This window comes from Magnolia sinica, chromosome 15 (genome assembly GCF_029962835.1).
Source record: "Magnolia sinica isolate HGM2019 chromosome 15, MsV1, whole genome shotgun sequence".
NCBI classification, from domain to species: Eukaryota; Viridiplantae; Streptophyta; class Magnoliopsida; order Magnoliales; family Magnoliaceae; genus Magnolia; species Magnolia sinica.
In genome coordinates, this window is record NC_080587.1 from 24,389,006 (window position 1) to 24,533,184 (window position 144,179).

General features: G+C 40.8%; 2 protein-coding genes across 3 annotated transcripts; both read left to right on the top strand.

The window, feature by feature from the left end:
- The first annotated feature begins 27,718 nt into the window (after positions 1-27,718).
- On the top strand, positions 27,719-28,720 carry LOC131226893 (uncharacterized). Its single transcript, XM_058222601.1, has one exon. It carries the CDS (start codon positions 27,719-27,721, stop codon positions 28,718-28,720), a length of 1,002 nt encoding a protein of 333 aa, XP_058078584.1.
- A 24,424-nt stretch (positions 28,721-53,144) lies between these two features.
- Positions 53,145-100,464, top strand: LOC131226750 (SH3 domain-containing protein C23A1.17-like). 2 transcript variants are annotated; one of them, XM_058222446.1, is made up of 5 exons: positions 53,145-53,589; positions 67,288-67,397; positions 75,934-76,302; positions 76,871-77,618; positions 100,052-100,464. In XM_058222446.1, exons 1-5 carry the CDS (start codon positions 53,376-53,378, stop codon positions 100,129-100,131), a joined length of 1,521 nt encoding a protein of 506 aa, XP_058078429.1. In that variant the 5' UTR covers positions 53,145-53,375; the 3' UTR covers positions 100,132-100,464. The 2 variants fall into 2 exon arrangements, with proteins under 2 accessions (XP_058078429.1, XP_058078432.1); XM_058222449.1 differs by lacking the exon at positions 53,145-53,589 and adding an exon at positions 67,155-67,194.
- The last annotated feature ends 43,715 nt before the right edge of the window (positions 100,465-144,179 follow it).

A 144,179-nucleotide genomic window follows, 5' to 3' on the forward strand; every position in this document is an offset into this window, starting at 1 on the left:
CCCTGACTGAAACCCAACCATTTCTCGGTCGGTTTCAGCTCCCGAACAGGGCCGTTGCATGGCCCATTTGCAACACGTGCTACTAGCTCCAAACAGAGCTTTGGTTTGGCTTCGATCCCAGTCATTGTTTGGCTGGATCTCAGCCCGAAATAGAGGTCTCTGGTTGGGTCGGATTTCAGCCCGGAACAGGGCCATTTGTTGGCTCAGTCCTAGCCCAAAACAGGGACCCACCGACACCACTTCCTCAGACCGTCCCACGGCCATTGATTGGCTCGATCTCGGTCTGAGACTGGGTCGTCTTCCACTCTCTCTCTCGGTCGGATTTCAGCCATTATTTGGCTGATCTCAGACCCGAGTTACAGCCACCATTTGTTTCCAGGTGAACATTACCTACCACTAGCTAATGCTACAGAGTAAAAAAAATGAGAAGCGACTAGAGGAGGGGCTATCAAGAAATGAGAAACGAGCAAAAGGAAAATGTTTTCCCCTGGAACAGTTACAGCCTATCTCACCTGGGTCGGTTCCCCTGTTTCTCCTTTTTCTTCTTCCCTCACTCACTCTCTTTCTTAACTTGACTCGACCGGACTGCACTGACTCAACTCAACCTGCATGGGTCGGGTCGACGCAGTGCGGCACCAGGTTTGTCTCTCTCACCTTCTCACACTCTCAGCTCCCAACTCTCTGTTTCTTCTACACTCTCTTTCTCTTTCTCTTGGCGTAGATTTTAAGGGCTACAGTGCCCTCCTTTTATAGCCAGTGAGAGAGGGATGGACGGTTGTGATCGTCCTCACCGTGGACGGCCGAGCTTTGCCCTTCCCCAAGAGGAACAGGCTTGAAAAGGCCAAGCTATATGTCCTAGAGGGGGGTGAATAGGACAATGCCAAATAAAAACTTATAACAGCGGAATAATAAAGAAAATGATAGCCAAATTAAATAACAATGCAGGAAAGTAAAACAACCTCAAAATTCAGATCTTGAGAGGTTGATACAAACGTTATTCTAAGGACAACCTTACACCAAAATCAGAGTTTATGGTAGGACAACCTTATTTCTAGAAAGGTCTTTGTATCAAGTCTCAAATCGAAGAGGAATACAATAATAAATATAAACTGAATTGAAATAACTTGTAATTACAAATGTATTATTCTAAGGACAGCCATACACCATACAAATGGCAGGGCAACCTTGCTGGAACAACTTTCAAAATGAAATTGAAAAACAAGCTTATAAATGAATAGCAGAAAGTAAATTCTAAGCTATTACAACATTCTCACAAAGCTTGAAATAATTACAACATTCACCACCATACATACATCCCACAAAAAGAATAAAAAATTAGAAGAATAAAACAATCAACCACAACTCAAGGGATTATAGTGGTTCGCCTGTGTGTTCACCAACTGTTAAATAACAGCCACACAAAATGCTACTCCACTCCTAATATCCTCACACAGGGGATATTAGCGTTCACTAAAAATAGGTTTTCCCAGGTTCACCCAAAACCCTTACAATTGTGTCTTTGTATGTGGGCTTACACAATTAAAAAAACCCCACTTCTGAGTTTTCCTGGCTTTCCTCAGATAACTAAAATAACAAGATTTTTCTAACAAATCTTGAAAGAAACCAAAATAATAGAAAGGAATTTACAATATGTAAAATACCTGAAAATCTCCTTCGTTGTAGCAGCCCGGTAGAACCAAATCAAAGTAGATGATTGAATGTCCAAGTTCAATGTCCAGTACTCGATTACAATAGTTCTAGTTCTAATAGATTTTAAATTAAACCAGATAGGGCTTGCCTTAATTGATTTTGATTCCAAAGAAAGGGAATAATAATTCCTCTTTATAAAATCAGATTGGAATAACAGAAACAAAATCAATTAAATAAAGCTAAGGAAAGAAGATATTAAATAAGCACACTTAGCTTAAATGGAGCACAAATTATCTCTCAGAAGTTCGACGAAGATTGGCTTGAATACTATAATTAAATCGATGATTTCTTTTGAGATTCGTGCTCTATTTATAGGTGAGAAGATCGGGTCTTCGATCGGTCTAGAGTGCTCTTCGACTAGTCGAGCCTAACAGATATTTGAAAGATTAGGCGGGATAAGCGCAGATCGTTCTACGATCGTCTAGCCTCCTACGATCGTCGTAGGTCACCTACGATCGGTCGTAGGTTTCCTTCGATCGGTCGAAGAACCTGCAAAAGTTCGCCGGACTTCGAGTCGTAGATTCTACGATCGTCGAAGATCGATCGACACTGCTTCTACGATCGGTCGAATGCATTCTGGACTAGTCGAAGGCTAACAGATTTTATCCTAATATGTAACAAACTTACGATTGATCGAGGATTTTCTTAGACCGGTCGAAGCAAGTCTAGGACTAGTCAAAGAACTAAGACTGGTCGAAGAACAGACTAATCACATGTAAAATAACATTCGACTTATGTATCCGAAATGACCTACTTCTAAGGTCATCCTATGGTCAAACAAACCTCAATCATGAAGTATGGACATTGAAATAAGAGACCATGAAGAATGAGCCTTGAAGTCTTGATGAAGATTAAACCTTGAAGTAGCTCAATCTTGAAAGTGGCTTGAGTTTCAGCTTGAGTCTTGAGTTCAGCTTGACTTTCAACTTGAGTCTTGAGTTCAGCTTGAGTCTCAACTTGAGTCTTGCCTTGTACTTTCTTTTCGGCTTGAGTCTTGTTTTGTGAGCAGCTCTTGCATTCAAGATCTTGAGTTTTGTACTTGAGAGCTTTGCTTGATGTGAGCTTAGCTTGTTCATGTATGTTGATCCTTGAGAGAGCTTCACTTATGCAAGTTATATATAACAGAGTATAATAGTGATTTTGGCACTACAAATTTGACAACACATAGGGATAGAAACTATAACACTTACAATAATTTTGTTTCTTACTAAACCAGGAAACTAGACAATTTCCAATAAAAAACAACCACCACTGGTTGATTTTCTATCATCTAGATTACCACCCCAGAGTACCCAACTAATTGAACATTGGTTTCATGAGGATACGAGACCGAGATTTACAGTATTTGCGACATATCTAATAATTCGCTTGACAAAGAATCAAGTGAGATTCTTTTGGATCGATTGATATCTTGCGCAAATACCAACACTTAGAGAAATATCGGGTCTACTAGCAGTTAGATATAACAAACTACCAATCATACTCCGATAAAGTTTTGAGTCAACATTTTTACCATTGAAGTCTTTTGATAGTTTCAGGGTAGTACTCATAGGAGTATCGAAATTCTTGCCATTCTCAAATCCAAATCTCTTAATTAGATTCAAGGCATACTTAGATTGAGAAATGAATATTCCTTCGATTGTTGCTTTACTTGCAATCCAAGGAAATAAGTCAATTCCCCAACCATGCTCATTTCAAACCGTGATTTCATCAAATCTGCAAACTCAGTAGTCAAGTCAGTATAAGTTGATCCATAAATGATATCATCAACATAAATCAGTACCATTAAGATACGATCATTATGTTTTTTAACAAACAGAGTTTTATCAATAGATCCCATTTGAAAATTATGAGTTAAAAGAAATTTCGTTAGTTTCTCATACCATGCCCTAGGTGCTTGTTTTAATCCATAAAGTGCCTTTTAAGCCGATACACATAATCAGTATTTTTGGAATCTTCAAAACCCATTAGCTGTTCAACATAGACTTCTTCATGTAAATCGCCATTTAGAAAAGCACTTTTACATCCATCTGATAGATCTTTATCTTTCTAAAACATGCAATGGATATAAATAGTCCGATAGATTCAAGACGTGCTACTGGTGCAAAGGTTTCATCGAAATCAATCCCTTCAATTTGAGTATAACCTTGTACCACCAGCCTAGCCTTGTTTCTAATTATATTTCCACGTTCATCGGACTTATTTTTGAAAATCCATTTTGTTCCAATGATGTGTTTATCTTTAGGTCTTGGTACGAGATACCAAACATCATTTCTTATGAATTGGTTGAGTTCATCTTGCATCGCAACAATCCAGATCTCATCCAAGCGCTTCTTTTACGTTAGATGGTTCAATTTGGGATGTAAAACATACATAATTACATATATCCTCAAGTTGTCTACGGGTGCGAACACCAGTGAGAGGGTTTCCAAGAATTTGTGTGGTTGGATGATCTTTAACAGTCCTCAACTCAGAATCAATTTGATTTGATGAAGTATCAGGTTTATCAATGATTAGTACTTCATCATTATCTGAATTAGAAGTTGGTGTGTTTAAATGATCATCAATGACAACATTAATGGATTCTTGAATCACACCAGTCCTTTTGTTTAGGACCCTATAAGTTCGACTGTTTAAAGAGTATCCTAGAAAAATACCTTCATCACTCTTCGTATCGAACTTTCCCAAATTTTCACGATCACGTAAAATATAGCACTTGCTGCCAAAAACTCGAAAGTATTTAACAGTAGGCTTTTTATTGAACCACAATTCGTAAGCCGTCTTATTATTATCTTTTTTTGTGTAGACTCGGTTAATAATATAGCAAGCTGTGTTGACTGCTTCAGCCCAAAGATTTTTAGAGAGCTTCATGCTATTCAACATGACATTAGCCATTTCTTGAAGCACCCTATTCTTCCTTTCTACAATTCCATTTTGTTGTGGAGTTTTGGGAGCAGAGAATTCATGTAATATTCCTTGGTCGGTACAAAACTTCTCAAAATTGCTATTCTCAAATTCAGATCCATGATCACTACGAATTTTACTGATTTGAGAGGATTTTTCAGTTTGAATCCTTTTGAGAACTTTTCTTACTTCTTCAAGGGTTTCGGATTTATCCCTTAAGAAGACTACCCAAGTGAATCTGGTAAAGTCATCAATTATTACCAAGATGTACTTTTCCCCACCTCGACTTTCTGTTCTGGTAGGTCCTATCAGATCCATGTGGAGAAGTTCGAGTGGTCTTGATGTGGTATTTGAATTCACCTTTTTGTGTGAGTTCTTTGTTTGTTTGCCTATCCGGCACTCACCACATATTTTATCTAATTTCAAGTTTGGGTAAACCTCTTACAAGTTCTCGTTTGCTCAATCGATATAGATTTCGATAATGTACATGTCCAAGACGTTTGTGCCATAAATCAGTCTCGTCTGTATGGACCATGTAACATGTTTGATTAGATGAGCTGGATTCGCTAATAATATAGCAATTTTCAGACGTTCTACGTCCAGTTAATATTACAGAACCCTTATTATTTAGTATTTCACAGCTTTGATTAGAAAACCGAACATTATGGTTATTATCACATATTTGTGATATACTAAGCAAGTTGTGCTTTAGGCCTTCAACATATAAAACATTTTTAAACATTGGAAGATTAAAAAGTTGAACCGTACCTTGGCCTAAAATCTTGCAGTTGCTTCCATCACCAAATGTGACTGAACCATCAGTCATATCTTTCAGATCGGTGAATAAGGCTTTGTCACCTGTCATATGCCTGGAGCATCCACTGTCTAGGTACCACTTTGAATGACTTGTTGCTTTGAAAGCAGTGTGAGCAACCAAGCAGGTGACTTTAGGAACCCATTTCATAACTGTTTTGGGTTTAGGAACATAGTTGGTCTTCTTTTGTGTATACTTGTAGGAATGACCTATAGAGTTAGATTTTAATAGCTCCTTGAGTAAATCAACTATCTTTTCAGCTAGTGGATTTCGATTCTGATGGCTGTTTCTAAGTTTTTGAAAAGTTTTTGAATTTTTAGAAAAATCTTGATAAATACTTTTCCCTTTTGAGTTTGAGGACTCTCCTTTAACAAACATAGGAGGAGTATACTTTTGTTTAGGAGGTTGATTTTTATCATAGCCCAACCCGGATCGATCGCCACATTTTCTTGATCCGGATAACAATTTTTCTGACTTTGGATCACCTTGGGCATCTTTCCATGTGTCCTTTAAACTCAGAAGAGAGGAAACTTCAGTTTTAAGTTTCTCAATTTCAGATTTTAAATCAACAATTTGAGAGTTTTTAAATTCCAAATCGCATTTTGATTTTTCAAAATTATCTGAAATTTGTGATTTTTCTAAGACAAGCGATTCAAAACAATTTTTGAGTTTAGAAAACTTTTCTTTTTAAAGTTTAAGTTTGACAGCAATTTTACAACTTTCCTTATATAGGGCATTGTAAGCGTCTTGAAGATCATCTTCATTTTCACATTCACTATTCAGATTTTCTTCACTTGTAGAGTCATTATCTGAAAATGTGAATTTGGCTAGAGTCATAAGAGCTTTGACCTCATTGCCCGACTCAGTTTCAGAATCTTCTGATTCAGAAGAACCTTCAGAATCAGATGATTCATCCCATGTAGCCAACATACCCTTCTTCTTGGGTTTGTCCCTTTTAGGACATCTATTTGCTAAGTGCCCATATTCTAGACAGTTGTAACATTGACTATCTTTCAAAGATTTTTGAGATTTGGGTCTAAACTTCTTTTTGTCATTTGATTTTTGAAAATCAACTCTTTTCTTGCTTTTGAAAATTTTGTAAAATTTTTAGCTAAAAGAGCCATGTCATCTTCTGAATCAGAATTTTCTTCTTAACTACATTTAGAAGATTTTAGAGTGATAGATTTACCTTTAGGAGCTTTAAAGTTTAACTCGTAGGTTTGTAGAGAACCAACTAGTTCTTCAACCCTCATATTATCCGTATCACGAAGTTCCTGGATTGCGGTTACTTTAGAATTGAACCGTTCAGGAAGTGAGCGTAAAATTTTTGCACATACTTTACTTTCCGGGATTTTATCGCCAAGACCGCACATTGAGTTTACAATGTCATTCAATCTAGTGTAAAAGTCCATAAACATCTCATTTTCCTCCATATGAATTTCTTCAAATCTGGTTGTGAGGAGTTGGACTTAGATTTTTGACAATTGTAGTACCCTCGTGTGTCATTTCTAATATATCCCAAGCTTGCTTTGCAGTATCACAAGAGATGATTCTTTTGAACTCATCCGGTGATAGTGCGCAAGTAATTGCATTTAGTGCTTTAGCATTTGCACTACTCTCACTTTTCTGAAGGGTGGTCCATTGGTAATATGGTGTGGTTTTCATAGACTTTGAACTATCAACCCCAGTAACTTCCATGATAGGAGGATTCCATTCAGTCACTGTGGCTTGCCACACATTTTCATCCATTGATTTGAGGAAGATCCTCATTCTGGCTTTCCAATAAGCATAGTTGGAGCCATCAAAGGGTGGAGGCCTAGTGACTGAAAGGCTATCAAAATTTGACATCTTAAATAGCTTAAATCGTTAGCTCAGGAATTAAATCCAAGAATTAAAAAGGAGCTATTAGGCTTTGATACCACTTGAAAAGGCCAAGCTATATGTCCTAGAGGGGGTGAATAGGACAATGCCAAATAAAAACTTAAAACAGCGGAATAATAAAGAAAATAATAGCCAAATTAAATAATAATGCAGGAAAGAAAAACAACCTCAAAATTCAGATCTTGAGAGGTTGATACAAACGTTATTCTAAGGACAACCTTACACCAAAAACAGAGTTTATGGTAGGACAACCTTATTTCTAGAAAGGTCTTTGTATCAAGTCTCAAATCGAAGAGGAATACAGAATTAAATATAAACTGAAATGAAATAACTTGTAATTAAAAATGTATTGTTCTAGGGACAGCCATACACCATAAAAATGGCAGGGCAACCTTGCTGGAACAACTTTCAAAATGAAATTGAAAAACAAGCTTATAAAGGAATAGCAGAAAGTAAATTCTAAGCTATTACAACATTCTCACAAAGCTTGAAATAATTACAACATTCACCACCATACATACATCCCACAAATAGATTTACAATTTGAAGAGTAATTCATTCAACCATTACTCAAAGGATTTTTAGTGGTTCGCCTGTGTGTTCACCTACTGTTATCCAACAGCCCCACTTAAAGCTACTCCACTCCTAATATCCTCACACAGGGGATATTAGCGTTCACTAAAAATAGGTTTTTCCAAGTTCACCCAAAACCCTTACAATTGTGTCTTTGTATGTGGGCTTACACAATTAAAAACCCCACTTCGAGTTTTCCTGGCTTTCCTCGGATAACCAATATAACAAGATTTTTCCGCAAATCTTGAAAGAAACCAAAATAATAGAAAGGAATTTACAATATGTAAAATACCGAATATCTCCTTCGTTGTAGCACCGGTAGAACCAAATCAAAGTAGATGATTGAATGTCCAAGTTCAATGTCCAAGACTCGATTACAATGGTTCTAGTTCTAATAGATTTTAAATTAAACCAAATAGGGCTTGCCTTAATTGATTTTGATTCCAAAGAAAGGGAATAATAATTCCTCTTTATAAAATCAGATTGGAATAACAGAAACAAAATCAATTAAATAAAGCTAAGGAAAGAAGATATTAAATAAGCACACTTAGCTTAGATGGTGCACAAATTTATCTCTCAGTTGTTCTACGAAGATTGGCTTGAATACTATAATTAATTCGATGATTTCTTTTGAGATTCGTGCTCTATTTATAGGTGAGAAGATCAGGTCTTCGATTGGTCTAGAGTGCTCTTCGACTAGTCGAAGCCATAACAGATATTTGAAAGATTAGGCGGGATAAGCGCAGACCGTTCTACGACTGGTCGTAGCCCTCCTACGACTGGTCGTAGTCACCTACGACTGGTCGTAGGTCTTGTAAACCTTCGCTGGACTTCGAGTCGAAGGTTGTACGACTGGTCAAAGATCAGTCGACACTGTTCCTACGACTGGTCGAACAGATTCCTGGACTGGTCGAAGCAAGTCTAGGACTAGTCGAAGCAGACCTAAGACTGGTCGAAGAACAGACCAATCACATGTAAAATAACATTCGACTTATGTATCCGAAATGACCTACTTCTAAGGTCATCCTATGGTCAAACAAACCTCAATCATGAAGTATGGACATTGAAACAAGAGACCATGAAGAATGAGCCTTGAAGTCTTGATGTAGACTAAACCTTGAAGTAGCTCAATCTTGAAAGTGGCTTGAGTTTCAGCTTGAGTCTTGAGTTCATCTTGACTTTCAACTTGAGTCTTGAGTTCAGCTTGAGTCTCAACTTGAGTCTTGCCTTATACTTTCTTTTCGGCTTGAGTCTTGTTTTGTGAGCAGCTCTTGCATTCAAGATCTTGAGTTTTGTACTTGAGAGCTTTGCTTGATGTGAGCTTAGCTTGTTCATGTATGTTGATCCTTGAGAGAGCTTCACTTATGCAAGTTATATATAACAGAGTATAATAGTGATTTTGGCACTACAAATTTGACAACACATAGGGATAGAAACTATAACACTTCGGCTTCTCTCTCCCTCTTTTCACAGGCCCTCGGTCGGTCTGTTTTTGGCATGGATTGGACGGTGGCGTTCAATCTCCTTCGTCCGTTTACAAATGATCAAACGGCTATACCGTTTTGATCGTGTGGGTCCCATGAAAGATTTGAACGGTTTATAATGCTCGGAAAACGGTTGTGGTGGCCCACTTACAGGCTTGAAGTGGGTCGGTTTGAAACAGAGAGAGAAAGGGCGGAAGATATTTGCAAAATGCTCGGTCAGAGCTAGTTTGACCGAGCATTGGGTTTAGTACACCTCGTGCCCAAGCACCCTTTGTGTACATGCATTGTGTAGGGGTCCGCTGAAATGTGATTACCATGATCTACTCCGTTCATTTGCATTGGGGGACAGTACCCAGGGATCCTGGTTCACTTTGGGTTGATAGTGAGTCCTGGGTGGCCCGTTACATACATCCTTGGGCCATCATTGGCCCATAGGTCGTGATCCATTGATCAGGTGGGCCTGATAGACTTTTTCAACGGTTAATATAGGATATTAGTTATGATGAAGGCTTCGTTTGTAGCTAACGAATTCTAAAGTGTTAGTGACAAGTGTGTTGCACCAGAATTAACTATCATAATGGCTTCAACTTTGAGTGTTCAAGTGGTCTCAACTTCCTGATTGTCGTAGGGAGTATTCTGGCTCCTGGAGGCCCTGATGGATGGCTCTAATGTCGATGGGAATCCCCATCCTGCGCATGTCGAGTTCACATTTTGGTTAACCCAAATAATTTTTAGTTTAGTGTGGGTTTAAAAGGTAACACCCGAGTACTGAAAGTACGGGGTGTTACAGTTGAGGTCCCTAAAGTCGATGCACATCCTGACTTTGCCGTCCTTCTTTAGAATTGGTATGATATTTGTGAGCCATTCTAGGTAATTAGAGACTACCAGGAACCCTGCATTGTATTGCTTGATGACTTCATCACAGACCTTTAGGGCCCATTCTGGCTTCATTCTTTGGAGTTTTTGCTTGACAGGTTTCATGTCTGGTTTTGTTGGCAAGTAGTGTACTACCAAATCTTCATCGAGCCCTGATATATCTTTATAAGAGAAGGCAAAGTTGGACAACCTCGGTCTCAAGAATTTCATCATCCTCTGCTTGTATTCCAGAGACAGTGATCTACCGATGCACACTTCTCTACGGAGTTCCATTGATCCCAAGTTCACAACTTCGAAATCATCTGCCAAAATGTTGGTCTTTGTTTGGAACCTTTCAAGGGAGTCCTCAAGTTCGAGAGTTGTATCATCATTTCCCTCATCTTGGGTTTCATCCAAACCCATGAGCTCGAAGTCTAACTCTAGATCGAAATCATATGAGTCGACCTCGAACTCTGGTGCTGTGTGTGGAGTGTTTAGCACAGTGATTTTTGCAAGCTTTTCTATTGTTTTTTATTTTTGTAAATTTTCTGATGTTTTGTGATTTTGAGAAATATTTGATGTTTTTGTGGTTTTTGAAATATCTGTTGTTTTTATGTTTTGAGGATTTTTTTTTATTGCCAAGGGATCCCGAACAGGATAGTGTTACAAACCATGATTGATCATGTCTTGATTCAGGGTACCAACTGTTATTTACATTGGCATTTTTTTTGTAGGCTAGCATCCATAGATGGCTTATCGGCCAATTCGATTGTCAGGGGGATGGCTGTCCAGCTTGGTTCTTTCCCCCTTTCGACCATATTGCTCTGCTCTGTTTGTACCTGTGGGTCATCCGTCCCGATGACCATAATGTCTGCTGGACTGGGTTCAGAGTCGGAGTCTAATATGATCTCTTCACTCAGTAGTTGGAGCTCCTAAGGCTCCTCAGGTCCACATTGTGGTGGGATCCTGATATCTGTCCTGTCAAGGGAAGGCCACTTCCCTTTGTCAACCCAATGGATGGGCTGCTTCTGCCCCTTGTGTTGCTGAGTTGTTGGAGGGGTATTTCCCCTTGACTGTTGTTAGGGACAGGTGCCTCCCTGTTCTTGCCTAGGTGACTTGTAATGGGCAGTCTTGGTCCTGAGTCTTCTTCAGATGACTCTGTTTCCATGCACATAGCCTCATGCGATGGTCCGGGGGTTCTGCCCCTGGCATTGGGTATGCTTTTGATGCCCTGAGGATCTTATCCCACCGTATTAGCAGCCAAATGGATTCCTAGCTGGAATGTTCTATAAGTTTGAGCCGCTGGAGGTGATCCTCAAGAGAGATCATCGTGTCACCACAGACTATTCTGGCCTTAACAAACTCGATTGGTGTGCACTTAAACAATTACCTCTTTTTCGACCTTGTGGCCTGATCTTCCGGTATCGGTTGATACCCCAGTGCCTATCTTTGCACATTGGCATGAGCTGGCTTTAATACTATACCTTTCTCATGGAACTCAGTACGGTAGTTCAAGATTAGTCGTTCGGCAAGAGGGATGACATATTCGACTGCGAGTGGGTAGGGGTTGGCGATGGAGTTCACAATTTTGAACTCGAAACTATGATACGATATATCACCCTCCGTATACTGGACGTTAATCACTGGAATGTTAGTTTCTGGGGTTTTGACCGCCACCGGTAGAATGATTTCCAGCTCAGCCAGCATTGAGATGATTCGATTTCCCAAAGGGAATTTAACCCTTTGATAGATAGTGGATGCGATGGCTCCAACAGCATGGAGCCATGGCCACCCTAACAGAAGGTTAAATGAGGCAGGAATGTCAATAATCTGAAATGTGACAAGAGTCATGTCTGGTCTGATTGTAGCTCAATGTCTATTTCTGCCTTCACCTGCCTCTGGGAGTTATGGAAGGCTCTAACGCTCATGGTATTGGGCCGAAAGGAAGACGGTTCTATCCCCAAACGTTCGGCAGTCCTTAAAGGGCAAACGTTCAAGCTTGATCCGTTGTCTATAAATACGAGTGAGACTTTGAAATTCTTGTAACGGACAGGTATATTTAGTGAGCTCCCATGTTTGCGACCTTCAGGTGGTAACTCATCATCAAAGAAAATGATAGCTCGCAGTGTGAGGAGTTGTCCGATCATGCTTAATACCATTTCAAGAGGTATGTCAGGAGAGATGTGTGTATCGTTCAGAGTTTTTGCAAATATTTCTCAATGCGATCTTGATGTGCACAAGAGTTCCCAAATGGAAATTTGTGCAGGAATGGATTTGAGCTGAGCTGCTATGTCGTAAGTAGCGTTAGCTTTGTGGGTTGTTCCTGACAAAGTTCCCCTGGTTTCTTTCGAATTCTATTCTGATTATCTCTCCTAAAATACCTACCGTTATTGCCCACTTCGGCGCACTCTGGATAGTGCCATGGGACTATTTTCGTATTGTAAGAAGGAACCATCCTCCCTTCCAGGTATATCACCGGATCTTGAGGCTATGGATTTGTTGCTAGAACTATTTGTGGTATGACTGAATCCTGGTGGGATTTGACAGTGGGATTTTCCTTCTCCTCATGATGTGTACTTTGTGAAGGAGGGATCCTCTAAGCATGTGCCAGTTAGTAAGGTAAGAGGAAACTTAGAGGCTAGACCAGGGGTGCCCCTTGCAGGGTTAGTGAGGCTAGATCGGGGAGGCCTATCGGAACGATGAGAGGTTCAGGACCTGACCTGTTTGGATATGTCGGGGATGGAGATGGATGTGCCCCTTGGAGAGCAATGGGCTGAGAATGTGACCTGGTGGGTGTTGTTGATGCCCTTTGGAGGATGAGAGGCTGTACTATTAGAGCTACCTCGAGGATGAGGGGCAGTGCTGTTAGTGCTGCCTCAAGGAATAAAGTGGCCCAGGTGGAGGCACCTGTCGGTATCCACATGTCCGATTTGTTGTATCGGGCATGATTGCTTGTATGGAATGATGTGGGGAGGAATATGTGGGATGCTCTTTCTCGATGTTGTTGACAGTAGAGGTGTCGGATCTGCTGGGTCCTACTGGATGCGATGGCAGGGGATTCTAGAGAATGTTGGCTTGAGTGGTACTGCCAAACTGCTGGGTGATCGCAATCTTCTGGCTTTCGATCAAATCTTAGATCGCGTGTTTCAAGGAAAAACAACAGTCTGTTAGATGACCAAGAGCTCTGTGATATGCACAACACTGGTTTTCATTGTAACCTCCTAGCAAGGGATTTAGCGAAAGTCGAGGTTGAAGTGGTGTCAGAAGTTGCCTTTACATCAACATTGTCAAGACCTGACTATATGTTTGTGCCAGAGGGGTGAACTTCCTGCTTAGCATTGCTTGTTTGTATGGGTTTTGCGCATTTCCCTTAGGTTGTTGCTGTTATTGTTGAGGTGGCTGTGCCTGATATTCCTGTTGGGCTTGTTGTGGTTGGTATTGTCTATTTGGTTGTGGCTGGTACTGTAACGACCCAAAAATAATTTTTCTTTACATAAATTTTTAGTTCAAATAAGACGATCCACCCCACTTCACATAGGCATACATGAATAAACACAAAACTCGTAGCATGGCCATAACCATGAGAAAACCCTACCCTGCGTTTAACACTCGGGATTTCTAACTAACACAACTAAATAAAAGAAACTGATAAGCTAACTAATGACAATATACACACATCAGGGGAAAATCTCTAAGTACGACCCCTTCAAGAACAGAAACGGACTGATAATCAGTCCAGAACAATTTAGTGACCCTGCAAAGGGATCCAACGGCCTAGATCTCACCCATAACTAATTAAGACTTACCAAAACAACAACCTAGGGCGTGTTATGACCTTCCAAGGCTGATGGACAGAGCTGATCGACCTAGACCAGATCGTGGGACCCACATTTGATATGTGGGTGTACACGAACTTCATGCATGTGCCGTGCACAAAATCTCCACCTCGGGTCAAAGCCGCTTTGACCCGATGGAAATCGCGAAAGCTAAGGAAATTTGAAATTTCCTCCCGCCCGGCGCTGCCCCAAAATGGACCGTCCCTTTAAGGGTGCAAATGACCACTTTACGAATACGAAAGCACGATCCAGACCGTCTATCTGATTGGTTGGGCCCATCGACCCTAACCTTGCTTAGTTTCAGGATTAAAAACCACTCACGAAGGCACGAGCTGCGACCGATAGAGAGTTGCACACTGTGGATGCTGACGAGAGAAGTATAGCCACGCACGCCATCTCTTTGGCTGATCCAACCGTTAGGAGTTGTTAGGTGGAGGCCACGTACGCACGAAAAATTCCAGTCACCCCTACCATTTCCAAAACTAACCACCTACTTGTCAGAAAGCGGAAGGAATACTTCCACTTATAGTAACGACTCATCTAGTCTGATCATGGGCTTCTGGAAACTTCTCTCGGATGAATCTTGAGCGTTAAAGCTAGGGCGGTGCAAAAATCTCGTAGCAGAATCGAGATTTTGGCGAGATGTTGCATCGGCAAGTCACCGCCTCTCCTGGATTAGTGTAGTAACCAACGGTCCATTCTCACCGTTGGGTGGGTCATACATGCCTCCTGGGCAACATCCAGACCGTTTGGACGCATCTGACCGACAGATTGATCAACCATTACAAAACTGCCATGATCGTCGGGTCATCTTCCCCGATCTGACAGTCAGCAATGGGTCCTAATGGAATGGTTTTTTCTCCAATCCAAGACGTCTATCATGTGGCCCATCTCACCTACAACTTATCGGAGGATGTTTTCTAGGCATATGCATACGACTAGTGGTTATGTGGGACCCTGATAATGCATTTCCCAACTATTTAAAACTAACAGCTGGCTAATCCTTATGATTAACCGAAGAAGGACCCAAAAGCAGAAACAACTATAAATACCCGTTTTATTAGGGTGAATCCCAAGAGAGACGGGGTAGAGAAAAATAGTAAGAGAGAGAGAGATCGTTTAAGAGGGCGCAGCCGAGCAAGTTGCATACACTGTTGCAACTCGACTCAATTGAATTGTCTGTTTGCTGTGAAGTAGACTAAGAGAGAGGCAGGTGATAGTGAGAGGGAAAGAAGAAAGAAGGAAGAAAACATAGAGAAGAAAGTGACCGAGTGAGAGGAAGAAGCTCGTGAGAGGGAGAAAGGGTGGGGTTGCTGCCGGAACCGGTATCCAGCCGCTGTTTCAGTCAGACCTGGCCATCCAGATACACTGTCCTCGCTAATAGAATCACCATCCCATACTTCCAGTTCGACAGAGTTTCTATCAACAGTCACTAACTGGGTCATTAAATCGTAGACTCGGTCTGAAAATTAGACCCGAACTCGATTCAGATCGTCAGTCCCCTACGTCAACAGCAACCACAGCAAGTCGTGTGCACATCAGCCCGACGCAACTGCTCACGCCTTCATACCGATCAGCCCTAGCCATATCTATCAGTGGCAGATCGAGAAGGTACAATCCAGGCATAGAACCCCTAGACCAGCTCACATTACATGTACCTGATCATCATTTCAATCAGACATCAAGTTTGAGTTGTCGGCAAGTCACTGTCCTATTGACTTGACCAGTCCCTGTTTTGCAAAGAATAGAGTCCTGCTAATGTGATACCCACCCGAATCCGCTTCACTCTACCAATTGTAGCAGACGTTACTCAGGTACGAGACTGAACCTGACTGCCTACACTTGAGTCTGCCCAAACTCAGTACTAAGTTGACTGGCCCTGTTGCCCTCATGGGGTTAGGATCTGAGCTGACCTCGACTGAGTATTTGAGGCCATCACTAGAAGTCTAAAATTCAACTACTGGTCCTGGGAACCAATAGCCATATGTCGCAACTGGCGGATTCCCAGGAAAATCCCAATCTCAACTAGTTTTCTTGGTTGGGGGTTCCAACTGAGTCAACTCAGTAACACTTTGCTGGAACCCTGAAATGACTCATCCAGTGCCACTTGCAGCCCTCCTTGAGGAACAACTGTTCCTTCAACTGGGTTTTAACCAAGCTAACTATTAAAGGCCATAACCAACTAGTTGAAAGATGAGGAGCCCAGCTGAGTCAACTCAGCGGTGACTCACTGGAGTCTTGTAGCATTTTAATGAGGGCTGTTTACAACTAAAATCATGAAGGATAATTACCTTCTATCAGTTTCGAATCAATTAAGTGAAGAAGATTTTAATCCACCCATAGTCCATGCATGAAGTAGAATAATATTTGATTTTCCTTGCTTTGATTTAGGAAATCGTAAACTCACCATATAAGGAGGATCAAACCAAGGGGAACTTTCCTTCAAGGTGAGGGATATCCCACATGGCTTCCTCATTTCATTGATTCCCAAAATTAGCTTAAGCTTAAAAGTATGAAATTAACATGATTATGTGAATGTTAATGTAGCTTCTTTAAATCTTAAATTGATATTAACAATCATGTAAGATTGTCTTGAATCTGATGGTTTTAATTCATCTTATGAGAATTGTGTCATGCTCTCTATGTCATACTTAGCATTACCTTGTTATATGTACACTTTCACTAACTATGATTGAAAGTAATAAATCTTGTCTCCATTGAATGATGAATTTACTCCATAATACATTTTGTATGCTAGAGTCATTTTAATTTGAAGCTATGGTGTTTAGAGTCTTAGAATGTTATACTATTTCTTTCAATCTTAATTAGTTATGTGGAATGTGAGTAATATGTTAATGCCTAATTGTCAAGTCTTATGTAATCATAGGGTGATTTAGACTTAAGTGAGCATACTCCAAGTTACCTTTGTAATTGTAAATCTTGAGGCATAATTCCACTCGTAACTACAAGTATGATGATACCTAAACTTGCTCTCAAGTCATATAATGAACCCAAGGTGTGGCATGCCAACTATTGTGGGAAGAAGAATAAACTTGTCTCAAGGTTAAATTTCTTGATATGCCACACCTATTGGCCTCTTTTAACTTAGGGGAAGTAAAATACTTTATACTTAGCCCTTGTTGAATGTTTGGTATCCTATTAAAGACCCCCAGCCTTGATTATATTTATAAGGATAACTTTGTGCATGAGTATCATGGTGCATGACATCCACACATGACATGTGAGCTTTTCCGAGTGCTCACTGTAAGCCACACCCTGTTCGAAATTTCTGAAGGTATTATCCTTTCAGTTTTACTCACAAGTCATGTGCATTTAAGTCACTTTGGGTGTTCTTTCTTTTCATGAGGCTTTTCTAGGATTAGACACTCCTCGAACGTACGCCGTGTATTTTTTCAGGAGATATCCTTGGGCGCACTCACCTGTATGGTCTTTTCCGGGTGGCTACTTCTCCTTGAGTGTATCTTTAAATATTTTTCTAGGTGACTAGTCCTCCTTGGGTGACCCTCATTTATTTTGACAGCTGGATGTGCATCCCCAGATCTGTGACTTGGGCATACATTCATACATCCATATATGTACATTTGAGTTTATACTATTATCCTTATTATGAATGAACATGATTGGTTTAAACTGTTTTGGAATGACATGATATGCATGAATCCTTGAAGGAAATTCTCACTAAGTTTTCACTCACCCAATCATGCGGTTGCGCTAAATAGACACAGGTATGATAGAGGGAGACGACGCCTATGATGGGACCCCTGGTGCAGCTGATGAGGAGTATAGAGAGGAGGGACAGTATGCTGATACGGTTGAGCCAGTGGAGCTCAACTGACGTTATTGGATTTATCTGCTTTCTTGTTTTTAGACATTATCTTCATGTTGCTTATTTGAATTTGTAATTAAAAATTCCCTGCCGTGGGATCTTGCTTTATGTCTTACTTTTATTCATGTATGTTGAACTCCTTTTATTAGCTTATTCAGTGGTTATGTCTTATCGTTATGAACCATGTTGATGATTAGCTGGATGGTAGTTTTATTTGATGATGTAACCCTTGGGTTCTTATACTTGAGTGATCGTCCTCAAGTTATGAGAATCAGGGTATTACAGGTACTGCCTATCTTACTGTGGCTAATACTGCCTATCTTGTTGTGGCTCCGGTTGCAAAGCGTACTAGTTGCCTTGAGTGTTGGAGACGATACTGTTGACCTCTGTAGTGCGTTGCATGGGAGCAGTGCTATTTTCATTCCCGTATTCGACAGGTTTCCCTTCGACTTTATTTCTTTTGATTGAGAGGGCTTGATGCGGCCATAGAGAAATGGTTTCGACTCTAATCCTGGCTTCCACCTGTTCCCCAACTCGAATGAGCTAGGAGATATTCACATATGGGTACAAGATCAGATATCCTAAAATATTTGGGTTTGCCGAATGGACAATCATAGATATTTATTCTTCATCGTCGATGGGGTTTCTCATTCGGGTCATCATGACCCCCATCATCCCACATATGCTAACAATGATTCGTCAATTTTTTGCCTTAAGGCAGCCAGATCTGCCCTTCTCGGAGCCATGTTCAGATTGTATGAAAATCTATCAATGAATGTCTGGGAGAGTCTCTCCTAGGTCCTGATCTGATGGCTATCCAGTGATGTGTACCAATCTAAAGCATCACCCTTAAGAGATTTTTGAAAGAGCCGTATTAAAGCTCCATCATTCCCTGCTATCGCATTGAGCTCCCCACAAAATGCTTTCAGATGTGTTGTGGGGCATCCACTACCGTCATATCTTTTAAATTTGGGTACCTTAAAGTTTGGAGGTACTCGAGCATCTGGAAAGGGACATAGGTCCCTGAATTTGGTGGATGGATGATCCACTTCTTGTTGTCTTTGCAGCTGATTTTGCACCATTTGCAGCTGTTCTTACAGCTCCTTGATTTCTGACTTGCTGTGTTGCGAATATCTTACCCCTTGTTATGGGGTTTGTGCTGCTTCTTCCTCGTAAGGGTCAATTTCTTCAACCCTTTAATTTCCAAGAATGGGGATTTATTGGAAAGAAGATGGACTCCCAGTGGCAGGTGGTAGCTGGAATTGAACGCTGCTCCCTTTCGAAGGAGGGTGTGATGTTCAGAAATGGCTCCCGCCTAGGGTATCTGCCAATTCCGAAATGTTGCTCCCATTAGGGGGAGTGAGTTGGACTCGAACCAATGCTGTAAGCTTATTGTTGTGATGTGTTGAGTAATGATGTGTGGGAGGGTTGCTCCCGTTTGTTGGTTGCTGTTGATCTTGTGTTGATTCCTCTGGGAAAGGGAGAATAGGATTCGCTGGAGGAATGTGAGAGAAGGCAAAAGGAGTTTAAGGGATTGAGCTATTTTGCACACTAGGCTCGGTCCCCTGCATGTTTGGTGCGATACTTGGCACTAGACAAAGCAATATCTCTTGTAATGCTGGAAAACTTTGGGCCATCTCACTCATGGTTACGTTGTCTAGTAAGTTTGTTGGAGCTTTCGAAGGTGTTAGTGCCAGTGCAAGTGCTGATGCTGGTGCTGATGTTTCAAGAACTGGCTGAGCAGCCGGCTCTTCTTCATGGGTAGCCTGAGAAGTTATGACTGCACGGGATCGAGTGGTCATAGTTCGAATTGATGCCTAAACAAGTGTAAGCCAAAGACTGATTGATTTTTTTCGTATGAATGCAGTGATTATATCCCTTGAGATTAAAGTACCACACACTTTCGAGTCAGGCCTCAGCTAGTGAGAGTTAGTAAAATTCCCCAGTAGAGTAGTCATTCTGTGAACGCTGGGAATCGACGCCTAAGTTGATTGGCGTGTTTTTGGTTTGATTTGTGGGGGTGATTAGGTTGATTTGTGGATGTTGGAGTCGCCACTAGCCAATTAATCTTAGAATCCCGCGAAACATGTAAGGTTAGAAAAATCTGAAAACTCTCCTACCTTAGATTGACTCCTGATCTGCAATCCGAGGTTCCGGGTAAGGGACCCCGGTTAAAAAGAGGAAAGGTGTTAGGCACCCTCTCTGCCCATACAAATGTATGGTATCTACTTTGTGTGGTCAAACAATCTCAAAGGATAATGAATGCTGTGGTCGAGATGGGACTAGGCACACATACGGATTTTTGATGTGGCAAGATCCGAGATTTCGGCAAGCCATAAAGCATACGTCCAACAACGTGTCTTGAAGGTGGAGGTGATGATGCTTATGCAAAGAGGTAAAAGAAATAGACTATACTACGAGGAATTTCTGATGTGACAGGATCTGATGTATGGCAAGCCACAAAGCATACGTTCACTAGAGATCTAGAGGAGCAGAGGGGTTGAGAAGGGAATAAATGTTATGATGAATGCTTGTGTATGAGATGAATGAGTCTTTTGGCTTGAACTTGAATAGGCTAAAGCATGGACCGAACCATGACCAATTTAGATTAGGTCTAGGAGTTGAGATGGTTGAGGTGAGGCATAGCCTTCTCCAATGGCAATGTGGTAATTGTTGGGTTCGAGAGGGGTAAATGCTGACATGGCATCTTGGGATTGGTTGAGGAGAGAGGAACGCCACGTGGCGTAGCCCCATTGGCTCTTGGGGTCGGTAAAAAGGTAAATAGTGCTGGCTAAAGGGGCAATTTCAAAAGAAAGTTGATTTCGGCCACAGAGATAGCTGTTGCTCGGAAGATACATGCGCCCCGCGAGCGAAGGTAATCGGATTACCGCCGGCGGTAGTTAAACTACCACCAGCAGTAGTAAAACTACCACTCAGGCCAGGCTAGGGCCGGGCTTCATTCGTTGGACCTCATTTGGTGCGTTGGCTCGTCTGATAGTCCTCTTCCGGGCTTTTGGGTTTAAATAGGTGTGTCCCCATGCTGATTTACGTGTATACTTAGATTCTAAAGGGTTTTAAGGTTAGATTGGAATTCGGGTTAGGCTGGTTTTAGGGTCTAGGCTAAGGTTAAGATGCGGTTTAAAGTTTCAGATTTGGATTAGGGTTTTAGGGTTTGGATTAGGGTTTCGGGGTTTAGACATAATCATGGTTTGGATTGTCTTAGCCTTTCTCAAGATATTAGCCGGGGTGGGGAGTTTACAGTCACCTTCCTCCCCCTCATGCCGATTTAATTATTTCAGACTACGTATACAATTGTCTTCAGGAGTGGGGGCATCAAAAGTAGGATATCTTCAATCATACTAGATAATGCATATACAAATGATGTTGTGATTTCTTTTTTTACGGAGCCAATTAAAGATAGCCGGGAATCTTTTTTTTTTTTTTTTTTTTTTGGGGGGAGGACTTTTCAAGTGAGATGTTGTGCTCATATTCTGAATCTAATTGTACAAGAGGGACTAAAAATAATTGACGGCACAATTGAGAATATAAGAGAAACCGTGAAGTATATATGGGGGTCAGCATATGGAATGACATACTCCAACATTTAAATGTTAGAACTCAAAAAATATTAAAGTTAGATGTGTGCACCCATTGGAATTCAACATATGAAATGTTGGATGTGGTAGTGGAGTTGAAAAATGCATTCCCAGAATTTGCAGTTCGTGATAAAGCATATGCTTGGTTACCTAGTGAAAATGATTTTAGAATAGCTAAAGATGTTCATAGTTTTCTTTGAGTTTATTATGACTACGCAAAGCTATTTTTCGAATATAAATATCCATCGGCAAATTTGTTTCTTCTAAAGCTTTGAAAGATTAAGGATGTTCTTCAGAGAAGTATCACAACAGGTCCAGATTATATTCAAAATATGGTTTTAAGCATGTAAGTGAAATTTAAAAAGTATTGGAGCGAATGTCACCTATTGATGGCTTTAGCTGTTGTACTTGATCCTCGTTGTAAAATGGGATTGGTTAGTTACGTTTATAAGAAGATTTATCTGTTTGACAAGGCTGTCATTAAACCATCTAATGTTCGTGTGGCAATTGAAGAATCGTACTCTTCTTATGTGGGTAATTCTTCCAAAAGTCAGGACACACAACTTAAGCATGAACGCGGCTCCAGTTCGTCTATAGGTGATGACAATTTTCTCGATGAGTACTTCTTAGCCTTAGAACAACATGAAGCAAGTCAGCAAATAAATTAGTCAAAATTAGAAGTATATTTCAAGGAGCTAGTCATGAAGGTCTCCAACCTAAACTTTGACGTTTTAAACTAGTGGAAGACTAGAGCTTGTGAAGAAAAATACCCTACACTGTTGTTGATCGCTCAAGATATTTTATCAATTCTGATAACAACGGTGGCATCAAAGTCTGCATTTAGCACCAGTAGGAGGGTGGTGAACAAGTATAGAAGCTCTCTTGCACCTAAAATAATTGAACGCTCATTTGTACGCAAGATTGGTTATGTCCGATTTGGGGTGGCAGTTCATTTGATGAAAAGAATGATGAAGAGGAGGAGACCTAGAGTCTAGACTAGTATTGCACCTTCATATGTTTAAAGTTTAATCATTATTTTAAATATTTTGGACATCTTGATCTTATTACTTGTTCTGTAGGACTTTAATTTCTATTATTTTTATAGTAGAGTACTTGACATTGTCATTGACATTGAAATTTTGAACATATTATAATTTATTTCTTGAAAATTATATTCTCTTAAAAATGTTATTCTTTATTAACAAAAATCCTTTATTACTCAAAATCTTTGTGCAAAAATGTCGTTTGATAACCCATCTGCGGACATTTGGGATTACGGTACCCAAGTTTACTCCCCAACATCTAAAAGAATAAAGATTAAATGTTGTTTGTGTAGATACAAATTCGTCAACAAAACAAATCAACTAAGAATACACTTATCTGGTCAGGGAGGAGACGCAAAACCATGTCCTAATGCTTCACAAGAAATACGAATTCTTTTCCAAACTCTCTTAGACTCAAATAAGAAAACTCCCACCTCTTCCACACCAAATTCAACTAGCCACAAAAATATCATAACAAGTCTATTATAATAGATGAAAATTCAGAAATAGAGAAAGTGCAACAATTTAGTAAGAAAGGAGAAGAGAAAAATGCCGTATTAAAAGCTATAGAAGAAGAGCAACTGAAACTTGCCTTGAAGATAAGTAGGGAAGAGGCAGAGGCATCTAGATATCGATATCCTCTAAGACAATATGACGTCGAGGCAGGGCTGAGCATGGACACAAAGAAGAGCCACAAAACATCAAAGTTTCTCTCCAGACTCTCATTATTATATAAGATGTTGAAAACTCCTTATAAATCGGCTCATAAAGAATGATTGAAAAGGTTAGCTAAATCTATACAGGAACATGATGGTAAAGTTTCACCACCTTTTGATTCAGAAGAAGTAAACAATTACACTGGAGAAAATAACACATTTGGATCTGCAAACATATTTCCTGTTGGCGAAAGCGATGCTGATGGATCGGGTTCAGATGAAGGTGATTACTCTCTTATCCGATGGTCGGGAAGGCGTTCCTCATATAAACCATATTAACAAGATGCCGATGAATTTTAAGTGAGTTTATGGTTTTCTTATAATATTTTCATATTTTTATTTGCTAGCTTGTATTAACTCGTTATGTGCTGCCATTGAACCTGTCTCCGTTCTAACAATCTTGATTTTTTATCATTTTAATTATTTTATAATAATTTGTAAAATAATATTAACTCGACTCAACTCGACTTGAATAGCTCGCTTGACTTGACTCAATCCCAGCTCGACTCAACTCAAACCAATGAGCCGAGTTGAGCTAAAGGGGTGACCTCGAAGACCGAGTCGAGCTGAGCTCGAGCTTAGATCATGGTGGGGTCAAGCTGAGCCGAGCTTGGCCTAGCTCGACTCGAACTCGACCCATGTACAGCTCTATACTTGCGGGGCGCAGATAGGTGAGGCAGGGGTAACTGCTATTGGGTGAGGCACTTGACTGTGGGGCCCACCTCAATGTATGTGTTGTATATTTATGCTCTTCATCTATTTTTCTAAATCATTTTAAGGAATGACCCAAAATGAGGTGGATCCATATCTCAGGTAGACCACACCATAGAAATAGTGACGATGGAACGCCTATCATTAGAAACTTCATAGGCTCACTGTAATATTTATTACCATCCAACCTGTTGATAAGGTTACATGGACATGGATGAAGGTAAAACACAAGTAGCAGCTTTATCCAAAACTTTTGTAGCCCTATGAAGTTTTTAATAGTGGGAATTCAATCCCTACTATATGGTTCACCAGATATTTTGATGTACCTATATTTTTGGACCTTTTGCTAAAATAATATGAAAAAACATATGGACGGCTTGGATATACAACACATACTTTGAGGTGGGTCTCATGATTAGGGCCTCACCCACTAAGCTGTTCGGGGGCACTAGAGTTCTTGCCCTATAAACTTAGGTAGGGCCCACCTTGATGTTTGTGAGAAATCTATCCCATTCGTCCGCTTTGTGAGCTCATTTTAGAATCCGAGATCAAAAGTGAGCAGGATCCAAGATGCAAGTGGGCTGAAAAGTGAGTATTGAACGTCCACAATTGAAATATTCATGGGGCCAAAGAAGTTTTGAATCGGTCTAATATTTGTGTTTTCAGTTCATCCCATTAGGAATGATGTTGTGAACCGCATGGATGACATGTAAACATCCTTGTCAACCCCAAAGAGGTTTTAACGGTAGGAATTTCCCTACCCACCTTTTCCTTTTAGTGCGGCTCACTTGAGTCGTGGATCCTACTCACTTTTGCTGTCTAAGTCCTAAGATGAGCTCGTTAAAAAGGTTGTACGGATGAATTTCTCACAAACATTGCGGTCACCTCTAGGTTTCCAGCGCAGGAACTTCCGGTGAAGGGCTCGCCTAAAAAATCCGTCCGCTGTTACCCATGCCTCACCTAATCCGTGCCCCGCCGGCATTGCTTTGGTTGGAGAACCCAACACGGAGCAGACTTGGCGAGACCCCAGATCTACCGAGGTGGGTGGGACTCTTGAATGTGCAGCCGACTGTAATGTATATGATTACATCTTTGCCGTCCATCCATATTAAAAATCTCATTTTATGCCATGATCCATAAAAATGAAGCAGATCTAAATCTCAGATGGACCATAGTACTACTGTTTCCTAAGGTATGGTCCGCATAAGATTTGGGTTTACTTCATTTTTTGATTCATGCACTAAGATGAGCTTTTAAAAAGGTTGGACGGTGTGGATTTAAGACACATACATCACTGTGGATCCCGCCCATCTCATCATCGATGGAGGGTGGGTCTCACCTAATCCGCTCCCACCTTAAGCCTGCATTGCACCTTAGCTTGTCATGCAGCAAGTGTTTTCCAATAACATGCTGGTATGAAAATGGTGGGCCCTACCGTTAAGATTACCTAGCATTAAAATCATGCCCACATCATGTGGGCCCCACCGTCTGAATCAGTGCACTTTCTGACTCAACTTTCACGTGTGGTCCATCATATATATGAGTTGATTGATCGGCATGATTATGTCACGTATTGACAGGAAAATGGCTCTTCTCACACGGCTCACGACAAATTATGGTGCCGCGTGCCCTCTGCACCATAATTTAAAGAAAAATAATATATAGGTAAAAGTTTTCAGATTTTAAAAATATCTATTATTAATTAGTAAATAGTTTTTGAAGGGTTTTGCTAAACTCCTACTTAACAATGTTCTCAAATCTTTTAAATGGCACATATGTGACCTATTGTCAATTTAAATTATTCATTGGTTCTTACAATTAAAGTAGGATGTTGGGGGAAAAAATATAATAAGTTTTTGAGTCAGCTTGAGGGTCAAAGGAGCCAATGAAGCAATGGCTCGAACTCGTCGAACGTCGAGTCCAGATAAAGCCCAAAGTCCATAAGAACGCTGGATGGAGAGACGTAGCTCGGATTGTGAGGTGTTTGGTCCGACCGTGGCCTGAGCATCCTAAGCCATGAAACGAAGCCTCAAAGGGAGGAAGTGTACCTCAAGGCTCAATCAAAACCCTTACAGAGGAAAGCCCAAGCCGACCTAAGATCAGTTGGCCCTAGAGCCGCCTGAGCTTTAGTCCGACTTAAAGATTGAGTCGGCCAATAAAGTGGGCGGAGATTTAGCTGTAAAACTTGTCTCGGCACAAGCGTGTTAAAGAGATGAGAGTCAGCCGAGCTATATCGCTCCATATCTGAAAATTATCTAGTAAAACTCTGGATCTCTACTCGAGATTTTCAAGAGATAAGGGTAAGATCTCAGAAAATCCAGGAATATCAAGGATTATGAATCCCAGTAAGTTGAAATCCACTCTAATTACGGAAGCCCTATGGGGCACGACACCATTATAAATACAGAAATCTTCATAGTAAAAGGTATGCAAAAACTCTTACCCTACAACCTTTAATCCAAAACCCAGGTTCTGACTTAAGCATTGGAGGGTCTCCTGGTAAAGCCAGGGTCAGCTTTCTCCTTCTTCCTATGCAAGTCCAAGGGTCGCTACGAGGGCGAACCGAAAACAGCATCAACAGTTTGGCGCCGTCTGTGGGAACATGATACGAAAAGTCATTTTCTCTGAGTACTGAGCAGTCTCCAATGGCAAGAACAAGGAGAAACATCCAGAACGAACCTAGTGAAGTCCCTATCACCGGACCATCGGCGATAGAGGGCCCGCATGGTACGAATGGAGCCCAAGGGGCCCAGAACCAACCTGATAACCGACAAGGTTCGGTAGCCCGTCAGGCAACCTCCGTTTCGACCAGGCACACTTAACGGAATTGAGGGAATGGATGTTTGGATAAGGAGGTCTAGGAACTCAGGACCGACATGAACTATATGAAGAAGATGCCGGAACAAATTCATCGCCAGCAGGTTCAGCTACCCTAGCAAGACGATGGTAGGGCAAATGCCCCATAGCAATTCATTGATCCTTGACCCGTTGCTCCACGAACTGTTCCTTAGCAAAGCCAACACCAGGTTCTGACTGAGCCTGCACCCTCCCATATCTCCGTGACCGCCCCTCTGCCTGCCACCAATTTACGACATGAAATAGATCGGAGAAGGCGCAACAGGCCGCTGATTGAGGGTACGGCCGACAATGACAAACCCTGGAAGGCTGAGCTACAAGACCTATGGAAGGAAATGCGGGAAGAGATTATAGACATGAAGCAAAACCGCCATGCCAGTCAAACAAAACCCGAGGGAAGGCATCCCTGTTCACAGAAGAAATCATGTAAGCTTGGTTATCGGAACGATTCTGTCTTCCTCATATCATGCCCTTCACCTGCAAAACCAATCTGACCAAGCACATTGAGTCCTTTCGGACTTATATGGAATTGCATGATGCCTCGGATGCCTTGATGTACCGGGCCTTCTCTCTCACTTTGGTCAATGTAGCTCGGCTTTGGTTTAAGTAGTTGAAATGAAAGTCCACCAGCTCATTCACCGAGCTTAGCGATGCTTTCCTCGCCAATTTCATTGGTGGAAAGAAAAAGTTGAAGTCATCTGCGCAGCTGAACAATAAAATCCAAAAAGAGGGAGAGTTATTTAAGGGTTATATCAAACGTTTCAATTTTGAGTCGCTCTAAGTCTGGAAGCATTCGGACAAGACAGTCCTCAATTTTATCATGTAAGGTGTCAGAGATAGGCCGTTTCTTACATTCCTAGACAAGAATCCGCCCATTACTCTGGCTGAATTCATGGCCCGGTCGGACAAATATGCAGATGCCGAAGAAACCCAAATACTATGCGAGGCCGCTCAAAACACAAAAACCCCGACCAAAGAGCCAACCAAAAAGGAAGTTGACTCGACTGGTGGTAAGAAGCGTAAGGATGATCGGTCCCGCGACGAACATAGGTCGGATAAGCGGCCCGACCATAAGTTTTCGACGTACACTCCGCTCAACAAGCCGCAAGAGCAGGTATTGATGGAGATCAGAGGCGAAGGATTCGTCAACTGTCCAGAACTCTGGAGCAATCCTCACCAACGAAGTAAGAGTAAGTACTGCCATTTTCATTGCAATCATGGGCATAACACAAGTGACTTTTATAATTTAAAGCAGGAAATTGAAAGCCTTATCCGAGAGGGCCACCTCGGCAAACACGTCGACCCAGTAGCCAGAACCACGGAAGAACGCCTGAATGATAACCGACCTATTGAGGATATCCGAACTATTATCAGAGGTTATCTAGGTGGAGGCGAGTCAAATAACGCTCGAAAAAACCATGCGAGGAATGTTGGTCGACTTGAGTCCGAAATTATGGTTCTAGCTCGACCTCCAAAGGAAAGAAAGCTTGAGAAATATAGTGTAGCATTCACCGAAGAAAATGCAAGGGGCATTCATCACCCACATGATGATGCTCTAGTCATCACTGTCACTATCGCCAACCATCGAGTCTTCAGAGTCCTCGTCGACACAGGCTCATCTGCAGACGTGCTGTTTTTACAGGCATTCGACAAGATAGGTGCCGAGCGTTCAGCTCTGAGGCCTGTAAGGACTCCATTAATCGGATTCTCGAGCAGGCAAATTCTTCCCGAAGGAACAATTCAACTCCCGCTCACTACCGGGGATGCGCCAAATCAAGTTACCATTATGATCGACTTCCTGATAGTCGATCAGTCTTTAGTTTACAATGTGATCCTCGGTCGACCTTCTCTCAGTCTCCTCCGAGCCATATCCCAGCTTATCACCTATTTATGAAGTTTCCGACTGAAAGTGGCGTCGGGATCGTAAAAGGAGATCAGCACGACGCTCGGCGATGCTACGCTACCGCTCTGCGAACACCCGCGGAAGTGACGACAATCGAATCCTGGATCCACGCGACGAATCTCCCGGACACGGCTAACCCGTGGAAGACCTTCTCCAGATGCCATTGAACGAGTCAGACGTTTCAAAGACCGTCCGGGTGGGCTCGTCCCTAGCAACGCCATTAAAGGAGAAGCTAATAGCCTTGCTCCGCCGATACGCCGACGTCTTTGCATAGACTCATGAAGACATGCCGAGTATTGACCCTTCAGTTATGACTCACCGCCTTAATATTGACCCAACTTACAAGCCAATCCATCAGAAACGGCATGCACTCGGTCCTAATAGGTACGCCGTAATTGAGAAAGAGGTTCGAAAACTCCTCAAAGACAATTTCATTGAAGAAATATACTACCATGAGTGGGTAGCCAACGTCATGTTAGTCAAAAAGGCTAATGAGAAGTGGCGAGTCTGTATAGACTATACTAACTTAAATAAAACCTGCTCAAAGGATAGTTTTTCCCTTCCTCGGATTAATCAGTTGGTTGATAGTACCACGGGGCATGAGTTACTTAGCTTTATGGATGCTAACTTTGGTTATAATCAAATTGTAATGCATCAGTCTAATAAATCAAAAACCACCTTTGTCACCAACAAAGGTCTTTATTATTACCGAGTGATGCCGTTTGGATTGAAAAATGCTGGAGTGACTTATCAAAGATTGGTCAACAAAATGTTCACCCGACTCATAAGACGAACAATGGAGGTCTATATCGACGACATGCTCGTCAAGAGCGTCAAAGCGACCGACCATATAACCGACTTAAAGGAAATGTTCCTCATTCTACGAAAGTATAAGATGAAGCTTAACTCGAGTAAATGTGCGTTTGGTGTAGGTTCGGGCAAATTTCTCAAATTCTTGGTCAGCCAACGGGGAATCGAAGCAAATCCAAAGAAAATCAAGGTTTTGCTCGACATGGAATCTTCGAAAATGATCAAAGATATCCAACGATTGACTGGAAGGATAGCGGCCCTGAATCACTTCGTGTCCCGAGCTACCGACAGATATCTCCCTTTCTTCAAACAGTTAAAGGACCGACAGATTGTCAATTGGACAGAGGAATGCGAGAACGCCCTCTAACAACTCAAAGAATATTTAGGATCGCCACTATTGCTTTCTAAGCCTGAGCCAGGTGAGCCTCTACTGATCTACCTGGCAGTATCCGACGCAGCCGTAAGCTCGGCCCTGATCTGCGAGCACGAAAGCAAACAATTCCTCATTTATTACATTAGCAGGGCCCTCGTCCTGGCAAAGACGAGATATCCAATCCTAGAAAAAGTGGCCTTGGCACTGGTTATATCATCCCGACGACTACGACTATACTTCTAGGCTCACTTGATCATCGTCATGACCAATCAACCTCCATGCCAGGTTTTACAAAAATCAGAGGCTTCAGGACGACTCACAAAATGGGCGATCGAACTCAATAAGTTCGATATCCATTATAAGCCCAGAGTAGCAATTAAGGGACAAACCATGGCAGACTTCATCGTCGAAGTCACAGTGCAAACAGAAATCTCTTCTACCGGCCCTGGAGTACCGTCCAATCAATCCTCTCCCGCCCACCCCGTTTGGTCTCTATATGTGGATGGATTATCCAACTCTAAGGCAAGCGGGGCAGGGGTAGTCCTGGAGACTCCTGATCACACGGTTATTCAATATACCTTGAGACTTGGATTTCATACCTCCATTAATACAGCAGAATACGAAGCTCTGCTCTTAGGACTCCGGCTAGCAACCAGCTCAGGAGTCACTCATCTAAACGTGTATAGCGACTCCCAACTAGCCGTTAACCAGATAGCCGATATATATATTAGGCTAGGAGGGAGAGGTTAAAAGCTTATCTTACGAAGCTAGAGAGATGATCACCGGATTCCACTAATGTTCTGTTACCCGAATCCCAAGGGCCGAGAATGCTAAAGCTGACCTCCTAGCGAAACTCACTTCAGCCGACGAAGATGACATCCCCAAATCCGTTCTTATTGAATTCATGGCCGAACCAAGTGTCGGGGGAACTGAACCCTCGACCCTGCTCCCCATCAATTCTGAGCCATCTTGGGTTGATCCAATCATCAGATATCTTGAGACCGACGTACTCCCTAAAGATCATGCCGAGGCTAGACAACTGAAGAACCGCATAGCTTGCTACACCATACTCAACGGAGTGCTTTACAAGAAAGGATATTGCGCACCCCTCTTACGATTTCTGAGACCGAGTGAGGCCTACTATGCTCCGCATGAAATTCATGAAAGTGTCTGTGGTAATCACTTGGGCGGCCGATCCCTGGCTCACAAGGTTATTCGGTAAGGATATTACTGGCCGACTATTCAGCAAGACGCTCGAAAACTCGTTCAAGGCTGTGATAAATGCCAGAGATTTGCCACTATCCCTCGACAACCACCTGAAGAGCTGACGCTAATGGCCGATCCTTGGCCTTTTGCCCAATGGGGGATCGACATTATCAGACCATTCCCTTTAGGGAAGGGTTAGACTAAATACGCCATTGTCGCCGTCGATTATTTCACCAAGTGGGCAGAAGCCGAGCCCCTGGCTAAGATAACCGAGCAGAAGATCACAGATTTTGTTTAGAAAAACATTGTCTGTCGGTTTGGGATACCTCGGACTATTGTCTCCAACAACGAAAAATAATTCGACAATAAGCAATACTAAAAAATGTGTCAAAACCTCGGGATCAGGAACGTAAACTCGTCCCCGCGTCATCCACAGGCAAACGGGTAGGTCGAAGCCGTTAACAAGGTTATAAAGCAGTATCTTCAGACCAAGCTAAACCGAGCCAAAGGGGCATGGGCTGAAGAACTTCTTAAAGTTCTTTGGGCATACCAAACTACGACCCGAACCGTGACAAGAGAAACTCCATTCTCACTAGCGTATGGCTCGGAAGTAATTGTCCCTATGAAGATCGGCCTACCTACCACCCGAGTAAGTTCGTTCAACGAGCAAGACAATGAGGAGCTGTTAACCCTTAACCTCGACCTCCTTGACGAAATCAGGGAGTTAGCTTGACTTCAAATAGCCACCTATCAATGATTGGTATCCCGATCCTACAACGCCTGAGTCAAAGTCAGGTGATTCCGAGTAGGGGACTTGGTCCTCTGAAGAACTTTTCAGAATACCAAGGAAAGTGGTGTAGGAACGTTGGGGCCCAATTGGGAGGGCCCTTACGTAATCACAAATACTGTTCGACTGGGTACTTACCAATTTAAAGATCTAATAGGGCAACTCCTGCCTCATACTTGGAATATCGAGCATCTCAAAATATATTATCCTTAGCTCGGTCACAGAGCAACCCATACTAGGCTTGATTACTTTAAACACTTAGAAGAATCATAAGAAAAAATGTAGAATGCATAAATAAGTGGCAAAAAATATATATTCATTGATCAGTAAAGTGTTACATTAGTCAGTACATTGTTTACAATTGTATTGGATTGACAAAACAATAAATGCTCGACGCTCGGGTATCAGTAAAAGATGATGCTCGCCGCTGTTGACATACTCGGTCCCGAAGCTTGGTGTGCTCGAAGTGCTTAAAGCAAATGTGGGGAGCAAAAATCAATTTTACTCCGCCTCACTAACTTCAAGGGTCGGCTTCACCTGTAACACCCCGGTTTTCAAAACCTGAGTACATGACTCAGATTCCAAAAACCCAGGAGTTAGCTAAAGATAATGGTAATCAATGAGTGAATTAAAGTGCAAATAGCGGGAAAAGAAACATAATATATATATCTGAACCAACATGTGAACAATTTTCTGGCCCACTCAGCTGGGGGCCAATTACATAATCTCAAGTTTCTCAAGTTTCTAAATGTACTGAAAATAAAAATAAAGGGCTAATCTACTGGTTTAACCCAAAATAGACGGCTGCCTCCTGCTACAGCTCCTCGTCATAGAGCTCCTCATCGACCGCCACCGCTTCCAAGTCTGTCGTGTACTCATCGGCTTCTATACCCGCATCCTCTATACGGTTGAACATTGATGAATGAGTGGCCAGATCAGTGTGATCTCCCCTCAAGATTACACACCGCCGCCCTAGACAAGATGTAGCATAAAACAACTTAGCATACAAAACAATACATGAATGCGATCTTATTAAATGCATGGATGTATGAGTGCACATCAACTAGGGATGCTCATCCAGTTGAATTTTGGGCAAAACTCATGCAATGTGGCCAGTCACTAGCGAAAGTACGCAGTACATGCATAGTGCCAAACTCACCAAAGGTGGGTTGATAGTCGATGGTCTGAAAGCTAGCAAAATGATACCCCAACTAAATCCTATTAGGCACGTGCTACAACATCTAGAATTAGTCACCCGTCATCGCCCGAATGCAATGTATGCATGATTAGCCAATCTGTTATTAGTCCAATTACACTCAACCAATTTAAATAAGCTCACGGTCACTACGGGGAGCACATGGCCCAGTGTAGGCCGACGGCTCAGGCATAATATCCCATGACTACCATCCCCGGCCCATGAAGCTACCGCCTTAGGGTGTGTGTAGAACCCACCAGTACGTGGTCAATCAATTCCACTATAAAGGGCTACCATCATGTTCTCACTTGCAATGAATTATCGAATTTGTTAAGTACGACGATTAAAACATGACGGCATGCATGATTAAAAGGCGAGTAAACAGCGGTAATTGTAAACATTGCAAGGTTCATTCCATAGTCAGATAGGAGAAACCAGACATGGATATTAAACCCCGATATCAATTGCCACAATCCATAACCTCCATGTTGGGGGCATACTTATGCCGTATTTAATCTAGTTACACCCCGAGCACAGACTCTCCTTAGAGTTTCCAATGGAGAGATTTTAATAATGTGTGTCACAAACAATGGCATGGAATCTGCCTATGAATAAGAAGTAGAGAGCATTGCATGTACACCTACGAATCACATGATCATGAGCTTATAATCCAAAATATGTATTAAGTGAAATAACGCATTACGCATGTAATTTAGATAATTTAATTCACATGTCCAAATGAGCTAACCAAGTATAAATGTGACCTTAGGGCATACTTTCAAACCCAACGATCAGTTATACTAAACGATCTCACCAAGTAAGTCAATTATTTTTGAATCATGGAGATCATTAATCTAAAAAAATATACCAAATAAACGCAATCTATTTTGAAGTCATTAAATCATTCCTTGAAGCAGTTAAATGTCTTTACATTTTTAGATCATTATAACGACTACTCTTAGTCTAGTTGGGGATGGAAAGCCCAAGAGGAAGAGAATCATCACCAGAAAAGTCGTAATGTGTCCCTTGATACGAATTTTCTCGAGAAGTTAGTGGCTCCACATTACTCAAATAGCCCCCTAGAGAAATTTGCTTGCGTTAGACAATAAGTTCTAAGGCTTTGAGCATAAAGGTTGGTGGAAGGTTTGAAAAACCCATAGTTAAGGTTGTTTGGGCTTCCACCAAGGGAATCAGGCCCATCAACACTTGCCCTAACAAGAGGCCTAACAAGGCCTGAAGTTTACCCAAGGCTTAGATCTAAATTGGGCCTAAATTGGGCCAGACTTTGTACCACAACAAGGCCCGATTAATGGGTTTAATGGCCAATTTTTAGGGCCCATCACTTAAATCAATGGACAACCGATGGTTTGACTCAGCATGTAGGTGGGACCCACCTAATGTGTGTGGCTGGGCTGCACTCGGTGAAGCCCACTATCCCAGTGTGGTTTGGTCCACCCGTTTACATGGTGTAGCCCACTGCCTTGTGTGGTGTGGCCCACGGGTACCTTGAGGGCAAGGCCCAATTTTGTGTAGCCCACTTGTAACGAGCAGGGCCTGAACTGGGCTGATTCCAGCCCGCTTCTGGGTTTGGTCTCGGCCCAGATTGCAACCCAGCTAAGGGCTATTTTTGGCCCAGTTCTGGGCTAGCTTTTCAGCCTAGACAATGGCCCACTGCAGGCCTGTTTTCAGACTCATGCAGGCCCAGTAAAAATGTTCAACCCCACCTGAATGAGCTTATGTACTTGATTTCAAGGATAGTTAGGATGACTGTCTCCCATATGCAGAGTTTGTTTATAACAACAGTTTTCAAGCGAGTATTGGCATGGCTCCCTATGAGACCTTGTATGGGCGCCCTTGTCGAGCACCGCATTGCTAGGCCGAGGTTGGTGAAAAGAGTCTGATTGGCCCAAAGTTAGTATAGGGGACCTCAGAGAAGATCGATATCATCAGATGTCGACTTCAGGCAGCACAGAGCAGACAGAAGAGCTACGTTGATATGAGGCGGTGACCGCTTGAGTTTGAGGTTGGAGACCATATGTTTCTTAGAGTTTTCCCTATGAAGGGAGTCCTTCGGTTTGGCAAGAAGGAGAAGCTTACACTGAAATTCATTGGCCCATTTCAGATACTTGATCGAGTGGGTGTGGTGACATACCGTCTTGCTCTGCCCACACCACTCACGGGCATGCATAACGTATTTCATGTATCTATGTTGAAGAAATACGTTCCCGATCCTTCCCACATTATCAGATAGGAGCAGATACAGTTGAGTGAGAATGCTACATATATACTGCGACCGACGCGGATCCTAGACAAGAAGGAGCAGGTATTGCGTAGTAAGGTTATCCCACTTGTGAAGGTACTATGGACGCATCACACTGAGGAAGAGGCTACTTGGGAAACTGAAGCCGAGGTCCATAAGAACTACCCTCAGATTCTTGAGGAGTACGAGAAGGTACTAATTTTAAGGATGAAATTTTTCTTTAAGGGGGGTAGATTGTAACGTCTCGAAAAAATCTGTATAAGGACCCGAGTATCACCTCAGGCAGAAATCACTGAAGACCAAATCCTTTAGAAATTAGACGAGAATTAGCTAGTGCTACACTAGAGTACCTGTAAAATTAGCACTAATCACTTTAAATATGATCTGCAACACCCAAAACGTGTAAAATCATTGGAGCTACTTTACCCTGAAATCTAGAATCAATCTCTAGACCCGGTTGCTCTGGGGAGCACCTTGAAACTCTGTATCGGACCTAAACCGCACGTCGAAAGTCCGATGACCGCGAAACTATACAAATATGACCACTTTACTGGGCTTGACAACCATCTCGGAAATCAAGTCCTAATACTGTCCAGAAACGCACAACTTGAGCTTAGAACGAAGTGTGTGAGAAACGCGAATATCTTTATAAAACGAACCCAGATTTAAGTGAATTGAGTAGTTCTCTTGCAGGCCAAATATAAAGATTCAGACTGTCAGAATCTAACCCAATTACATCCTCGGATCAAGAAAAATTCTAACTCATGTCAGTGCACTTGTGGCCCTGATCGAGTACCGGTGACCGTTGAACTGAAACTGATCCATCACGGTCGATCTGTAAATCCGATCGGACCAGAAACTCAGTTTGACCTAGATCCAATGTCAGGGAGCTTAAGTCCGACTGCATACTAAAGGGAGGCCACCAGAAGTGCTCCGTTGGACTGAAACAGACGCCCTTTGGATATAATCTAAGTATACCTTGGCCCTGGGGCCGTTTCCATCAGTCCTGAGCCTATATAAAGGCTTAAAACCCCCTCTCTCTCATTCCATACGAATTTTCTAACCTAGGTGAGAAAAGAAAAAAGAAAGAGAAGGAAAGAGAGAGAAAGTGTGAGGGAAGTTAGGGTTTTGCTACAGAGATCGTTCCCTACCGCTCTAAGTATTGAAACACCGCTACCGTGTCGCTATACCGGCGATTCTGGTTCAGTTCTTAGGTAAGAAATTCTAACCCTAATCTGTTTTAGGTTTCCAAATGATGTATTAGATGAAATAGCTAACCTATTTCATGTTATAGGTTGCCGTTGAGCCGTAGACAAAGGCTTAGTGTTTAAACTGAGTTCGTTACGAGTCTATTGGCGAAATGTGCGGATTATAAATGTTTATGTTATGGTTTTCAAGGCTTTCAATGTCAGTTAATGATTTATAACTGACTTGAATGCTATCACATGCTTAGATACGATATTTCCCGCACTTTACACATATATATGAACTATGTTGAGTGTAGTGTACTCCATGTGTTAGTTGAAATGATTGAATATGTATAGAATTTGTACTCATGTTTGACATGATTATCCATCATGGATATAGGGTTAATGTATGTACGACAGCCTCTTGGCGAAAGAATTTGCCCTAATACATGTTATGGCCAACATACGTCATGTATGTTATAGTGTGTAGTCTAAGTGTTTGTTGAAATGACTGAATGAATATGGGATTATGATTTGTGCCTGCCGTGTCTATGGAATGCAAATACATGATTGCTGTGTATGTGACAACTCCTTGTTGGAAGGATCTGTCCAAGTATATGTTATAATCAACATATGTTATGTATGTTGATATGTGTAGTCTAAGTGTTTGTAAAAATGTCGGTATGAGTAAGTATTTGGTGCATTGTACTTTATATGGGTGTCGAGATAAGATTCTCAACTACCTTAACTGTGTGTATAAATCTCTCCATGCAACCTACACTATATTATCTGTTTTACTTATGGAATGCGTATGTGGGAATCCATGTTTATGCTGTATTTCATAAAATGCTAAATGGTTGTAGGATCTGAATTATTTGTTCAATACTGCATTTACTACTTCATGTGATTACTTGTTGGAATCGAGTGTGGTTGGGCTATGAAATAGTTCAGACAATCGGTAACACGTCCTAGTTTGGCGATCGAGGTTGTTTCGCCACACTAGACACGTTCGAGGAATCTAAGTCGTACGCTGCTAGTCGACAGTGGTTAGGCCACGCGGAGTGCTTACGCGCTCCATGTTGATCGGTTCGATGTATGCTCATACCAGTCGAGCTTGTTAAGTAACCCGATTGGTCCAATGTATGTTCACCATGTATGGACGTTACTGCTTGAATCTAAGGTACCAAACTCACCAGTGGAAAATCCGTTTAACTTTGGTACCTTGATTCGCTAAGACTCATGAGCCGGACATGGTGGTATGGGACACCGTGGTCTAACTGTCGGCCTACGCTGGGGCGACGAGCCTCCCCGTAGTGACCAGTGAGCAACACCGCCTCGTGAGCCGAATACGGTGGTATGGGACACTGTATTCGAGCTATCGGCCTACACTGATCCGATGACGAGCCTTTTGTAGTGACCTCGAGCATACTCTGAGACTACGTTGAGGTGACGAGTCTTTCCGTAGCAACTAGAATATAAACTAGGCCTACACTAATCAGGTGACGAGCCCTTTGTAGTGACCTAGAACCGCAACATCGTATGAGATTTACTAGGACTGATGACCCTAGAATAGATCATTGTTTGGAATTGATATAAGGGAAGTACCTTAGCTTCCCAACCCTGTTGTATGCATAAACCTAAGTAAGAACTTCATTAACACAATCATAACATTGCATTGCACGGTACTTTGGCGAGGAAGTAGCATGTATCTGGAGTGGTGCATGCCGTGACCGTGAGATAAAGTTTGCAAAGGGAGTGCAGGCGAGGGCATGAATCATATCATACCATCTTTGCATTAACAAGAGTATTTAGGGCTTGATTGTTGTACTGCTTTATTATTTCTGCTTGATTGAATTGATAACATGTTAACCTTTGCCTTATATCTCCACTGAGTTGATCACTCACTCCCACATTCTGGGATGGTGTTTTAAACACCAACCAGACTCTGTCTTAGTTGCAGATGGCGACGCGACGTATAAGGCGGAGCCTGACTTCTACGATTACAAGGAGGAGTTCTCTTACATGTAGTTATCAGGCGGGTTTACTTAGACCATCTTGATCGACGGGGGCTACATGGCTTATCATTTGTAGTTGGACTATATTTGATATTTTATATTTTGAACTAATACATGTAATTATTTGACCTGACAATGTATTCATACTCTGGAGACCGGCAATGGTCTATACGTTCCATATATGCTTATATACATCTCCCAGTCTTCCGCTTGCGTTATTTAACTGCCTCTGGAGTATGATATACTGATTTGGTATAATCTCACTCATGTTTAATGCACTAATACAGATAACATTCAATCATCATCATATATGTTGCATAAGTGATGTTTTAGGACTTGGGAGTTGGGCTCCTACTCGACCCTCGATTTTCAGGGCGTTACATTCCTGCCCACGAATGCAGGTGTTGCTGGCCTGATATCAGCCTGAGAGCTTGGCCCAGATCCAGCTCGAAACAGGGCTCACGCATTGCCCAGCTTCAACCTGGAATACCGTCGCAGGTTTGGCCTGATTTGGGCCTGAAACAAGGTGTCCCTAGGTCCCTTCTCTGGTCTGAAATGCAACCATAAAACGGCTTCATTCCAGCCCCTAGAATGCTACTATTTTATCTCTGTTTGGGTCTGAAATATAGCCATGGATTGGCTTGGTTTCAACCCAAGCTACGGCCATTGTTTGGCTCGGTCTTTGAGCCTGTTTCGAAGCTCTACTGAGAGCTCAAAACAAAGCCCAAATGGGGCCCGAAATAGTGCTCTTGCTTGACTGTGTTGCAGCCTGAAGTGGGACCATTGCTTGGCTCGACTCCAGCAGCCAAACATCACTGTTGTTGGACCAAATTACAGCCATTACTGGGCCTAGCTTCGGTCTAGCAAGCGTTGCTTCATCCTAGTTGAAACTATAAGGAAACGGAAAAAAGATGGTCACCTGAGGTGGGTGGACACCACCCTCTTCTCTCGAGTTGCAACAGGAGGAAAACAGCCTCCCTGTATACGTCCTAGCGCCAAAGTGACAGCCACTCCGCTCGTGTGGCATCGGAAAACGGACCAACGCATGGTCAAGCGAAACGATATATCTCGGAAGCCACACGAACCGCCCTACAATTAATAAATGCTTAATCATAAACTCGGCTCGAATACAACCCAACTCATCTCTGACATACTCCCCGACTGCCTTAAGACGATGCATGGAGTAAAGGGGCATACTATTGGGGGGGAAAATATAACAAGTCCTTGAGTCGACTTAAGGGTCAGAGGAGCCAGTGAAGCAATGGCTCGGACTCATCGGACGCCAAGTCCGGAAAAAGCCCAAAGTCCATAAGAACGCTGGATGTAGAGACGTAGCTCAGATCGTGAGGTGCTTGGTCCAACCGTGGCCTAAGTGTCCTGAGCCATGAAGCGAAGCCTCTAAGGGAGGAAGTGCACCTCAAGGCTCAATCAAAAGCCTCACAGAAGAAAGCCCAAGCTGACCTAAGATTAGTTGGCCCTAGAGCCGCCCAAGCTTTAGTCCGACTCAATAAAGTGGGCGGAGATTTAGCTGCAAAACTTATCTCAGCACAAGCGTGTTGAAGAGATGAGAGTCGGCCGAGCTATATCGCTCCATATCTGGAAGTTACCTAGCAAAACTCTAGATCTCTACTCGAGATTTTCGAGAGATAAGGCTAAGATCTCTGAAAATCTAGGAATATCAGGGATTACGGATCCCAGTAAGTTGAAATCCACTCTAATTACAGAAGCCCTTATGGGGCACAACACTATTATAAATACAGAGATCTTCATGGTAAAAGGTATGCACAAGCTCTCGCCCTATAACCTTTAATCCAAGACCCAGGTTCTAACTTAAGCATTGGAGGGTCCCCTGGTAAAGCCAGGGTCACCTTTCTTCTTCTTCCTATGCAGGTCCAAGGGTCGCAATGGGGGTGAACTGAAAATAGCATCAACATAGGACATTATGTAAAAAAATATGTTAATAGAGTGATACTTAGCTTATGATCAATAGCATAAAAAGGTACCGATTAAAATTGATGGAAGAAAAATAATAAATCTAATCATCATCTTGAACCATTTATTAGATATATCTCATCTTGTATTTGTTATGACTCTAAATAAACACTTTAATTTCATGATTCTAACCATGTGATTTATGGCTCGTAGACAATAAATAGATGTAACAAATTGGCCACAATCAAAGGGTTAGGATCATCCAGTTGACGTGATTCTTGCACCACGACTTGCTCCCTATCATATGAATAAATGAATGGATCAAATTGGTAATAGATCAACTCACGCGCAGTCTAAAAGGCCACGACACCCTGATTCATAGCTCGAAGTAGTAAACTGAGTGAAAGATACCTCGTTTCAACACTGAGGTCTTGGCATCGATCCCTAGTGGGGGTGGCTAACAGTGAACTGTTACCTGACAGTGGGGTGTACTAACAAGCTAATAGGAAAAAAAAAGAAGCTAAAAGGCCATGAAGATGGAAATGTTTGTAAAACCCTTTTTAAAATTATATGTGTGTGTGTATTATGAATAATTTGAAATTTTAAATAAATTTGTATTGTTATAACAATAATTTTGCAATAAATTATTGAAACTTGAAGATCGATAAGATTTTTAAAATATTGCCATATTAACATGGTATCTTTTGATTTATTGTGTATTTGGTTGTACCAAATTCATGAAATTTCTTAAGATTCCATTATTAATCAATTTAATTTAATGAAAAATATCATGATAATGCAACTAAATACATTCTATTTTATTAAAAAAATTGTGATATTTTTATTGAAAAATATTACAAGAAATCTAAAATATGCATGATGTTTGTCATAAATGGTTGCTTATAGGTGATTAGTTCTCTTTTCAGATAGGGAATGTAGATGGTGGCATTGCCTGATCTTGGGCACATGTGCCCATAAGATTCAATCCGTTGATCATGCTAGCTCACTTGTGCCAACACTATTTTGATCGTGTACACCTTTTTTGGAAACCTAATGTGGTATTGTATTGAAGAAAAAGGTCCCGAGGATATGTAAGTTGTGGAGTTTAATCGAGTATATATAGGATATCTATGCATAGACCATGTTCTCTCGATGACTACGTCTTGGAGAATTTTTATACACTTTTTTTATTGATGAGAATAATAAGAATATAGAAAATATAGAAAAGATTTATAGATATTTTAACAAATATAGATGTATACATTTATATAGTCATCTATAATATGAACAGTTACACATATACAACTAGGAATAAATATAATATAATCTAATAAAATCTAAGAAATACCATTTACAATGAAATTGATGCTATTCCTGATAATTTTCACTCAAGGTTTTGGACAAAATATCAGCAACACCATTAGCCACCCAATAGATGTGGTGAGTTGTCTACTTTCTAAGGCTTCTTAGCGTCACTCTGCAGCCTCAGATCATTTGTCCGATCTTCTAACACACGTTCAATTGGCCGCATGATATTACCAATGAGGAAACAATGATGAGAATGTTCGAAGAAAATCGCCTTTAATCTCAATATGTAAAATGTCCAATGAGATTGCCAACTTCAGCTCTAGTAGCATGGCAATACTTTTAAGGCCTGTTTGGATACCACCAAATAAGCTACTTTTTCTACTTACAATGGTAAATAAGTAACTTATTCGAGATAAGTAAGTTTGGTTTATAATCAAATATAAGTAACTTTTTTATTTAAAGTTAATCACTTCAGTCTATTAAGTAGATATCAAGATAAGCTACTTAAGACATAGATTATAACTTACCTTAAATAACTTACATTTCAGACGCCCCCCTTAGAAACATTAACAGTATAGTTGAGAAGCTGGCTGAGAAAGATGTGACAGCTTAATAAGAGCCGTTGTGAATAATATCACCTGCCTCACAGCTGCTGTCACCATCCATTGCACTATTCAAAAATTAAAATTGAAGAAATCTAGCTTTAAAGTTACCCACTTGACATTGACTCTATTGGATATAGTGCGAATCATTCCAATCTGATTCTAGCTCCGTAGGAGATCATATTCCTCAAATGAATACACCTTCATGGATATGGTTTGTAATGAATGGGTGCAATTGGTTGTTGAAGATGCGATTGTTCCAAATCAAACATTAGTATGATTTTTAGTTTTATGGAAATAAAGGAGAGAAACTTTGATTATGTGGTAGAATGAGATCGATGATATGTAGGTGCTTAGAAATTATTCAAATTACTTGCAAATTGCAAATATATGGTTGGCCTACCTAATAGATGATGAGATTCTCAATCAATTTATTTGAAATTTGAAAAGTCTTTCTCACTATTTAGAGGAGTGGAGTTTTCGAACAAGATATTCTCGTATCCCGCGTTCTGGCTCTCACTCAAATTGAAACTATGTTGGTAGGCTTTCAACTCAATCTAATAGCCTACCATATGAGTAATTTAAAATGAACTATTTGAATTAAGGGATTCTGACTAGAATGTATTATGGACTAATAGTTAGGTTATTTAATTATCTGAGTATCGGATTGGTGGATATTTTATTAGATGGTTCTATTTCAACAAACAAGTGTCCACTAATCAAAGGTTATGATTATTTTTCAACCACTTTAATTTAGCAACAGTGGGTTCAGAGTTTAGTTGGTTTAATTTTAAGTCAATATACGACCCATTATAATTTCTGAGTGCCTGTGTATTAAGATCATGCTCTGCTAGAGTATCAAGTAATTCTCCAAGAGATAATTGTTGTAGCAAGAAAGGGTTAAGTAAAAAATAAATTCCATTCGAATATCAGGGACGCCGTTTGGCTGGTGACCCCAACGCCAGCCAACTAGCTGGTGTCAAGGTTCTACAAGCCTCACTGTGATGTATGTATTTTATTCATGCTGCCCATCTGTTTTCAGTTCATTTTAAGGCAAGACCCAAAAAAATGAGGTAGATCCATAGCTTTAAGTGGACCACACCAAGGGGGGAAAGTGGGGATTGAATGCTTACCATTGAAAACTCTCTGGGGATGACAGAAGTTTTGGATGAAGCCGATATATGTGCTTTCCCTTCATCCAGAGTTATCTGACTTTATAAATCAAGAAGTTTTTAATGGTGACCATCCAATCTCTGCTCTTTCCGATCATGTAGTCCACTTGAACTCAGGGTCATATTTTTGGCAAATAAGCTTGCCTTATTTTTCTAACTCATGCCCTAAAATAAGTAGGTAAAATGAATGAATATAGATCAAACATGTATCATGGTGAGCCTACAAAGCTTTGACCACAACTAGTTGGCTGGTGTGTTGGGGTCACCAGCCAAAACTCCCCATGATCACATCTGAGTGGGACCTACACACTAATGCTCTGTTCCCACACTTTTTTCTACCCTTAAGGTGAGATTGGCATCCTACCCTTCCTAACTGCTTATTTAAGAAGGGGAATCCAACTAATTAGAACTTAAACCAAAAGGTAGGGATTGCCTTCTGATGTTGTTAATTAGGGGTGTACATCGAGTTGAACTGAGTCGACTTGGCTCAAACACTGGCTGACCTCAGCTCGAACTCGGCTCGGCTCTGTCCTCGAGCCTGACTGGCCAGCTCGGCTCGATTCGGTCAATAGCTCAGGCCAGCTCGGGCAAGTTCGTCATTGAGGCAAGATCGAGCCAAGATTGTCATTGAGCCAAGATCGAGCCGAGTTCGTCATTGAGGCATTTCCACAAACACCTGAATTGCAACTTCACAATCTCACTGTTTGTAAAACAGAGGCAATAGTTTTATAGGTGTTTTATTAAAAACCTTCTAAGTAACATGAAAACAAAAAAATTAAAAATAAAGAGGAAAAAGGTGTTTGTTTAATGTACATACCTTGCTTGCCACCATCCAAACCTTCCTTGCCACTAGCCAAACCTTCCTTACCACCAGCCACATTTGGTTGAGTCATTTTATCAAACAGTTAGTGAGCAACATCAATGGCAAAATAACCGAGTAACCAAACTGGTTCGATTCGAGTTCGATTCAAGCTGGATTCAATTGGGGTCGAGTCGAGCTGGGGCGTGCTCGAACTTGGCCCAAACTCATTTTCGAGCTCAAAAAATCAGCTCGATTCAGCTCGAACTCAGCTTTGAACCGAGTCGATTCGAGCTTTTTCGAGTCGAGTAGAGCGAGCTAACCGAGCTAGCTCGGTTCATGTACACCCCTAGCAAGTGCTTTGTAGTCCCTATCATGATATATATGTTTTATCCATGCTGTTAATTCATTTTTAAAGATTATTTTAAAGCATAAGATCAAAATTAAGGATGATCCAAATCTTAGGTGGACAAAATCATTAAAAAACAGTGGTGATTGAACGCCTAACATTACAAACTTTCTAGAGTTCATTATAAAGTATATTCGCAATTCAACATGTTGAGTAGGTTGTAGGTTACCCAGATAAAGAGAAAACACATATCAGTTTAATCCAAAACTTTTGTGATCTCAGTAAGGTTTTAACGGTGGGCATTTAATCACCACTGCTTCCTCTAATGTGGTCCACCTGAGATTTATATCTGCCTCTTTTTCTTTTTAGCTCATGCCCAAGCAAACCTCCTAACGAAATCAACCAATTTCTTAATTTTGCTACATTGCATGGAAGGTATGATAGAATGGCCCATGACCTGGCAACATGATCGAGACCGTCCGTCCGGTGGATCCCACATGGATCAACGGTTATTGGATGGAAAAAGTAGAATAAAGAGGCCCACGTGATAGAAAAGAGGGAGATGATATGGTAAAGTAGGATGGACAAAAATATGGTAGAGCCATTTTTCTATAAGTACACATGGACGGTTATGCGTCATTTGGGACTGTCCATTTAGTGGGCCTTATCAGAAAAGGATTGGCTACTCATGACTAGTGGTCGGTGCTCTTTGGACCCCAACATGATGTATGTGTCACATTCATGCCGTCCATCCATCTTTCCAGATAATTTTATGGTATGAACCAAAAACTGAGGTAGAGCAAAATCTCAAGTGGGCCACATGGTGTTGATTGAATTCTCACCATTAAAAATTTCTTTGGACTACAAAACTTTTGGATTCAAGCTGATGTTTGTTTGTTTTGCCTTCACCAGGTCTGTATAACCTAATCTACAGTGTCAAATAAACATTACAGTAGGCCCTAAGAGTTTTTTAATGGTAGACATTCAATTACTACTGTTTTCCCATGGTGTGGTCCACCTGAGATTTTGATCTGCCTCATGTGTACTAAAAATTATTAAAATGATGCGTAAAAATGGATGGATGGTGTGGATAAAACACGTAGATCATGGTGGCCCACATAGGCGAGTGGCAGAGTTACTAACCAAACCGCGTCCGGCCTCATCATAGATGGCTGATGTTTTGAAAATCACACGTACCTAACGATTATAGCCATCACTTTCCATTCGAATATCATGGACTCCGTTTGGCTGGTGACCCCAACGCCAGCCAACTAGCTGGTGTCAAGGCTCCATAGGCCTCACCGTGATGTATGTATTTTGTTCGTGCTGCCCATCTGTTTTCAGTTCATTTTAAGGCAAGACCCAAAAAATGAGGTAGATCCATAGCTTTAAGTGGACCACACCAAGATGGGAAAGTGGGGATTGAATGCTTACCATTGAAAACTCTTTGGGGATGACAGAAGTTTTGGATGAAGCTGATATACGTGCTTTCCCTTCATCCAGGGTTATACGACTTTATAAATCAAGAAGTTTTTAATGGTGACCATTCAATCTCCACTCTTTCCGATCATGTTGTCCACTTGAACTCGGGGTCATTTTTTTGGCAAATAAGCTTGCCTTATTTTTCTAACTCATGCCCTAAAATAAGTAGGCAAAATGAATGAATATAGATAAAACACATATCATGGTGTGCCTACAGAGCTTTGACCACAACTAGTTGTCTGGTGTTGGGGTCACCAGCCAAACCTCCCCCTGATCACATCTGAGTGGGACCTACACACTAATGACCTGTTCCCACACTTTTTCTACCCTTAAGGTGAGATTGGCATCCTACCCTTCCTAACTGCTTATTTAAAAAGGGGAATCCAACTAATTAGAACTAAAACCAAACAGTAGGGATTGCCTACTGATGTTGTCAATTAGGGGTGTACATCGAGTCAAATTGGGTCGACTCGACTCAAACATTGGTTGACCTCAGCTCGAACTCGGCTCGGCTCGATCCTCGAGCTTGACTGGCCAGCTCGGGCCGAGTTCGTCATTGAAGCATTTTCATAAACACCTAAACTGCAACTTCACAATCCCACTGTTTGTAAAACAGAAGCAATAGTTTTATGTGTTTTATCAAAAACCTTCTAAGTAACATAGAAACAAAAAAATAAAAAAAATAAAAAAAATAAAAAAATAAAAAGAGAGAAAAAAGGTATTTATTTAATGTACATACCTTGCTTGCCACTAGCCAAACCTTCTTTGCCACCGGCCACATTTGGTTGAGTCATTTTATCAAACAATTAGTGAGCAACATCAATGGCAAAGTAACTGAGTAACCAAACTGGTTTGATCCGAGTTCGATTCAAGCTGGATTCAATCAGGGTCGAGTCAAGCTGGGGCCTGCTCGAACTCGGCCCGAACTCATTTACGAGCTCAAAAAATCAGCTCGAACTCAGCTTCGAACCGCGTCGATTCGAACGTTTTCGAGTCGAGTCGAGCGAGCTAACCGAGCTAGCTCGGTTCGTGTACACCCCTAGCATGTGCTTTGTAGTCCCCACCATGATATATATGTTTTATCTATGCTGTTAATTCATTTTTTAAGATTATTTTAAAGTATAAGATCAAAATTAAGGATGATCCAAATCTTAGGTGGACAAAATTATTAAAAAACAGTGGTGATTGAACGCCTAATATTACAAACTTTCTAGAGTTCATTATAAAGTATATTCGCAATTCAACATGTTGAGTAGGTTGCAGGTTACCCAGGTGAAGAGAAAACACATATCAGTTTAATCCAAAACTTTTGTGGGCTCAGTAAGGTTTTAACAGTGGGCATTTAATCACCACTGCTTCCTCTAATGGGGTCCACCTGAGATTTATATCTGCCTCTTTTTCTTTTTAGCTCATGCCCAAGCAAACCTCCTAACAAAATCAACCAATTTCTTAATTTTGCTACATTGCATGGAAGGTATGATAGAATGGCCCATGACCTGGCAACATGATCCAGACCGTCCGTCCGGTGGATCCCACATGGATCAACGGTTATTGGATGGAAAAAGTAGAATAAAGAGGCCCACGTGATAGAAAAGGGGGAGATGATATGGTAAAGTAGGATGGACAAAAATATGGTAGAGCCATTTTTCTATAAGTACACATGGATGGTTATGCGTCATTTGGGACTGTCCATTTAGTGGGCCTTATCAGAAAAGGATTGGCTACTCATGGCTAGTGGTCGGTGCTCTTTGGACCCCAACATGATGTATGTGTCACATTCATGCCATCCATCCATCTTTCCTGATAATTTTATGGTATGAACCCAAAACTTAGGTAAATCAAAATCTCAACTGGGGCAGACAGTGTTAATTGAACTCTCACCATTAAAAATTACTTGGGGCTACAAAAGTTTTGGATCAAGCTGATGTTTGTTTTTTTGCCTTCATCAGGTCTGTATGACCTAATCTACAATGTCAAATAAACATTATAATGGCTCTAAGAGATTTTTAATGGTAGACATTTAATCACTACTGTTTTCCATGGTGTGGTCCACCTGAGATTTTGATCTGCCTCGTGTGTACGAAAAATTATTAAAATGATGAGTAAAAATGGATGGATAGTGTGGATAAAACACGTAGATCATGGTGGCCCACATAGGCGAGTGGCAGCGTCGCTGACCAAACCGCGTCCGGCCTCATCATAGATGGCTGATGTTTTGAAAATCACACGTACCTAACGATTATAGCCATCACTTTCCTCAGTTTCTAGCAATTACTACTGCTGCATTGATGGCTGAAATTAAGATGCCTACGGTAATCCCGTATTATCTAATCCATAGTAGGTCCCACCAGATGGATGGTCTTGATTGACACATCAACCTTTCCGAAATATGGCACTACGATATTCCGGTTCTCGTCTCCACGGTATCATCTCTACCTCAAAAGATGGGAAGCGGATGGAGGATGATTAGGTAATCAGGCCCGCAACACCTCCCAGTTGCGGTACCGTAGGGATGCAGTGAGATGTGATTGGTGGGGGCCATGCACCACCAGAGATGAGCATGGCTTTTTTTCAGTGCGTGTTTGGTCCGTGGAATTGAATGGTATTAGATAAGATTAATATCATTATTGCATAGTGATTGCATGTCCGGAAATACCTTGGTATCCTAGCCATCCAATCCCATGTTTGGGATAAAATTTTGCTACCAGAAGACACCGAATTAGGCAAAATCATGTTTGGTGGACCATGGAATTGTAATATACGTACCAAATTTACAACAGATGTCATTCACTTGTACACATATATAACCAAAATGTCACTTGTAAATAGTGTATATGGATGGGCGGCATGGATAAACACATGCATCAATGTAAGGCCCACGTGTAATAGATTTCAAAATCCAAGGAAATCCTGAGACCAAATGTAATTTCGTGGGACTAAATGCAATTCCATCCCACCTAATCCCCACGTTTCCCATCCTCCCCATATGCTGGATGGAATTGCACGGGACCAAATGCAATTCTATCCCACCTAATCCCTTCTAAGACTCTGCGCCAAATAGGTTTTTGGCCCATCATGTACTCAGCTACCTTAGATGGCACATGCCCCACTAATCACATCTCGCCATGTCACCACACCATCAATGGTGGTGCTGCCATATGATTACCTAACCTGCATCCCAAAGCATGTCCCAAGTGGAATGGACGTGGATTTCCTACGAAAGCCTTTTGTGAGAAGTTCCTGGGAAACTTAGGTGGGGTCCACGATGATGTTTGTGAGAAATACCGTTAGAGGTGCACATGAACCGAGTTAGCTCTGTTAGCTTGCTCGACTCAAGTCGAAAAAGCTCAATTTGACTCAGATTGAAGCTAAGTTCGAGCTGAGTCAAGCTGATTTTTTTAGCTCGAAAATGAGTTCGAGCCGGCCCTAGCTCGAATTGAACTCAGATCAAACCAGTTCGGTAACTCGGTTACTTTGATATTGATGTTGCTCACCAAGTGTTTGATGAAATGACTCAACGAAGTGTAGTTGGTGGCAAGGAAGGCATGTATATAAAACAAATACCCTTTTCTTTTCTTTTTTTCTTGATTTTTATGTTACTTAGAAGGTGTAATGCAGGGGCATTTTCATACTGAGTTCAAGTGGGGTTGCCTGTGGGATGCAAGGGCATACTCAGGGTGGGTGACCCATGCGATTTAGGGCTCATGGGGGAGGTCTCATGTTCGAGACTCCTTACCAGAGGTAATTAATGCTCATTTCACACCGGGCTCGAGTGGGGTAGCCCGTGGGATGCGGGGACATACTCGGGATGGGTGGCCTATGTGATTTGGGGCCCACGAAGGGGGTTCGACAAAGGTCCTAAACTCATGAGATATGGGGCCTGGGCTATGAGATAAAAGGATTAATTCGCCATACTCTAATAGTTCGAGTTTTTAAAGCAAGTGGTTAATTGTTCTACATTAAGGTGTTTGATAAAATACTTTTAAAACCATTGTTGTTGTTTTACATACAGTGAGATTTTGAAGGTGCAGTCTAGGTGTTTGTGAAAATGCTGCACAGACAAACTTAGATCGATCTTGGCTTTAACTGGCCCAAGCTGCTAACCGAGCTGAGCCAAGCTAGCCAGTCAGGCTCGAGGACCGAGCCGAGTCAAGTTCGAGCTAAGGTCAACTAGTGGTCGAGCTGAGTCGAGCTAAGGCCAGCTCGACTTGGTTCGACTCGATGTACACCCCTATATTTACCATCCATCCGTTTTGTGAGATCATTTTACTACTTGACACTAAAAATGAGAAGGATCCAAGACTAAGTGTACCACACTAAGGAAAAGGTGGGTAGGGTCGTTAAAACCTTCCTAGGGTCGACAATGATGTTTAAATGCCATCAATACCGTTTGTAATGTTATTTCTGCTGAGAAGAATTGAAAATACAAATATTAGTTTGATTGAAAGCTTATGTGGCCCCACGAATATTTCGACTACATTTTTGGCCCACTTGAGTACTTAATCCAGCTCAATTTTGTTCCCATGTCCGAAAATGATCCCAAAAAATTGGTGGACAAGGTGGATTTCTCACAAACATCACAGTGGCCCCACATAGGTTTCCAACACATAAACTTCATGCAAAAGGCTTTCTTGAGAAATCCATGTCCATGTGGAATCCTTTGTGACCCTCTCAAAGAGAGGAGAGCAGATTAGGTATTACATAGGTTAACACCTTAGTGGGTGCTGCCCTTACCCTGGGCCCACCTTGATGATGCTTTGTATATCTATATTATCCATCTATTTCTCTAGCTTATTTTAAAAATTATGTAGATCCAAATCTCAAGTGGACTGTACAATATTGGTGATTGGGTGCATCACCATTAAAAAATCCTAAGGGCTTATAAAAAGGTTTTTGTAATTTCCAAAGGCTTATTAAGGTTTTTGTAATGTTTATATCTCATTTATCTTCTTGATAATGCCAAGAGACATGGAAGAAGGAAATTTATTATTATTTTTTTTCTAAAAAAACAAAGATTAGCTTAGATTCAAAACTTTGATGTACAACATATATATCAACATGAGCTCCAAGCGGTTATGGTAACTGGGTAACAGTTAACTCGCACCCACGGGAGGCATCTTTACATTTAATTCTTTTCCAAGCTCATTTAACATTAAAATAAATAAATAAGTTCATTCTAACGCCCAAGTAGACCACAACACAGGAAAAATATGGATAATAACATTTACCATTGAAACCTTCTAAGTCAGAGAAATTTATTTGCCATGTAACCAACTAATAAATTCTCACAAATTTGAATGACCGAAAAATACAAATACCAGCTTAATCGAAAACTTGTGCAGCTCTTAGGAAGTTTTTAACCGCAAGAATTAGTTTCTTTTAATGTGGTCGACCTGAGCTCTTGATCTACTACATTTTAAGTCATGGGCCTTAAAATGAGCTGCCAAAACGAATGAATGGCATGGATAAAACACATACATGACGGTGGGCCCCACAGAACCTGCCACCAGAAATATCCATGGTGGGAGGGTCATCAGACAGTCCACTTCCGAAAAATGGCCCTCTTACATGCTCAGACAGTATATACAGTACAGTCTACAGCGCCGGTCCCGACCGTCGGTGCCGCGTGTTTACTCGAATGCCTGCTAAGCACCGGATAAGGAAATCTGGTGCGCGGCGCTCACCTTTAGATCTCCTGGTTTTTAAAGAGAAAAGCTTTTATACTCTGGCGGAGTTGATGGATGATGCACATGCACTTATAAATTAAGAATTTTATGCTCGGAATGCAAGTAATTCAAATTAAACTATCCAACTTATAAGTTCATCTTAGATGTATTATGAAGCAGAAATTACACTTATTTAATTAACTGACTTTCGGATTGGTGGACATTTATTGGACGGTTGGAAATGAAAATATCCAAAGGTCCTATTTTAAGGTACAATTGTCCACGAATCAGAGGTTACGAATATTAGACTAATCTGATTTTGGGATTTTAGTACGAAATGGCATTTTCAAAATTTTATTCGGTTTAATTTGTGTTAAAATGTGTCTCGCGAACGATTTCTGAGTGCCTGTGTATCAAGCGTGATAGGGAGTCAGAATATCAAATAGCTCTCCTTTGTAAAAAAGTTCGTTTTGCCTCTGCTGCGACTAAGATCCTAAAGTGTGTCGCCACCATCTGGGCCCCACATGATGAGATCTACAATCATCATAACGGTCCATATTGTATAATTTATTATACACGGGGATTTTTAAAGAACAGATGATTGGGTTGAATTTAGAACCATGAAAAGAAAATTTTCAATGATTATCATTCAACTCTAAAAATCAAAGGTCAGGATCATCATTCAATTCTGTATATTGAATAATAACTTATTTTTCGTAGTGCAGAGAATACAGACGGTTCAAATCATCAAGCCATCTCAGAAAGTGGACCCAAGTGGGTGGCCACACACGCTGGAATACGACTCGCGGCGGAGGCAAAACGATCTCTTTTTAAAAAATTTAAACACAGTAATAGACATCTGTGACAGTTAACCACCACTTCTAAAATGGTGGTGACTCATCCTCCTCACACGTGGCACTCATGTAGCTAAATCCAAACCATCCAAAAATCCGGCCACATTGTAGAAAAATCATATGTCTAAAACTACTCTGATCAATAAATCCTAACCACCCAATTGATTGTCATCTGATAGATGATAAGAACTAAACAAATGAACGGTCCAAATCCCAGTGCCAAAATCAGATGGTCGCTTTCATCTTATCAGCGTACTTTTTTCTTTCTTTCTTTTTTTTCTTAAAATATTATGCTCCATCCACAATCGGGTTAGAAATGTGGACGGTCTGGATTTTCGAACAGTCACCACCATTTTATAAAAGGTACTAGGACTTAAACAGGATTCAAATAAAACAAATGCCAGTTACTGAGATCTGAAAAAGTAGAAAAAAGAAGGAAATAAAAAGAAAAAAGAAGAAAAAAAGAAGAAAAACTCAGGAAGTGTACGGACTGAATTCGCATTCTCATTTCTCACTTACATTTCTCCTCTCTTCTCGTACCCTCAGATATAAAAGGCTAGAAATCCTTCTCTTTCTTTCTTTCATTTTCCTCTCTTGAAATGGAACCTTTTTATGCAAATGGCGATTGAGAGCAATCCCATCGCTCTCAATGGGGAAGATCGAAGAAGAGCAGTCCCTTTCTACTCCTGCAGTCGCCGAAGTCTCCGACGGAAATGCTGGGCCGCCACGGTGCCGGATCGGGAGATTCGTCGGGTTCCGGTGTGTGGCCGCGCTCATCCTCGGTGTCGCCGTCTTGCTGTCGGCGATCTTCTGGCTGCCGCCGTTCTTGAGAGCCGATCGGGGGCGTCTGAGCCTGGACGAAGGTGAGTATCGATAATTCGAGCCTTGCATGACACGGCATTGCTTTGAATTGCTGGATCTTGTGCTGGTTTTAGTTAGTTTCTGGGTTTTGATGGTTCTGGGGTTTTCTTTAGGGTCTGTAAACGGTGGCATTGCTTTGAATTGATGGGAATTTGAATTGTAGTAGACTGCGTCTCGAAGCAGCACAGTGTATGTGATGGTGCTACGGCCGGATGCTGTTCATTTTGCCGACTTTTCTCTGGCCATATCAATTACCTAAAACTGTTGTGGTTCTCAGAATCTGCACTAATCACAGCAGAATGATTGACTGTCTGTTTCAGCAAAAACATCCATTCGGCTTGCAATTTGGGTTAGTACCAGTAGGGTTTTTAGGGTTGTAGATAATTTGTGGGATATTGAGTTCGTTTTATGGTTTTGGGATGATTTCACGGTCGGAATGTAGTATCATCGCTTAGAATTGACGGATCTTGGCTTGATGTGAATTATGGGTTTTGGTTTATTATGAGTGCTTTTCGGATTCCTGGGATGGTGTTAGTGTTTTTAGGTGGCTCTGTTGTTTCCATCTGATGGAAATTGAGTTATCGGGATGGTTTTCGTGTTTCTCATGATTTTAGGATTTGTAGCTAGTGCCATTTCTTTGAATTGTTGGATCTTGGTTGGGTTGTTTTTGGTTAAGTGTATGGAGTTGGTGGATCCTGGATTTTCTCTTAGGGGTTTGAGGACAATTTGGGGCTTGCTGTAGAGGCATTGCTTCGAATCGAAGAGTATTGGCTTGATTTTGGTGAATTACAGGTTTTTGATGGATTCTCAATGCTTTTAGGGCCTGTTTAGAATAGTAAATTGGGGCGTGTTTACCATGAAATACGCAATGATTACTTAAAATAGGTGTTTTCCAAGCCGTCATATACATTCCATTTTCTATCAGTCAAAATTCCTTTGAATTAGTCAAACGCCAGTCGTTCTGTTTGAGGTAAATGCAGGTGGCGTAATATCACTCAGAGACCATTTGACCAAATGTGTGAAGGATAAAAAAGGTTGCAATTCCCTCTTCTATAATCTGTATGCAAACAGCATAATTCTATGTAACTCCATGGTCAAATTCTGCTGACATCAGGGTTGCAGTAAAGCATGTTGTTATAATTGCTTATTTACCATATTGTTCCTGTATAAATTAGTGATCCAAAAAGGCCCTTAGTGGCTGATTGGAAACCGGAATAGGGTTGGAACTGCAGAAATAGAAAGCCAACTAAAAGATTCATGGGAATAGTCTGCCTGTTGTTTGCTTAACACAATATGCTATCCTAGAACAAATTGAACTTTGGTTTTCGGGCATAGTCCATACACCATGCGGTGTGAAAAACCAATGGTCTGAATTAACTAGCTGTTTCAAAGTGTGACTTGCCCGAGGACTTGGTTGAATGCCTGCATTAAATCCTGACTTGGTTGCCTAAGGAGTGTTTGAATTGAACTTGTTTGATGGACTGCTTTAGTTCCATGCTAGTTTGTATAGAGATGGCTTATTTGTGATTTAGCTTGATTACTTGAAATGGAATTTTAAGGGAAATGGGTCAGTGTGCCTTTTGGGGAGCATAGCTGAATTCTTCTTCTCAGCCAATTCCTTGTTGCATATGGAATATGTGGTGAATGTGGTATTCCACTATTAATTTATGCTATGCAGCACCTTGCCTTCCCATTAGCTCCATTTGAAGGAAATCGATTGCTTGTGCTATTCAGCTTTCAGGGAGTGACATTTTGCATTTGAGTGCATAAGGCTTGACTGCGGGTGGAGAATGACATTGCTAGTATTCAATTCTTCTTCTTCTTCTTCTTCGTCGTCGTCGTTGCTGTTGTCGTCCTCCTCTTCTTTTCTTTCACAACACTTGCATAAAAGATAAAGAGCTACATCATGTGAGAGGGGATGCTTTTCCAATTCAAAAGGCCATGGGCTGCCCACTCAGTCCCAGCTACGCAATTGCCGATTTCATTGGCCACTCTACCAATATAAGCAAGTGACCTGTTTAGCCTATCTACTTGCTCAATAGATTCCCTCATAATGAAAGAAAGCCTCTGTCTGGTCAACAATTTGGGTGTATTTTTAAGGTAGAGAATGATAGGATTTTGCTATGTATTGTTACATTTTAAGTGTTTTGGAAAATCCTTGTTCTCTGCCTGCTCTTGGTTCTGATTTCTGAATGAGTTGCCATAGGCATGTTTATGCATTTTTCCCTTTTCAAGTGGGGTTAAAAGCATTGCAGATATATTGCTTGCTAAATGCTAATAAAACTTCTTCCATAATTAACCTCCAAATATGGGAGCTCCTTGGCTAAAACATCATATATGCATGTTGTTGGAAAATTGGAAGAGCATACTTAGTTTCATGAACCTTTTACCTGTGTGCCTCTATCCCTTTGGATAATGCACCGGATTCACTCTCCTGCTCATGCTTCGTGTCTATACTTGCTAACATTTTGAAACAGATGCCTTCTTGCTCTTTCAGCCAAGTGCATTGTAGCTTCCCTTCATGCTTTGGTGCAGTATAGGAGAATATGCATGTGTGGTATTCTAAAAGCATCATGCCACTACAATGAATTGTATGCATACGATATGGCTATTTGGTTCAACTTGTAGCAATGATTGGAGAGAGAGAGAGAGAGAGAGAGAGAGAGAGAGAGAGAGAGAGAGTTGCATCAGTATAATTAGTTGCTTTCTTTCTTTTCCTGTTCAAAAAATCTGCATTTATGTTTCGTACATCCATTATATTGTTTCTAGTCTTTGTTTGAAATCTCAGTTAGTGATATTCTGTAAAACAGATTTGCTAACATCTTAAGGATACGTGCATCCATTAGGAGCCAAGGCTTTTAAATGCATGTGGGGTAGTTGTGGCAGTTGAGCTTTATAACAGAAGGCGTAATCCTTAGTGAGTAAATTAGCAGAAAGTTTAAAAAAAGGAAAAATGGTAAAAAATAGAAATATTTGTAATGAATTGGAAATTAATTAACAATTGCATTTTAAATAGTGAAATGTGGTAGTAGCTTTCAAATGTCTCATTCTTTTCTGATGGTTAGTTAATTTTTAGTTAAAATCTGCTACTCTGTGGAATGCCCAAGTGAATTGAATTGTGAACGTATTTTTTTTATTGTACATGGATGATCTAGAAGTTGATATAGATAGACTTTGGTGGCGTTTGGATACTGTTGAAAAGCAAATCTATAAATAGAGGTCTCAAAATATTTCACAATTTTCATTGATAACATCAGGTGAATGAAACAAAAATGAGTTCTTTTGGCATTTTCCTAAGTTTGGGAAGGTGATTGAAGTGGTAATTCTTGTCAGTTGTCAATCTAGATTCAGCCATGGGTTTGCGTTTGTTAGAGTTTTAGATAAATCTGAAGCTAAGGCGGCCATTGACAGCTTAATGGATTAATCATTTCTAAAAAACAAATATTAGGTTGGTTTTGAGAAATATGAGTTAGTGGTGCTCCAAAGAAGGTATGGGGCAGCAAGCCAGGAAAAGGGTTGCTATTTTTGGAGGGATAGTTGGCCCTTAGTAGGGCTGGTGTTATTGGAGGAAAGTAGAAAATGAGCCTTTAGGAGTATAGAAGAGGTGAAGCATAATTGTAGTAGGTGATAGATCCTCTACGAAGGAACAAATTTCGGTCTAGTCAATGCTAATGAGATGATAGGAGGTGGGTTGAAAGGCTAATGAGGAGGAAGGAGTCTGGCAAGCATTCAAAAAGTTTGGGTGGAGATAAAGCCCATGCCATGTTGGAGAAGTTGGATGGAGTGCATAAGTTTTGTTTTGTTCTTGGTGTTAGTAAATGGCTTCCCAAAAAGGTTTTTCTGGGTGCAAACATGCTTTTTTGTCAGTTGGATCTTTTTTCTTTATTCTTATTTGTGGTTGTGGCTAAAGTGATGCAGGACCAATGCATGAAATCAAATAATGTGTGATCAATCAACAAAATTAAATTAATTAGTAAAAATCACAAATCCTGCTAACATCATTGCAAATATCAAGATTCTAAGAGGAAAGCATGCATAGTTTAAGCCTAAGTTGTCAAGCATCGTTCTACATGATCATTAGACATGAAAAACTAGGATCTAATGGATGTAGAGACATCCAAATAGTATAGGGTTAGGTCAATTGTAAAAGGGAAGGTCTAATACTATGTAGGGTTTACTAGATTTAGGTGTGGGTGAAGCTAGGGTTAGGGAAGTTTGGAAAAAAAATGGTGAATTAGGGCTAAGTTGGGGAATTGGATGAATCGATTAAATGATTTAGGTATTATGAGATGGGAATTAGGGTTTTAGATATAGGAACATTATGGATTTTAGGTTAATTGAAGGATTTGGACATCTAGGGTTTAGGAATTTGGGGTTTTAGGGTGGGTAGGGTTAGGGTTTTGGACGAGGGATGATGGGGTTTTGAGGGAAGGATCAAAAGATGCAAGGGGGAAGAAAAGGTGGGTTGTATGGACTGTGGGGTTTGCACGGTTGGCCCGAACGGGTAGGGTTGGCCCGTGGTAAAAAGGTTTGATGGGAAAGGGTAATGGGGAAGAATGGAAGATGTTTGGAAGAGTTCCGAATGACTTGTGGTGAATAAAAGAAGAGATTTCAACAAAATACCTCTAACAAAGAAGGAAGATTCAAAGGTGGATAACTGAAAGCCTTACACTCCCCTGATTGAAGATAGGCATCTCATCATCTTCATTCCAAATAGCATGGAACTAGTCTTCACATCTCATGAAGAAGAGAAAACAAAAAGACTTGTTTTTGTTTTTTTGTTTTTTTTGGGTGAGAAAATCACTATTAGTGAGAGCTTCACCCCACCCCCCGTATATAGTCTCAAGAGCTTTAAGAAAATTACAAAATAGTCTCTGCTTTATAGCTTTTAACCAAATAACCCTAGTCTAAGAAAAATATATAAAACCCCTCATAAAGTGACCAAAAGCATAAATCAAATATAAAACCAGATCCTAAAACATATATGTCCTATGATGAAAAAGGGTCCACGATCAATGGCCCGATCATGTACTCCATGTAATCCAATGGTCCGATCATCGCGTCTCTCAAATCCAACAGTCCAATTTACTCCCTAAAGCAACCCATGTGCATCTTCCCAGTGTAGGGTCTTCCAGATGCTCATACATGCACTATGGGGTCTTCAACACGGATATGCGCCTAGCCACAGAGAGACTAGGGCCTGCCTCCTACTTTGATACGTGCGCAAAGGCGTGTGTGATGTTATGTCCTCATCACTAAGGCTCTTAGTAGAATGTTGGAGATGGTTATGGGAAGAAGTGGTTAATGGATTCTCGTTGAAAAATGCTAACTTCTCTATGACTTATCTTTAGTTTGTCGACTATATTATCTTATTATTTTGTGAGGCCGATCATTCTCAAGTTGACAACATGTGCAATGTCATCCAGTGTTTCAAGGCGGTGTCTATGCAAAAGATTAATATTTAAATGAGCAAATTGTCAGATGTTAAGTTGAGTGATAATGAAATTGATATATATGTTAGTTTATGGGTATAAATTGCGCTAGCTTCCTTCTACATACTTGGGTTGTTTTCTCTGTATTGGAAAACTAGTTTAACATGTTTGGATGTAGTGGTGTAGCTTTTGTCATTGGGGGTCGTATCACTTTAATCAAGGTGACATTACCTAATATATTGATTTATTTCATATGTATCTTCTATTGCTCGGATAATGTCACTAAAAGGTTGAAAAGAATGAGGAGGGACTTTCTTTGGCGAGGTGGGGAAAATAAAGTAGTTTCATCTTATCAAATGGAAAGAGGCTTGCAAGCCAACGAAGTTTGGGGGACTTGGGATTAGGGTTCTCATACCTATGAACCTAGCTTTCCTGTGATTATGGTTGGAAATCTAGGGAGGAAGAGGATAGGCCTTGGACAATTGTGATTACACAAAACTATGGGTTGGATGGAGGGGGTTGATTTATGCTTTAGTCATCTCAATATAGGGCATTGGGCTTCTTGAAAGCAATCTTCAAAGTGGAAAATTGTTCGGAGAGAGAATTTTTTTTGTTCGAGGGATGGTTCCTGTATTTGCTTCTGGTTGGGTAGGTGGTTCATACACACACTTCTTAGTTTGTTGAATCATTAGTTTTTAAAGGAATAAAATAAAACTTTATTCAGAAGAGGAGAGAGAATCTACAAAGAAGAAACAAATCAAAACAAAACTATACACATTGTCTCCCATCTACGATAGAAAGTGAGATAACGGCACAATGCTAGCCTCAACTTTTGCCAATACATCTGTTGCATTATCCTATTCACCCTAGAGTAGATAACAGGCTTTTCGCGTTTGCCATTTCCGCAATCAAACTTGCCAATACTGATTTGATGTTGGTATTTGTCGAGAAACCTAAAGCTATTTATTCTCCTCCAGAGAGGAGATTGCTTCTCCCATACAATAGAGGGGGGCCTTGAGCTATTCTTATAAAAAGGATAATGTTTTCCCTCTGCAAAAGGCAATTGAGGAAAGATGCAACCAGGGTGATCGTCCACTCATCACACTGACAAAAAAGAGATCCCATTCTCAGTACGATGCATCTCCAGATTAGTCTTTAAGTACTGATTGAGAAATAATAGCTGGGGATGTCAAATGCAAGTTCGATGGGGAATCTAAGTGATGTAGGACTGATGCATGAACTCAAATATTGTGTAAGATCAATTAGCAAAATTAACTTAATTAAAAATTAAAACTTGCTATCATCATCACAAATACCAAAATCCCAAGAGAAGATCATGCATAATTTTAGCCTAGGTTATCAAACATCATCCTACAAGACCATTAAATTATAGAAACTAGGATCTAATAAATGTAGGGATATCCAAATAGCATAGGGTAAAGCCTATTTCAAAGGAGAAGATCTAATAATGCTTAGGGTGAAATTAAGGTTTAGGAAAATTAGGAAAAACTTGGAATTAGGGTTAATGGGGTAAATTGGGTAGAAATGTTAAAGGATTTAGGTATTAGGATAAGGGAATTAACGTTTTGGATGGAAGGATTGTAAGGATTTGGGCTTAATTAAAGGATGTGTAGAATTAGGGTTTGGTAATTTGGGGAAATAGGAAAATTGGGCATTTATAGGTTTAGGGTTAGGGTTTGGAAAATCGAGAGTAGGGTTTTGATGCAAGGGTAATGGAAAGCCAATGGGACAAGAGTATGGCTGTGCGGCCAACCCGATGGGTTCACATGTGTGGCTGTATGGTCACACGTGTGGGCTAGGTTGTAAGGGTTTGGGTCTTTAGGGTTTGGTTCGTCGATAGGTGTAGAAGGGATAAGTATTTGAAGAATGGTGAATGTTTGTGATGGATAAAATCGAAGAACTTGAAGAATACCTCGATTGTTGATGAAGGGATGAGACTGTGGGGATAAATGGAGACCTCGCACCTCCGTTGATGAAGATTAGCTTCGCACCAATCTGCCTTCCAATTCACATGGAAGACACACCTTCAAATCACTTGGAGATGGAAGAAGCAATGAGCTTTTTTTTTTCTCTAAAAAAACCTAATGAAGAGAGGTCACACGCCCACCCCCTCTTTTATAGCTTCAATAACTTTCAAAAATTACAAATTGAACCGTCTTATGAAATTTGATGAAAATGACCCTAGTCTAAAGAAAAATCAACTAAAATCACTCAAAGGTGTCCAAACATAAAGTAATCGCAAAGTAAATCCTTAAAGATAATAAAGTCTAAACTGATGAAGACGATACACGATCAATGGCCGATCATGTGATCCATGCGATCCAACGGCCTGATCGTCATGTCCCTTGAATCCGACGGTCCAAACCACTCCCTAAAACTACCCATGTGCATCTTTCTAGTGTGGGGTCTTCCAGATGCTCGCACATGCACATGGGGTGTTCACATATCAATGATACTCACCTAGCCACAGGGAAATCGATGCGGCCTGCCACCTTCTCTGATACGTACGCAAAGGTATACGTGAAGTGATGTCCTCATCACTAAGTCTTTAACAATTGTTGGTGAAGCTATATTAGGAGAAGGGGCTATAATGGGGGTCGATGACATGGAGGACATTGGACATTACTTCGCTTCAAGCTGCTATTGACCAAGGGGGAGGCCCAAACCATCGAATCGAACAATCTTCTCAAGGTGGTTGATGCAGACAAAAAGGGGTGTATTGCTAATGTTTTGTTAGAAGAGGAACTTGACTGTACGAAATATGTCATTGATAGGGTAGGGAGGAAGCTTGGTATGTCGTTTCAAGCCTATGACGATGACGCTATGGCTCTATACTAGTTCATCGAGTAGAGAGGTTCCATGGGTACCAATCAATCTTTGAGGTGATCTTTATTGAAGTAGAGAGAATTGATGAGATTCGAAAGCTCAATCAGTTATGAGATGGGGAGAAGATCCAATGCGATAGTCAAGGGCAGAAGGGCAAGATTGGTGTCAAAATGAATATCTTAAGTTGGGATTTTAGGGAGCTGGGGTGCAATGACAGGCGGGCCCATATCAAAGCAATGTGCTAGAAGACGAAAGCATAGATTATAGCTTTCTAAGAAACCAAACTAACTTCTTTTGATAGAGTGACTTTGGAATCAATTTGGTGTCTGAAGATGAAGGATTTCATTTGCTTAGATGGAGTTGGGTCATTGGGAAGCATTCTGGTGTCTTGGAATTCCAATATTTGACGCAAGGAAGACAATTGGTGTGTTGAGTTTTCTATCTCGGGGGACATATTTCTAGAAGCATGAAGGACTTCTCTAGCTGGATCTGGAGTTTTAATCTAGTTGATCTTCCTATGTTAGGGCAAAGTACACTTGGACAAACGGACAAATTTGTCCCATCATGTTGCGTCTGGACAAATTTTTTATTAGTTCAAGAAGCATGAAAGACTTTTCTAGTTGGATCTAGAGTTTTGATCTAGTTGATCTTCCTATGTCAAGGCAAAGTACACTTGGACAAATGGACAAATTTGTCCTATCATGTTGCATTTGGACAAATTTCTTATTAGTTCGGGATGGATGGACCATTTCTTGTTGGTGCAAGTGAGAGGTCTCACGAGACCTACATCAGACCACATGGTATTTTCCTTAAGGTACAAACTGACAATTGGGGTCCCAAACCATTCAGGTTTGAGTTATTGTGGCTACATGGTGGCGTTCTTTTCAAGTAGCAGCGACAACTAATTTCAAGCTGCACAAGAAATTGAAACTCCTTAAAGGGAATTTGAAGACCTGGAATAAAGCAAATTTTGGGGCAAAGAAGATTGAACTAGCTGGTTTGCTCGAAGAGATTCACGACATTGATTTAAAGGAAGGGGGTGATCTAATTCTTGAGGAACTAGAGAGACGATCCATTCTATCAATGGAATATGCCAAGCATCTTAAGGAGGAGGAAATCAAGTGGAGACAAATGTCAAGAGTGTTGTGGTTAACGGGAGACAAAAACACGAAGTTCTTTCATGGAATAGCTTTGGCAAGGGCCCACAGTAATAGAATCTGCTCTCTTGTGGTGTATGGTATTGGAGTTGACAAGAAAGATCGGGTGTGATATGCCATAGTGTGTTATTATAAGAAGCTATTATCCAAAGATCATTGGAACTGAGTCAACCGACCAAAATAAGACTATCTCCACTTCGAAAGCATTCTAAAATATCTAGCCAAATGGTTAGAGAGATCTGTCTCCGAATTCGAGATCAAAGAAGCAATGGATAGTTTGGGAAGAGACAAAGTGGTGGCTTTATTAAGGAGGGAGACATGATGGCTTTTATTAAGGAGTTCTTTGAGGATGGTTGCTTATCTCTGGAGATGGGAGCTTCTTTTTAATCCCCAATATTGAATGAGCAAAGGGGTTGAAGGATTTTAGACCTATTAGCTTGATAGGGGTCTATATAAAATTTTGGCTAAAATTCTGGCAACAAGATTTAAAGCCATGTTGAGGAGTATTATTTCCCCCAACTATAGAGGGCTTTTGTAGATGGATGATAAATTTTAGACACTGCTCTCATAGCTCATGAATGTATTGATTCTCGGTACAACAATAAGAAATCGAGAACTATTTGCAAGTTGGATGCCTAGATGGCCTACAATCATGTCAAATGGGAATTTTTAGACTACATGTTGGGAACACCAGGGTGTAAGGACAAGTGGAGGAAGTGGATTCGGCTATGTCAAATAATCTTCTTTCTGGGTGCTTGTGAATAGTTTCCAAAAGGTTTAACTGTCTAAGGGTCTAAGGCAAGGAGACTTACTTTCTCAGATACTCTTCTTTCTAGGTGCTTGTGAATAGTTCCCAAAAGGTTTAACCGTCTAAGGGTCTAAGGCAAGGAGATCCACTTTCTCAGTATCCTTGTTCTAGTTATCGGGGAAGCTTTCAATCACATGCTAGCCAACAGTCAAGAGTAGGACTTTTTAGAGGCTTTAGGGTGGATGAAATGGGGGACTACATATCTTATCTTCAACTTGCCGATGACACAATCACCTTTTGTGAACCAAATCCTGGTCTGGTCGATGATGTGTTGAAAGTGGTAATATACTTTGAGGCAGTGTCTAGGCTGAAGACCTGCTGTGGGGAAAAGTGAAATGTTGGGAATTCACTTATTTAAAGGAGTCTCATATTTAGCTTCTATCTTCGGGTGCAAAGATGGCTCATTTCCCTCCTATTACTTGGGGCTCCCTTTATGTATAGGTAAGATGCCCAAGCATCTTTGGGACAAGGTGGTTGAGAGAATCAAAAGAAAGCTATTCAAGTAGAAGAGTTGCTACCTCTCGCTAGGTGGCCATTTCACTCTCATCAAGTCTGCTTTCTCCAGCATGTTGTTTTACTTCATGTCTGTATTCAGGTGCCCTCAAGCGGTTTGTGTTAGGTTGGACAAGTTGAGAAGGGTTTTCCTTTGGAAAGGATCCAGGGAAGGCAAAAAATTCCACTTGTTGAAATGGGAGGAGGTTTGTAAATCTGTGACTCGAGGAGGGGTGAGTTTTGTGGGATTTGAATGGTATGAATATCGCCCTTCTTGGCAAATGTGTATGGCGGTTCGGGTCCGAAGAAGGGAGCCCTTGGCAAGAGGTTGTTGCTAGGAAGTACAATTTTGAGAAGGGTGGGTGGGAGACAAGGAGCTCATCTTTATATAGAGCTTCTTGTATTTGGAAATCTATTTAAGCAATTAGAGTGGATTTTTGGCAAGGCATCTCCTATTGCATGGGGGATGGTTCTAGAGTTAGATATTGGAGAGATACTTGGTGTGGTGACACCTTGTTGCACCTCGAGTTCTCGATTCTGGCTAGTGTAGTTCCTTTTGAAACCCTTAAAGTGCGGATTGTTATTCCTTTTGCAGTCATCCATTTCGTGGATAGAGAGGTGGATGAGCTTGTTTCTCTCTTGGCTGCTTGCAACATGTTCATCTATCCAGAGAGGCCAACTCCATGGTGTGGCAAGCGCATAACTTGGGTCGATTTTTAGTCAAGTCTTCTACAAGCTGATAAGTCAGGAAGATTTTGTGATCCAAGGGGAGCATGCATCCCATTTTTTATTCTATGGCGTGCCGCCCAAAGTAGCTGCCTTCACTTGGTTGGTGGGCGGAAAGAGGGTTTTGATGATTGACAACCTCTAGAAGAGATCCTTGATTTTCCCAAACATGTGTTGCATGTGTCATCAGGACGCCGATTCCATCGATCACGTGCTCATATTCTGTCCTTTTACGTCCAAGATTTCGGATTATTTCATAGCAGACTTTGGGGAGATTTGGGTTATCCCAGGCTCAGTCTGGGATCTTTTGTGGGCTTGGCATGAAGGCACGGGAAGGAGGAAATCTCGTCACAGCTGGCTGTTGACACTGCTGACCATTTGGTGAGTGATATCGGGGTGGAAGGAACTGTGGCCGGTTTCAGAATTCCTCTTGAGTGGCTGAGGCAGTTATGAAGGTGGTCAAGGTGTTGGTTTTCAATTGGAAGGTCCTAAATTTTAATCATTTCTAGCTGGTTTTTGGGCCCCGGCTGGGCGTTTTTGTATTATTTTGCTGTGTTTAGCGGCTTTCAGCAAGATTTTCATCAATTTTCAAAAAAAAAAAAAAAAAAAACCAAGCTGGGGTGTCCCAAATGGATGGTTCAGATTGATGATTTAACCTATATTATAAATGGCCTTGATCAACCATTTTATAGATCCTTGATTGGATGGTTAGAATAATCCGGCCAATGTATATTGTTTCATGGCATACAAAGCTTGGTCCAAATCGATTGATTGGGTTATCCATGTGGCCAAATTTACAAATAGAGCAGCCAAACTGAGCACGCGATCACACATCCGCACTTCGTTCTAGTGAGGTTTACAACTGATCCATGGCCAGCGTGACCTGTTGCCACCCATACACGGAAATGAGGTCAAAGGTGTCCCCAAAAAAAGAAGTAAAAGGCCACTTAGGTGCAAATAAATGAGCGTTATTCCTCATGTGAAGGCATATGCTATGCTTACGGCTTTGGCTACATGATGCATGGACCTCATTTAATTAAGCATTAGGAATATCTTTTAAAAAATAAAAACTAAAATTACACATTAGGAATAGCATCTGAATAGCGTCAATACCCTTTCCATCCACCTTGCCTCGAGCCCGGGGCACCTACCTTTAAAATGTGTTAGGAATCTGAGCTCGAAATTTATGTATAATGTGATTCATGTCACCAGATTTAGCTTCAACCCATTTGTTGATGGCAGGGAATCCACGTGTTGGTTGGTGAGAAACGTCCAAATGTCAATTTTCTTACTTCTAATAGCATAGTTAGCTTTTTCACATAATTTCATTTTGGGTTTGACATCAATGCACAGCTGTAGGAGAAATAAAATCAGAAATGTTCCGAGTATCAGTGTTTGTTGCAACCAAGTAGAATGGCAACAAAAACTGTGGATGGCTGAACAATTTTGTGCTTGAACACAGCTAACTAGGTGATGGAACTATAACCTTGAGTTATTACATGATGGATAGTAACATGGTACAATACCGTCAGCCAGTCATCAGCACTGTCGAAGGACCATGTTGTTTAAAATTTCTTTATTTGAATGGGGCTTTCCCCCTAATCTTCACCATTGCCATATCCCAAGCGGTCTATGGTCAACAATTCCAATGTACTAATATATTTTCTTAAATTATTCATAAAAGTTAAATCACAACATTATGACAACTTCAAATATTGTGCTTATTCTAGACATTCAAATATTGTGCTTATTCTAGACATTCAAGTAACTGGTCTCAAATTACCAGACTTTGTCAGTTTGTTTTCTGTTACTCATGAAGAATGCTCAGTGAACTTGATTGAGTGGACTTTCTTGCACTTGCCTCCACATGTGGCAATGTGTTGCTTGTGTTGAGGATCCAGGTCGCGTGATTCCTCTGGATGCCTTGTCTGAAAAATCAGAATGATCTGTTGGTCAGAAGGGGAACATATGTTAGTTGAACTTGGGCCATTGGTTAGGTTTTCTAAACTGTTCATTTATGTTGTACGTGTAGTCCACCTGATGATCACAGCTGACTTGATCTTCCTGACAAGGCATCTACACTCAATACTGTGGGGCCCATCTAATGAGTGGTTTGGATCTCTACATTTGTGCCACTTGTTAGAGGTGAGTGTGAAAAAGTTCAATTGCTTGAGTCCACTCATCATTTTTTGTTATTCATCTGAACTTTTAATGACTGACAAAATTTTTCCTCTTCAGCTCATATAGTAGCAAGTTTTAAGCTGCAAAAGCCGGTCTCTCTGCTGATGACAAATATTGTGGACCTTGAGAAGGATATCTTTGATGAAATCGGTGTTGTCAACTCCACGGTATTCTCTCTTAGGCATAATACTCTATACGTACGTTTTTACATACCTATGTACATATATGAGGAGGCTCACACATCTAGTTGGACTATAGCATCCCAATGCAACTAGGAGCACAACTAGTTGGATGATAGTGTCCCAATGTACATACTTATGTCCTGAAACTTGCTCCTAGTGTCCCAATGCAACTAGGAGCATCTCTCTCCCTCTCTCTCTCTCTGTGGGTCATGATCTAATGCAAACTTGTTCACTATAATTATAGTGAAAACGAGCTATATGGGCCCCATCCACTTCGACCATCATGCACGTCGTCACTCATTCGACCATGGGCCCAAAAATCCGGCCAATCCATGACTTAGGTGAGCTACACAAGTAGGAACAATTGAGAAGGAGAAGGCGTGCCTACTTGGCTCATGGATTGGCATGATTTTTGGGCCCATGGTTAAAAATGGAACTGCATGCATGATGGTCAGTGGGGATATCACTAACACATCACAGCGGGGCCCATAGAGGTTTTCACCACAATTGTGATGAAAACATTTGCGCTTCATCATTATATATATATATATATATATATATATATATATATATATATATATATATATATATATATATATATATATATATATATATAGACAAATGCTCAGCTGCGCACTAGTTCGCACGGAACTCATGCGAATTTTTTGAGAACTCATCATACATGATGTGAGTCCCAAATCTGAACGGTCCACGTGATGTAGCATCCCATGAAACCCCCATGGCCCAACTTATACTTTGATCCAAAACTTGGTGGGCAATGGAAAAAACAAAACAGTTTCCTCCCTTGATTTGCATCTCTCTTTTCTTTCGCCCACCAGAGTTTTAAATCACGGTGAAATTTGGTCCATTGGGGTTTCATGGGATGCCACATCACATGGGCCGTTTAGATTAGACGCCCATGACACGTGTGCAAAGGTGCGCACGTGCGTAGGTGCGTAGGTGAGCATGCCTCTCTCTCTCTCTCTCTTTATATATATATATATATATTCATTAATCAATCTGAATGGTTTATTAAGTTCAAAACACATTGTATTAACTACAAAAGAAATGAAAGGAAGAGAACTAGGAAGACAAATGAAATAGGAGAGAAGAAAAGAAGAATAAAGGAAGAAAGGAGGAAAAAAAGAGATTTTTTGGAGAGCTCAACCCTAGTTTCATCAACCCCCTTATTATTTATTCAAGCAACTTTGGAAAAATTACAAATGACACCCTACTAGTACTCATATTAAAACAAAGACCTTATCGGTCCTAGTATAACAAGAAAGCCCTTTTAACCTCATTTCTCAACATCCCCTCGAGCTGAGCATAGATATCCATCATGCTCAACTTGCTAAGAACAAACTCTAATTTTGTCTTAATAACTCTCTCGTGAGAATGTCAGCCAGTTGATTCTTAGTTGTTATAAATGGTAAACAAAGATCTTGAGCAGGGTGTCCCAAAACGGTTACGTATCGGCCGTAATGGCCGATACGTAACGGTAACGGTGGTACCCGTTACGCGATACGGGGCCGTATCGGCCGAGTCCCTTTTTTGTACACGTAACGGCCGTTACGGGCGTAACGGCCGTTGCTGACCCGTAACGGCTTGGAAGGAAAATAAATAAAAAACCCTTACCTTTTTCCTTTCTTTTCCTCTTCTTCTTCTCTCTCTTCTTCTTCTTCTTCTTCCTCCTCTTCTCGGCCTGCTACGGCCCTGCTGCGACTGCGGCTGCGGCTACGGCCTCCTCCTCCTCCTCCTCCTCCTTCTCTCTCTCTCTCCCTCTCTCTCTCTCTCTCTCTCTCTCTCTCTGTTCTTTCCCTCTTTCCCTCTTTTTTCTTCTCTTCTTTCCCTCTTTTTTCTTTTCGGTTTCCCTCTCTCCTTTTTTTTTGGCAGCGTAAGCTGCTGTAGGTACGTGTAACGCTGAGACGAGCGCTGACACTCCTCGAGCTCCGAGTTATACGAACGGTTCAAAGGAGATCAAAGTTTTATAGGCTCCACAGCGATGTATTTATTATATCCACACCGTTCATCTATTTTTAAATATTATTTTAGAGCATTACCTAAAAAATGAATCGTATCCAAAGTCATCTGGACCACACCAAAAATAGCAGCGGAGATGATGATTTTCATCGTTAAATAATTCGTAGGCCCACCGTAACATTTATTTTCCATCCAATCTGTTCATAAGGTCAAAAAGACCTGAATGAAGAGGAAAAACAAATTTCATATTGAGCTAAAAGTTATGTGATCCCAAAAAAGTTTTCAATGGTAGACGTTCAATCCCCCACTGCTTTTTGCAGTGTGGTCCACTTGATAATTAGATCTGTATTATTTTTCGTGTCAAGCCTTAAGACGATCTCGTCAAATGAATGGACGGTTTAGATATAACACATTCATCTTGCGTGGGGCCCAAAAAACTTTGACATGTGTGCTACACTTCACAATCCGAGTCCCACCTAATTTGGGGCCTTAAAAAATTGTACCAAAGACATTAACTTAAAATTTACCAATTAAATTATAAACTGCAATTGCTAACTCACAATGCCAAAATCAAATTATTTGAATAGTTTTAATTGTTATTTGGTGTACTCTTATTTTTAAAAATAGGGCCTTTTGATTTTTTTCATGATTCACTATCCAATAAATGTCCACTAATACATAAGTGGGATAATGACAGTAAATTGCATGAATTTGAGGCTAATTTGGGGCATAGATTGGTCCTCCAAGTCAGCCCGAAATTGGCAACGCCATCTGCCTGAATTTAATTTCATTTTTTTAAAGAACTACTGGGAGAAAGATATTAAATTGTTAAGTATATAAATTAGATATTTAGAAAATTAAATATATACATTTTGTAGTCAAATTCAGGTTACCTGGTTCAAAAATTAATCAGACAGTCCGATACAGCTTCTCACCAAAGAGTGGACCGTTACACCACCATAAACATGTTCCAATTTATAAATGAATGCATATTTGGAATGCTTAGAATATTCCGGATTTAATACATATTTTTTTTATATTTTTTTGGCAAAATTTTTTTTTTACCCCGTTACAGGTCGTTACGCCCCCGTATCGCCGTTACGACCCCGTATCCGTATCGGTTTTGGAGGTCACCGTTACGCTAACCGATACCGATACGGGACACCTTGATCTTGAGAGATAGCTTGCTCATGAATGAAGTGTATGTCAACTTCAATATGCTTGGTATGATCATGCTTAACTGGATTTCGTGCGATACTAATGGCTGCCTCGTGATCATAAAACAACTTCATAGGAGCATCCACCTTGATTCCTAAGTCACACAACAGAATTTTCAGCCATAATAACTCCGCTACACCATGTGTCATGGCTTTGTACTCAACTTCATTGCTAGACTTAGCCACCACATTTTGTTGTTTGCTTCTTCAAGTGATCAAATTTTCTTCCACAAAAGTATAGTAACTTGTAGTCAACTTTCTATCATCTACACTGCCAACCCAATCTGCATATGTGCAGGCCTTGTATATGGCCATAATTTGCAAATATAAGACCCTTCCCAGGAGATGTCTTCGAATATCAACTACCTTTAAGTGAGGAACTTGTGGAGCATACATAAACTAACTCACCACATTTACTGCATATGCTATCTCAAGTCAGTTGAGAGAAAGATAAGAGACTCGGCCAACCAACCTCTGACATATCTCTTTTTATTTGGTAACAACTCCACCTCACTTCGGCTCAGCTTATGATTAAGATCAATAAGAGTGCCTATTGGTTGGGAGCCTAGCGTGCCATTCTCCTCCAATAAGTCAAAGGTGTAATTTCTCTGAGATACAATGATGGAAGACAATTAACCACTTCCTCTAAAAGCTCGAACTGATGGAGGATGGCGAATTAATCCCTTTATCTCATAGCCCAGGTCCCAAATTCATGGGTTAGGTCCTTGGCCGAACCTTCCTCGTGGGCCCCAAATCCATGGGTTCCACCTCACACAAGCCACCTACTTCACACGGGCCCCAAATCCATGAGTTCCACGAGCTGCCCACCCCGAGTGTGCCCCTACATCTCACAGGCCACCCCACTCGAGGCCAGTGTGAAAATGCACCCACATTATATAAAGATACCTTTCTTTAATTGAGCAACTTCTATACCCATTTTTTTTTTTCAAATATCCTAGATCCTTAATCTCAAATTCTCCTACCAAATGAGCTTTTAATTTTTGAATCTCCTAGGAATCATTTCCTGTCACCACAATATCATCCACGTAAACAATTAAAACCGTAATTGACTGTCCTTGTCATGTCACAAAAAAAGTATGGTTGGCGTGCCTCTGGTGTCAAACAACCATTTACTCTAAAAGCTTAAGTTGTTAGAGAGTGGTGTATCAATGCATCAAGAGACTTTATCACTTCAACACCCCCCCGCACGTGCAAGGTGGGAATTCGGCACGGGAACATACTGACAAGGGTGGAGGGACACTCACACCATAAATAGGCCGGGCTTAATTTCCCGGTCCCTGGGCCGAATCTGATATTCTTGACCCCCCGTGGGAGAATAATATATTAGCGAGGCATATTTGCTGCTCTCGAGAGTCGAACATAGGACCTTCCGCTTTGATACCACGTCAAACAACCATTTACTCTAAAAGCTTAAGCTGTTAGAGTGTGGTGTATCAGTGTTCATCAAGGGACTTTATCACTTAAACATCTGGGAATACCCACTCTTCTTCACTACTTGATTGAACCTCTCAAACCAAGCCCAGAGAGATTTTTAAGTCCATAATTAGACTTGTTCAACTTACATACCTTTCCTTCACTATTGGGGAACCTGAAACTATGTGGGGTAACCATATATGCTTCCTCTTTGAAGTGTCCATGGAGAAACACATTCCTCATATTTAGCTAATATAACGGCCAAGAAAAACTACACGAGACAATAGAACCCATATAGAGTTCATCTTGGATACAGGTGCAAACGGTTCCTTGCAACCAATCTTATATGTCCGAGTGTACCCCTTGGTGATAAGTTTGGCTTCATACCTTTCAATAGACCCATCCGCCTTGTGTTTTATTGTGAAGACTCATTTGCAACCCACAGTTTGCTTTCCATTGGGTAAATCTACCAATTCCCACTTGCCATTCTTTATTAATTCCTTCATCTCTTCTATCATAGCCTCACAACACTTTGTGGATCGGAGATTGCCTCTTGGAATCTAGAAGGCAAAGAAACAAAAGAAACCAAAACAAGAAAGAATAATAAGAAGGAGATAGGGCTGCATATAAAACAAACTTAGATATAGGATGCAAGGTACACCGATGCTTCCCTTTCCGTAAGGCAATGGGAGCACTATCCTCAGACGAAGAAGGAACAGACAAAAAGAGAAGGATTACATGGTTCCATGAAATCAGAATTAGTGAGTGGGCACGTCTCAATGATTACCCTTTCTAGCATCTTGTGTAGACTTGTAGTTTCGTTGCTGTGGCATTGCATCAATATTAACATTAGTAGGTTGCCCTAGATTAACTCAGATAATAGCCGATGGACTGCAAGGAACATGAATAGGAAGGGGATAAATTGGAGAAGGATGCCCGTCTTCCAACTCACTAGGCTCTCCTGGAAGAGATGCATAATTACGGAAAAAGTAAAGCATGAACTTAAGAAAGGTGACATCCATAGTGACAAAATGTTTCCCAGACACAAGATCAAAGCACTTTTATCCCTTTTATGTGGAGGGATACCCTATGCATATATAGGGAAATAATTCAATTATGGTCAAAACGTTTGCTATGGGACCACTATCATGTGTTGATCATATCTACTTTGACCATCAGATGCGCCACTCCTTGTTTGGCCTTGGGACCCAAAGTCAGCTGGATCCAGGAATCATGTAAGCCACACGACAAGGAAAAGCGAATAGGGGGACTTCCACCATTGATTGCCAATGGGGCCAACTTGTGTTTTTGAGTGGTTTGATGTCTGTGGCATCCCTTCATCCAGGATAGATGCTTTTAATGAATCGGTTCAATACAAAGCACAATAGGTCCCCCATGAAACCAATCGTTAGCATCCCTTCTTAACTTTTCCTGTAGTGTGTTGAGTCATGGATTGGCGTGATTTTTGGGTCCATAGCCAAGTCAGTGAAAAGGTTTAACATCATAATTATGGAGAAAACATCTACATGGAATCATTCCCCACGCGCGTACACGCACAAATAGAGAGAGAGAGAGAGAGAGAGAGAGAGAGAGAGAGATGTTCACATGAACCGGTCTGTAAGTAGAGCTTTCATGAGACTATCCCGTGTGATGTACGCATGACATCCAGACTCTCCATTGGATGCGTCACCTCATGAAACCGATAAGGCCCAAAAATCAGCCCAATCCAAAACTTAGGTGGGCCACATCAGGGTGTCCCGTATCCGTTACGATACGGGTGTATGGCCGATACGTATCGATAACGGCTGTGGCCGTTACGCGATATGGGGCCGTAACGGTCAGCCGCCGATTCTACAGCCATTATGGGGCGTAACAGTAAAAAAATGGCCCCCTTTTTTTTGCTTTTTAAGGTATATGTTTTTTCACTTTTTTTGAAACTTCTTTCTTCTAAACTCTTCCTAAATCATTCTATTATTATTTTCGACCACTCTTAGCTTGATATTATAAATCAAAACAACTTATATTAAGGATTTTCTTGATTCGAAGCTCTGTGGGCCATTTTCCAGAAATTCCTCAAAAATAGGTATTTATACTTTTTATTCAATGTTTTGTTGTTTTAATGGTAGAATATGATGTGTTAATCATAATAGAAGATATTAATGTCCATTTTACAGATTGTTGTTATCATTTTATATTTTTTTATAAATTTTTTTCTATTTACGCACTATTTTTGGCCTTTTTAAAAAAAAAATTGAAAAATTATTTTGTATTAAATGTTTTGATGTTTTAATGGTAGCATATGATGTGTTAATCATAGTAGAACATGCTAATGTTCATTTTACAGATCGTTATTGTCATTTTATATTTATTTTTTTATGAATTATGAAAAATATTTGCAAACACCTACACATGTAAGATATTTTCATATTACATTCATTCTAATATATCTATCATTGATAGTAGATAGTTAGAAAATTAAATATATGAGTTTTGCAGTCAAATCCAAGTTGTCTGGTTCATATTTGGAATGCTTAGAATATTCCGAATTTAATCCATATTTTTTCATATTTTTTTGGCAAAAAAAAAAATTGCACCGTTACGGGCCGTTACGCCCCCGTATCGGTATCGGTATTAGAGGGCACTGTTACGCTAACCGATACTGATACGGGATACCTTGGGCCACAACAAAATGACATAAGTTATGAGGGGACATCCACCCTTGATTTGTGTGAGGGGCTCACCGTGTTGCATATGTGCAATCCAGGCCATACAGACCCTTCATCTAGCTTGGATGATGGGTCAGGGAAAAAATCAGGCTGTTTTGCAACTCAGGTGGGCCCCAGTGATAATCAGGTTGTTTTGGATCAAGCTAAGATTTGGGCCCTTAGGGTTTCTTGTGGTGCACATCTCATGGATGGGTTGGATGTTGTGCAAACATCATCTGGGATGATCAAATGCAAACATTTGCATGTGTTGATCACATCCACTCCTACCATCATGCACAGCCCCTCTGGTTTGTCCATGGGCCCAAAATAAGGCCAATCCATGACTCAAGTAGACCCCACTAGCAAGAATTGTTAGGAGGAGGATTACCGCTATTGGTTTCTGTTGGGCCCCACCCAATTTTTAGAAATGGCCTGATTTTTAGGGTGTTCCATCATCTTTTCATATCAATGGATTAGATGGCATGAACACAACACGGTGGGCTCTCTACGAGAATCAAGGGTGCGTGCCCCCTCTCAAGTCTTCCTGCTCATGCGGTCCACTTGAGTCATGGATTAGCGTGATTTTTGAGGCCATTACCAAACAAGGGATCGCATGTAAGATGGTATGGGTGGATGTGATGAACAAATTTCGGTGGAGCCCACAACATGTATGCACCACTATATTATAGTGTAAATGTTTGCACTTGATCATTTTCCACACACACACATGCAAGGGTGGGGTTCTCTCTATTTTGACCATAAGGAACACCCTTTTATGTATGAATTTCATGTATATGGGGCCGATGGTTGGGTTATCAAGACCATCAAACTTTCGGCTCCCAACGTGAATGGGCCATTCATTAAAATCTCCTCAATTGCACAAATCTAGTCTTTCGATTGTTGGAATGCAAATACATGGTTAGGAACAAATAATCTACATTCAGTGGAAATAGAAGCCAAAGATTGGATGGCAGATCTTCCAATTTTGGAGATTTTTTTTGGGATCATCCATCTGCAGTTGGGACTATCAGATCAGTGGCTTGGATAACGCAAACACACCTCACATGTAGGATCCTTCAGTGAAATAGGAAAGTTCCTTGTTAGTCTCTAATAGATAACTCATCCTCACAAATGTTTGTATATCCATGGTCTCAAGCATAATACTCTAGACATGTGTCCGTGCAGGTTGTTATTATGTCTCTGGAGCCTTTAGCTGGAGCAAACTGGACAAATGTGGTGTTTGGGGTCTGGCCTTATGAGAAAAATTCAACAATATCTTCAGCTGGGTTGAGCATACTCCGGGCATCTTTCGTGTCCTTGGTTATAAAGCAGTCAACCCTTCACCTGAGATCTTTATTTGGTGATCCATCTTTCTTTCAGGTGCTGAAATTCCCAGGAGGAATTACTGTGAGTCCTCTGCAGAGTGGATTTCTTCTGCAGAAAGGGCAGATCCTTTTCAACTTTACCTTAAATTTCTCTATTTACCAAATACAAGAGATTTTTGACGAGTTGAAGTACCAGCTGAAGTCAGGCTTACATCTCACCCCAAATGAGGTTTGTACATTTTATAGTTGTTCTGTTCATTCTGTTTATTGCTTGATTTCTGCACAACCATAATGCCAAGAGTTCTACCACAGCCATACTTTCTTCACTCTGACCTCATTAACCAATTTCTATTTACTTTGTCTTATGTTTGGTGGGCTTGTTGGTGAGGCTGGTGAATTCCACAGAATGACCAATCCCCCAAACATCTGCCACCCAACTCCTGTTTATAGATGCCATGGCCCAAGAGTTGGATCAGTCTGCTAATCAAATGAGCCTCCCTCATATGAAACAAATGGATGTTTGAAATACACTTGCCAAGTTTATTTTGGCCGTCTATCTATTTTGTACACTGTTGCCAACCTGATGAGTATTCTGGCTTGATTTTTGGGCCACGGCCATCTTCTGGTTAGCTACAATTTTCCCCATGTGCTGCAGTGGCACATGTGGCAGTATGCATTTTGGCCAGGCCTTTACACCTGTTTTGAAAAGATAAAAGATCCTGGCATTCAAATTTATGATTGGAGGTTTGATAATCCGGTCACACATTAACTGATTCACTACACTTTATGGACTGCAGAATTTGTATATTAGCTTGACAAATTTACGTGGTTCGACGTTGGATCCTCCAATTATCGTGCAGTCATCTGTCCTACTTGCTGTTGGCAATATTCCTCCCACGTCGCCAAGGTTGAAGCAGTTGGCTCAAGCCATAACAGGTTCCCCTGCAAGAAACCTTGGCCTCAATCACACAGTTTTCGGTAAAGTAAAGCAGATTCGACTCTCCTCATCTCTTGAACACTCTCTTGATAGTGGTACTGGTAGCAGCACATCTTTGTCGCCGAGTCCAGCTCCTCTGCCTCACCCAAATCACCGACAGCAGCAGCACCACCACCACCACAACCACCACCACCACCACCCTGATGTTCGTCTGGCTCCTGCACCTGCGCCCCAGCATAGCTATACGCCTTCAAATCCACCTTGCCATTTTCGGTTTTCAGGAAAGCCGAAGAGCAAAGGTGGGTCAATCCCCGCTGCAGCACCAACGGTTTCTCCACGCCCTTCTATTGCACCAACAGTTTCTCCCCGCCCTTCTGTTGCACCAACAGTTTCTCCCCGCCCTTCTGTTGCACCAACGGTTTCTCCCCGCCCTTCTGTTGCTGTCCCACATCCAAATGCAGACCCACCTGCTCCTGCCTCACTCTCACCTCCTTCATCTTCTCCTCTTCCAACAGTGTTTTTGGGTCATGTTCAACCTCCAAGCAAGATTATAGCACATACAGAACCACCTGATACAATGCCATCTGCATCACCGTTTTCATTGCCATGTGAGTATTTTCTTCATGACGTTAATTTAAAAACATACTTTACATTTAACTGCCGCTCTTTGCATATGCTCAAGATGATGTTTGTCAAAGCCATGGGTAAGGCTAATTATTATTATTATTTATTAGAATCTCCTGGTGTGAAGTGTTTTGAATTTGTTTATTTGTCTTTGTTGTAATTATCATGAGGGGAATAATTCCATGTGTACTGATTAAAAAAATGGTACTGTGTGATGCTTGTGATTTGGGCTCACCTACATGATGTCAGCATAGTCTTGGGGGCTTCATCCATTGGGCCCATATGGGGATGACACCGCCTGAAAATCAGCCTTTGCCAACTGACCAATGGCCCTGATGAAATGAAAGGCTAAGAAAAGATAGATATGGTCCACATTCTTATCCTTCGCTTAGTTATAGGCAATGTTTTCCATATCGTTATCGCGTAATGGATCGCATCCTTGGGATACAAATACATATCGGTTATTGCATGAGATATATCAGTTATATCATGTAATGTATCACTGTTGTTAGGAAACATTGGAAAATTGGTTGAATTTTTCAATGAAACTTTAAGGAATGTTAAAAAGGACATCAACACACACTTAGAAATCAAAACATCACAAAAACCAAGTGCATATAATAGGTTTCCTTTGTATGGGGTCTTAATCTATGCCCGTGTAACTAAATTGATGCAAGTATATTCAAAGTCTATTTATATAATTATCGATCCCTAGTGGGGGTGGCTAACATGGAGTGTGTGTACTGACATAGGTGTGTACTAACAAGCTAACCCTTTTTTTAAAAAAAGGTCTATTTATATAATTTATAAATGTAAGAAGAGATGTATGGAAACAAAAGCAATACATTCAAAAGTAAAAGAAGTAGAAAACTAGAAATATACTTATGCATAATGTGTGTGGTTGTGACTCCGACCCACATAGAGCCGTGTAGTGGCTCAAAATCATCATCTCTATCTCGAAGGGGTTGGGCATAGTACTGCTACTCCACAAACCAACAATACTATGCCCAGGTCATAGTAGAATGATACTAGTGAAGATGCTCTCTAATATAACATTGGTACCCATCCTCTCCAATTTGAGAAAATTTATAAATTTTCTATAAATCTTTCTTTCTCCTAAATTCCAAAATTAGAGTGTATGTGATGATGATTTCATCAAACACCCATGAATACTCTGAAATGGGAGCTATGCAAGTGATGTAGGACAATTAACCACTTGCTCTAAAAGCTCGAACTGTTAGAGTATGGTGAATTAATCCCCTTATCTTATTGCCTAGGCCCCACGTCTCATGGGTTAGGCCCTCGGTCGAACCCCCCTCGTGGGCCCCAAATCACATGGGTACCGCCTCACACGATCCACCTACCTCACACAAGCCGCCCACCCCGAGTGTACCCCTGCATCTCACAGGCCACCCCACTTGAGCCTGGTGTGAAAATGCCCCCGCATTATCAAGGTATTCAAAATTGGTTATGTATTGGCTGTAACGGCAATACGTAATGGTAACGGTCCGAAACAGGGCACCTCTATTCTTTGGGTTTGTAACGGCCGTTACGGGGCCGTAACGGTTGTTATAGTACCGTAACAACTGTTACACACAATAACCTTAAAGAAAAGGGAAAAAAGTGAAATAAAACATACCCTTTTCTTTTCTTTTCTTTTCTTCTTCTTCTTCTTCTTGGGCTGTTGCGGTTGTGGCGGCAGCTGTTGTTGCTTCTTTTCTTCTTCTTCTTCCTTTTCGTCTCTCTCTCTCTCTCTCTCTCTCTCTCTCTCTCTCTCTCTCTCGCCTCCTCTTTTAATTTCCTTCTCTCTTTTCCCCCCTTTTCTTTTTAGTTTCTCTCTCTCTCTCTCTCTCTCTCTCTCTCTCTGAAAAAAACGAATGGACTGCATGGCTTTTTCACAACCACGCACTTACAGTTTTTTAAATGCTCTGCAACGCATGCAGGGCAGTGCACTCGCACTGTTTTGTTGCATGGGGCCCACCTTGATTTGTGTAGTATATCCATGTTGTCCATCAGTTTTTCAGGTTCATTTTAGGGTACGGTCCTTGAAATGAAGGGATCCATATCTCAATTGGACCACACAGTTGGGGTTGAATGCCCACCGTTAAAATCTTCCTAGGGCCCACTATAATGTTTATTTTCCATCGAACTTGTTGATAAGGTCACAGACCTTGATGAAGGGAGAACACAAATGACATCTTGATCCCAAAGAAAAAATGTCCTAAGAAAATTTTAATGGTGGGAATTCAATCCCTACTCTGTGGTTCACCTGAGATTTGGATTAGCCTCATTTTTTGGACCATGCCCTAAAATAAGTTGGCAAGAAGAATGGACCACATGGATATACAACAAATGCATTGAGGTGGGCCCCACATTTAAGGGGATACTCATTAGTGGTCCACCGAAGATGATCTACCTGAATTTTTAGACCATGCCTTAAAATGAATTGGCAAAACGGATTGACGGCATGGATATACAAATACATCGAGGTGGCCCACCTGCCCTACCAGTGGTCCACTTGAGATCTGGATTTGCCTCATTTTTTCCCATGCCGTTAAATGAGTTGCCAAAACGGATGAATGACATGGATATATAATACATAATTGAGTGGACCCCCACGTACATGGCCCAAAAAATTTGTATATGAGGTATATATCAACTCAAAATTAACCAATTAAAATTTGGGACCATTGTTGCTAATTCATAGTCCCAAAATTAAATTGTTTGAACAACTTTCACCATTAGTTTGCATACACTTGTTTTTTGAAATTGGACCAATAAATGTCCACCAATCCATTAGTGGGATAAGTGCCGATAGATTATATTAATTTAAGGCTAGTTTGGGGCATCGAATGGTCCCCAAATCAGCCCCGTATCGACAATACTATTTACTCCAATTTAATTTTAATTTTTTCTTAAGATCTATGGGGGAAATGATATCAAATTGTTAGGTATATGAATTACATAATAGGATACAAAAATCCCTAAACTCTATATATTGAAATGAAATGTATGCGAGTCATGAAGTATGCAATGCACTAATACTATAAATAATAGTTAAAACCTGAAAATATAAGATGTTTTGGTATTACATTCATTATGGTAAAACTATATTGATATTATATAGTTAGAAAACTAAATGTAAAAGGTTTGCAGTCAATTCTAGGTTATCAGGTTCATAAATCCATTAGACAACCCGACATAGCATTATCACCAAAGATTGGACCGTTACGTTGCCATAAACATGTTCGAAATTATAAATGAATGCATATTCGGAATATTTATAATTTTTTAGATTTTCCGAATATTTTTTCAGATTTTTGGAGCAAAATTTCTTTTGACCGATACAGGGCGTATCGCCCGCTATACTGATTCAACATATCCTTGGGATCTGAATGGGATCCCACACATCAGAATGAACTAATAATAATAATAATAAAGTTTTAATCTAGTCAAGGGGCATAACTAGATCTATTGAGTTTGGCCAACTGACAAGTTTCGCATTTTATTGAAGAAACATTCAATGAGGGATGTCTGAACTAGGCGTGCCACTCTAATGGAGAAGTTGTCTTTGGGAATGCAGGCAGCTCCTCCGGGTTCAAACTAGTACAACCTCACAACTCACATCCCCACCAACCTTTGCCCGTGTCTTGAGGTCTTGAAACACTAGGGTGCCCCGTATCTGTTACAATATGACCGTATCAGCTGATACGTAACGGTAACGGCTGACACCGTTACACGATACGGGGTCGAAATGGCACCCCCTCGATTTTGTGACCGTAATGGCTATTATGGCTTAAAGAAAATAGGAAAAAAAAAAAAAAAAAAAAAAAAAACATACCTTTTTTTTATTTCTTTTCTTCTTCCTCTTCTTCTTCTTGGACTACTGCGGCCATTCTTCTTCTTCTTCTTCTCTCTCTCTCTCTCTCTCTCTCTCTCTCTCTCTCTTCTTTTTCATTTCGGTATCGAAAACGGAATGGACTGTGTGGTTGTTTCACAACCACGCACTTTAAATTTGTTTTTTAACGTGTTCTGCGGTGCACGCTGAACAGTGCACTTGCACAGTTTTGTTACATGGTCCCGCCTTAATTTATGTGTAGTGTAGTATATCCATGCCGTCCACTATAATGTTTATTTTCCATCAAACCTGTTGATAAGGCCACATAAACTTTGACCTTGATGAAGGGATAACACAAATAGCTTGATCAAAAAAAAAAAAAAAAAAAAATTGTCTTAAGAAATTTTTAATGGTGGGAATTAAATCCTTATTTTGTGGTTCACCTAAGATTTGGATCAACCTCAGTTTTTTGGACCAAGCCCTAAAATAAGTTGGCAAAAAGGATGGCCTACATGGATAAACAACAAATGCATTGAGGTGGGCCCCACTTTTAAAGGAATACTCACTAGTGGTCCACCGAAGATTTAGATCTATCTGAATTTTTGGACCACGCCTTAAAATGAGTTGGCAAAACAGATTGATGGCATTGATATACAAATACATCGAGGTGGCCCGCCTGGCCCACTAGTGGTCCACCTGAGATTTGGATTTTCCTTCTTCTTTTTTTTCCAATTGTTTTTTGAAATAAGACCATTTGATATTTTTCATTTTTCACTATCGAATAAATGTCCACCAATCTATTAATGGGATAAGTGCCAATAGATTACATTAATTTGAGGTTAGTTTGGGGCATCAAATGGTCCTCGAACCAGCCCCGAATCGACAACACTATTTACCTCAATTTAATTTTAATTTTTTAAAAGATTTATGGGGGAAAATGATATCAAATTGTTAGGTATATGAATTACATAATAGGATACAAAAGTCCCTAAACTCTATATATTGAAATAAAATGCATGTGAGTCACGAAGTATGCAATGCACTAGTACTATAAATAAAAGGAAAACTTGAAAATATAAGATGTTTTGGTATTACATTCATTATAATAAATTTATATAGATATTATATAGTTAGAAAACTAAATATAAAAGGTTTGCAATTAATTCTAGGTTGTTTGGTTCATAAATTCATTAGACAGTCCGATACAACTTCTCACCAAAGAGTGGACCGTTACACCACCATAAACATGTTCTAATTTATAAATGAATGCATATTTGGAATGCTTAGAATATTCTGGATTTAATCTATATTTTTTCATATTTTTTTGGGAAAAAAAAATTACACCATTACGAGCCGTTACGCCCCTGTATCCGTATCGGTATCGATGGGCACCGTTACTCCAACCGATACCGATATGGAATACCTTGTGAAACACATAATGAGATTGATAAAAAGTAACATAGCAATTTAAGTGCTTTGTTAGCTGACTGACAGAGAGTAAACTAAGAGGAAATTTAGAGATGTAAAGAACAAAGGGAAGATTGCTGTTTGTACTAAGAGGGGCATTCCCTTTGCCAAAGATAGTGGAGAATGATCCATCGGCTAGAGAGACAGGAGAACAATGAGAGGAGGTGTCTACGGATGATAAAAGCTTAAAGTTACTTATCATATGATGAGTGGCACTTGAGCCAATCACCAATGATGATGAACCCAAGGATGTAGCTAGGACAGTACCAGAATTGGCAAGAGTGGTGGAGGCATTGGATGGAGAGTCTGTCACAGTGCTCCTAGTGAGCAATTTCTCAAAGTTTGCTTGGGAAAGTGTCACAGAATCACTTGCAGTTGATTAGTGATTGCTAGTTGAAGAGGAGTATTGAGCTGGACTGGCATGATTGGCCTGCAGATGATGCAGGACAATTAACCACTTGCTCTAAAAGCTCGAACTGTTAGAGTATGGCGAATTAATCCCTTTATCTCATAGCCCAGGCCCCACATCTCATGGGTTTTAGGACCTCGGCCGAACCCCCTTCGTGGGCCCCAAATCACATGGGCCGCCCACCTGGAGTGTGTCCCCGCATCCCACGGGTTACCCCACTCGAGCCCGTGGGATTAATCACCCCTGGTAAGGAGTTTTAAACACGAGACCTCCCTCGTGGGCCCCAAATCGCATGGGTCACCCACCCCGAGTGTGCCCCTGCATCCCACAGGTGACCCTACTCGAGCCTAGTGTGAAAATGCCCTTACATTAATCACCTCTGGTGAGGAGTCTCAAACACGAGATCTCCTACTCTGATCCCAATTTGATGCAGGACAATTAACCACTTGCTCTAAAAGCTCGAACTATTAGAGTATGACGAATTAATCCCTTTATCTCATAGCCCAGGCCCCACATCTCATGGGTTTTAGGACCTCGGCCGAAACCCCCTTTGTGGGCCCCAAATCACATGGGCTGCCCACTCCGATTGTGTCCCCGCATCACACGGGCTACGCCACTCGAGCCTGGTGTGAAATGTGCATTAATTACCCTTGGTAAGGAGTCTCGAACACGAGACCTCCCCCGTGGGCCTTAAATCTCATGGATCACCCACCCCGAGTATGCCCCTGCATCCCACAGGCGACCCCACTCGAGCCAAGTGTGAAAATGCCCCCGCATTAGCAGACCTCCATTTTTCCAAAGAAGATCCCAACATTTGTTGGCAGTATGATTAGTCTTCTTACAGTAAATGCAAAAACGTTGCTGACCATATGGTTGTTTATCATTTGAGGAGTTTCGACCAATCAGCAATGTAGCTTAGCTAGAGATGGCTACATCATCCAATACTCAGTAACGAATGGTTGATAGTCTGACTGGCGATGAATGGCCAACAACAATCACGAGGACAACTGCAATCACTAATCAACATTCTCTATCGGCCTAGAATAAATGGCTGACAACAGACAATGCCCAAATGGATTAGCGACAGTCAGACACGTGATCACGTTGAGCCAGCAATCGTCAGCGCGGGAAACCCAACCAGTGTTAGCAAGTAACCAGATATAGGTCCAGAAAATAGCAATGCCAAGCAACTGTAATCAATCAAGTCCTTCAGTGGAGATGAGGGAGGCCTAGTCTGATCAGGGCTGATCACGTCCAACAACAGAGATGAGGATGGCGACTGTCTGATCAAGGTTGATCACGTCAGAGATGAAAGACATGATGAATCTCAAATCCAAAAAAACATGAAGCAGCAGTGATGCAGAAAAACTTAGATCCAATCACGTCCGATAGTAGTGAAGAAGATGGGTCAATGTCATGCAACGACAGAAGAAATCAACTTGATGAGGATGTGCTGCAAAATGTGAGTGGGGTCCAATGCGTCTGATGCTTTAACTGATATGGCGATGAGGGATTAAAAAACAGCTGGTGGAAGAAGCCACTGTAATAGGCACTGCACAGTACGTCAATGGGAATTGTGATACTGACATATAACGATCACAGCCCGTGGAGATGCAATGGATGGAACTGGGTCATTCAAAACGAGTAGCAAAACCACGACGCTGATCAAGATGGCCTAGATGCAGACTAGATCCAACTAATCCAGAAAAAATCGAAACTCATGACCGTTGTCTTTTATGGCATTACAAACCAACAGAAGAACCCAACTAGTTCTTGATGATGGAGACTTGAGAACTACTTAGCCAATCAAATCGGCGGACAACAACCAATGGGTGATCATGGGGATTAAGGCTTTCTAGAGTTGCAATGATTCGGGCCAATCATTGCTCTGATACCATGTGAAATCAGACGACAGTGGTGTTGGTTGCATGTTTTACAGCATTGGGGCTTTTGATATGAGAAGCCCACTATTTACATTTTATTCAACTCCTTCCTATCAAATGTGTATGAAGGCTATTCAACTCTTTCAACGAGATGCCTTTGGAGCTTTGGTTTTTGGAGGCGTTCGTGGTGGTGGGATCTTGTATTGGGATGTAGTTGCTATCAACCTTGTGGTGGATGGATGGGAGGAGTTAAGGGTTCATGTGAGAAAAAAGACATTGGCAAAAGCCACGAATTAGGTTTCTAACGTCGTCAATCACGAGAGGGTGCTTGTTTGGGTGTTTCTGAAGCGGTAGGAGGTGCACTGAGTAGATCGTAAGAGGAAAGTGTAGGTGTATTTTTAGAAGAAAAAAATACCCTTCACCTTGATCTACTTTTAACCTGTTCATTTCTTTGTATGGATATACAGGAGGGTGTGTGTGTGTGTGTGTGTGTGTGTGTGTGTGTGTGTGTCTATATATATATATATATATATATATATGGGAAAAGGTACTATGCGCTCGACCTCACGATAAGCTCCCGCGAGGTCGAGCTATGTGGGCCCCATCGTGATGCATGTCGACCATCAACACCGTGCATTTGATGGATCCCCTCTAAATTATGGGATATCCCAAAAATCAGCCGTATACGGAACTCAGGTGGGCCATACCATCTAAAATCATGTGAAGACATGACAAAAACATATAAAAGCACTTGGTGGGGCCCACCTGAGTTTTGAATGTTGCTGAAACTTGGTCTAAACCCTCATCCAAGTGGGACACACATAATGGATGGGCTGGATTTGCAAACCACATCTCGGTGGGCCCAAAAAATGATTATGAATGTTTTAATGGTGCACGGCCCCTCCCCACTTCTGTATGTGGTGTGGCCCACACAAGTCATGGATTGACTTGATTTTTGAGATCTAGGCCCACGATGGAATGGTGCATCTGACTGATGGGGTAGATTTTCTAAACGCATCACGATGGGGCCCACACAACTTGACCTCATGGGACAGTCTTGTGATATATATATATATATATATATATATATATATATATATATATATATATATAGGGAATTGGTACTATGAGGTTGATGTCATGGGAACTTCCCATGAGGTCGAGTTGTGTGGGCCCCACCGTGATGTGTGTCGAACATCAACACCGTGCATTTGATGGGTCCCCTTTAGGTTATGGGATATCCAAAAAATCAGCCGTATACGGTACTCAGGTGGGCCATACCATCTAAAACCATATGAAGACATGACTAAAACATATAAAAGCACTTGGTGGGGCCCACATGAGTTTTGTATGCGGCTGAAAGTTGGTATGACCCCTCATCCTAGTGAGACATACAATGGATGAGTCAGATTTGTGAACCACATCTAGGTGGTCCCAATAAATGATTATCAATATTTTAATGGAAGGATAACCCCTCTCAACTGTTATATGTGGTGTGGCCCACACAAGTCATGGATTGACTTGATTTTTAAGCCCGAGGCCCACCATGGAATGGTGCATCCGACTGATGGGGTAGATGTTCGACACGCATCACGGTGGGGCCCACACAGCTTGACCTCATGGGAACTTCCCATGAGGTCGACCTGTGTGGGCCCCACCGTGATGCGTGTCGAACATCAACACTGTCAGTCGGATGCACCATTCCATGGTGACCCATGTGCTTAAAAATCAAGTCAATCCATGACTTGGGTGGGTCACACCACATAAAAAAGTTGAGAGGGGTTACCCTCCTATTAAAACTTTCATAATCATTTGTTGGGCCCACAGAGATGTGGTTCACAAATCCAGCCAATCCATTATGTGTGTCCCACTTGGATGAGGGGTTGGACCAAGTTTCAGACGCATCCAAATTTCAGGTGGGCCCCACCAAGTGCTTTTATTTGTTTTAGGCATGTCTTCACATGATTTTTTATGGTATGGCCCACCTGAGTTCCGTATACGGCTGATTTTTGGGATATCCCATAATTTAAAGGGGACCCATCAAATGCACGGTGTTAATTTTCGACACATTTCTCCTGTGCACCACATCACCTCTTCACATTACAGTCGTTTACAAAGTCGCATATATATATATATATATATATATATATATATAGAGAGAGAGAGAGAGAGAGAGAGAGAGAGAGAGAGAGAGAGAGAGAGGAATGCTCACCTACGCACCTTACGTGAGCACCAGTGTGCACCTTTGCACATGTGTCATGGGCACAAAATCCAAATGGTCCATGTGATGCGACACCCCTTGAAACTCTATGGGCCCAATTTTCATCTTGATCCAAAGCTCTAGTGGGCCATAGCAAAGAGAAATGCAAATCAAGGGAGGAAACTGTTTCCTTTTGCCATGGCCCACTGGAGTTCTGTATCAGGTTGAAATTTGGGCTTGTGAGGATTCAAGGGGTGTCGCATCAAGTGGACCGTTTAGATTCTGTGCCCATGACACGTGTGCAAAGGCGTGCACAGGTGCTAACGTAAGAAGGTGCGCAGGTGAGCATTCCTCTCTCTCTCTCTCTCTCTCTCTCTCTCTCTCTATATATATATATATATATATATATATATAGTCTCCTACGCACCATATTGCAAGAGGCCTTTTTGCGCACCAAACTAACCCACTTGGATGGGTCAGCTAGGCGTGGGTCCTATGCCGATGTGTTCGTGAAATCCACTCTAACAACTAGGTTTGTGATGGCAGTTTAGCCATAGGGCTAAAAGACTAGAAGGATTTGTGATTTAGGTGGGTAGCATTAAGAGAAACAATGGGAGAGGGGGATGCCTACTGTTGAATTTTTACAAGCTCGACCATGATGTTTATGTGAAATCCACTCCACTCACTAGCTGCCTCATAACAATACATGTAGGAGGGTCAAACTTTAGTCCCATACATGATTTATGTGGGCCATAACAAGTGAAACCATTTAGATGATGGGCATCTCCTGCACTGTTTTTGTTCATATGGCCCACCTAAATTATGGTTGTGGGTGATTTTTGAGCCCTGTGGCTTAACTTTTGTTGTGCACCTTATGGTTGGAGTGGATTTTAGACAAACGTCATGGTGGAGTCCACCCCAACCCTTCCTCTTTGGTTTGCTTGCTCGTTCCCTCTCCATTATGCATGATGACCTTGTTGGCAGCTACCTCGCTGCACTGGTCAGTGCTGGAAGAGCTATGTGGGCCCCATCATGATGCTTGTCTTTTTTGTATGTTGTTCATCCAGTTTGCTAGATCATTTTATGGCGTGAACCCAAAAATGAGGCAGATCCAAGGTGGACCACACCACAAGTAACAATGGTGATTGAACGCCCATCATTAAAATTTTCCTAAGGGCCACAAAAGCTTTGGATCAAGCTAATATTTTTGTTTTCCCTCCATCTAGGTCTATATGACCTACTCAACAGGTTGGATGTCGAACAAACATTCCAGTGGTCCCTAGGAAGTTTTTAAGATGGGTGATTCAATCTCTAGTTCACCACTGTTTTTTATGGTGTGGTCCACCTGAGATTTGGATTTGCCATGCCATAAAATGAGCTAACAAAATGGATGGACAACTTTGATAAAACACATACATCATTGTGAGGCCCACGAGCACTAACAAGTTGAAAAGGTTGTTTTTGGCACGTCAGCATGCAATACACATCCTAATAGATTTCATGCCTATCCTGCCTTGTTGTTAAGAACTCAGGGACAATGCCCCATTTCTTTGTCCGCCAGCCGACTAGCTCGTTCTTCGTGCCAATAAGGATGGGCCCGCCTTAACGTGTATGTGAAATCCACTCCGATCATAAGGTGAGTCAGAAGAATTTATCCACAGGGCTGAAAAATCACTTGCATCCACAATTCAGGTGGGCCATATGAGCGGAAATGGACGCCACCATTAGGGGTGTCAATGGGCCGGGCTCAGGCCTGAAAAATTTAAAATTTGAATAGGCTCGGCCCAACGGCCCAGCCCAAAACAGTTCAAAATATGGGCTGAGACCTACCCCGGTCTTGACCTGTTGACAGCCCTAGCCACCATCCAAACCGTTTCGCTTAGTATGGTCACATAAATCACGTATAGGCCAAATTTTTTGGTCCCCATGCATGTATTGTTACAAGGAAGCTAATGCTTGGAGTGGATTTTACATAAACATCACGTTAGACCCCGTAAAAATTTAATGGTAGGCATCCCCTATTCCATTGTTTCTCTTGGTGTGGCCCACATGAATCATGAATCCTCTTGATCCTTATGGCTAAACTGTCATCATGGACCTAATAGTCAGAGTGGATTTCATGGACGCATCACCATAGGACCCACCCACAGCTGATCCATCCTATATATATATATATATATATATATATATATATATATATATATATATATATATATATATATATATATATATATATATATATATCAGTTTATTAGTTGCTAAAGACATACATTTGTGTTTTATATTTTACACCTAAGTTTTTCTAAATCCTATATCTCGTTCCATATACCTAGATTGGTTGTTTGTATAATGGCTTGTGCAAGTGGATTTGCAAACCTATGCATTGTAAATGTGATAGGGACATCACGCGCACACGCACGCCGCCCCTAAGCACGTACGCAAGGAGGACTCCACCGCCGATCTAGATTGATGACGACGTCCAGGGAGGGCTTCCTAGCTAGAAGATGGAGTTTTGGTTCGTTGGAGTGGGCCCGATAGTCAAGTAAAGCCCGTCATGGGATCTCATGATCGTGGCCTACTAGTCTGATTAATCTTATATTTTAGGTTTTGCTTATTAATGTTATTTAGAGTATCATGGACGGTTTTGATTTCTTTGATTAGTTTTTATTTTTGTTTACTTCATCGGGTATAGGGTTTTCTTATAAATAGGCACCCCTTGTAGTTTTTTTTTTTCCCCTCATTTAAGCTTAATAAAAATTCTGCGTTTTTCTACTCTGAGTTCTCAAGTTGTGGAAATCCAATTGGGTGCGAAGCCTTCCCTTCATCGAAGAGCTAACTACCGTGGTGCGAAGCCACATCGATCCCGATTCGCCCCCATCCTCTACCATCTCTATTTCTCATCTCCTACCACCATCCACGCTTCAAATCTGTCCTTCATTGCAACAGTTTTCCTCTTTACAGTAGAATTCCAGATTCTGGTCCTGTAGGAGGGCTGAAACTTTGGCGGAGCACCACGCACAGACTGCGCATTCGATCGACATGAAACTTGGCGGTTTTGAAGCCCTCCCCTGGCCGACCAGAGTCAAGGAGGCGCTTTCCGCGTTTAGCGCTCCCCTCACACGTGCAGACTCCTGCGCACGTGTGACAAGCCCGTCCCGCTGTCCACGTGCGGGGACTATTTACAGGTTCAGATTTCCGCATATTTTACTTCTCTCATATCTGTTCTCCCTAACCCTAACCTTAGATTGTATTACTTTTAATTTATTTGCTCATTTTCTTACCCTAGGGTTCTCTGAATTGGAATTGGTGAATCCCTTAGATTAGGGACCGATTGTTGTGCATGTGTGGATGATTTTTACTTCCCTTTGAGTATCGTTTGGTCCATAATTTTACTGATTCAGCCCTAGCCTGTGTAGGCTTGGACCCGCACATATTCCCCTTGCTTGAATGTTTGAACTTTTGTGTGGGATGTGGAATTTTACGTGATTGTTTCTGAATTAGTATAATCTAAAGCCTGAGATCTTGCATATCATATTTAATTCTCATGTCCTGCATCAAAATGCATGCGTCTCCATGTATGAGAGGTAAAAGTAATAAGTACTACATATGATATAATGCATTTGATAATTGAAATGCTAATCTAAATATTGGTTAACTTTGATAATGGTATCAACTTTCCGATTAATGTTTGGCTCCAACCTCTTGATAACATTTTTTAGACCGACAATAATTTCATCATCTTCCTCATATGTAGGCGCATATTGGAACAGAGGATTTAAGAAGTAACTATGACCATTAAAGAAGAGAACATATCTAAATGTCACCATAAGACTCGTAACAAAAGTAATAAGTCATAATTATAAGAACTAATAATTGCTAAGTAACTATAACTTTTTTACTTGCTACGGGGAAATTGTGGTGAAGTTAATTATTCCAATGATTATCTATTAGCTTCCGGTAATCCTTGTAGTGTTTACAATCATGCTGAATAGGCAACTTTACTTTATCCATAACCTCATAAAGAAAGCCCATTGTCGGCCTCTGTCAGTTTCTATAAGCCGAAGAATCTTAATCGAGTTTTTCATTACTTTCACAACTTTTTGGACTATCTTCCAAAACTTGTTCTCTCTTATAATTGCGCATATTTCTATAGGTTTTCCCCTTGTTAGCTGTCCATACTTAGAGTTTGTCAACTGCCGAGATTCAATCATTTCGTAAGTGCTCTTCTATGATTTGTAAGCTCTCCATGCCTATGAAAATTTTGGCGAACCTGGTCACACTTGGCCTCAACTCTCGTTTGCCTATAAACTTCTTCATGAAGGCAATCATCTACTTGTAATTGTAAATATATGCCATAATCAACCTTGCCTTCTCAATCAACTTCATTGTATTCATTTTCTTCTCACTATCCTTTAAGATGAGGTCTATGTAATGGACCGCAAAAGGTTACAAAAATAGATTACGCCTCTTCTCCACAAGTATCTTTTCATCTACCTTGTAGGATGCCTTATTATTTGTATCAATCTATATCACATTACTCTCACCGACATTATCTACTGATTTGCCCATTAGGCTAAATATATATAGTGCATCCTTCACTTGATCAGATGCAATAATAACGTTAGTGGGCATTGTACCGAGTTGGGACTACACCATGAAATTTATCATGCTCAATCTGGTTAAGCCAGTCAAACCATCGCACATAATTGTGTATCCTCTACTTACCCGTATCTTTAAAAATGACTGTACATAACCCCACATTTCATTGTATAAATAATTTGAATACTTGTCAATATCATAAGAACTAGGCACTCAATTTTAATTTCATGTCTGGTGTTTGCAGTGGTGTCTACAAACACCTAAAAGTATGGATAATTTGCAACATGTGGAGGGATACTATTATGTAAAAATAATTTTGCCGTTGCCCTCCAGGATTATCTATAACCTATGTCAACCATATTTGCTTCTTCTTCTTTGCATGTTAATGACCTTCCTAAATATCATCTCATCACAAGGAGGTGCTTATGGCTCCCGCCCACCATCATCAAGATTCTGAATCTTAGGCCGAGCATGGGATGAGGGTTGTTGACTCTTGCCATCTCATGTTAAAGGCATGAGGCAAACCCTAAATGATCCTCCACTATAACAGCAACTACCACTCCCCCCCAAATCACGAACTGAACCAGTCCTCCCAAACATCTAAGGTCGATGCTCATCCTCATGAGCAATTCATAAACTTTCCCTCCTCACTATTATAATCTCCTTATCCAAGTCCTCTCTCAACTCAATTTTCTCATCATCACCAATGTTCTGCTCAGAAATACCAAATACCTCTCCTTGACATAATTGAACGTGTGCAAAAACTGTTACGTATTGGCCGATACGTAATGGTAGGTTGAAGCTGTTACATGATATGGGTTCGTAATGGAGACCCTCAGTTTTTGTTTTTTTTTGGACGGTAACGGCCGTTACAGGGCATAACGGTCATTACGGTCCTTGTAACAGTTGTTATGCACAATATCCCTAAAGAAAATGGGGTATAAAAATGAAAATAAACATACCTGTTTCTTCTTTGACTTGGGCTTTTCTTCTTTCTCCCCCCTCCCTCGCGGCATATGTTGCTCGATGCACTTGCACTGTTTTGCCACATGGGCCTCGAATTGATTTGTATAGTATATCCATGCCATCGATCAATTTTTCTAGTTAAATTTAGGGCATGGTTCTTAAAATGAAGTAGATCCAAATTTCAAGCAGACCACACAGTAGGGATTGAATGCCCACCGCTAAAAACTTCCTAGGGCCCACTTGTATTGTTTATTTGCCATTGAACCCTGTTAATAAGATCATAGACCTAGATGAAGTGAAAACACAAATCGCAACTTAATGCAAAAATATAAAATAAAAAAAATTGGTACCAAAAAGTTTACAATGTTGGGAATTTGTTCCCTATCGTGTGGTCCACTTGAGATTTAGATCTACCTCATTTTTTAGACCATGCCCTAAAATGAGTTGGCAAAAAGGATGGACGACATGAATATACAACAAATGCATAGAAGTGGGCCCCACATTCAAGGTGTCACTCACTAGTAGTCCACTTGAGATTTAGATCTGCCTGATTTTTCGGACCATGCCTTAAAATGAGTTGGCAAAATAGATTGACGTCATGGATATACAAATACATAGAGGTGGGTTCAGGGCCTCACCCACTAGTGGTCCACTTGAGATCTAGATCTGCCTCAATTTTGGACCATGTGCTAAAATGAGTTGGTGAAACGAATGGACGACATCGATATGCAATACATACACTGAGGTGGCCCCATGTACAATGTCATGCCCTGCAGTTTGGATATAGAGTGTGCACCCTTAGACCCGAGTTACGGTCCATGACTCGTACACCAAGTGTACATAGATCCATTCACTGTCTGATTGCTTGGAGGCGTAGTTTAATGTAGTCTACGTTCACACGCATTCTACATTCAAACATCTAGGCAGGTCATGTTTTCTAATTGATTTCACTATTACTACGATCACATTCAACCACTTTATTTGAAATTAATTGAGTCCACCCATTTGGGACTTTATTCAACCATAATATCAATTACTATTCAACATCACATGTCTATAAACAGTGTTAAGTTAAACCTAACTATCAACAACTATAATGAAGGAACCAAATCTTCTAAACAATAAATTATATGAAAAATCCATTAATCCAACTCAGTCAGTTTATATTCCGCCAAATATGACCATTGATAATGGGATTCATCTGCCAACTGAACCTCATTCTCTGACATCCGATTTGTGTTTCTTGTCTCGAGCACCTCTGTACGGTTGTCATTTCACAACGTTAGCTAGCCAGGCTAGTGAGTGAACCCATCATGGTTCATACATAGCACAAATAAGATACTACAAGCAACATCCAAATATATATATGTAATTATGAGTATGTATGCAGAGATGTCATGGGATGAATGTCAAGTGGGATGATCATCCACTTGCTTGGGTTGGATATCTGACAACCCACATCTGCACTTGACAGTCTTCTACCATAGGTAGACATGGGCAAGTCCCGCATCCATTCCTTGAGTAACCCACTGAACATGCTCATCTGGCTCTAACCTTACCTTCCACCGAAAGTGCCTTTACCAATGTGCTAAGTGTTTCGTTTTTGTTATTAATTACAAAAATTAAAATTTTATTATGGTTAGTTGGGGTCTTATGTGGGTAAAAAATTTAGGGGATTTATGCCCAAAAAAATTGTACATGAGGCATATATTCACTCAAAATTAACCAATTAAATTATGAGACTGCTGTTGCTAAGTCACAATCCCAAAATTAAATTGTTTGAACAATTTTCACCATTAATTTTGCAGACACTTGTTTTTCGAAATAGGACAATTTGATACTTTTCATTCTTCACTATCCAAAAAATGTCCACCGTCCCATTAGTGGGATAAGTGTCAATAAATTGCATGAATTTGGGGTTGATTTGGGGCATCAAGTGGTCTGCCAAATCAGCCCAAAAAGTGCAAACTATTCACCCAAATCTAATTTCAATTTTTTCTTAAGATCTATTGGGGGAAATGATATCAAATTGTTAGGTATATGGATCACATAACCGGACACAAAAGTCCCTAGACTTTGTATATTGAAATGAAATGTACGCTAGTCGTGGGGTATGTAATACACTAATACTATAAGTAATAGTAAAACCTGCAAATATGAGATGTTTCGGTGTTACATTCATTCTAATAAATTTATATTGATAGTATGTAGTTAGAAAATTAAATATAAAGGTTTGCAGCCAATTCCAGGTTGTCAGGTTCATAAATTCATCAGACAGCGCGATACAACCTTCTCATCAAAGACTAGACTGTTACACTATCATAATCATGTTCAAAATTATAAATGAATGCATATTTGGAATATTTACAATTTTCTTGATTTTCTGGATATTTTTCCGAATATTTTGGAGTGAAGAATTTTTTTTCTTGAGCGACACAAGGGCGTATCGGTCATGATGTCAATTCAACGTATCAGTAACACTGGCCACCATTATCGCTATAGAACACCATGCTTTTTACCCCCACTTACACTCCTATTACAACCATTGACAACTATCCAGACCAAGCCCCGACCCCAATCCAATCTCCAAATTGACAAACAAGTCCATAGCACGCACCACTATATAGCAACAAGTCATATGTGCCCACACCACAACCTAGTAGCCCACTGCAAGTTGATAAGATTGTATCCACAATTGACAGTCCGCTCTGTTACATGCATAATAAACATTAACCAAACACATTAATTCAAAAAGCAACTTAAATTCAAAACAAAACAACAAAAATGTAAATAAAGACAATTATAATATCCAACTAAGAAAAGTTAGAAAAGATAGCAACAAATTAAAAAAAGAGGTGAAAACAGATGTATTCGTCCATAAGTCCATTTCCTCAAATTGATTTTGTCAAATAATCACTTTTTCTAAAAGCTCGAGCCATTAGAGGATGGCAGATCAATGTATATCAAGGGACTTTAACACTCCCCACACATGCGGGGTGGAACTCCGCATGGGAACATACTAGGCAAGGGTGGAGGGACACTGACAACTCACACTATAAATGGTCCCCTGTAAGAGAATACATTAGGGAGGCACATTTTGCTGCTCTCGAGATTCAAACACAAGGCCTTCCTTTCTAATACCATGTCAAATAACCACTCTTAAAGCTTGAGCTGTTAGAGGATGGCACATCAATGTATATCAAGGGACTTTAGCAAATTTAAAAATAAAAATAAAAATAAAAAATGACTGAAATATATATATATATATATATATATATACACGGAAACGCTCACCTGCGAACCAGTTCCTACATACTATATACGAACTTTTTTGAGAACCCATCATACGTGATGTGGATCCAAAATCTGAACCGTTCATGTGAAGCAGCACCTTGTGAAACCCCCCAGGACCAAGTTTTACTTTGATCTAAAACTTTGATGGGCCATGAAAAATGAAAACAGTTTCCTCCCTTGATTTGCATTTCTCTTTGCTATGGCCCACATAAATTTTAGATCAGGGTGAAAATTTATCACATGGGGTTTCATGGGATTCCACATCACATGGACCGTTCAGATTAGACACACATGACATGTGTGCAAAGGTGCGCACGTGCGTAGGTGCGCAGGGGAGCATCTCTCTCTCTCTCTCTCTCTCTCTCTCTCTCTCTCTCTATATATATATATATATATATATATATATATATATAGAGTCATGCTCCCCTGCGCACCTACGCACGTGTGCACCTTTGCACACGTGCCATGGGTGTCTAATCTGAACGGTCCATGTGATGCGGAATCCCATAAAAACCCATGGGATAAATTTTCACCCCGATATAATATTCTGGTGGGCCATAGAAAAGAGAAATGCTAAATCAAGGGAGGAAACTGTTTTCATTTTTCATGGCCCATCAAAGTTTTAGATCAAAGTAAAAGTTGGGCCCTGGGGGTTTCAGGAGGTGCTGCTTCACATGAACGGTTCAGATTTCGGATCCACATCACATATGATGGGTTCTCAAAAAAGTTCGTACGCAGTACGTACGAACTGGTTCGTAGGTGAGCGTTTCCTATATATATATATATATATATATATATATATATATTATTGCAACATATAAATGGTAGATCTATGTTCAAATGCATTAGTTATTTCATTTTCAAAAATTGATTTTGAAACAAATTAAAAATTTTGAAAATGGGAAGAAAAAAAAGAAGAAAGAAGAAGCTAAAAATACATTAATTTTTTTTTACTAATCATAAGATAGGTAAATTCGTGTTCAAGCAACATAAATATTTCATTTCCCAAAATTCATTTTTGAAAAAAACAAAAAAAAACAAAAAGGGCCAAAAGGGGCTAAAAATAGATATAAAAAATACAACTTATAATTGGTAAACCTATGTTCAAAGAACATACGTCTTTGTCAAAGAAACGTAGATTTACCATTTCTCCAAAGTTTTTTAAAAAGAAAAAGAAAAGAGAGAGAGAGAGAGAGAGAGAGAGAGAGAGAGAGAGAGAATAGCTAATAAATGGCCCAAAAATACAGAAGAAAAAAAAAAATTTAAATCCAAACAACTGTTATTACACATGAACCAGTAGATCTTCACTTATAACACATTATTCATGTTTGATTTGTAAAAAATTAAAAATTAAAAAAGGTAATATTGCTGAAATTTTGAAAACAAAAACATTAGAATATCAAAAAATGAAAAGCCCCAAATCAATCTCAAATCAAGTATGAAATTGTCAATTTGGGGCTATCAGTTTTGGTTGTTACCAGTTAGCAAAGATTCAACAAAAAAGAAGGGATTTTCCCCTGTTTTTAGATTTTCCCAAACAATGCATCTGGGTGTTCAATTCATTGATTTGAGCACAAATAACGTGTTTTAATCTTTGATTCTAACTCAAATCTAGTCAGAAATCGCTATAGAAGAAACCTTTGGGAGGAAAATGTTGAAAAAAATAGGAAAGTGGAGAAATAATGCCCCCATGGATTACTTATATACATGTATCAGTTCTGACCAATACACATGCTCCATATCGGTACCTATACGGGCTGTATTGACTATCGACCAATACGGCCTGATGCAATATGGATTTTTCGACACACGAGCCGATATGAACATGTATCATATATCGCATATGGTATCATGCCAATACTGATGTGATATTTGTCCTAATGGCTGATAGGATACAGATTTAAAAAACCAACCCAACATCCAACTTGAAGTGCCCAACCCGAACCCAACCCGATGTCCTCTATACTCAACCCGACCCAAATACATGTGATTGTTCCTAACCATGGTGTGAAAAAAGGGTTATGTAACAGCTATGACGGCATTCACCAAACAGTAATGGTGGACACCATTACGCATTACGGGACCGTAACGGCTGTTACGGAAAAATAGACCAAAATGGCTGTTGTGGGCTGATATTTTTTTACCTTAACGGCTGTTACGTCCCGTATCATATTGGTAATGGTGGTGGCTGTTACAGCCACCGTTACCATTATCGAATACCTTGTTCCTGACTTGACCCATATTTTCTTAGCCTGAATCCAACTTGAATTCAAATCGGTTGGTGTTTTTCAATCCGACCTGAACTTGGGTTGTGTCAGTTGATCCAAAACCAAGTTGCAACCGTATATTCTCAAAATATTCAGCTAGCTCTTTAACATCCATACTCGTGAATGTAGTTGTCTATTTTTTATATTATTGCATTTATTTATTCTTGAAATATTGAGAGTTAGATTATGGGCTGATTGTGACCATCCACCAGTCTAATCTTACATCATCCCTGTCTAGGTTGGGGCTCAATAGACCAATGGCTTGTATCATCAAACCATGGACCACAAGTATGGAATGGGTGCCTCAGCAAACTGAACATTTGTTTGAGACTCAGCCCCCATCATACTTCTTGGTGTTTCAAACTTTGAACATATTGGCTTCTTCATTTCTACATCAATCTTGTTTTGCACTGTAGCTCAAAACATATTGCTATTTTAAAGTAGAGCAGTGTACATCCCTCAAATTTCAGTGACATGATTATCATAGTAAGAGAGATGAAGATGCATTAGTCTGCGTTTGGATACACCATCTAACGTAATTATAATAACTAGTTCAAGTAAGTGGAAGTTACCAAATTCTAGATGAATTTCTTAGCTTCCATATTTTAGGGAAGCGAATTGGTGACCGAATCACCAGGGATAAGGGAGCGGATTAGGCCCTGGCCTCACCCAACACGATCTGCCCTGACTGTGGGGCCCACCTTGATTATGTATTGTATATCCACTACATCCTTATGTTTTTCCAGATCATTTCGGGATCCCAAAAATGAAGCAGATCCAAATCTCAGGTGTATTACGCGACATGAAAAAGTGGTGATTTACTATTAAAAACTTCTTGTGGGCGACAAAAGTTTTGGATCAATATAATATTTCTTTTTTCCCCTCACCCACGCCTTTGTGACCTTATCAACAGGTTGGATGGAAAATAAACATTACAGTGGGCATTAAGGTAGGCCCTAGGGTGTTTTTAATGGTGGGCGTTCAATCAGTACCATTACTTATGGTGTGGTCCACATGAGATTTGGATATGCTTCATTTTTGGGCTCATGCCTTAAAATAATGTGGCAAAACGGATGGATATACAATACATACATCAAGGTGGACCCCACGATCAGGGATGCACTGTATTGGGTGAGGCTGGGGCTGCACCTAAGCTTCTCCCCAGGGATATCCGCCATCTCTGACAGTGACACATGGCCCAATCAAATCTCATCACTGGGGATATGCCTGATGATATGGTCACCTGGCAATCTGCTTCCATATTTTAGGACTCCGCCAAACAAATTGCAATTTTGTTACTTCTCAAGTTGTACATGAAAGAAGCTAAATTGCAGCTTGATGATTGCTTGATTATGCACACTGAGGTTGTTCGATTCAATTTAAAAAAGAACTAGTTATCTCGATTCATTTCAATAGTGAATGTAAATGCTTTTGTAAACTCCCCCACTTTATCATTTATCTATCTGATTAAATCCTATCTCTGCTGTTATGCAGCTTCTGTTGCAGGTCTTCCTACCGTTCAATTTTTTCAATGTGCATACGCACTGCTCCTATGTCTGTTGATGTATTTATGACAGTGAAAGGGAAAGGGTTTCATTTTCTAGTTATAACAGTCTCTCCAGCTTCCCACGGTGCAGGTCACCAGCCTCCAACAATGCCAAAAGGACCGGAGCTTTTGTGGGTCAGAGCCACATGAACAGGCAGGCCCTTCTATTCAGGTGATATTGTGTGTACATATGAATATAATTTGCGCAGCGGTTGTGTTTCAGGTCAAAGCCACAGAGGTGGCAGGCCCTTTGTTAAACATACGTCGCTGCTGTTCCCTGTACGACTTATCTTTTTCGCAGAAATTAAGAAAGAAAAATGAGCTCTGCCCCAAGTACGCAATGGGGCTCTGTTATTATGCATTTCCTCCTAAGTCGGATCATGCAATCTTTTTTTGCAGTGTTTTTTGTCGCCAGGAACTTCTCTCGCACAGATGATGCAGTAGAGCCAGGAGAACCAAATATATGGTAGATCCATCTCTACATGACACATTTGGCAGTGTGATGTAATGATCTGGTCCATACATCTACTGGGCCTGTGCATATATATATATATATATATATATATATATATATATATATATATATATATGGGAAATGGTTCTATGCGGTCAACCTCATGGGAACTTCCCATGAGATCGAGCTATGTGGGCCCCACTGTGATGTGTGTCGAAAATTAACACCGTGCATTTGATGGGTCCCCTTTAAATTATGGGATATCCCAAAAATCAGCCGTATACGGAACTCAGGTGGGCCATACCATCTAAAATCATGTGAATACATGCCTAAAACATATAAAAAGACTTGGTGGGGCCCACATAAAATTTGGATGGATCTGAAACTTGGTCTGATCCCTCATCCAAGTGGGACACACATAATGTATGGGCTGGATTTGTGAACCACACCTCAGTGGGCCCAACAAATGATTATGAATGTTTTAATGGGAGGGTAACCCTTCTCAACTTTTGTGCGTGGTGTAGCCCATAAAAGTCATCGATTGACTTGATTTTTAAGCCCAAGGCCCACCATAGAACGGTGCATCTGACTGATGGGGTAGATGTTTGACACACATCATGGTGGGGCCCACACAGCTCGACCTCATGGGAAGTTCCCATGAGCTCGGCATAAAACTATATATATATATATATATATATATATATATAAAAGGAAAAAAAAAAAAAAAAAAAAACTTTCAATTGACCCCACTGAATACTTGACCATTAATTACTTCCATTTTCTACTCTCACTCGTAGTTCTAAAAACTCAGTGGATCAACTTGATGGGACTCAGTGTGAGGCAATCAAGTGCACTATGAGCCATAGATCAAAAACTCGACCGGAGTTGATGTCCAGCTGGTGGGTTCATTTCGAAGACTACTAAACTCAACTCGATATTTAATTATTAAATTAATAGGAATATTTAAGTAATAATACTGGACTGTAAATTTTTTTTAACACACTCTGGTGCACTCACACCACAAGCGATACTCGAACCAGTGACCTCATGTTGAAACTCCTGAGTCTCACCAATTATCACAGATGGAAGTGCATGCTTGAAATTAGGAGTTCAAAGCTCATTCTCCGCACTTCTATTGTTTTTATTATCTCATCAGGTTGATTCGGTTGAGTTTCAAGTTGTGTCACTGAGTTTCCAAACTATGCTACAAGCACTGTTTTGACTTATATTTGGTATTTTTGTACTTAACAATTCATGGCAATTTTGAATTTTTAGAAATTTTTGAACCATTCTCACATTGAGGGGCCACATACCATATGGATAGAATTTGCATAATCGGTATGATTTTTGAAACATAAGCCATCCATGATAGATTCCAGTCGATGGATCAACCTGATTGATATTTCACCCTGTCATTACGATAGATGGTTCTAGCATATTATGGTTCCTCAGATCTTCTGCCGTGCAATCTCCGTATCTCCACGACTTTATTATTATTATTATTATTATTTCAAATTATTTTTTTTAATAATTATAACTCTTTTTGGGTAGACTGAAATCACATGAAAAAACTTTGAAATTTAGCTGGTTTAACCTGAATTATTTGTGAAACTGCTATCTGTATCATATTCAACTGTTCTGTATTGAAGGGGTCAGTCCAACACGGGATGCGGAAAATGTGAACCATTGTTAAAGAGAAATCAATATTTCTATTTTTCTAGTTCATAAAGGACAGTTTTATAAATTATTATCACATATACAAACATGCTCGTGCTTATTTATTATCACTCCATAACATATATGCAGCACACAGGAAGACCATACATATTATATCAGGACATGTATCAAAGCAATATGACTGGCTACTATATACCCCATCGTCGTCCTGCTATGTATTTCAAGCCCTGCCATGGCTGGCAGGATATATGGCATTGACAGTCTAGGGCCTGCGCTCGGTGGTGAGCTGCAAGGCATCAAGAGCTTTGAGCCTGTCCTGACCAGCGGGCCTCGTGACCTGTTCACCATCACGATCGGCATGCTTCTCCTTGGTTTTTCTCTCAAGTTCTTGCGCCACCTCAGACTGCAAAGGTGAAGAAAATGGAAACAAAGAGAGAATTATTTGAACTGCAGTGAATCAGTGGACACACATCTCCCATCGTTTAGATCATGGATTTGAGATTCTATGACTCGGACTGATTTGTTCGGTCGTGAGCCCTGGCTCGGCTAACTCTGGGGATGACTAGGCTGAGTCTGGCTCAGTCACCCTGACTCTTGGGACTGACCCGCGCAAGTTGGATCGGACTCTACTGGGTCCAAGTTGACTCGGAGAAGTATTGTGTCCTAACATGTATTTTGAAATGGATTTTGGATTTGGAGGAGGTCCGGTTCGGTTCCTCTACGACAGTTGTAATGTGCGTGGGGATCCAACCAGTGTTTTTGTCATCCAACCTGGACGCGGATTGCGTCCTAACCCGCCCGTCTCCAGCTGTGAACGGGCAGCAGCTTGAGTGGCCACCGTAATATATGTGTCTTATTCACTGTCCATCCATTTTTTCATATCATTTTAGAATACAAAACCAAACATGAGGTAGATCCAAGGGTCAATTTAACTACACAATAGGGATTAAACTCTTACCGTTGAAAACTTTTTGGGAGCCACATAAGTTTTGGATGAAGCTTATATTTGTGCTTTCTCTTCATCCAGGTCTATGTAACTTTATGAATAGGTTGGATGGCAAATAAACATCACGGTGGGCCCTAGAAAAATTTCAACGGTGAGAATCATCATCACCGCTGCTTCCTGTATTGTGGTCTACTTGAGCCTTGGATATGCCTCATTTTAAAGCTTATATCTAAAATGATAGGAAAAAAATGGATGGACGGTGTGGATAAGACCCATAAGTCACGGTGGCCACTCAAAGCTGCTGCCCGTTCAATCCAACCCATCAGGCAGGGTTGCGCCACCATGCAGTATGGGAGTCCACAAAAATCAGTGTGATTAACCATTTGAATTTCGGTGTTGCTGTTGCGGCCCACATGTTGGATCGTTCTGATTTTTGGGCATCATATTTTCGTGACCCTACGGGATGTTTGAATGTCACGTGCACACTTTAACGTGTGTATTCTATATCCATGTCTTCCATCTGTTTTGCTAGATTATTTTAGGACATGAGCTCAAAAATAAAAGTCCAAATCTCAGGTGGACCATACTATAGGAAACGGTGGTGATTTAACGATCTACCATTAAAACCTTCCTAGGGCTGAACATAATGTTTCTGCAATTTTCATTTGCCATCCAACCTGTTGATAGGGTCATGTAAAATTGGATGAAGGGAAAAACAAATATCAGCTTGACCCAAAACTTATGTGGCCCATTGATGGTCAATCACCAATGTTTTCTATGGTATGGTCCACCAGAGAATTACATCTGCTTCGATTTTGGGCTAATGCCCTAAAAATGATCTGGAAAAAGGATGGACGGCTTGGATATAGAATACATATATCATGGTGGGCCCCACGGCTTGGATTTTTCATATCATTTTAGAATACAAAACCAAAAATGAGTGAATTCTCATACTGTGGCCCAGCTGATGAGTGAACTGCTCAGGTTGTTTAGCTGGGGCATGTTCCCATGCGGGATGAACGGTCGATTTGGAAATTGAAACAGTAATAATCAGTCAATGTGGACCGTCCATTATGTCCAGCGCACATTTCGTAGGCCTCCATGCAAAAATCAAGCTAATTGGACTTTTACTGTCCCATGTATGGATGTGATGATTAAGATGGTCCGATCAAAGTAATTCGTTGGATGGGTGCCTATTTATTCATAAAGGATCTTGACCAGTCCATTTTATAAATCTATTTTGATTGGATGGCTGAGATTGTCCAATCCAAGTTTGTTGTTGCTGGTGGCTCGTGGACCGTGATCGGACTATCCATGTGTCTCTACTGCAACCCAAAGCTCTATGGGGCCACCGTGATGACCGTGGGACATCCACTCCGTCCATCAGTTTCACCAGCTCACTTTTGAATGTTAACCAAAGAATGAAGTGACGTTACAAAGTTCTTTGGGCCCACCTGGGTTGCACAGACATTTGTTGGGTTGCAGGGGACGCTTATTACCGTCAGTGGGGAAATTCGCTATTGTAGTGACGTTTCAAAGTTCTTTGGGCCTCACCATGATGTATGTGTTGTATCCACACCGTCCATTCATTTTGAGAGATCATTTTAGGAGATGAGCCAAAGGATGAGGCAGATCCAAAGATCAAGTCAATCCCACAAAAAAAAAAAAACAGTTGGGATTGAACGCCTACCATTAAAAACTACCTGAAACCATAGAAGTTTTCGATCAAGCTGATATATGTGTTTTCCCTTCGTCCATGTCTGTGTTAACTTATGAACGGGTTGGATCTCAAATAAACATCATAGTGGCCCAGGAAAGTTTGAACGGTGGGCGTCATTGTACCCACTGTTTTCTGTGGTGGGGTCCACTTGAGCTTTGGATCTGCCTCATTCTTTGATTAACGCCCTAAAATAATCTATACAAATGGATGAACGGTGTGGATACAACACATACTTCATGGTGAGGCCCAAAAAACTTTGTAACGTCACTTCAGTAGTAATTTCGCTCAGTCAGCAGCTAATCCGCGTCCTTCCCTGAACAGGATTTACCGGAAACTCGCATCCCATGTAACAAGGGATGCCAATTTCCACCTGGGCAACTCCGTGGGGCGAACTGTGATGCGTGTGACACATCTGCGCCGTCCATCATTTGCACCACGTCGTGTTTGGACGTCAGCTCTAAAATCAGGCCCACCCTTAAAACGCAAGTGGATAACGCCATAGGCAACAGTTGGCATGGGGGGGCTCTTCACAGGGCCCAACGTTTGTTTATATACCATCCAAACCGTTCAGAAGGTAAGTCCCATCATAACGAAGGGAAACATCAAATACTTGCAAGACCCAAAACTCCTGTGGGCCGCACAAAGGTTTCAAATGTAGGCGTACCTATCCCCAATTTTCCCTGTGGCATGGCCCACCTGAGTTTTGGATCGGTCTTACACTTTGGCATCAGTCCCTAACATGAGATGGTGAAGATGATGAACGGCATGGACGTCCCACACCCATCACGGTGGGCCACGTAGAGTCTTCATTTTTCTGGTTATTTAGGCCCACATTTTTGTCACGCAAGCCCTCCGTTCCTCTCAATGCAAACGCCTCTGCGTGCAAGTCTAACTCCACGCATAAGCTACCTAAGTCGTCCATTTTTCTTGATGATGAGAGGAAAAAAAAGGAGCCGAGTAAAATGAATGGATTATGAGAGCATGAGTTGAGGTGGTATTTATATAATTGAAGAGAGCTCAGGACTGGATCACGTGTATCAACTCCCACACGTGCCAATATCACAGTCGTTGAAATAGGTACCCGTTACGTCTACGTTTGCGTTTAATGTCTGCCTCGTCTACCTATTTATTTATCTATTTGTACCGAGAAATGCTTCAGTGTTCTCAAGATCACCACGGGTTATAATGCTCCTAGTTGCATTGGGATGCTTAGACAACCCAATCATTTTATCTAGACCGTACATTAGGTCCAACACATATATTTCATGGGCTACCATAAAAATGCTACACTAATCCGACAATCCTACCTATACGATCATCACGGTCCATATCATTTAAAAATTAGGTCCAATCAACAATTTAATCAATCCATTTGTTAGATCCCATCATAAATTGATTGCTTGAAAAAAGAAAGGCTACAAAAATATGAACAAATCATAGATGGATTGGATAGTCCATAAATTTGATTTTTGTATAATAGCCCATAAAATGTGTTTTAGACCTAATAGATAAATAGTTTAGGTATCTTTTTGTTGCTCAGTGGTAAGACTCTCAAGAGTTTCAACACTAAGACCTTGGGTCAAGTACCCATGTGGTGTGAGTGTGTGGGGGTGTAGGTGTGTAAAAAATAATAATAATAAATCAATTGGACCACCCAAGTGATGGATGCAACCGAGATGAGAGCACTTTAGTATATCTTATATATAAGCTTGGGAAAAAATTCGCACTGTAGACGAGTCTGTACAACACCGGTTTTTTTATTTTCCGCCACCTGGATACTTATCTCACCAAAGGCGATTTTTAAGGTACAGACGTTAGTTTTTTTAACGAAAATACCCTGCTATTAGGGTAAGCAGTTGAAAAAAGTAGGGGTATTTTCGTCTTTCTAAGTTCGCCGGCACAAATAGTAGTCTACTTTGGTAATTAAGTTTTTTTTTTCAGGTAGAATGAAATAACATAGGTAGTCCGTCAGGTCTATACTAAAAACGTACCCTAAGCTCTTTCTGCATTATTCAACCTAAGGCTTAGCCCAACTCAAGCTTGTGACAAAACAAAATAGTCCATCTTCAACTCAGCTCAAAAAGAGCTTGAACCTAGAGATCAACTGGTTAGAGCAGAGAGGGGCATGGAAAACGCAAGTTAGAGTACAAATATGAGTAAATAAAGATTTTTACTGTGTATATTACAAATTGGTCATTTAAACCCTAACCATCGTCGATGGGCCTGAGAGTTGGGTTGAGCTGACAATGTACTGCACATTGTCCAAACTTAGTCTGATTGAGAAAGGGGCTTGAATTTTAAGCTGAAGATCTTTGGAGCCTATACTCCAGCGTAAGCCTAGCTTGAAGTGGGATAGGCCCTAAAACCTAACAGGCCAGCCCGGTGCATTGACAGCCATAATAGATCAACTAAAATAACTAGTGATTTTGGACATGGTAATCCATTCCCTTGCATCCCTTCTTTTCATTTATCTAGTTTCAGAAATTTTATTTTTATTAGTCCTTTTAGATTAGTACTTGCAACTACCATAATCTTCTATATCTGATGCTATAGCTATAGCATCCAAGCTGTATCGTGCAAATATTATTGCATTTGTAAACATCCACTCCGTTCATGCGATGAGAATCCTTATGTTTACTGTACATATCAAAAATTAGATTGATAGAAAAGTAATTTGGGCTACATGCACGAACTACATAGTTTCTGTGTGTCCATTCTATTGCTCTCTTTGATGTGGCCAATATAGTATGACTGATTTTTTGCCACAAGACCCATCACGGATAGACAAACCTGATGGACTGAGTGGATTTTACATACACAGCATGGTGGGGCCCACAGAGATAGAATGTTGTAACACCATGCTATATCATGTCATCCGTCAACAAGTACTTCAGCTTCGACGCGGTTGTAGGCTAGTCTGGTACTTGAAATGATTGGAATTGCTCTCACTGGAGCTTTTGGTAGGATGCTCGCCCGTCACAATAGCCTCATTTAAATTTGCACTACATGTGTGTGATCGATCTGCACCGTTCTTTAGGTAGTTCACCTTGCAAACACGTGGAACACTAAAATCAATCTGGTAAACTTATAGAATGAGCCACGTATAAATGTTAAATTTGGACCGTTGGATTTTTTCTTAGTGGCCATCTTCTCATTTGACCGTGATTTACTATAGTATCTGTTGGACATAGGCTACTGGGGCTCACTGGTAGGCAATCACTAGTGGGTGGGTCCCATAAGGTTTATTATCTTTTTTATTAATTATTTGTCTTTCTTTATTTTGAAAGTTGAATTATAAATTCAACTTTAAATAAAGATTTATAGGATCATATAAGGATAAGACCAGATAATTTATGGTCTCATCCGAAGTCTCCATCCTTTCATATGGAAAAGATTCTCTTGTAAATAACACATCAAGCGATAACAAGAATAAAAAGAATAAGTTGATAGATTAATATTTGTTCATCTAGCTTGTCATTTGAATGATCTAAGCCATACATCATAATCGGAGGTCATCTATATTGTATAATCAGAGGGATGATTAAACTCATATGCTTCAATAGTGGTTAAGTGGACTGTTAGATCTGGACCATTCATCCTTGGCTTCGCGGAGGTTCCATATCATGTAGGCTGTCAAATCTTGAGGGCTCACTCTTCCGCACAAACTTTCAGTGGTATTAGAGTGGCTAAACTATGGATTTTCGATTTATTATTTTAATCATGAAAGGTTAGTGACCCTTTTTATTATATTCTATATTTTATTTTAATTATACATCGATCATTTATATATTCGCTTATTAATTATTTTCTACTTGAGGTATGAGGATTAAATAATGATAATAATAATAAGAGTAATATTAAATGTACGATATCTGGATTTACATCTTATTGATGTGAAAATAATTTTTTTTTAAAAATGGCTCAATCCTAAGAATTAGTAAAATCAGACATTAGAGATTTGATTAAACCGACCTAAATATGATGGTATACCATAGATTAATTTGAGATAAAAATCAATGATAATGGAGAAATTGATGGTCAAACAAAATGAAGACTTTTTAATATGAAGCCTTTTTAATAGGCACTACCTCTCTCTTATAATACGGTAATTATAAGGGACTGAAGATGGTGTGTGTTTATCATGTTCCTTTAACGAATACGTAGCTGGAATGTGCATCAATCCGCATTATTTTGATTGTGAGGTCTTTTTCTTTTAAGGATGATAGCTTAGAAAAATATTAATCAATCTATCTTAGCTTATCAAATTAATGTGTATGAAATGGATGGCTAAAAGATAAATAATCAATAATTCAAATCCAATTTTTTTTTTAGTGACATTTTTAGACTCCGTATTTTGAATGGTTAGGATTAGGGTATATATATTTGCTACTGTAAATGAGTTACTACCCATTATTTCATAATTATTGAAGGCATGAAGTCCCATTTAGTGAAATCAATAAACAACAATTTTATCCAATTGTTGTCGAAAGGCTCCTTAGTCAGGTGGGCTCAAATCTGGACTTAAGCCCTTTATTCTTGTAGTAGCAATTTTTTTTGTGAAATTATCTAAATCTACCTTTTGTAACAAATATAAAGGGACCATCATTAGCCAGACATTAGTAGTTGGAAAGCCCATATGGACCCCATATTAATTTACAAATTCAAATGGGGTGGAATGGTAGCCCAATTCACTTTCTTTCAACATTAAGTATATCTTATTAAAGGTTTTTTTTTTTTTTTTTTAATCAGCCATGATTTAAGCCAAGTAGTAGGAAGTGACTTGGGATTTTTTTTAAGGAAGATTTACCTAAAGTGCGGTCCGTTTTTATAATTAACAGTAAAGATCTCTTGAAATGATAATTATCGATGTATGTATTAAAATAAATGATAAAAAAAATATTTTTTTGTGATCTTGATTATGATATATTAGTATCATGATTGTAATTATTTAAGGTGGGCTACACATTTTTGGAGTTCGATAATCAAAATGTATATCTCGCGTGTTTCTTGATTATTACATGTACGTATAGATGCATGGAAATATAGTTTCCTTGATATATCATTCTATTCATTATTAAGCAAGGGACCATTAGTGATCAAAACCATCATCAATCGTGATGATCAACATTGATGAGATGATCTATTACCAACGGTGATCTAATGGTAATAATCGGATCCATCACAAATTGACATGATCATTGGTGATTATAAGACTCTCTTAATATCTAAGCACTTTTTTTTTTTTATGATAAAATTTATATGCATAATATAATTAGGCTTGGTGCGATTAGATTGAAACCCATTTTTCATTAGAAAATAGAAAACTTAAGATAGGATATTCCCTATATATAAAGGTCGTGCATAACCTGAGTGGGAGTTAAGTCTCCTTCACTAAATGATGCATGTAACCTGCACTGGAATGTTGTATTTTATACAAATATATTCTTATAAAAACATCATATTCATCTTAAATAAGAGAACTTGATTGATCTACACCGCCCATTTAGGTATGTGGACTTTTAGATCTTGTTAATATGGGTTGACTACTTTTATACCTTGAAAATTTGAATAACACGTATAAATGTTAATGATTAATGTCAATACATTAGATCATAGCTAAGTAGTAATACTTGATGCAATGTATAAATGACCACCAAAGCATTATTTACTAAACTACTCAAGGTCAACAATTAGACGATAACAATTGCAAAGACTAGTCTCTTTCAATGCGAAGCCTTATGAACAAGGATAATATATCGCATACATTATGAGGTTCAAGAGGAACTTATATTGGCTGAGAACAAAATTTTAGGAGAACATAGGGCTGCAATAAACTATAACAACAAGTGGCGTAAACAAAATCATTATGCCCGTAATGTCCTAATTAGCACATGCACAAAGAACTCATATGGACATATGAAGTGCATGACACCGTTAAAGGGATCTAGGAAGCACTGGCAAATGCTTATGCCCAGAAGTAAGATGCAAAAGTTCGGGTAATGGAATTAGAATTTCATGAATAGAGAATGTCAGTCGACTATCATATCAAAGATCATATTCGTAAGATGGAGCAGATGATAAGTTCCCTTAGGAATGGGAGGTGAAAATTGACTGAAAATTAAAAGATAAGAGCAATGCACAATTCCTTGCCCGAATCTTGGGTCCCAATCAAAAGAATTCTGAATCATACTGATTCTATCACTATGTTCAAAGACTTTTATGGTCATTTGGTACGAGATGTTGAAATGAATGCAATTTAGCCAGGTTCGGCTAAAGCCTTTGCAGTAGAGACCCAAAAGCGGAAAGCTAATAGGAAATGGTACAAAGTTTGCAAGAGTTCGAAAAAGAATGGCTACTAACAGAAGTCCGCAACACCTTCTCCAAATATTAAGAAGGAGAATGGAAAGAAGAAGCAGAAAGAGGCAAACTGAATCTGCTTCGTTTGTAGAAACTCCTGCCATTATGCCCGGCAGTGTGTCCATAAAAAGACAGTAATTCCTAAATCACTAGATACTTTGTATGTAGGCGTTTGTTCTGAAATCCTTTCCATCGATACTCTATCTAACGAGTTGATTTTGGACTCAGGACCAACAAAACATGTGACATGCGATCGTTGAGGACTTGAAGAATTCCGACCTGTAGTCACGATGATTTACAAGATGTATATGAGAAATAATGTTGCTGAAGCCATACTAAGGATTAGCATTTATCATCTCCATACACGCATATGGCGAACAATAATCCTCTGTGATACTCTTTATGCACCGAGCATGCGTTAGAATTTAATTTCTATTTTTAGGTTGTTAATTGATGGTTTTGATATTCGTTTTTCTGAAAAAGGAGTTTCTTTAAGACTTAATAACCTCATCATTGTACGGAAAAATTTAATTTCGAATTTATGTATTCTTGATATATATATATATATATATATATATATATATATATATATATATATATATATATATAGTGATGATGTACATTTTGACTTATCTCTATATTGAATGAAATTGTAGTATCTAAATCTTTAAAATGGCACGAGAGGTTAACTCACACCGAAAATGATCGTATGGTAAGACTAGCACGTTCGTGTATGTTGGACTCATTATCCAAAGTTAATTTATCATTTTGTGAACATTGTGTATTCAGAAAAACTTCAAAGAAATCATTCCCTAAAGCAGCTAGGTCCAAGGGCATACTAAAGATAATTCATTCAGATATTTGTGAACCCTTAAATGTACATACTAGAACTGATGTTAATACTTTGTCACTTTCATTAACGATTACTCGTGCTATGGATATGTGTGTCTCATCTCACACAAATCTAAGACTTTTGATTGTTTTTTTTAAATATAAAGCTGAGGTGAAAAATCAGCTTGAGAAAAATATTAAAATCCTTCAATTTGATAGAGGTGGCGAGTATACATCTAAAACATTCAAATCATATTGTAGAAATATTGACATTATTCGGCAATACACAATGGCTTACACTCCACAACAAAATGGTGTTATAGAGAGAAGGAATGGGACACTATTGGACATGGTTAGATCAATGATGGCACAAGCTAATCTCTTTACCACATTCTGGGGAGAAGCGCTACTAACAACCGTCTATGTCCTTAATAGAGTCTCATCCAAATCCATTCATAAGACCCCATATGAGATATGGTCTTAGAGGATTCCTTCTCTAGCCAACCTACGCTCTTAGGGATCGTTGGGATATGTTTTACTACCTACCCCGCATAGAAGTAAACTTGATAGTAAAACCATTGAATGTGTGCTCATAAGGCACCTCATGCATTCAAAGGTATACGTTCTAATTTATGAGGATCATGGACAATAAATTGAGATAAAATCTCGGGATGTGACCTTCGTCGAAAGTAGATACCCTAGCTGAATGAAGCAAAAGGTTGCAATAGAACATTTTGGAATTCCCGATGTATCTCAGGAGAGTTAGAGTTCTGCTTCTTAAAATGAAGATGCTCTTATAGTTTGTCAGGATAGTGGGAGAACATCTCAACAGGCTCCTGAGTTACATCGAAGCGAAAGAAAATTAATTCCCAGAAGATACTTTGATATTGAGGGATAGTCATTCTCCTGCGTTGCGGTTGATGATGATGAACTCGATTCTTATCAGGATGCATTATTATCTTCTAACTCGGCCGATTGGGTGACTTCTATGGATGAAAAGATTACTTCCATGGAGAAGAATAATGTTTGGAAACTTGTAGATTTACCTTCCAATCGCAAAGTGATAGGTAAGAAGTGGGTACTCAAGATCAAAAGAAAAGCAGATGGTATTGTGGACAACTACAAAGCATGATTAGTTGCTGACTGTTTCACATAGAAAGAATGCATTGATTACGAGGAGACTTTTTCACCTGTTCCAAAGTTCTCATCAATCCGCATGATCTTATCCATTATCGTAAGTTTAAACTTAGAGTTATATTAGGTAGATATAAAAAACCACATTCTTAAATGGTAACTTAGATGAAGAGATATACATGCTACAATACATGGGTTATGTAGACAAACAACATCCAAAGAAAGTATGTAAGCTATTGAAATCTATCTATGGGCTGAAACAATCTTCAAGACAGTGGAACATAAGGTTCCACTTAGCCATTACTACTTTTGGATTCACAATGAGTAAAGAAGATTATTGTATATACATAAAACAGTCTTCAAGATCTTTTCTAATACTATCTCTATATGTAGATGATATCCTACTAGCTGGTAATGATATGTAATTGTTGACATTGACTAAAGATTGGCTCTTTTCGAACTTTGAGATGAAAGATATTGGTGAACCCAACTTTATTCTCGATGTAAAAGTCATTAGGGATCACCCTAGAAAATTCTTAGGCTTGTCTCAAGCCACCTACTACATACACAAGATCTTAGATCGGTTTAAAATGAAAATTTCAAAAGCTGTTGAAACCCCTATGGACAAAGCTACCAAGTTAGATAAAAAAAAATGTGTCCTCAAACTGAAGCCGAGAAATTGGCTATATCCTCAGTACCTTATGCAAGCACAGTAGGGAGCTTAATATATATCATGCTTTGCACCAGACCGGATATTAGTTATATAATTGGCATAGTCAACCATTATTAGAGTAACCCAAGATAGTCTCATTGACAAGCCATCAAATGTATATTCCGCTATCTCAGATGAACAAAAGACCTACTGCTATGTTATAAAAGTATAAGTCTCAAGCTCAAAGGATATTCTGATGCTGCTTGGGGTAATGACGCCGACAAGGGAAAGTCTATTTCAGGATGTCTTCTTACTCGGAGGTGGAACTATCTTATGGTCGAGTAAGAAACCGACATCCACAGCTCTTTCATACATAGAGGCTGAGTACATTGCATGTTATGTTGTAGTTCAGGAGTGTGTATAGGTTCACAGATTTTTACTAGGTCTGAGTGTTGTACCAAGCATTCATCAGCCTATATTGCTGAAGATAGACAATACTTCTACCATTGACTTGGCAAAGAACCTCAAACACTACCAGAAGTCCAAGCATATTGAGATCTAGTATCATTATGTCTGTGATCAAGTTAGAGAGAAGAAGGTAGCCCTCAACTACATTTCTACTAAAAAGATGATGGTTGATCCCATGACAAAACCTATAGCTAGAGATCTATTTTACGTTCACGTCAGATAGATGGGATTGATGAGAGCTTAAGTGATATGCTTGTATCAAGTAACTTTGATCTTTCATTAATGAATAATATATTCCATTTATTCAGTATTAAGGACTTATATAGAATATGTGTGTAAATCATCAGTATTTACCATGAGATCGTATAAGATTTCTATTTATTTTTTGGCAGGCCAGTCACCCACTCGCACGAGTTGACCAACCTTAAATGTACAAGAGAGTTACATTTTGGGTGATATTCATACACTGAGGTATGGACTTCTCTTTATTGTGAATAATGGATGATGAGGATATGAGTAAGTCATATTTACCTACAGTCTTAAAAGATTGAAGATGAGACTGATCAAGTCGAATAACATAATCGCACAATTATTTTTTATGCAATCAATGTTATGGCCTGAATTAATAGCCAGGTTGTGAGGATATGAGATGAATCATACCTCACGCGAAATGACCTGCGTATTATAAACCCGATTTATACCTAGTATTGTCTACTTTATTACGTGGATTATAGCCATGTAGTGGGACCTTTTACCTATAAATTGCTTTGATTTGATCTAATCATCATAATGTGCGAGAAGCCAACCCCGTAGGTGACTCCTTGTATCCTTAGCTACCCTCCCCTCGTGTATAGGAGGATGAGATTAAGTGTCGCTACTTTAGTGTAATATGACAAAAGGCCATTGATTGGCCAGACTCAGTAATGCTAGGAAAGCAACTTGATCGATTCCAAATTACATATTTGTGTGAGGAAGATCTCATGACAGCTAGGAGTGTACACGAACCGAGCTAGCTCGGTTAGCTCGCTCGACTCGACTCGAAAAAACTTGATTCGACTTGATTCGAAGCTGAGTTCGAGCCGAGTCGAGCTCATTTTTTTGGCTCGAAAATGAGTTCGAGCCGAGTTCAAGCAGGCCCCAGCTCGACTCGACTCAGATCGAATCCAGCTCGAATCAAACTCGGATCAAACCAGTTCGGTGATTCGATTACTATACCATTGATGTTGCTCACCAACTGTTTGATAAAATGACTCAACAAAATGTGGCTGGTTGCAAGGAAGGTATGTACATAAAACAAATACCCTTTTTCTCTTTGTTTTTCTTAGTTGTTTTATGTTACTTAGAAGGTGTTTAATACAATACTTGTAAAACCATTGCTTTTGTTTGTAAAATAGTGGGATTTTGAAGTTGTAGTTTAGTTATTTGTGGAAATGCCTTAATGGCGAACTCAGCTCGATCTTGGCTCGAACTTGGCCCGAGCTAGCCCAAGCTGCTTACCGAACCGAGCTGAGCCGAATTCGAGCTGAGGTCAGCCAGTGGCCAAGCCGAGTTCGAGCTGAGGTCAGCCAGTGGCCGAGATGAGTTCGAGCTGAGGCCAGCTCGACTCGTTCGACTCGATATACACCCCTAGTGACAGTAGTATCGAGTTTTTATCGACTTTTGCATGTGTGTGTGTGTGTGTGTGTATTACTTTAAATTCATTTAAGTCGAAATTTGCAAAAACTGAGTTTTAAGAATAACTCGATAAGTTGGATAAGTGCGTATGTTGGCCAAGTACTCCAGACCGAGAGTTAACTCCATCCTATGTGGTCATGCGGACTAGGACATATATTTTAAAGCTTAGGTTATTGAATACTAGTTAGGTGGTCACTTAGTACTCAAACACATGTGAGTAAATAACAGTGATCCAGCTAGTCCCACGCCTCTAATTCTTTTGATCGCGATGTTTTGTTTTGGTTGTTATGAGATGAGTTAGATGGATAATTTTTTTGTGCCTATCCCACAATGTAATCGAGTTAGAAATGTTGGACATAAGCCAGTGGGGCCCACTTGTGGGCAATCACTAATGGGTGGGTCTCATGAGGTTTAACATCTTTTTTATTAATCATTTTTCTTTCTTTCGTTTGAAGTTGAATTACAAATTCAACTTTAAATGAAGATTTAGATGAGGAGATAAGGATAAGACCAGATAATTTATGGCTCATCCAAACTCTCTATCCTCCCTCTAAATGGAAAGAGGTTCTCTCATGAATAACACATTAAGCAACAATAAAAGTAAAAAAGAGGAGATTGAGATATTGATATTTGTCCATCTAGCTTGTCCTTTGAATGATCTAAGCTATAAATCATAATCCAAGACCATCTATAACGTAGAATCAGAGGGGTGATTAGACCCATCTGCTCCAGTAGTGGTTAGGTGGACCGCTAGATTTGGACCATTCATCTCGACTTTGTAGAGGTTCCATATTGTGTAGACCGTGAGATCTTGAGGGCTCACTCTTCCGCACAAACTTTCAAAATCAATGTTGTTGTTGTTATTATTATTGTTGTTGTTGTTGTTTTTATTGTTGTTGTTGTTGTTATTATTATTATTTTGTCCAATGTAGGTTCACGGTAGTAACTTGATGAATGGTTTGGAGCTTTGACATGCATGCCATCCAACGGTGGGAATGAGGCCACATGGTAACTGTGATGTCGGTTCCTATTATATGGAGATCCTTCCTATTTCGAATACAAAGCAAAAAATTTGATAAGGTGAGCCATATATAGTTGGCATTTTTAAATTTTCATGATATTTTTGTGATAAATTGACAAAATGATAATATTACAATATTATCATGAGATTTCAATTTCTCAGGTTATTTTTTTCCCTATTTTAACGCAAAAATGATCTAAAAGTTTAAAAAAAATGAAAAAAAAATTACAAAAAAAAAAATGCCATTTATCTTTGTAATCAAAGATTAGATCACCTAACAAACCTAGTTCACTTAGGAACTTAATTGATCATTTTATAGATAATGGATACAATGCAAATCATATACTATGATTACCATGGGATTATGAGCATATCACATGTCAAACTAACAGTATAATCATAAGAGTGACATAATACATACACGATATGTAAGATATAGTTATGAGAAACACATTCACCCACAAGGACACATATTAATCACCTTAGAAGAGTTCATCATTATGTCCATTTTCTCCCACTGACTAAGATACCTATCTAAAGTCACTAAATGCTCATAATAGCTAGCTAAGGGAGTCTAATGAGTATATAAGAATGAACCCTATAGACTGTTGGGGATTTGTGCTGTGAAATCACACAAATCTAGATCTAGGATAGCAATCCAATGGCACTAAGTAATCATAAGAGAACAAACAGATTTAATGTGGAAAACCTTTGCAGGAAAAAACCATGGCACAAAGCGACAGAATTCCACTATAAAAATGGAAATTACAAAGAGAAAGGATTTACCCGATTTGAATAACCTCGAATCTCACCCTTACTACACCCTTTAGAAACCCTAAAACCCTTTTAGGAACCCTTAAAACCCTTTTAAAAAGTCTTAGTATGCCCTAAAATAGCCTTAGGGACCCTTATTTATAGTTTAAGAAACTCCACTTATGCACTTAGTTTGAAAATTTTTAAAAACTGCATCAAATTTACGCAGTCCGCGTGTGGGCTCCGTAACCCTTGACTAGTCGAGCTAGGGCCTCGACTGGTCGAAGGACCCCTTCGACTGGTCGAGCAGCGTGGTGAATACAAGATTTAAGACATCCTTTTACAACAATCTCCACCATGCCTTCAATCTTTAACTATGTAGCTTCTTGACCTCTTCTTTTATCTCTGCATCACATCATAACTTCTCATGTACACTCCGTCCTTCTTTTCTGCCATCGCCAAGCCCATAGAAGTTGCGCAGAACTTGAACTTCTCTGTAGGAACGACCTTGGTGATCATGTCTTCTGGATTCCCGCTGGTGTGAATCTTCTCTGGCTTTACGCCTCCTTTCTCAAGCACCTATCGGATAATATGGACATCCAACTAATTGCTCCACCTGCTAATACAAATGAGTAACCTGAAGTCAACTTCCTGAAATCCACACTGCCTGCGTAACCTGAATCTACATACCCTTCCAACTTTGCTTTTATTTTCTCAAAAGGAAATACGTAGTCTTCTTACTATCTCACCGCAACCCAATATTGCTTGCTGGCGTACTTGCTCACAACGTTGATATTTTGTGAAATAACCGGTCTAATACAGACTATGGCATAAATTGCCAATCGCATTCGAATAAAGCTCATGAGATATATCCTACTTTTCTTTATCTGTTTTGGGACATGTCCTGAGGAAAACTTGAGGAGAGAGATGTAGGGAACACTCTCCGGCTTGCTTGGTTCATCGCATCCTTGATCAATACCTACCCAAGATATTCTGCCTGAGATAACTAAAGCCTACTCCTCTTTCAGTCTTAATGTCGAGAACCATCTTTGCAGCCCCTCGATCCTTCATCCTAAATGTCCCACTTAACCGAGTCTTCAGTACATTGATTTCAGGCATGTCATAATTGGTGATCTACATGTCATCAACATATAATTCCGAACTCACCATGAAGGACTCAAACCACTGCCTAGGCGACAGGTCGTATCACGACCTCCTATAAATTTTTTCTCAGCCCCTTTAACTTCGAACCGCTCTGGTTGCTTCATGTAGATCTGCTCTTCTAATTTCCCATACAGAAGTTCAGACTCTACATCTATCCTTCCAGCTCAAGATCACATTGGCTAATTAGCACCAATCACGTCTAATAGACACATGTTATACCGTCGGCGCGAATATCTTTGAGAAACAGATCCCTTCTCTCTGAATATAACCCTTCGCTACCAACATCGCTCTATATCTATGTTGTATCCTCCTAAAGATCCACCTTCATTCAACCGCTTCCTGACCTACTAGAAGCTCCACTAGCTCTCATGTGTTGATCTGGTACAACTAGTCCATCACATCACCCATAGTCACCTTCCACTTCTCAACATCAAGTTCACCTAGAGCCGTCTAAATAGAAGATAAATCCCCTGTGACATTGGAGTCGTCCATGTACCTCGCAAATATCCTGCTATTATGCTATGTGATTCTTCTCATAGGTGGCTGCTCCACCTGCTCTGTATCTCTATCCGCGCGTCTCAACCTTCTTGCCATGCTCGCTCATGTAGCCATGCCCAACATGCCACACACGTGCAGAGGTGGAATCCATTACATCCACTGTAGCACCACCTTTTAAAGTGCTCCTGATCAACCTGTATATGTTACTGAGTTGTTGCACTTTCATGATTACCCATGCCCTCTTAGATACCTTAAGAGCACCATCAATACCTGTGAACTTGCAGCCCATTCCTCAAGTACACCAAGAGAAATTAGATTCTTCTTCAAATCAGGAACGTGCCTAACATCAGTCAAGGTACGCTCCACCCCATCAACTATCTTAATGCGCACCGAACTAACAACCACAACATTACAGGCAAAGCCATTGCCCATAAACACCTGTCCACCATCGCACTCCCTGTAACTGGTGAACCAACTCTGATGAGGAGTCATGTGAAAAGATGCCCCTGTGTTTAGAATCCACTCGTCCTTACAACATTGTATAGCCATCTGATCGTAGACACAGACAAAACATCACCATCACATCCACTCGATCCATCTGACATGGTAGTATTGGCCTCCCTGTATGAAGCCTCAGATTCTTCTCTCTTAGATTTAAGATTTGTACAATCCTTCTTTATATGTCTTTCCATCCTATAGTTCCAGCACTTTACCTTTCCTTTGTCATTGCCCTTGGATTTGGATCTAGAACTTGAAGAACTTGTACCTTATTCAAAATTCTTACCCCTTGTAAGCAATGCATCAAAAGATATCCCCATGTCGATGTTAAGCTTTCTCATAGCCTTCCCTTGAAGGGCTGAGATAACGGTGTCGACACTCAGGGTTTTATTCGTGGTGCACATTGTGTCCTTGAATGACTCATACGATGCTGGAAGAGAATTCAACAACAAACATGCTTGTTCCTCATCTTTCATCACTTCCTCCATATTCAGCAATTTGCAAACCAATTTATTAAAGTTGCTGATGTGAGCCTCCAGATCTCCACCATCTGCCATCTTAAAGTTATACCACTGCCGCTTCAAGTGTAGGTGACTTTCAGAGAATTTTTTCGCATAGACATCCTCTAACTTTACTCATAACTTAGCCACAGTTTTCTCCCTCATGACATTGCAGAGAACCTCATCCGTGAGACATAAACAAATCGATGATAAGGCCTTCTTATCAAAAGTATTCCAATCATTATCAGTCATAGTAGACTTTCGCTCCTCAAGACACCATCTTCGCCTTTCTTGATTAAGGAACTGATCATCTTGATCTTCCATAACTCAAAATTATTTTTTCCTGAGTACTTTTCAATTTCATACTTAGTGCTTCCCATTGATGCTTATCCCTCAGATTCAGATCTGTGTCTCAACGATTGCTCTAATACCACTTGTTGGGGATTTGTGCTGCGGAATCACACTAGATCTAGGATAGAAATCCAATGACACCAAGTAATCATAAGAGAACACACAGATTTAACGTGGAAAACCCTTGTGGGAAAAAATCATAGCACAAAGTGACAGAATTCTACTATGAAAATAGAATTACAAAGAGAAAGGACTTACCCGATTCGAACAACCTCGAATCTCACCCTTGTCACACCCTTTATAAACCTTAAAACCCTTTTAGGAACCCTTGAAACCCTTTTAGAACGCATTAGCATGCCCTAAAATAGCCCTAGGGACCCCTATTTATAGTTTAGGAAACTCCACTTACGCACCTAGTTTGAAAATTTTTGAAAACCGCATCAAATTTACGCAGTCCGCGCGTGGGCTGCGTAACACTTGACTAGTCGAGCCAGGGCCTCGACTGGTCGAAGGACCCCTTCGACCGGTCGAGCTTAACCCTCGACTGGTCAAAGGACCCAGATACCAAAAACTATGCTCACTGGACTTCGAGTAGAGCGGGCCTCGATTGGTCAAGCAGTGCGGTGAATATAAGATTTAAGACATTCTTTTGCAATATAGAATAGATTCTGTAAGACCCGTATCTTAGACCGTACTGTTCCATTGACTACCCCGATCCTTCCCGTCGAATTCTGGCAACCTGCGACGTATAATTGACATTTGCGCACGCTTGTAAGTCGAATCCCGTATATTTGAGTCGGCTTAATTCAAGACTTGTACCATTACGACCGCACCGTCACCGCGGTTCCAACGCCGTAACTCACGCACTGATTTGATACCCTGGCTAAGAGATGTGAGCTGACATTTATTTCGAAGAAAGCGCCGTGCGGTTACAATCTCAAGAGAATCTCTACAACATGTCAAATCAATTCTATCAATCACCTCATGTCAAGTACAAAGCAACCCATGCGTTCTTTCTCCACAAGTCAAGCAAACCCAAAGTCAACCAATCCATCACCTCACCCATCACTCACATCCATCACCCATCTCTCATCACTTCTCTTTCAACCACTCTCTCTCTCTCTCTCTCTCTCTCTCTCTCTCACAAATTCCAAGCAACCAAATGAGCTCACGTCCAAGCTCTTCCATGTGAGAGAAGTGATTTTTGGTGGCCCATTTTCCCATCCCTTTAACGTTCATCCTAGCCATTCAAACCTCATCTCCCTCCATCAAAGTGAAGCACAAGGAGATTGGCGTTCCAACAGACCGAGAAGATTGAACGGTGGGTGCTTATTAGGATAGATTTTTCATGTTTGATGATGGGCCAAGCGAGGCCTACCAATTGATGGTATCGATCTCACTTTGGATCGTTGATGTGGCCGATGGCCCACCTTGATTATCAACATCATTCCATGATGGGGCCATTCTCCATGTACCCCATCATGATGTTTATTTTTTCTTGCATTATAAAAGGTCATCTAGACCGTCCATTTTGGGTGGAGAAGGATCTCCACCGTTGATCTTTGGTTTGATGGGCCCACGAGTAATGGGACCCACTTTGTAAGACCCGTGTCCTAGTCCGTATCATTCCGTTAGTTTCCACGGTCCTTCTGGTCAAATTCTGGCAACCTTCGCACCGTATCCGATGTTTGTGCGCGATTCTAAACTAGGTCCCGCATACTGAAGTCGGTTTGAACTGAAACTTGTATCTTAGCTACCGCGTCGTCACCGCGGTTCCAACGCCGTGATTCACGCACCGACCTGATTCCCAGGCTAGAAGATGTCGGTCTGCATTTATTCCGAAGAAATGCCGCGCATTGCGAATCTCAAGGGAATCTCTACAATAAGTCTCATCAATCAACCATAAATGCATCCCTTATCCAAGTACAAACACCCCACTCCTCCTTTTCTCACAAGTCAAACCTCTCTCTCCCTCACCATCCCTCTTTTACCCATTTTTCAAACCAACCCATACCTCATTAATTACACCCACCACTCCATCCATCACTCTTAATATTCTCTTTCCCTCATTTACTCAAACACTCTCCCAAGCAATAATTCCATACGTCCAAGCTTCTCTCTCCCAAGCTAAGTGCGGCCCACTTTCCCCACCCCTCTCATCTCTCATCTCCACCATCCAAACCCCATCATCCACCGTCCAAGGCGAAGGCAATGAGCTTAGGAGGCTAAGGGAGCAAGGAGGAGGCCTAGAGGTGGGTGATCCACCATTAATTTTAAATTTTAGGGTTCACTTGTTGTGGGACCTACTTGATGTATGTGTTGTATCAATGGAGGGCCCATAGTGGCGGGGTTCCTCCTCTCCATCACTGTCTCTCTTGTCTCTTCCTCTCTCCTTCTCTCTCTCTTTCCATTGTGATGGTGTGGATCCCACCAAAATGTGTTATATCTACTCCATCCATCAACATCAGACGGTGTGGCCCACCCTATTATAGGTGAAGATCCACACCATCTAGTATTGAAATGGATCCAATGCCCTTCTTGTTATATGTTATATTTTATAATATATATATATATGATATATAATATAATATATTATATATATAATATAAGATATATAAATATTATATATGTATATTGGTGTAGGCGGGCCACATGCATGTGGAGCCCCACCATGACGCCTGTGTTTGCACCGTCCAGCGTCCCTAGACACTGGACATGGGCTGGCTAACATGGAGTGTATGTACTGACATGGGTGGGTACTAATAAAGCTAAAAAAAAAGAGTTGTTTTTGGGATAAGCTACCTATGTAGGCTCCACCTTGATGTATGGGGTCGATCCACGCCGTCCATTCCATTCTTCAGCTCATTTTAGGCGTTGAGCCGAAAAATGAAGCTGATCCATTTTCTGGCGGGCCATACCATGAGAAATAGCGATGTGACCATTGAAATGCACCTTGATCCTTCTATTCGCCAAAAACAGGCCGCATATTGGACTCATTTGGTCGGTCTTGGACCGTGGAATCTAATGGCTGGAGTGGATTCATCTGATGTGGGCCCTGCAGGGGAAAAACCATAGAATTTCTTTTTTTTCAAAAAAAAAAACAGCAGCAACAACTGCTGCCGCTGACAGAAGGCGCAGGCAGTGCCTGCGCTGGCTGCCTGACGGACGGACTGGCTGGGCCTCACGGCTCCAGCTGTGGGCCCCACGTGATGCTTTTCGAACATCAACACCTTACATTTGATGGGTCCCCTTTGTCCACGGGATGTCCCCAAAAATCAGCCGTAAACGGAACTCAGGTGGGCCATACCATCTAAAATCATCTGAAGACATGCCTAAACATATAAAATCATTTGGTGGGGCCTACCTGAGTTTTGGATGTTGTTGAAACTTGGTCTGGACCGTCAGCCAGGTGGGACACATAATGGGTGGGCTGGATTTGTGAACTACATTTTGGTGGACCCCACGCCCATCCCCGGGTCCAAGTGACCTTGTAAACAGGTTGGACGATAGATAAATATCACGGTGGGCTCCCTGCCCACGTGACCCAGTCAACAGATTGGGTGGAAAATAAATGTTACGATGGGCCCCTCCCTGACTATGTGACCTTATGAGTCGTGTGGATGGCAATAAACGTTCCAGTGGGCCCCGGTCCATATGACCTTATCAACTGGTTGAATGGGAATAAACATTACAGTGGCCTCAGGGTTTATATGACCTTATCCACATATTGGATGGAAAAAATAAACATTTATGGTGGGCCCACACGGGACCCACTAATGTATGTTTTATATCCACACTGTTCATTTATTTTGTGGGGTCCACCCTATTTATGTGCCCCAAATATGGGCCACCCTAGGCAAGCCCACCGTGATGAGTGTGTCGGACCCTCTGTCCTTCTAATTTTGCCAATCATGGGCTGCCATATGAGGCCCGCGTGACTAGGCCTATTTTGATGTATTAATGGGCCGTCCATTAAGGCCCACTTTGATTTGTATAAAGCCATTAGTTGAGGCCCATCTTAATGTATTCATGGTCGCCTACTAAGGCCCATTTTGATATATATGAGACCATGGTTTGAGGCCCATTTGATGTATTGAAGGCCCATGGGTCGAGGCTCAATGGGATGTAAATGAGACCCATTACAACGTAATTCTACCATGGTTCGTGTGTTGACTATTGTAGTGGGCTATGCCTTGGGAATAATGTTGGTTTGACGTCCACATTGTAAGGATGATGTTGGTTAGATGTTCGCATCATCACTCTCCCTAAGGCCCACTGATAGGCCCACACTTGTAGTAAGTAGGCCGTCTAGGCCCATCTCCGTTATACACAGAGCCCATCTCTTTATACATGTTTAGTATAGATTCATGATCATACGCATCATATGTATGCCTGATATGAGGAGTGACCGATCATAGCATATGCCTTCGGGCAGACTGTTTATGGGCTCCCTGATAGGCAGAGTTGCCCCATATAAGTGCATGGTATACGCAGGACTATTGCATGACTGGTAGTGTGACTCATGCACTTGTATTTGTGTGATTGTAGTTACTGTATGCCCTAGTGACATCATGGCCATAGCCTCCACAAATATATCGTGGATGGAAGGATTGGATACCAAAAATATTTGGCTCTAGCATATGGGCACCATAGATGTCCCTGGGTGAAAATTCCTAAACCCGATGGTACCAGAGGATGACTCCAACGTCTAGACCAAGTGGTTACACGAGTGCGCGAGGGCCGTATACCAGTAGGCCGCGTCTCCCACTGTGTCGTGGTCGGTTGGAAAGGGGTGTGACCTTACCCGCCTGAGTGAGGGGACAATTTCTAGGTTGAGTTTGACCAGCTTTAGGAATCGGTCCGCTATCGACGAGCCGGACCCGATATTGACAGGCGGATAGTGAGGTCTCTTCCACCCTCCCAGTTGTGTGTCCGGATAGGGGTGGCAAGCTGGCGTAAAGTGTACTTGACCCCGGTGATTATCCAGACTGAGAACCGCACTGATTTGATGCTCTAGTGAGGAGCTGCATTGATATGTGGATGAGGATTGACATGCTTGACTTGCATTCTGCATCGCATGGCCTTGATGTGGCCGATCGCATTCATGTTTTGCACCTTATGGCCTTGGTACGGCTGATTGCATACATGTGTTCATCAGCATGATTCCGCATTTCTCTAACCTTGCATCCTGAGCACATTCATATTGCGCACACACTTACACCACCCTCTAAGCTTTCTATAAGCTTATGCACGATTGATGCGTGTAGGTGACGCCAGGACGCAGCCGTAGCTTCGCCGCCGTTGGAGTGTGCATTCGAGCTTCTAGAGTTTTTGTTACTTTCAGTATATTATATTTCCCTTACATACGCCTTGTACTCAAAAGTTTTTTATCATAGTGGATTTTATGATGGTGTTCTTGTGGTTATTGTTCGTGGGTTATGCTTTTGGTTATGCTCATTATGAATCAAACTGATGATTATAAATCCTCCTTGTAGTATCCCAGGATCGGAACCTGGTAAATGGGTGCCGGGAGCCGACAATAGGGTTCTACGAAGGCTGTCGGCGCCGGATTCGGCGATCGAGAATTTTGTGACCCCGGTTTTCGAGTTCGGGGCGTGACACACTTGATGTATGATTGGATGCTTGAAACAGAGGGCCCATAATGCCGGGGTCCCTCCATCATGCGTGTCCCTCTATCTTCTCTCTTTCTCCCTCTCTTTTTAGTTATTTATTTTTGTGTGTGATGATATGGTCGTGTGGCCCACTTAGATGGACCCCACCACGAAGCATGTATTGGATCCAAGTCATTGGTAGGTGAGGCCCACTTTATATGCGTTGTTCCACACCACCTAGCCGTATGGTGGCCCACCTGAGCAGGGCCCACCTTAAATGTTCCTATGCACCAGAATGTCCAGCGTCCAGATATGAGCTTGATTTCAAGCTTATTGGGTGGGCCAATTGTGTAGGCCCCACCTTGATGTATGTATTCAATCCATGCCGTCCATCCCATTCAAAGGATCGTTTTAGGCGTTGAGCCAAAAAATAAAGTCCATCCGATCTTCGGGCGGGCCATAGCATTAAAATATTGGTTTTTACCATTGAAAGTCACCCTGACATTTTTTATGCGCTGAAAAACATCAGATATTGGGTTCGTTGGAACGGTCTTGAGCCAGAGAGTGCAATGGACGGGTTGGATTTAGCTGATGTGGGCCCTACCTCTGAAAACCACAAAAATTCATTTAAAAAAAAAAAAAAACAATAACAACAACAACAGCGTTGCTGCTGCTGCTGACAGGGAGAGGACGCGCAGGCATCCTGCGCTGTGGGCTGACGGGCCAGGGACCCACGGTCTAGCCGTGGACCCCACCATGGTGTGTGTTTAACATCCACTCCGTTCAGATGGTGGGCCCCTTCTTGAAGTGGTCCCCCTCCAAAAATCAGGCAGATATATGGCTCAGGTGGCCCACACAATAGGAAACAGTGAGGCTTTAACGTCTGCCATTGGAACCCATTTTTGGGATCACAGAAGTTTTGGATCAAGATGAAATTTGTTTTTCCTTTTCATGCAGGTCCGTGTGACCTTACCAGCGGGTTGGATTGCAAATAAATATTATGGTGGGCCCCACGTGGGACCTACAGTGATGCATATGCTTTATTCACACCGTCCAAGTGGACGGTGGAGCCCACATTAATGTATGTGTTTTATTCACAACCCACCTTCAATGTATGTGTTTAATCATGCCGTCCAGCCATTTTGCTTGCTACGGGACGGATAGTGGACCCACTTTGATGCATGTGCTGCATCCAAACTGTCCATCCACTTTGAAAGCTCATTGTATGGCATGAGTTAAAGAATGAGTCAGATCTAAAGTTCAAGTGAATCCCACTATTTAAAATAGTGGACAGTGACCTCCACCATTCAAATTTCTTAAGAGCCATAGTGGTTTCTACTCATCTTTGGGTATGGCCCATTTGATATGCATGGGGCCCAATTAGTGTGGCCCATTTGATATGCATATGGCCCGTGTGAGGTGGCCCACTTGTCATATTCATGGCTCGTTGGTTGAGGCCCACCTCGATGTGCATGAGGCCATTGTTGAGGCCCACCTTGATATGAATGTAAGGCCCATGTTATGAGGCCCATCTTGATTTACTTGTGGCCGTCCATTGAGGCCCATATGATATGCATATGGCTCATGTGATTAGGCCCATTTTGACGTATTTTAAGGCGCATCTTGATGTAGTTATGGCCCATCCATTGGGGCCCACCTTTGATATGTATGAGACCCATCTGTGAGGCCCACCTTTGATATGTATGAGACCCATTTATGAGGCCCACCTTTGATATGTATGAGACCCATCTGTGAGGCCCACCTTTGATATGTTTATGGCCCGTTGTTGAGGCTCACTTGATGTATATGAGGCCCATATGATGTGGCCCATTTGATGTATTTGGAGCCCATGGGTTGAGGCCCATTGTGAAGGGCCCATGGGTTAAGGCCCATTGTGATGCATTAGGGCCCGTGGGTTGAAGCCTATTTTATGTATTTGAGGCCCATGGGTTGAGGCCCTGAGATGTATACAAGGTCTATTGCATTGTGTGATTCCAGCATGGGTTATGTAATGACATTTATGGCGGACCGTGCCTTAGGAGCGATGTTGGTTTGACGTCTACATTGTAAGAATAATGTTGGTTAAATGTCCACATTATAACTTTCCCTAGGGCCCATTGATAGGCCCATACTTGTTGTGTGTAGGCCATCAAGGCCCATCTTCGTTGTGAGGATAATTCATCACCATATAAAATGCGTAGTATAACTCCATGATTCATGCCCATACGCATCATATATATGCCTGATATGAGGAATGTTTGATCATAGCATACGCCATTAGGTGGACTATTTACGAGACTCCTTATGAGACGGAGTACCCACATTATCGCGCCGTACGTGCAGGATTGCTGCATGACTGGATATTGTGACTCATGCATCTCGCATACATGTGACATGATCATTGTACGCCCTAGTGACATCAGGGTCGTGACCTCCACAGGCACATCGTGGATGGCCAGATGGGATACCAAAAATATTTGGTTCTAGCATTGTGGGCACTTAAGATGTCCTTAGGTGAAAATTCCAGAACCTCCGAGGCCAGGAGTAGCCCCAAAGTCTAGACCGAGTGGAACATGAGCGCCCGAGTGCCGAATACCAAAAGGCCGCATCTCCCACAGTGTCGTGGTCGGTTGGGATGGGGTGTGGCCTTATCCGCCCGAGTGAGGGGGCTATAAGCTAGGCTGAGTATGATCAGCTCGTAAATGGGTCCGTTATCGATGAGCCAGGTAGGTATTGGCAGACTACTGGTCATGCGGATAATGAGGTCTATTCCGCTCGCTGGGTTGTGCAGCTATGGAGGAGGCAGTCGGTGTTGAGTGTAATAGACCCAGGTGATTTTTCCCAGAGAGCAACCGTACTGATATGTGGACTTTTTGAGGAAGAATTGCATATCTATTCATTCATTCATTCACTATCCACTCGGGCTGGTGGTGCATAAATATTTGTTACGTGTACCATCGTATGGCCAGGATTTCGGTTGGGCACGCGACTAACTTGAGATCAGTAGTTTACCACATTGAGTCTGACTATTCAAATTTAGGTATGGGACTGGTTTGGATATAAGTCCCTTGTAGTGGACCCCATAGCCTGCGATACTACGTACTATCATCTCGACTTCACATTCCAGCATGGTCATTTCATTCACACCACATATTACATTGCATCCGCAGTACTTAGCATTTTGGATTACTATATTTTTGCACTTATATGGCCTAGATGAGATTGATGGTATTCATCGCTCGTCAGGATTTGCATATTGCATTGCATCCTCAGCATCTGTTATTGTCTTATTATGTGTTGCATCGCATAGCCTTGGTACGGCTGATAACACTCATGGACTTTCAGTATATTTCCGCTTACTCTGATATCATATGATTCATAATCTTGTCAGTATTTCTGCTTATTCCGATGATGTATGATTTATGGGTTTTATGGTATACTTGGCACTTATCTTGTGTACACACTTTCACCACCCTCTAAGCTTTTGTAAGCTTATGCACGATAGATGCGTGCAGGTGGCGTTAGGTTGCAGTAGCGTTGAGTTTGGAGCGTGCAGCTGTCTTCTAGAGTTTTGAATTTTGACACATGTATTTCCCTTTCAACATTGTATTCAAATATTTATATTAGTAGATATGTGATGATGATGATGTTGCCTTTGTGATTTGGGTAAACTTGTGGTTATACTCCATACAAAAAAAATCATACTAAAAATCCTCCATGTAAGATCCCAGGATCGGAGTCTAGCTCATGCACACTGGGAGCCGAGAATGGGGTACTACGGAGGCTGTCAGCGCCAGATTCGGCGATCGGAAATTCTGTGAGCCCGGTTTCCGAGTTTGGGGCATGACAGATTCTTTAGCTAACATTTGATTGGAATCATCGGAATAACACCTCAGATCCAATCATATATGTAGAAAACACACAAGTGATATAAATTCAGGTGATACATATAATTATTTTGTTACGTGGTGCTCACATTCAGATGAGATAGAACATGTTATACAATTAATTATCATACACGTACATGCTAGACAAATATTGAAGCTATTTCAAAATCGTGAATCACCATGCATCAACCAATTATGCATCCAGAGCAATAACTCTCACAAACACTAGTTAGATGATGAGTAATGAAAAAATTAGGTAGTGCCATATACCTAATGTCACGTCCCAAACTCGAAAACTGGGCTTACAAAATTTTTTATTGCTGAATCCGACGCCGACAGCCTCCGTAGTACCCCATTCTCAGCTCCCAGCACCCATATACTAGGTTTCGATCTTGGGATCCTACGAGGAGGATTTTGAATATGAATTTGATTTGTAATAAGCATAACTATAAGCATAACCCACGAACAATAAAGAGGACACCATCACAAAAATCCACTATGATCAAAACTTGAGTACAATGTGCATAAAGGAAAATACAATGATAATGATAACAAAACTCCAGAAGCTCTACAGCACGCTCCTGCTCCTACTCAGTTATGACTAGCGTCACCTACACGCAACTGTCGTGCATAAGCTTATAAAAAGCTTAGAGGGTGGTGTAAGTGTGTGCGCAATATAAGCGTGCTCAGGATGTAATATCAGAGTAATACGGAAACTTATTGGTAAGTCCATGAATGCTAACAGCCATACCAAGGCTATGCGATGCAAGACATGAATGCTATCGGCCATACCAAGGCTATGCGATGCAAGGCCTACAGGGCCAATGTCATATGCGAGGTACAACGCAAGCACACCAAATGTCATTGGAATCCTCATATCAATACAGTTTATCTTTGGAATGTATATATCACTGGGGTCTAGTACACTATACACTAAATCGCCGCCCACTGGACGCGCAACCATACAAGTGGAAGAGACCACACATTCACCTACTAATATCGGCTCGACACATCGATAGTAGACCCATTTATGAGCTGGTCAAACTCAGCCTAGTTATGCCCTTTACCCTTAGGCGAATAAGGCCACACCCCCTTCCAACCGACCACGACACAGTGGGAGATGCGGCCTATTGGTATATGGCCCTCGTGCGCTCATGTATCCACTCGGTCTAGACGTTGGAGTCATCCTTTGGTACCATCGGATTTAGAAATTTTCACATAGGGACATCTATGGTGCCCCGATGCTAGTAACAGTATTTCTAGTGTCCAATCCAACCATCCATAATATGCCTGTGGAGGCCACAACCCTGACGTCCCTAGGGCATACAACAATCGTATCACACAATGTGAGGTGCATGAATCACACAATCCAGTCATGCATCAATTATGCGCGTACTGCACGCTGATGTGGGACAACTCCATCTCTCTGGGAGTCCTGTAAATAGTCTGCCCAATGGCATATGCTACGATCAATCACTCCTCATATCAAGCATACATATGATGCGCATGGGCATGAATCATGAAGCATGTTATACGATGATGATGAAGTCTCCTCATATTAAGGATAGGCCTAAGAATAAGGGAATGGGCTTCCTTAGCCGTCACATCATGTAGCAAGTCTGGGCTTCCTAAGGGCCCAATAAGCACAAGGCGGGCTTAAGGACTTAGACAAGTCTTCAAGGCATGACGAAATCAACAATAATGGGGCCCAACGGTTTGAGTTAGCCCAATAAGGTGAGATGGGTCATACTAATATTAGTGGGGACCCATCATTTTGGGATAGCCCACTACGGGAGAATGAGAATGGGCCTAATCAAGGCCTAAGGGAAGGTCACATTGTGGACATCTAACCATCATTGCCCATCAATGTGGACATTTAACCAACATTGCTCCCAAGGAGTGGCCCTCATGAAGCCAAACATATAGTGGGCCCATGGCCATACACAGGCTTCATATACATTCCATTGGGCTTCACCAAATGGGCCTCATCATATATCATAATGGGCCTCATCATATGGGCCATATATACATCACATTGGGCCTCACACATGGGCCACATATACATCACATCGGGCCTCACACATGGGCCACATATACATCACATCGGGCCTCACCAAATGGGCCACAAATACAACACAATAGGCCTCGCCAGATGGTCCACAAATACATCACAATGGGCCTTGCCAGATGATTCACAAATACATCACAATGGGCCTTGCCAGATGGTCCACAAATACATCACAATGGGCCTCACATGTACATCACATTGGGCTATGTCTCATGGGCCTTAAACACATCACAATGGGCCTCACATGTACATCACATTGGGCTATATCTCATGGGCCTTAAACACATCACAATGGGCCACATCCATGGGCCTCAAACACATCACAATGGGCCACATCCATGGGCCTCAAATACATCACAATAGGCCTTATACCTAGGCCTCAAATACCTCATAATGGGCCACATACCATGGGCCTTGAATACATCACAATGGGCCTCACTCCAAGGAACAGAAGGCGGCTGGATATACAACACATACATCATGGTATGGCCCCACCAGCACCATCCAAATGGACGGTTGGATATAGAATACATTCATTAAGGAGGGCCCCACCCCACGCCTCCCGGGTGGACAGTGTGAATATAGACTACATAAATCAAGGTGGGCCCCACCCCTCACACATGCAGCATGTGTGGGGTGGTCCCACGCACTGCCAAAACAGATGGATGGTGTGGAGAACACATACATCATGGTAGGGCATCCACGTCCTAGCTGGACGGACGACCTGGATACATAATATATACATACAAGGTGGGCCCCACCTCCACACGTGCAGCACGTGTGGGGTCGGCCCACAACTGGCAAATGAATCGGACAGCATGGATGTACATATACATCATGCTGGGCTCCCACCTATCCCGTCTAGGAATGGACGGTGTGATATACAACACATACACCTGGTGAGCCCCACCTCCACACGTGTGAGGTGGGTCCCACATGTACAGATGGTTGGGATATAACATATACCTCATGACTGGACCCACAGAACTTGTTGACGTCCATACAAATGGACAATTTAGATATAACACATGCCTCATGATCGAACCCTCAAAATGAATGACGTCAACACAACAGCTGCATAGCTGGTATGAGGTACTCCAACCATTCAGCAGCTAAATAGCTGCATGGGACCCACCGTCCAGGGTTTGGATGGTGTGGGTACACCACATACATCAAAGGTGGGTCCACGTGGTGGCCCACCAAAGATTTGGATCGGCTGATATTTGTGTTTTCCTTCATCCGGGCCTGTTCAGACAGACAGGCAGCAATCTCATCCATTGGACAGTCTAGTAAGGTGGGCCCAATGCATAACGACATGGATATGATACATACTACATAGGTGGGCCATACAATCAGGAACGAGAGAGAGAGAGAGAGAGAGAGAGAGAGAGAGAGAGAGTGTGTGAGGGAGGAGCTCCGCCATTATGAGCTCCTCTCAGTTTACAATACATACATAAAAAATGGGTCCCACCACAAGTGGACCCTCACATTGAAATCAAGGGTGAAAACCCTAATATCACCCACTGATTGCACTCCTTCTTGGCTCCTTGGAATCCCTAACACCTTGGCTTCTTCTTTGATGACAGATGATGAAAGTTGAAGGGTTGAGATGAGAGATTGGGTGGTAGGGAGTGGGCCACACCTAGGTTCTTCTCTCCTTAGGAATTGCTTGGAAGTCCACTCCCTTAGGTTGCTTGGAAATGGAAGAGAGAATGAGAGGAAGAGATGTGATAGGATGAAAGGGGATGGGATGAGTGTAAGGAAAGGGTGGGTGTTGTAAGAGAGGGGACATGAGAGTTTACTTTGGGAATGGGAGAGAGATGGGTGCCATGCTTTATTGGTAAGAGAGGGATGGTTTGTGTACTTATTTGTACTTGATTAATTAATGTGATGTTTGGGTAGAGATTCTCTCAAAATTCGCAACATGCTGCATTTTCCTTAAAATAAATGCATGCCCACAACTCCTGGCTTCGGTATCACATCGGTGCGCAAGTTGTGGCGTTGGAACCACGGCGACGGCGTGGTCGGTAGGGTACAAGTCTTGGGTTGAGTCAACTCAGATATACGGGATGCGACTTAGGGTCACGCTCAAATACCGATTATAAGTCGTGGGTTGCCAGAATTCGACGAGGAGGATCGTGGGAGTCTAAGGAACGGTATAGACTAGGATACGGGCCTTGCACCTAATTGACAACATATTGTATCCGTCTTGAATTCACATGAGGCTATGATACTAATAAGTATACATATGCCTTTAGTGGAATTCCAGTGGTGCTTGCATGATATCTCTCTTTAATCATGGGTGGAATTTAATGCTAATTTTCTCTAATACAAGATGCCTTAAAGAGCAAATATATTTACAGTCAATTACACATACTCGCATGATTCACAAGAGAACAATGATAGTTATGGAGGAGCCAATGAGGAGAAATCATGTACGTATATCAGATGAGTAATAATTAATTATTCGCCTCACATGGAGCAGATTGACGGTCTATAAAATAGGTTTATAAAATTGAGTAGATCACAAGGGTCTAAGATTTAAGACCAAATCATCCTCAAGAGCTACTCTATTCATATCATACGATGGCTTCTGGTTCCTGGTTAATGCATATTCATCATCTACTTCACTTTTCATTTTGTTTCTTTTAACTTTCTATATAAGTTAGTAGTCTATCTAATGATACACCAAGTATCATTCCTCAAAATCCATGGAAGGTGAGAGGAGAAAGCCATTCCCACATTAGCCTCCTGAGTGAGTAGCTTATAGTAGATGTACCATTTAGCCTTAAAAAGCCCAGCTTCACATAGTGATAGCATCCATTTTCACACATACCCTTACCCTCTCTTTGCTTTTCTTATCAGGACGAGCCCCTTTAGGGTTGTTTTCTTTACTTTGGCATCCCAATCATTTCTAATTCATTGGCTACTTCAAACATCCTTACATGTGCTCACTGACTAGTGCCCATTCCTTGAGTTTCATACTATACAGTTGCCTCTTCATAACTTGGGCACCAAACAAACCCTTTAGGCACAGACATATGTCTGTAGCCTCAATTATGTTCCGCACCTGGTTACAGAGCATATCAGAGATAAAAGGCAATATGTACACTTTGGCTATCTTATTATCTCTTTCACATTTGGCAAACTCGAAAGAGATTACTAAGCGCTCATCTATAAACTATGGGTCAGGTTTAGGCAGAAAAGGCATGTGTATTACTTATCGGACTCTATTTAAGATGAGTACTAAATAGAGCTTTTGGGAGCAGTTTTTCAAAGAATTTCTTAAAATTAACAACCTTAGAAATCATGTTTAACTTCATCATGTCCGTGACCATATCAAAGGGGAATTGATTAAGGCACATGAGAGCTTCGATCATGCAACCCATGACAATGCATCAACGGAGCTCAATTGGACAAGTAAGTGTCATTGAGTAAGTCCATGTACACTTCTTCCTTGTGTAGGATTAAGTGTAGAGTTTGAATTGCCAAACTTGATTAGGTTCTTGTGTAGGACCTAAATCAAATCCTTATATAAGCCACCGGGCACAAGTGTGTACGTGTTAGTCTTAGAGGGAGCCTTTGATAGGAGTAAACATAAATTTCCTTCGACTATGACCAAGGTTATTTGTTAGTTGATAAAAAGCCAAATTAAATCTCTTGAGAGAGCCTCCGATGGGAATGTACACTTGGTAGGTTTTTATGTAGGACCGAGGCTCATGATGAGCTTATAAAAAGCCACATAAATATCTGAGGGAGTCAGTCTTTGTGTAGAATGTAAATGTTAAATATGAACTTGATTTAAAACCCCAGATAGTAAACTCCGATACACTCATAGGTTGAGTGCGTCTGTCAGGAGTGGAGTAGGAAAAGCGAACCAATATACATGCTTGTGTTTGAGATTGTAATTTTACACTTCTTTGATTATGCTTAATTAATGAATGTTTAATAATATGTATGCATGATTAGATGAATGCTAGGAGTTGATAGGTGGCACATCCCATACTGTAACGTCTCAGAAAAATCCGTACAGAGACCCGAGTACCACCGCAGGCAGAAATCCCTAAGGACAGTATACTGTGGAAATTAAATGAAAATTAATTAAGTACTAAACTAATTTTATTAGTGGATTAGTTTGAACCACTATCTATACAAACTACAAGACCCAAAACCATTAAAATCATTAGCTCAACACTACTTAAAAACCTAAGGGGAATCCTAAAACCTAGTTACTCTCGGGAGCACATTGAAACTCCGAATCAGACCTGAACCGCACGTCGAAAGTCCGATGACCGCGAAACTATAGGGTTACAATCGTCATATTGGGCTTAACAACCATGGCGGGAATTGAGCCCAAATAGTATCTAAAAACACACAACTTGAGCCCTGAGCGAAGTGTGTGAGAAATGCGAATATCTTAGAAATTGACTTGAAACTTAAGTAATTTGGTTCATTCGCTTGCAAGTGAAATTGAAGACTTCGGACCATCAGATTCTGACCAAACTTCACCCATGGGTTAGGAAAATTTTTCTGCACCAATCGGTATACTTGTGGCCCTGATCGAGGAACGATGATCGTTGATCTAATACAGGTCCTTCACGGCCGATCCGTTTGTTAGGTCGCACCAAAAACATAGTCCTGGCATAGATCCATTGTCAAGGAACTTGCTCCATGACTTGGGTGAGAAATGGACCTTCATAAGGGCCCTGTTTGTAAAAAATAGGCACCCTTTGGCTATAACCTAAGTATACCATGGCCCTGAGGCCATTTACATCACTTCTGAGCCTATATAAGGACCTTAAACCACCCCTCTCTCATTCCATACGAATTTCTCTAACCCTAGGAGAGAAGAGAGAAAAGAAGAGAAAAGAGTAAGGAGAGAAGGGAGATTCCTGGAGATCGTTGCTGGGATCTCTTCCCACGACTCCACACGTCGTTTTGCCTCCCCACCATTGCTACACGAACCTTTCTGACTATGATTTGGGATAAGGAATGCTAACCCTAATCTTGTTTTAGAAATCCAAATAGGATAATCAATAAAATAGCTAACCTATTTCATGATTTAGGTACCCGTTGTTCCGTTTACGGGAGCGTAGGATTCGAACCGAGTTCGAAACGAGCAAACCAACAAAAGGTGCGGACTATAAACGTTTAAGTTATGGTTTTCAAGGCTTTCAATGTCAACAATGATTTATGTTTGACTTGATTACTACCATATGATCTTAATTATGATGTATTCAATAAATTATACATGTGTGTGAACTATGTGAATATATATTACATTCTATGTGTTTGTTAAAATATTTGAATGAAATTGCAATTATGATTTCTACTTGCCATGAATGTTAATCTAGAATGCATGTTTATTGTATATATGACAACTCCTTTATGAAAGGATTTGCCATAATATATGCTATAACTAATTTAGTTCATGTATGTAGTAATGTGTAGTCTAAGTGTTTGATAAAATGTCTAAATGAGAAATTGTTTGATGAATTGCTTTTTATAAGGGTGATAAGATAGGATTCTCAACTACCTTATCCATATTTATAGTTTCCTTCATATAATGTAAATTGCTACTATGTGATTTATGGACGAAATGCATATATATAATAATACGTTCGATGTGCTTGATAAAATGCTCAAATGATAATTATGTTTGAATTATTTGTTAAATGCTATTATGAGTAACATATGTGACTACCTATTGCATTTGAGTATGATTGGGACTACTACGTAGTCCAGGCAATCGGTAACGGTTCCTGATTGAGTAGCCGAACTAGTTTCGCCACATTAGATACGTTCGATGAATCTGAACCGTACGGTGATTGTCGATAGTGGTTGGGCTACGTGGAGTGCTTACGTACTCCATGTCGATTAATTCAGTATATGCTCGTACCAATCGAACTTGTCAAATAACCCGATTGGCCTATTATGTGTTTACCATGTATAGACGCTACTGCTTGAATCTAAGGTACTACTTACCAATGTAAAACCCGTTTCAACCATGGTACCATTATCTGCTAAGACTCATGAGCCGGGCATGGTGGTATGGGACATCGTGGTCGAGCTGTCAGCCTACGCTGGGGTGACGAACCTCCCCTTAGTGACCAGTGAGCAACTCAAACTCGTGAGCTGAATACAGTGATATGGGACACTGTATTCGAGTTGTCGGCCTACACTGAGGTGACGAGCCTTCCCATAGTGACCTCGAGTATAAACTAGGCTTACGCTGAGGTGACGAGCCTCCCCGTAGTGACCTCGAGTGTAAACTCTTGAACTTGCCTATCCACTGCTTTCATTAAAGGTGATGCCCTACAACTTGCCTATCATATATGATTAACTAGGATTGACAACCCTAGATGGATCTTTTGTTTGGGTTAATGATATAAAGGGAGGTACCTTAGCTTCCCAAATTTGCTGTATGAATAAGCCTAATCAATTACTTGGCTAACACGACCATGCACCGCATTGCATGTGCTTTGGTGAGGAAGTGCATGTTTAGAGAGTTTGCCATACGCGATCGTAAGATGAAGTCACTGAGGGAGTGCAGGCGAGGGCATGCATCATCACTGCATATTATCTCTGCATTAATAAGAGTAATTAGGAAGTGATTGTTATATTGCTTTATCATTACTGCTTGATTGAATTGATAACATGTTAACCTTTGCCTTATAGTACCACTGAGTTAATCACTTACTCCCACTCTGGGATGGTGTTTTAAAACACCAACCAGACTCTGATTTAGATGCAGGTTATGTTGAGGCTTACGCGATGGAACCGGATTTCTTAGACGAGGAGGAGTTCTCCTACGTGTAGCTCTTGGGCGGGTTTGTGTAGACCTAGAGCTGCATCACTGAGATTACAGGGATTATATGGATTAGTCGTATATTCACATTTTGTCATTTTGGATATTTTGAAACAAATTATGTATATATTTAACCCGGTAGCACGTCCATACTCTGGAGGTTATGAAATACGTATATACTTTATATGTTTATCTCAGTCTTCCACTTGCTTATTTACATTAACTCTGGAGTATGGTATGCTAATTTAGTGTAATCCTGCTCATGTTTAATACACTAACATGGACAACATTTAAACATTATTATCTATGTTGCATAAGTGATGCGTTGGATCTTGAGAGTTGAGCTTTGCTCGACCCCTGATTTTCGGGGCGTTACACACACATATGTGCGCTATTATTTATAAACTAGTTGCTTGAATGGCATATCATTTATAGTGTATGTGATTAAACCTACTATTGGCTTGAAAGCTTTAATGTTACATTACCTCACTTAGTTTAATTACATATTAGTTTAAGTAAGCAATTATATGTTTAAAAGGTAAACAAATTTATTTGGTCCTAATCTGTAACGCCCTAAAAATCAGGGGTTGAGCAGAAGCTCAGCTCCCAAGTTCCAACGCATCACTTATGCAACATAGATAATGATGATTGAATGTTGTCCATATTAATGCATTAATCATGAACAGGATTAAGCTAAATCAGCATATCACACTCCAGAGACTATTAAATTTAAGTAAGCGGAAGACTGTGATAAATGGGTAAAACATATAAACTGTTGTACGTCTCCAAAGTGTGAACATATTACCAAGTTAACTATATACATGTATACTCCCAAAATGAATAAAATAAATGTACATGTGTATTCCAAAATACAAAATAACAAGTGTAATAGCGTCTTGTCAGGATCCCTGTAACCCCGTTAATCAGAACATGGTCTACATAGACCTGCCTGATGCTGCATATAAGAGAACTCCTCCTTGTCATCATAGAAGTCAGGCTCCATCATGTAAGCCTCGTCATCATCTGCAATTACAATAGGGTCTGGTTGGTGTTTTAAAACACCGTCCTAGAGTGGGAGTGAGTGATCAACTTAGTAGAGCTATAAAGCAAAGGTTAACATGTTATTAATTCAATCAAGCAGTAATGAGTACAACAATCATATCCTAAGTACTCTTGTTAATGCAGGAATGGTATACGATAATGATGTATGCCCTCGCCTACACTCCCTCAGCAACATCATCTCACGATCGCGGCAAACACCACTCCAGACACGTGCACTTCCTCGCCAAAGCACATGCAATGCATGTATGATCGTGTTAGCCCAATTCTTAATTAGACTTATTCATAAGCAGGTTTGGGGAGCTAAGATACCTCCCTTTATATCATTGAGCCAAACAATGATCCATCTAGGGTCGTTAATCCTAGTTAATCACATACGATAGGCAAGTTCACGAGTTTACAGTATAGGTTACTATGGGAGGCTCGTCACCTCAATGTAGGCTTAATTCACACACAAGGTCACTATGAGAGGCTCGTCACCTAATCGTAGGCTTATTTTGTACTTGAGGTCACTCCATCAATGCCCTACCAACTGATAGTATATTTTTGAAGGCTCGTCACCAACCTGACTAGGAACCATAGCCAGGCTGCGCTAGTGTAGGCCGACAGCTCGAATACAGTGTCCCATACCACCCTATTCGACTCACGAGTTTAGTTTTCTCACTGGTCACTATAGGGAGGTTCGTCACCCCAGCGTAGGCCGACAGCTCGACCACGGTGTCCCATATCACCATGCCCAGCTCATAAGTCTTAGCGAATCATGGTATCATAGTTGAAACGAATTTTTCATTGGTAAGTGGTACCTTAGGTTCAAGCAGTAGTGTTCAACATGGTAAACGCACAATAGGCCAATCGGTTTATTAGACAGATTCGACTGGTATGAGTGTACGCTGAATTCATCGACACGGTACCACTGTCGACGATCATCGTATCACTCGGATTCACCGAACACCTCAAATGTGGCGAGACTAGTTCGGCTACTCAATCAGGATCCGTTACCGATTGCCTGGACTAGGTGGTAGTCCCAAACATTCTCAGATACAATAAAGAATCACATACGTTAATCATAACAGCATGTTACAAACAATTCAAATACAATAATCATTTGGGCATTTTATCCCACACATTACACATGTTATTATACATGGGCATTTATACATATATCACATAATAGTAATTTACATTATATGAAGGAAACTATTTGTATGACTAAGGAATGTAAGAATCCTGTCCTAATACACTTAATAAGTACAATCCATCAACAAAATCTCATTCAGACATTTTAACAAACACTTAGTCTACACATTTCCAAGTATATAGGCTAGACTTACTGCGGCATGAATTATGACAATTCATTTCACCACATCGATCATAAAGTATATAACATATGTGCATCTAAGATTAAAAATCATAATAAGTACAAATCAGGATTTTTCATTCATTCAAACATTTCGACAACACATAGAATGCATTTCATATTTACATAGTCCACACACAAATATTTCATTGAATACATTTTAACTAGGGTCATATGGTAGCAATCAAGTCAGACATAAATCATTACTGACATTGAAAGCCTTGAAAACCATAACCTAAACGTTTATAGTTCTCACCTTTCGTCGGTAAACTTGTAACAAGTTCAGTTTGAACACTATGTCTTTGCCTACGATACAACGGTAACCTATAGCATGAAATAGGTTAGCTATTTCATCACTTACTCTATTTGGATCCTTCAAACAAATTAGGGTTAGGATTTCTTACCGAAGAACGGAGTCAAAATCACCGGAATAGCGATACAGGAAGGATGATTCAGCACGTGGAGTGGTGAGATCGAAGCCCAGCAACTATCTCTCTCTCTCTCTCTCTCTCTCTCTCTCTCTCTCCTCCTCACTTTCTCCTTCTCTTTTTCCTCTCTTCTCTCTCCTAGGGTTTGAAATTCGTATAGAATGAGAGAGGGGTGGTTTAAGGCCCTTATATAGGCCCAGAACTGACCTCAATGGCCCCAGGGCCATGGTATACTTAGGTTATAGACAAAGAGTGGTTGTTTCAGTCCAATGGAGCACATCTGGAGGCCCTTTTACTACATACGGTCTAGGGAAAGTTTTCTGACATTGGATCTAGGCCAGGTTAAGATTTCAGTCCAATCAGATTTATGGATCGACCATGGAGGACCTGTTTCAGTTCAACGGTCATCGGTTCTCGATTAAGGCCACAAGTACACTGACATGTGTTGAAAATTTTTCCTGATCTGATGGTGTAATTAGGTCAGAATATGACAGTCTGAAACTACCAATTGGCCTGTAAGCGAACGACTCAATTCACTTAAGTTTCAGTTCATTTTCTAAATGTATTCGCGTTTCTCACACACTTCGCTCTGGGCTCAAGTTGTGCATTTTGGGATACCATTTGGACTTGATTTCCGAGATAGTTTTCAAGTCCAGTAAGGCGGTCATAACCGTATAGTTTCGCGGTAATCAGACTTTCAACGTGCAGTACAGGTCCGATACGGAGTTTCAATGTGCTCCCAAGAGCAACTAGGTTTAGAGATTGATCCTAGGTTTCTAGGTAATGTAGCATTAGCGATTCTACTAGTTTTAGGTCTTGCAGTTCGTATTGAAACTAATTCAAGCTAATTTCGTAGATGATTTAGTTTAACACTTAGTAAATTTTCATCTAATTCCTAAAGGATTTGGTTCTGAGTGATTTCTGCCTGAGGTGGTACTCGGGTCTTAGCACGGATTTTTCCAGGACGTTACATAATCACCCTCCCCTCTAAGACATGGCCTTAATTCTGTAGCTCCGCTAAGCTTCTACGCATAGCCCGTGGCCCACAATGTGCAATTTCGGCCACACATGATCATTAGTTTAGATCCGACTGTTAGATTAGGTAGAATGAGCGAGTCATTGAACCCCACTACAATTTCAATAATTAGATCTATTAACAAGGCATGACACTTGAACCGTGGTCCCTATACACGATTATTAAGCTAGATATGGAAACTTATGGTTGAAGACCCTTGATGTAACGCCCTAAAAATCAGGGGTCGAGCAGGAGCCCAACTCCCGAGTCCCAAAACATCACTATGCAACATATATGATGATGATTGAATGTTATCTATATTAGTACATTAAACATGAGTGAGATTATACCGAAATCAGTATATTATACTCCATAGGCAGTTAAATAATGCAAGTGGAAGACTAAGAGATGTATATAAGCATATATGGAACGTATAGACCATTGCCAGTTTTCAAAGTATGAATACATTACCAGGTCAAATAATTACATGTATTAGTTCAAAATATAAAAATATCAAAGATAGTCCAACTACAAATGATAAGCCCTGTAGCCCCCGTCAATCAGGACAGTCTAAGTAAACCCGCCTGATAACTGCATATAAGAGAAATCCTCCTCGTCGTCGTAGAAGTCAGGCTCCGCCTCATACGTCGTGTCACGATCTACAACTAAGACAGATTCTGGTTGGTGTTTAAAACACCATCCCAGAACGTGGGAGTGAGTGATCAACTCAGTAAAGCTATAAGGCAAAGGTTAACATGTTATCAATTCAATTAAGCAGAAATGATAAAGCAGTATAACAATCAAGCCTTAAATATTCTTATTAATGCAAAGATGGTATGATATGATGCATGCCCTCGCCTGCACTCCCTCTGCGAACTTCATCTCATGGTCGCGGCATGCACCACTCCAGACATATGCTACTTCCTCGCCAAAGCACCGTGCAATACAATGTTATGATCGTGTTAACCAAGTTCTTACTTAGGTTTATTCATACAGCAGGGTTGGAAAGCTAAGGTACCTCCCTTATGTCAATTCCCAAACAATGATCTATTCTAGGGTCGTCAGTCCTAGTAAATCTCATACGATGTTGCGGTTCTAGGTCACTACAAAGGGCTCATCACCTGATCAGTGTAGGATAGTTTAT

What these genes read in the sequence shown, in the direction of transcription:
- LOC131226750 (XM_058222446.1), top strand. Translation starts at nt 53,376, where the DNA reads ATGGGGAAGATCGAAGAAGAGCAGTCCCTTTCTACTCCTGCAGTCGCC. An exon ending in TCGGTGTTGTCAACTCCACG is followed by an intron (nt 67,398 to 75,933) that starts GTATTCTCTCTT and finishes GTGTCCGTGCAG; the next exon opens with GTTGTTATTATGTCTCTGGA. An exon ending in TACATCTCACCCCAAATGAG is followed by an intron (nt 76,303 to 76,870) that starts GTTTGTACATTT and finishes TATGGACTGCAG; the next exon opens with AATTTGTATATTAGCTTGAC.
- LOC131226893 (XM_058222601.1), top strand. Translation starts at nt 27,719, where the DNA reads ATGGCCCGGTCGGACAAATATGCAGATGCCGAAGAAACCCAAATACTA.